At 47.3% G+C, this 144,179-nt stretch overlaps 1 protein-coding gene across 1 annotated transcript; it reads right to left on the minus strand.

The window, feature by feature from the left end:
• Nucleotides 1-42,753: 42,753 nt before the first annotated feature.
• LOC138294033 (olfactory receptor 5AR1-like) lies at nucleotides 42,754-107,300 on the minus strand. Its single transcript, XM_069233283.1, has 3 exons — nucleotides 106,368-107,300; nucleotides 101,068-101,214; nucleotides 42,754-43,041 (listed from the first exon to the last, which is right to left on the minus strand). Exons 1-3 carry the CDS (start codon nucleotides 107,298-107,300, stop codon nucleotides 42,754-42,756), a joined length of 1,368 nt encoding a protein of 455 aa, XP_069089384.1.
• Nucleotides 107,301-144,179: the final 36,879 nt, after the last annotated feature.

Consider the following 144,179-nt stretch of genomic DNA (forward strand, 5'->3'; position numbering starts at 1 on the left):
CTGAGAACACACACAAACCAGGAGGATAATGATTTGTGGGCTCACTATTCTATCAGAGTCACCAGATCCTCGGGGTCTGTGTACGTTCCCAACACTTCCACCACAAGACAGCTCCAATACTCTGATTAGATTTGTCACAGAGTCTTAGAGAGTCCAAGTGGGGAAAAGCGGATTAAGGAAGGGAACAGCTGGGAAGGAGATCTGTAGGAAGCAAAAGGTTAAAACACGCAACATCAAAATTACATCTCATGAAATCAGTACTAGACTATGACTCTAAGCATTGTTATTCTGAAAACATGAACAACCTAAGAATAAACTTAAAATGACTAGGCCTCAAGATGACTGAATACCTGTAAGGGAATCAAGAGAGGTTAAATGAACTTTCAAATTCAAGTACTTTTCTTTTGCATGAAAATCAGGAAATAATCTGAATAAGTTCTGAACCATCATATGAATCTCTTTTACGAATACATATCAGGAACATACAACATTCCATCTAGAAACTCTGGGCCTCATTCTGACCCTGGCGGTCTATGACCGCCAGGGTGGAGGCCGGCTGAAGCACCGCCAACAGGCTGGCGGTGCTTCATTTAGTATTCCGACCGCGGCTTTGAAGCCGCGGTCGCCCAGCCGGGTCCGGCGGTTTTCCATGGGGATTCCGACCCCCTTCCCGCCAGCCTGTTTCTGGCGGTTTTCACCGCCAGAAACAGGATGGCGGGAACGGGTGTCGTGGGGCCCCTGCACTGCCCATGCCACTGGCATGGGCAGTGCAGGGCCCCCCTAACAGGGCCCCATAAAGATTTTCACTGTCTGCCTAGCAGACAGTGAAAATCGCGAAGGGTGCAACTGCACCCGTCGCACCCCTGCAACTCCGCCGGCTCCATTCGGAGCCAGCTTCCTTGTTGCAGGGCCTTTCCCGCTGGGCCGGCGGGCGCTCTTTTGGCGGTCGCCCGCCGGCCCAGCGGGAAAGCCAGAATGGCATCCGCGGTCTTCTGACCGCGGAGCGGCCATTTGGCGGTTCCCGCCAGGCGGGCAGCTCCCGCCGCCCGCCAGGGTCAGAATGACCCTCTATGACCTTTTGTTATCTCAAAATGCTGAAACGTGAATTGCGCACATTGCAGATTTTTACATAGGTAATAAACACCATAGAAGGATTGTGCACCATGAATAGTACAACATAGATTCAGAACTAAATAACACGACTTGTCAACTCGAGGACTACCAAGTAAATGCCTTAGAATGGTGGCGCACAATGAACAACATGAATTAAACACGAGGAAAGAATCGCGCGTCTTGACGATTCAAATGCCACCATGTAAATGCCAAGGAATGGTAGCACACAATGAATAACATGAATTAAGCACGAGGAAAGAATCGCGCATCTTGCCGATTCGAATGCCACCATGTAAATGTCAAGAAATGGTAGCGCACAATGAATATCATGAATTAAACACGATGAAAGAATTGCGCGTCTTGCCGATTCGAAAGCCACCATGTAAATGCAAAGAACTGGTAGCGCACAATGAATATCATGAATGAAACACAAGGAAAAAAATTGCGCGTCTTGCCGATTCAAAAGCCACCATGTAAATGCCAAGGAATGGTAGCGCACAATGAATATCATGAACCAAACACGGAGAAAGAATCGCGCATCTTGCCGATTCGAGTAACAGCATGCAAGTGCCACAAAACGCTCAAGCGCACATTTACACGCACCAGGGTAATTTGTTAAATATGCAAGAATAGAGCCCAAGAATTCGAGAGCACTCGATTACGGGGTCGGGGGCCCAGCCCAACCTCCGTCTTACCGCCCTGACTAAGGATCACCACTGTAGAGTGAGGGGCAGAGGCCTGGAAGATCAAGGTAGGCCTCCGGAACAGGAGCTCAGGAAGTTGCTGCTGCTCTGCACCGGGACCTCTGAATAGTGAGCATGTGGAGCTGGGCTGACTCCCTTTTATAGAGTTTTGGTCCAGCCCACAACCACACCCAGGCATGCTGCAGGGAAAGCTTCTAGAAGTCCCTGGAAAGAGGACCACACCCTGACTCACTCTGAATGCCTGCAGCAATACATTGCAAATGTACATTATTTATAAGCACCTTAAGAATGACTCTTTTGGATTGAATTCTGCAATGCAAAAGGTTAAACAATAACATAACATCACAATGCATAAATTACATTATCTTGAGAGTGTTTAGTTTTTGCATTCTAGACATCCATAGAGCGTGCACTGTCCTGGTGTTGACAGGTGCCCTCACACACAGGTACTTGGCACCCAGCCTTCAGGGTTGGAAGGCCTGACATATAGGTGACTTATAAGTAACCTGGTGCAGTGTAAATGCCTGTGAAAGGGTGTATGCACCATTTTACGCAGGCTGCAATGGCAGTCCTGCAGAAGGCTTTGTATGGGCCCCCTATGGGTGGAAAAAGTAATGCTGCAGCCCATAGGGATCCCCTGGAACCTCAATGCTCTGGGTACCTAAGTACCATATACTAGGGACTTATAAGGGACCATACATAGCATGAAAATAGAGATGAGTAACTGTGAGTTACAGAGATGTTTTTCACCTTCTGGGTCTGAGTGTCATCATAAACAACTTGAGCTTCAGTCTTGTCTATTTGAACTCCTCAATAAAGAACATCCAGGTAACTCGCAGTTACTCATCCATAACTCTATATATGTGACACATATTCAAAACATATCATACTAAAGGTTACTAAAGAGATATCATCTTTGCAAAAAGACTAGACCTAATCAAAATTAATCATCAAAAGAGTTTGTCTTCCATTGCACCCTTTTCTGTTAGGTGCTAGACTGTGAAATACATAGGAAATAAATGGGACCCTACAAGAAAGCCAGACACAGGGACTAGTATGTATGGGAGATCTCACAGTTTTGTCATAATACTATTTTCTCCTAGAATGGGATTAGAAAATATCTCAACTTTGATGCAGATCTCTCCTTAACCCTCCAATATCAAGCAATTACTAAAAGTGTTAACTATCACTTCCTCAACACATCTGAAGTCTGCTCCAGACTTGCGTTCTGCTTCCTCATTGGCCAGGCAATTGTGCTATGCAGACTTTTCTAGTGCTCCGAAGTCTTTCTCAACATCCTAACTAAGATAGTCTCAAACTGCAAATTATACAAAACAGAGCATTCACACTCATCTTCTGTCTGAAACAACATGGCCACATCTTCGCCTATCGATTTAAATTATATTGACTTCCTACCAGACAACAATCATATCAAACACCCTTATGCCATCTGCAAGTTTACGCCGGATTTGCGGAATTTGTTTTTACGCAAATGCGGCGCAAAACTACCTCCATATTTATACTTTGGCGCTAGACCCCTCTAGCTCCAAATTTATGGAGTTAAAGTCATTTTTTTACCTTGCGTTAATGAGATGCAAGGTAGGCTTTCCCGTGCAAAAAATGATGCTATGGCCATAGCGCCATATTTAGCCCCCTGTGCTAAAATCAGGCACAGGAGGAGGAGGGGTCAAATAATGGTGCAAAGCTTGCCATGCACCTTTATTTAATGCCAGGGTCAGGGCAGGCGTTAGGGGACCTGTGGGCCTATTTCCATGGTGGAGCACCATGGAACAAGCCCACAGGTGCCCTCCCCAGGCCTCAGGGACACCCACACCAGAGGGACAGCAGAGGATGGGGGAGGGATCTCCCTAACTTTTGTGCGGGTCACAGTCTTAGGTGTGGTAGGGGCATGGGCATTACCAGGGGGGCCATGGGAGGACTGGGAGGTGGAAGGACTGGGTCTGGGAAGGGTAGCAGGGTGCTTGGGGGGAAACAGGGACTGGGTCAGTGGGAGGGAATAGGGCAAACTCATACAGAAATCTTTTTTCTGGAACACAGTGGTGGTTATGGGAAAAACATTTGGGAGTGGAGGGAGAGGGAGTGCTTGAGGGGTGTGTACGTGTATGTGCCTTGGGTGCTGGTGCATGGGTGGATGCCATGTGTGTGCTGGGTGTCTGTTGGGTGGGTGTGTGTGGGCGTTTAAGTGTACTGGGAGGAGGGGGAGAAGAAGCAGGGAAATACCAGAGTAGATGTGTGAGTGTCTGTTGTGGTGGTGTGTGCAGGTAAGGTAGATATACTGCATGTGGGTGTGTTGGTAGTCGTGGTGAGTGTGCATGTGGTGTATGGGGTGGATGTATGGGTATCTGCTATTGTGGTGATGGTGGGCATGAGGGGACTGATAGCTGGATCTGGGACTGTTGATGTGGTGATAGCAGGTTTGAGTGGTGTAGTGTCTGTGAGGGAGGAGGTGGTGGGGGAGTCTGTGTAGGGAGTGTATGTTGTTGTGTCTGCATGTGTCTGTTGTCTGTGTGCATTGTGATGGTGTGACTTGTGGTGCCTGTGTTTGTCTTTGCAAACCGTGTATGTTGAGGTGGATCAATGGTGGTCTGACTGTGTCATCTGGATGGGTTGTGGGGAGAGGGGTGTGGGATTGGGCACAGGGAGCTGGGGGGCGGAAGACAAAGGGACACTGGCTACTGTCAATGAGGAGGCAAGAGCCTGAAAGTATCTCTGCAGGCCAGTCAGGCCACTGTGAATGCCTTCTAGGTAGGCATTTGTCTGTTACATCTGTGATGCCAGACCATGGATGGCATTCCCGATGGTTGACTGTCCCACCGAGATGGACCTCAGGAGGTCAATAGCCTCCTCATTGAGGGAAGCAGGGCTGACTGTGGCAAGGGCAGAGGTGCCTGTGGTGAAGGAGATGCCCACCCTCCTGAGTGAGCGGGCACGGGCAACTGGGTGGGGAGCTACTGGGTGGGCGGTGCTGGTAAGGGGGGTGGTGGACAAGGATGGTGCTGGGCTGGTCCCATATGGGTCCGCCACCGCCAGGGAGCGTCCATTGGAGGAGGAATCCGAAGAGGATGTTGTTGATCTGTTCTCCCTTGTGGCACTCCCGACGCCCTCCGTCCCACTAGTCCCCCCAGCTCCGCTGGTCTCAGCCTCCTGGGTCCTGTGGACTACAGCTTCCCCACTCACCGGTGCCCCTTCTCCTTCACCTGATGATGCTGGTGCACACAAAGGCAGAGGAGGAGAGGGAGGGAGGGTTGGAGAGAAAGAAAGGGTGCAATGGGTCAATACCTGCCCATCATTCGCATAGAGTAACAACCTCAAAATCTGCTGATATGCCATGCCATTTCATGACTTTGAACTGACATGCACATCTGGCTGAAATCATAGGACAAACTGAAGCTATGCAGTGAAAACCTACTGATGTGGAAACATTTGGCACACTTTGACTTGATGACGGGTCATACAATGCACAGTAGCACAGTACTTGCCACACTACCATGGTCGTCTACATAGACATAACCTGTAGTCCTTACCCATACAATTACTGCATGGCAAGGTAGCATGCCTACAAATCCATTAACAATGTGTACAGTAATATCTTAGGCCCATGCAGCCATCTACACCTACGGTATGAGGCAGCTGCTTGGGAACTCACCAATTTACTCTGTCATAGTGGCAGACTATTACTGATGGCAATGCCCTGACACCTCAGGGCAAAAAAAGATGTGTAATGTGTCCAGACAAACTCAAACATGGAAGTAAATCCCCTCATGAATCACTGTCTGCATGGCATTGGCAGACATAATCGAGATAAATCCTGCCAGGGTGGCTCATACCCATAGCCAATGTGCAAGTACCAATTAGCTACACCACATCTTACCACTAGTAGGCTACCCAAACCCATACATGCCTACCATTAGCGAGTTGTGAGCATGTACTTACCCCCTTGTGGCTGCTGTGCTACCCTCAAGCACCCATCCACCTCAGGTAGGCCACAGCCAACATGCAGGCCATTTGGGGTTTCAGGGTCTGACGGGCACCCCTCCGTCGTTGGGAGGACATCACAAGCTGGGCTTCAGCGTTCTTCTGGGCCCAGCGTCTCTGGTCGTCCCAGCGCTCTCTGCAGTGGGTGCTCTGCCGGGCATGGACCCCCAGGGTCTGCATTTGCCTGGCATTGGAATGCCAAATCTCCTTCTTTTGGTAGGCGCTGACCTGCATGGGTGACACAGACAGAAGGAGAAAGTAATGTAGAGTGGCATCACAGCAACAGCAGTGGACTCCACACCTTAGGCACATCTCATGACCACACAAACGTCCACATACGCCACTAATGCACCAACTCCTTTGCCATCTGCATGAATCCACTTGGTGTGCGTCGTCATAACACCTTTCAGACCCACACACATCACAATCAGACAGGACAGGAATATTTGACTCACGTACTGCTCTGGTGCCCCATACAACTGTCCATACAGGGATAGGACCACGTCTACTAGCTTATCCAGCTCCTCCTGGGTAAAGGCAGGGGCCCTATCTCCTGCAGGATGTAGCATAATGGCTTCCAGAGACAGAACACAGCAGCACACGCAGTGGAGGTCTTGCTTGCACGAGTGTCAGGAGTCAAATGAGCTATGCAACAAAAAATGGTGGTCACGTACATGACTGTTACTGCCGGTGGTGATCATCATTGGCCCCAGTCTCCCATAGGCAACAATGTTAGCCAATGAGATGTTGCACGGCTAATGCCAGAGGAATTAGGCCACTTCCATCTGTCCTGCTTGCAGGACAGGCGGCTGCCATTTTACATGTATATGGTGTATTGTAGGTGAGTGATAAGTGCGTCATGGATGAGTTTAGTGAGATTGTATGCTCCCAGGACTTTTGGAGATGGCCTCGTGAACAGGCGTTTCCCTTGGGGGCCCCATCCTTTGGCCCACAGGTGCCCTCCAACTGCCCTAGGCCCCCTATGCCTGTGCCCCTGGCACAGTGTGCCCACTCCCAGTTACACCAGGACCTTTATCTTCTTGAGTATGAGGGGTTGACTCTGGTCTCCATACTGTGGGGCACACTGCTGACTGACCAGTCCTTGGAACACAGGTTTGGGGATGAGGGGTTGGCTGTGCTGTTGTTGTCACTTGGGTGGGGGACTCAGATGTGGTCAGGGTGGGGCTGGTGGTGGTGGACTGACCAGTTGTACCAGGAGGGCCAGCTAAATTGTCATAGTCCAGACATCCACTGGGGCCTTCATCCTGGGGTGCGCTGTCTGTCTCTGGCATCCTCAGCAGGGTGGCAATGGCAGGGGTACCTGTGGATGGAGAGGGAGAGAATTACATTGTGGAGGTGTACTTCTTTGTTTCATAGTCTGGTGCATACAGTGGCTTGACTTGCTTCCTAGTGATTGCAATTACAGATGCATCACTGCATCACTGCAGACATTGTCTGTGGGACCTGGATTGTGACAGTGGTTCAATGTTCCATTAAGGGTTGTGCAGAGTGTATAGCATTGTTATCATTGCCATGTAGTAGTACGCAGTCAACACATCCAGCTAGTGTACCTGGTGTGATCATTTTATGTGCAGGTGTTACACTGTGAAGTGGGTATTGCAGCTTTTCATGTATAGGGAGCAATGCATTGTATGAGTTGTGGTGCTTGCCATTGTGAGTGCTATCCGTGCACAAGGGAGGGACTGTGTGGGGATAGTGGCAGTGGGGTGGTGTGGCATGCAGGGGAGGGGCATCAGGTGATTGAGGGTGGGGGGCAGAAGTGTGAGATCGGGTGAATTGGTGTAGGAGGCTGGCCTGGTTTGTAGTGGGTACCTAAGGTACTTACACCTTATACCTGGTCCAGTTATCCCTTATTAGTATAGTGTAGAAGTGTTCTAGCAGCTTAGGGTGCTAGAGGTAGCTATAGCAGGGCAGCTTAGGCTGAACTAGGAGACACGCAAAACTCCTGCAATACCACTTATAGTTACACAGTACTTATACACAAGTAAAGACAATACTTAGTGTTACCAAAAATAAAGGTATTTATTTGGGTGGCACAGTACCAAAAATATCTTAGAGGCAATACTCCTTCTGGAGGTAAGAATTATACACAATATATACACTAGACACCAAAATGAGGTAAGTAAACAAGCATAGTACAGTGCAAACAATAGGAAATGCTATAGAATGCAATGGTAGAAAATAGGTCTAGGGGCAACACAAACCATATACTAAAAAAGTGGAATGTGAACCACGTATCTGCTCCTAGACAAGTGTAGTATGTGCAGAATCACTGGGAGAGTAAGAATACACCAAAGGTAAGTAAAATACCCCACCTCAGAGCCCAGGAAAGTAGGAATAAAGTACTGCAAGTTTCCTTAGGACACACCACACCTCGTTTTTGGGATTTTGCAGCAGCCAACCAAGTCTGCAAAGAACAACGGCTGGATTATTGGACCTGAAGACCTGCAAAGGAAGGGGACCAAGTCCAGAAGTTGAAAGAAGTTCCAGGAAGGACAGGAGCCCCTGCCAACCCAGAAGAGGATGCAAAAGAAGAGTCCCTGTTTGGACGAAGACTGCAGAAATGCACCTTAGGAAGATTCCAGCGGGTTCCTGCATAATGCAAAGGAAGTCCCACGACGTGAAGATCGTTGCAGACGTGATTTGGTGTTGGAAGTCGCCAACAAGCCTTGGCTGCGAAAAAAGTATGTTTTTCCCCAAAATGGCGCTGGATGGACCCAGGAGGGACCTGGGGGCCTGAACTCTGTGTGAGGAGGAAGAGGGAACTCTCAGCATTTTAGAGAGCCCTCAGGATGCCAGCCAGCACCCCCGGGAGTCACAGAATCCGGAGACAAAGGAAGTACAAAATGCAGCACAACAAAGGAAGGTCCCACGCCGCCGGAGAACAACTCAGCGAGTTGAGCATCGCACGGTGGAGTGCTGGGGACCTGGGCCAGGCTGTGCATGAAGGAATTTTGCAAACAATACACAGAGGCCTCAGGAGATGACGAAGACACAGTACACAGGGGTACTGTTGTTCTCAGGGAAGACAAGGTCTTACCTCCTCCAAATTGCATCAGCAGGACCTCAGGACAGTCTATGGTGATGATGTCCACCCTCTGTGTCCTTAGGAACACGCTCGTCGCCGTGAGAGGAGTCCCAGGGTACCGTTCGTCATCTTGGACTGTGCCTGCTTGGAGCAGGGGAGTGACTCCGTCACTCCACAGGAGATTTCTTCAGTCCTTCTGGTGCAGGATGAAGACAGGGAGTCCCCAGAGCATGCACACCATGGAAACTGTTGCAGTTGCTGACTTGGAGCTGAGGTTGCTGAAGAAAAGGATTCCTGGAGGACACTTTGTTGCAATTACAGCGTTTCTTGAAGCAGGTTGCAGTTGATCCGAGGTCAGAGGATGCTGAAGTTGTTGCAGAGGATTCCTGAAGGAAACTTGCAAGCAGAATCTGAAGAGAACCCACAGCAGAGACCTTAAATAGCCCTGAGAGGGGGATTGGCTACCTAACCAGGTATGGACCTATCAGGAGGGGTCTCTGACGTCACCTGCTACAACTGGCCACTCAGAGGCCCCAGAGTGGACCCAGACATTGCAAAGCAAGATGTTTGAAGTCTGGGACACACTGGAAGAGCTCTGAGCACCACCCCTGGTGTGGTGATGGACAGGGGAGTGGTCACTCCCCTTTCCTTTGTCCAGTTTCCCGCCAGAAGGGGTCCCTGAACCGGTGTAGACTGGGTTATGCAAGGCGCACCATCTGTGCCCTTCAAAGCATTTCCAGAGGCTGGGGGAGGCTATCCCTCCCCAGCCTGTAGCACCTATTTCCAAAGGGAGAGTGTGTAACACCCTGCTCTCAGAGGAAATGCTTTGTTCTGCCTTCCTGGGACTGGGCTGCCCAGACCCCAGGAGGGCAGAACCCTGTCTGTGAGGTGGCAGAAGCTGTAGCGGCAGTGCAAGCCTCAGAGAGCTGGTTTGACAGTACTGGGGGTCCATGGTGGAGCCCCCAGGATGCATGGAATTGGCCCCCCAATGCCAGAATCAGATTGGGATTGCAATTTTCGGTTCCTAGACGCCTTAAAATGACCATATTCGGAGTTACCACTGAAAAGCTACATATATGTATTGACCTATATGTAGTGCACACTTATAATGGCGTCCCCGCACTCACGAAGTCCGGGAAAATGGGCCTAGACGACGTGGGGGCATCTCTGCTAGTGAAGGGGTGCCCTCACACTCAGTAACTTTGCACCTAGCCTTTAGGAACTGAAGGTTGGTCATATAGGTGACTTATAAATTACCTTAGTGCAGTGAAAACGGCTATGAAATAGTGTGGACACTATTTCACTCAGGCTGCAGTGATAGTCCTGAAGAAAGATTTGTCTGAGCTCCCTATGGGTGGCAAAAGAAATGCTACAGCCCATAGGGATCTCTTGGAACCCCAATGCCCTGGGTACCTAGTTACCATGTACTAGGGACTTATAAGGGGGGTCCAGTGTGCCAATTGGAATTAGTAAATGGAGTCACTGGCCTACAGTGACAAATTTAAAAGCAGAGAGAGCATAAGCACTGAGGTTCTGATTATCTGAGCCTCAGTGACATAGTTAGGCACTACACAGTCATACACATTTAGGTCATAAATTATGAGCACTGGGGTCCTGACCAGCAGGATCCCAGTGAGACAGGCAAAACACACTGACATATAGGGTTTTCACTATGAGCACTGGGGTTCGGGCTAGCAGGATCCCAGTGACACAGTAAAAATACACTGACACACACTCACGAACAGGCCAAAAGTGGGGGTAACCATGCTAGAAAGAGGCTACTTTCTCACAATTGAGGAGTAAAAGGGTGGTGGGGATGCATGCTGTACAAAAGTCGTTGGTGCCAGGGGAGTGTTGTTGACTTACCAGAGTCCAGTCCTCTGGTTATTCCAGTCAGGCCCTCTGGATGCATGATGTCCAAGACCTTCTCCTCCCACAATGTGAACTCTGGGGAGGGAGGTGGGGGACCACCGCCAGTCTTGTTGATGGCAATTTGGTGTTGCGATGCCATGGAACGCGCCTTCCCCCAGAGGTTGTTCCACCTCTTCCTGATGTCCTTCCTTTGGAGTGGATGGGTGCCTACTGAGTTGACCCTGTCAACTATCATCCGCCTTAACTCCAATTTCCGGGCTATGGATGTTTGGTGAACATGTGCTCCCAACAGTTGTGGCTCTACCCTGAAGATTTCATCTACCATGACACTCAACTCTTCGTCTGTGAATCGTGAGTGCTTTTGAGGGGACATGGTGGTTATGATGTGTGCAAGGGTGGTGTTTTTAGGGCTTGATGGAGTTTGGGGGGTGCTTAGTTTTGTGTGCTGGTGTGTTGTTGTGTGTTGTGTGTTGTGTGTATGGTGTTGATGGTGCAGTTGTGTGATGTGTAATACGTGTATAGTGTATATGTGCCAATGGAGTTTAAGTGGTAGGTGATGGGTGTGTGGCTCCTCGCTGTCTGTCTGTGGTTGTAGTTGCAAAGGATTGTGGGTTGTGTGGGGGTGTGTTTTATAGAGGTTGCTGTGTGTAGTATAAGAATGTTAGTCAGGTGTGGGGTGTTCCTACTGTCCATTGTGGTGTTGGGTTCTGGTGGTGGTGGCAATTTGAGCGCAGCAGTTCGCACCGCCAATAGTTTTCCGCTGTGCAAGGACCTCTGTGCTGATTTGTGACTGGTAATATGAAGGATGGGATGTTGTCGGCGTGGTGGGGCTGGTGGTGGGACTGCCTCCCTCCCGCCCTCGGTTGGCCTGGCGGTCTTGAATTTGTGACTGTTTTTGGGCGGTCTTCAGTATGTGACTCGTAATACAATGGTCGGGATACCGCCATCACTGGCGTTTTTTTGGCGGCTGACACCACAGAGGTCTTCCAAAAAGACCGCAAAACTCGTAATGAGGGCCTTAATCTTTTAATTTTCAGAACATCTCTTTACCTCCTTTTTTGAAGTATTTATATGTGTAATTTAAACTCTGTGTGCAATTTGTCATAATACCACTGAAAGGTCTAGTCATTCTATTAATTATCTTTTTACTTTTAGGTTGCATCATTTGTCGCTTCAAACTCATTTGAGGTTCAATTGAGACTTTAACAATTTGTTTTTTTTGTGATTCATATTAGGCCCAACACCCTACGAACGTGGCCAACCATCTGCCACTCAAGATACCTCCACTCCAGACCATGACCAAGTATTCAATGAGGACTCCACTCCTGCAAGACCAGCTGCCTGGACCTTCTGGTCTGCCTGAGCAGACAACTCCAGTGAGTCTCACTCAGCCCACACATACACCTCCCACCCCAGCTGTTACTACACCTCAGCAAGTGGATACCTCCATTTTTTGTGTCAAAAGGAACATCACCCCAGTCTTATGCCCCCCAGTCCTGTCTGCTGTTGATCCAACACCACTACTACCTCCACTTCAGCTAGGATCCAGTGGAATGGGGCACACTTGGTCAAGGGAGCAGGGTAGTGGGTTAGGGCTTGTGAGAGGGGATCTGTTGGCCAGCAAAGTGAGGCCATTGGGTTCACTGTCACCCAGGCCACCATCGACCAAGTCTTCGGATCCCTCCATCAGTTCCAAGACATGATGGGCCAGGTCCTTGCAGAGCTCCAGGACATGAAGCAGTTGCAGAGGAAGCAAAATGTACAGATGGAGAATCTAAACTCCAGTTTGGGCACCCTGACTAGGTATCTGCATGACATCTTTACACATATGTGGAGGGCTTTTTCAACAACATCTTCCCCTTTCTGTGGTCCAACAACATCAGGGACAACTACATCTGCCTCAGCCACAGAAAGGGAGGCCCTGCCACAAGCGGAAACAGCTGCACCTACCTCAGTCACTGCAACTGTGGATTCACCCCCCTAGCTCCCTCAGGAGGAGACATTCATCCAGACCACCAGGCGAGGATGGCAAGACCTCCACCACCACGAGCAAGAGCTGCAGAACCTAATTTCCTCCAGTGTGTGGCTGCAATTCCCTCTGTGGACTCATTTCAGGACACATTTACCTTTTGACGCCAGTTGTTGGATTTCAAACCATTTTGGCTCTACAATAATAGTTTCATTCACCCTGATTGACTTTTTAAAATTTGTTTGGGTTTTTGTTTTCATGCTGTTTTTATGTTTTTTCTGTTAGCACTTATGAGTGTTTGTACTCTGGTCTGAATTCTACATTCATTTATTATTTGCTTATATTGTCTATGTTCTTTCTCCAACTCAAGATTTTGTACTCCTACCCATATTACTTTGTTTGCTTATTACAGTTCTTACTGTTTGGTTCTATTGTGTTTTTGGTATTACACATGTATCTCCCATATTATATGCATATTATTTATTATGGATCTATGCAACCTTTTTGGTTTTTTTGTCTCTTTCTCCTAGTGTCACTAGATTGTCTGCCCTTCTTTATTTTACCTTTTGGTTTGGGGTCTTCGTTTTAATCTTGGACTTGCATGTGTTCAACGTTTGTTATGAGTACGATGGTGGCTTTATGTATTTAATTTCTATGATTTTTCATGTGTTTTTTTTCTATGGTACCTACATTCACCTGTAATTACACACCATTTTCCTTTTTGTAGTTTGCATTTATTTTAGGCGTGTTTTTCATTACCTGTTTAGTTGTACTATATCATCCACTTTATCCAGTTCGGCATTTCAAGATGGCCGCCACGCAGCCTGGTTTACCTTTTTGTTGTCTTTGTCCCCGTTTCCTACTTCCACTGTCCCATGTCGATTTCTATGGCGCTCGTATCTATATTTCACGCTATTGTTGAGTGCAGGTTAAATTGGGGGCTTGCTTGTGCCTACTGGCAAGGATTGTGGTTACTACTTGCGCAGTGCTCACACCCCAGTCAACCCACAAACCAATTTTCTTACAACGCATGAGTGGATTACTGTGTGAGTGGTAAGTGTAGAATGTTGGGTGTGAGAGCCATCTAACATATTTGTTACTCACTGAGGTGGTCATTCTGACCCTGGCGGTCTTTGACCGCCAGGGCGGAGGACCGCGGGAGCACCGCCGACAGGCCGGCGGTGCTCCAATGGGGATTCCGACCGCGGCGGTAAAGCCACGGTCGGACCGGCACCACTGGCGGGGTCCCGCCAGTGTACCGCGGCCCCATTGAATCCTCCGCGGCGGCGCAGCTTGCTGCACCGCCGCGGGGATTCCGACCCCCCCTACCGCCATCCAGATCCCGGCGGTCGGACCGCCGAGATCCGGATGGCGGTAGGGGGGGTCGCGGGGCCCCTGGGGGCCCCTGCAGTGCCCATGCCACTGGCATGGGCATTGCAGGGGCCCCCGTAAGAGGGCCCCTACATGTATTTCACTGTCTGCTGCGCAGACAGTGAAATACGCGACGGGTGCAACTGCACCCGTCGCACAGCTTCCACTCCGCCGGCTCGATTCCGAGCCGGCTTCATCGTGGAAGCCTCTTTCCCGCTGGGCTGGCTGGCGGTCTGAAGGCGACCGCCCGCCAGCCCAGCGGGAAAGTCAGAATTACCGCCGCGGTCTTTCGACCGCGGAACGGTAACCTGACGGCGGGACTTTGGCGGGCGGCCTCCGCCGCCCGCCAAGGTCAGAATGAGGGCCTGAGTGTACATAGAATTAACTAAATAAAGAATCAGGCAGCCTGACCTGGTTGGTGCTTCTGCATGTAGGAAAGTACCATTTTTTTGGCATGTTACCCCCAATTTCTCCCTGATGTCGGTGTGTTTGGCTGTGTCACTGGGATCCTGCTATCCAGGACCCCAGTGCTTATGCTCTCTCTCCTCTACATTTTGTCACTGCATACTGGTAACCCAGTATTTCACCCAAAATTGGCATAGTGGTGCCCCCGTATAAGTCCCTAGTATATGGTACTTAGCTACCCAGGGCATTGGGGCTGAAATGGATCCCTACGGGCTGAAGTATTTCTTTTGCCACCCATACGGAGCCCAGGCAAATACTTCTACAGGATTGCCATTGCAGCCTGTGTGAAATGGTGCATGCACCCTTTCACTGCCATTTACACTGCACTAGGTCACTCATAAGTCACCTATATGTCAGGCCTTCCAGCCCTGAAAGCTAGGTGCAGAGTGCCTGTGTGTGAGGGCACCCCTGCATTTACAGAGGTGCCCCCACATCATCCAGGACCATTTTCCCAGACTTCGTGAGTGCGGGGACGCTACTTTAAATGTCTACTAGACGTAGGTTACTACCTATGTCTAGCTCCATAGTGGTAACTTTGAATATGGCCATGTTTGGTATCAAACATGATGGAATCATACCCCAAGGCTTTTTTGAACATTGGTAGTGTGATTTTATGCATTCTGGGGGCTCCTTGGAAGACACCCAGTATTGCTATACCACCGTCCTGAGGTTTATGAGGCAGCCCCAGCTGCTGCCATCCCCCAGGCAGGTTTCTGCCCTCCTACTTACTCATTTTGTAACAGATGGGAAGATTTTTCCATATTTCTTTCCAGTGAAGTGTAGACTTGCAGATGGTGTAAGTGTATTTATTGTGATTTGTTAATTGATAGAAAGTCAATATCATTTAGATCGATAAGTGAAGATGTTGTCATGTTGTTCCACAGAGAAGTCTAATTGTTCTGCATCATCTGCAGTTTGAGACTGTCTTCATGGGGAGGTTGGGAAAGACATCAGAAAAGTGTGCAGAGCACAATTGCCAGGATGATGAGGATATAGAACACAAGTGTGGAGCAGCCTTCAGTTATGTTGTAGAGGTGATAGTTAGCACTTTTAGAAATTGCTTAGGCTTGTGGAGTGGAGTGGAGGAGAGATCTGAATCAAAGTTGAGATATGTTTAATCCCACTCCGGACACTAAGGGGGTTATTCTAACTTTGGAGGAGTGTTAATCTGTCCCAAAAGTGACGGTAAAGTGATGGATATACCACCAGCCGTATTACGAGTTCCATAGGATATAATGGACTCGTAATACGGCTGGTGGTAAATCCGTCACTTTTCCGTCACTTTTGGGACGGATTAACACCTCCTCCAAAGTTAGAATAACCCCCTAATAGTATTATGATAAAACTGCGATGTCCTCACAAGAATAGTCCCTGTTCTCTGCTTTCTTGTAGGGGCCCACTTCTTACCTATGTCTTTCCCAGTATGGCATTTAACAGAAAGGTTTGAGATTTTTTGGTGTGACCTGGAAGACAAACTGTTTTGAAGATGGTTTGTCAAATGTGGTTTTTGTTTCAGGCTTTTGCAAAGATGATGTCTCATCAGTTACCTTTCCTTTAATTTGTTCTGAAAGTGTGTCACATGTTTACAATTATAGTTGGATAACTGTGAGCCACCTGGATGTTTTTAACCAAGGGGCTCTGAGTGACATCAAAAAGACAATGAAAGAAAAGCCCCAAAAATTGTCTGCTCCTGCTTATGACTGGTAGTCTGAGTCAAATAACTAAAGACAGTGAGCCATGAATAATAAAGGCTCTCCTTCCTGTCCCAAATGTGAAAAAAATACCAGCATCAATATCATATCCTATGCCTACGACATCCAGCTCATCCTCTCGCTGTCAGAGGACCCCTCCACCATGAGAGCCAACTTCCACAGATGTATGATGAACATCGCTGACTGGATGAAGGAAAACTGTTTCAAGCTCATCAGGGAAAAGATGGAAGTCCTCATCTTTGGAAACAACTGCTCTCCATGGGACAACATCTGGTGCTTGCTGATCTCGCCCTTCCTCCACCCTTACAGACCACGCCCGCAACCTCATCATCATCTGGGACATCGAGGGCCAGATGTAGGTACAAAAAAATTAGCGACTCGCAATTTGCGAGCATGTGCGACTCGCAAATTGCGTGTCGCTAATAGGAATGCAGGTACAATTTCCGTGGACAAATTGCGACTCGCACCCGGAGTCGCAACGCAGATAGCGAGTCCGCTGTCTGCGAGGTCGCTGTTTGCGACCGCGCAAAAAATGGACACGCAATTTGCGAGTGGGTGTCGCAAATTGCGAGTATCATGTAAATTGATTGCAGGTGCTGCAGAACACTCCAGAAACCACTCCAGAACACTCTGGAAACACTTCCTGGCACATGATGATGACATCACAGCCAAGAAGTTTACTAATACACCTGGGAGGAGGGAGGACCACACCCATTTCAAACTGCTGAACAGCCAACAGCATGAACAGCAGCTACAATGGCAGAAACACCCAGAAAGAGGAAATTAAAATTTTCTGAGAAGGAGCTGGAGGTGCTGACAGAGGAATGCTGTCAGCACTATGATGATCTTTTTGGGAAGGCAGCCCTCAATGTGCCAGACTCAACAAAAAAACAAATCTGTCTGGATATTCAGGAAAAGGTGAACTCCCTGGGGGTCAGCCACAGGAGTGTGGATGAGATCAAGAAGAGGTGGTATGACCTCCACTCCCGGACCAAGGAGAGGGTGGCTGAAAGGCTTACGGAGATGAGAGGCACAGGAGGGGGACCATCATCTGTACCACCACCCACACCCCTGGAAGAAAGGGTGGAGGAGACACTGGAGCAGGAGGCAGTTACAGGATTCAGAGATCTAGACACCTCTGAGCCCACAACATCAACCGGTGAGTACCATGTGATATGCCTGTACCCCCATCAATGCCATACCCCCACCCACCATGTACACAGGGGCATGCACAACCAAGATAGCTCCATTTCAGGGTAGCAAACACCAGATTGATGCATTATGGGCAATGTAGTCAAGTAGGCAGTCAATAGGCAAATGTTTATTAGGAAGTATGCAACAGATAGTAGACACTGACAGTCTGTTCTCCATGTCCCACAGGTCTTCCACAAGACACCACCACCAGCCACAGCAGCCAGGTGCCAACAGTCAGCCAGCCCCATGAGGAAAGCACAGGAGCTGCCACCACTCCCACCTGCACCACCAACACCATCCCCTTGATGACCACACCTGCTGCAACAGTGGTTCCGGAGGCTGTGCCAGAAACAGCCAGGAGTGCCACGGCACAGCTCACAGGGCATCCACTGCTGCACAGGCGACGCAGGTTGAGGAGAGCAGGGCTGCAGGCTGAGTCCGGGCGTCCATCCACCACCATGACCGAGGCACAACTGCTACGTGGTCAGCGCCTGCAGAACCAAATGTTAGGGAGGATTAGTGGGGTTCTGCACTGCTTTGTAAGGAGCAATGAGACCAGCATGCAGCAGCTCCATGCACAATTGGACGTCATAGGAAACAACACTGGGGACCTAGCCCTGTCCATGCGGGAACTGGTGGCTGGACTGCTGTCACAGAGCGAGGGTGAGCGGCGCAGGGACTGCCAGCTGCTCCAGAGGCTGGACAGGATGGCCTCATCAATTTGCAGACTGGCAGTCAACACCACTGGGCTGTCTAGAAGGACAGTCGGCCTCCAAGTGGAAATGGGCCACTTTGCAGGGGATGTGGCAAGAGGCCTGGGCTGGATCACCCATGTGATCGATCTAATGGAGGCACAGCATGTGTCCAGGGGTACAGGGGACACCCCACAGGACATCGAAGAGGGCTCCACTGTGAGCAGTGTCTCTGCTGGTGACACCAGGGTGCTCCGGAGTGAGAGTACCAGGCAGAGCACTGCAGAACAACCTGGGACCAGCCAGGCTGGCAGAGGCCGCTGTAGGTCATAGACTAAACCCTGTCCCTGATGTTGGGGCACATGACGGCAATGTGCCCCATGCATGGGTGGCTTTCTGAACTCCCTGAACAGTTTGTCATTGTAAATAGTTCAATTTCTGCACATATTAAATAGTTTTTTTGTTCCACTTAACAAATGGAGTTTTTGGTCAATAGGTGAGTATGGTTGAAGTTGACACGTACCTTCCAAAGTATTGGGTTGCGATGTGTTGCCGTCTCAGTCTGCCTTGATTTGCGATGCTCCGATCCCCATGATGGCGATGTGGTTGCTCCTGCTCTTCATCCGCGGAATCTGGGTCTGCAGGGGTGAGAGGTAGCCCATGGCGGGTGGCAATATTGTGCAGGATGGCGCATGCGACAACAATTTTGAATGCTGTAATGGGGGTATACTGGAGGGTACCTCCACTGCGGTGGAGGCATCTGAACCGTGCTTTCAGCAATCCGAAGGTGCGTTCAATCAGGTTCCTGGTCCTCTTATGTGCACTGTTGTATCGTCTCTCACATTCATTGCTGGGTGTTAAGTACGGAGTCATTATCCATGGCCGTAGTGCATATGCACTGTCACCTGTTGGGCACAAACAATACACTGTTAGAAAGTCCTGGTTGGTGTGCACATTGATCTGTGTGTATGTCTATGAGGTGTATGCAGCTCTACCTAGGAGGTATCCGTATCCAAACTCCCCACGTTCCAGGCGTTGGTGTATCCCACTGTGCCTAAAAATGTATGAGTCATGAGTACTGCCTGGAAATTTTGCGACAATGTCAGTGATGACATAATGGGCGTCACAAACAACCTGAATATTGAGTGAGTGGGTACATTTTCTGTAGCGGAACAGATATTCCAGGTTTGCAGGGGGGCATATTTGAATATGTATCCCATCTACACACCCTATGACATGGGGAAAGTTGGCAATCCGGTAAAAGTCCAACTTGGTGCTGTTAATTTCTGCCTCATTCCTGGGTAGGTATATGAAGTGGGACATGTGTGAGAGTATGGCATCTAGGATTGCCCTGAGGAACCTTGATAGTGCACTTTGAGATACCCCACCTGCCACAGCAATGACCCCCTGATAGCTCCCAGAGGCCAAGAGGTGCAGTGAGCATAGCACTTGCACATGCGTAGGGATGGCGCAGCCACGCAGAGTCTGGCGTTCTAGCTGTGGTTTCAGTAATTCAATTAATTCTAGTATAGCTGCGCTGCTAAGTCGGTATTTGTCGTAGATTTCTTCCTCAGTTTGCTGAAAAAGAGTCTGCCTTGTTCTGTAAATTTTCTCCTGTCTCTGGCTCCTCCTCTGCTGTGCGGCGTGGACTCTCCTCCTCACTGCTATCAGGTATATCTCCGCCATCTTGAGTAACCCAGATGCCTTCTGGGGCTCCTTTTATACTTTGGTAATGGTTACCACCTGCTCTGAGTTAGTGGTAAATGGGACATGCAAACTGGGCTTTTTGAGACTAGTCGCAATTTGTGAGTTGCAATTGCATAAGGTTTGCGACTCGCAAATTGCGACTTGGTATTTGCGGGTCGCAAAATGGGGTTGCAAATTTTGCGAGTCGGTAACGGCTCGCATCGCTTTTTGCGAGTCGTAAATGGGATTTTTGCATCCCATTTCCGATTTTGCGCAGTCGCAAATAGCGATTCGGGCCATTTGCGACTCGCAAACCTTTGCTACATCTGGCCACAAGTTATCTATGCAAAAACAGTCTTTCCTGTCTGCTTCTACACCCTACACATGCTCTGAAAGATTTTCAGGTGGCTCCCAGTCAACACCAGAAGGACCGTCACTCAGGGCCTCATCAGCAGGCTAGACTATGGGAACACCCTCTATGTAGGAAACACAGCACACCTCCTGAAGAGACTACAAACAATATAAAATACAGTGGTAAAACTCGTCCTCCACCTCCCTAGATGGACTCACATCACTCTGCACCTTAAGAAGCTACACTGGCTCCTGATCCAGAAGAGATGGCAGTTCAAATGTTGACCCACACATACAAATTCAACATGGCAGAGGTCTGGGACACACTGGAGGAGCTCTGGGCACCACCCCTGGGGTGGGATGGACAGGGGAGTGGTCACTCCCCTTTCCTTTGTCCAGTTTTGCGCCAGAGCAGGGGCTGGGGGATCCCTGAACCGGTGTAGACTGGTTTATGCAAGGAGGGCACCATCTGTGCCCTTCAAAACACTTCCATAGGCTGAGGGAGGCTACTCCTCTCAGGCCCTTAACACTTATTTCCAAAGGGAGAGGGTGTAACACCCTCTCTCAGAGGAAATCCTTTGTTCTGCCTTCTTGGGACTGGGCTGTCCAGGCCCCAGGGGGGCAGAAACCTATCTGAGGGCTGGCAGCAGCGGTAGCTGCAGAGAAAACCCCAGAGAGCTAGTTTGGCAGTACCCGGGGTCCTAGACATGTTACATGGCCATGTTCAGAGTTACCATTGTGATGCTACCCATAGGTATTGACCTATATGTAGTTCACATGTGTAATGGTTTCCCCGCACTCACATAGTCCGGGGAAATTGCCCTGAACAATGTGGGGGCACCTTGGCTAGTGCCAGGGTGCCCTCACACTTAGTAACTTTGCACCTAACCTTCACCAAGTGAGGATTAGATATACAAGTGACTTCTAAGTTACTTAAGTGCAGTGTAAAATGGCTGTGAAATAACGTGGAGGTTATTTCACTCAGGCTGCAGTGGCAGTCCTGTGTAAGAATTGTCTGAGCTCCCTATGGGTGGCAAAAAAAATGCTGCAGCCCATAGGGATCTCCTGGAACCCCAATACCCTGGGTACCTAGGTACCATATACAGGGGAATTATAAGGGTGTTCCAGTGTGCCAATCAGAATTGGTAAAATTAGTCACTAGCGTGCAGTGACAATTTTAAAAGCAGAGAGAGCGTAAGCACTGAGGTTCTGGTTAGCAGAGCCTCAGTGATACAGTTAGGCACCACACAGAGAAAACATACAGGGCACAACTTATGAGCACTGGGGTCCTGGCTAGCAGGATCCCTGTGACACAGGCAAAAACAAACATACATATAAGTAAAAAATGGGGGTAACATGCCAGGCAAGATGGTACTTTCCTACAACAGAGTCATGTGACAGTCCTGCCCATTTGTAATCGGGACGCATGTAAACAGTCCTGCAGACTCGTAAGTGGGAGGAGTGTGAGAGCCCTACACACTCGTAAGCCAAAGGCATGTGACATTCCTGCACACTTGCAAGCCAGAGGCGAGTGACAGCACTGCACACTCATAAGCGGGAGGTGTCAGACAGTCCTGCACCCTCGTAAGTGCAGTCCTGTGCACATGTAAGCAGAGTGTGACAGTCCTGCATACTTGCAAGTAGAGGCATGTCACAGTCCTGCATACTTGCAAGCATAGGCATGTGACAGTCCTGCACACTCATAAGCAGAGATGTGTTTAGTCTTGTACACTCGTAAGTGGGAGGTGTGAGAGAGTCCTGCACACTTGAAGCAGAGGAGTGTGACCGTCCTGCACACTCGTAAGTGGGAGGTGTGTGACAGTCCTATACACTCATAAATGTGGAGCGTGTTACAGTCCTGCACACTTGTACGACAGAGGCATGTGACAGTCCCTCACACTCATAAACGTGAGGCATGTCACAGTCCCATAAACCTGTGAGCGGATCCTGAGGGCAACAGCTTGACTAACAATGGTCCAAGCAATGTCCCCCAACATGTGGAAAGAGAACACAGAGACTCTGGAACATTTCACCAGACATTTCCTGAAGGTAGGTATATTGTGTTATGGTATAGAGATTTGTATAGTGCACTATATCCCTGGAGGGTACTCTGGGACTAAGCGTGACTCTAACAGAACCTAGAGCCTAGTGGAACTACACAAAAACACAGGTTTTGAACTTCTTGCCTAAATGAAGTGAGGACGAAGGTCTTATGTGTAGGGACAGGTCAGTCCACATTTGAGGAGTGTTATAAAAGAATGCTCAACTTCTAGATCTGGCTTTCAACATGCTTGGCATTTGCACAAGTAGGAGTCTGGATGAGCGGAGGCGTCTGGACGGTTTGTTGATGTATGCTAGTCCAGTGTTATGTAGTTCCATGAAAGTGTGGGTGAGGAGTTTGAAGTCTGCTAGATTGTGAATGAGGAGCCAGTAGAGCTCCTTAAGGTGTGCTATGATGTGAGTGTGGTGTGGGAAGTGAAGAGTGATTCTGGACGCTACGTTCTGAACGGTCTGCAGGCTCCCGGTGAGTTTTGCTGATCCCAGCATAGTGGATATTCCTGTAGTCCAGCTTGCATGTGATGGTTTTCCAGGTGCTGATTGGGAGCCATTTAAAGATCTACCTCAGCATCCAAAGGGCATGGAAACATGAGGCTGTGACAGTATTGACTTAGCTACTCATGTGCGTTTGTTGTTAGTGATGATCCTGAGATCCATGGCTTGGGTCTGGATGGTGGGTGTCAGTCCTAGCTCTGTTGGCCACGAGGTGGAATCCCATGGTGATGTGCTGTTCCCAAAGATCACAATTTTGTTAGTGTCCAGCTTTAAACAATTGGTCGTCATCCAGTGGGTGATTTCAGGACATTCAGGCATTGAACTGACAGCAGGCTAGATAGCTAAAGTTGGGCTAGGGAGGATGCTTGTAGAACTTTTGCAAATTAATTTACAGGGGTCCGAGGTGTATGGTGCCAGGATGGCTGATTGGGTACTTTCAACCAGGAAGGAGCAAATTCATCGGAATGAGTGTACTAGGATTCCAATGTCATGTAGATGCCGGATGAAAATGGAGTGGGTGACAGTGTTAAATGATGCGGAGAGGTCCAGGAGGATGAGAGCTGCCTAATCTCCTCTGTACAGTGTCATGTGGATGTCATCCGTGGCAGTTAAGTGGGACGTTTCCATGCTATGATTGGGTCTGAAATCCGACAGAGTGGTGTCTGATAATCTCTTACCATTTCTCAAAAGAATTATCATCTGGGTTGGAAGAGAGCAAAAGAGGATTTGGTGTGCAGCTCTTATATTGTGGTAGTTTACGCCGTAGGCATGACATTGTGGTCATTTATACTGCAGACATTGCATTGTGGTTGTTTACATCAGCGGTGTTACATCAGAGGCATTAGGGGCATCATATAGGGAGTCCTTTCATCGATGATAGGAGATTTGTCCTCAATAATTTTACTGCAAATGTTACATTGCTATTATGTATGATGTTATCAAAGATGTCATGAGTGTTGTAATATGTGGGCTAATTGGCAGTGCATGGCAAAGGCATGAGTTATAGGTACCTTAGGGCACGAGTTATAGTTACTTGTGATAACTATAGTTGCTGAATTCCATTTTCTAACCTAAAGGTCCCAATAACATTTGATGTTTTCAGTGAATTTTCCTGTTTTTTTAAATGATAAGTCATTTTAATTATTTAACATTAATCCAACCACTGCCGTGCATGGCCTTCAGCCATGTGCGGTGGGGGATGGTTGCAGGGCACCACCCTTTTCACCACTGAAAACTGCATCACGTACGGCCTTTGGCTGTTCATAGTGCGGGTTCGCCACACCAGACCCAAATATAATGCAGCATTGGGGGATGGGGACCACAGGGCGTGGTAATGGCTCGGTGTTGTGGGCAGTATGTTCCTGCTCCCTAAAAGAATAATATAAATAACCCCACCTAGAGGGAATTAAAATGAAAAATGGTGCGGCCCTGTAAAAAAATATTTTTTTCTCCCACCATGCCTCCTTATATGCTTTTTATGTTCTTTTTCTAGGATAAGGGACTGAGTTGGTGAGCCCTAAAAAGGGCTGCTGCCACATCCAGTCGGATTGTATTTTTTGATGTGCTGGCTATGCAGGTGTAGGAGGCTGGCCTGGCTTGTGGTGGGTACCTGTGGTACTTACACCTTATACCAGGTCAAGTTAGCCTTTATTAGTGAAATGTAGTCAGTGTCTGGAAGCCAGGCTCTCTAGGGCTACAGTGGATGAGCAGCCAAGGACTAACTAAAGATATGCAAAGCTCATGCAATATCACTCTAGTCACACAATACTCACACACATGAAAGAAAATACTCAGTGTTACAAAAACAAATATACTTTATTTTGGTGACACAAAGATCAAAAATACCATAGATGCTGTACTCCCTTACGAGTTAAGTAATACACAAATTATATACACTTACATACAGAAATATAGGTAAATCAGTTAGGAAACAGTGCAATTAGTGAATATCACCATAGGTAGAAATGGGCCTGGGGGAACAAAAACCATATACTAAGAAAGTGGAATGGGACGGTCGGTTTCCCACCAAGGCAAGGGTAGTGTGTAGAGGGGTGCTGGGAGTACTAGAAAACCCCAAAGGTTAGTTAGTACTAGAACCCACCCCAGAGCCCAGGAAAGCAGGAAAAAAACACAGTAACTTTGCTAGAAGACACACATACACAAGTAAGAATATTATGCAAGAACCAGAAGTGACTGCAAGACACCAACAGTGCATTCCTGGACCTGAATACCTGTGGAAGGAGGGGACCAAGCCCAAAAAGCACAGAAGAGTCCAGGAAGAACAAGAGGCCCCGCTAACCCAGATTATGTTGCTAAAGGAGAACCACTCGTAAAGAAGAACAGTCAGTATTGCACCCAAGAAGACGTGTTCCTGGTTGGTGCAAGTGATGTCCTACACCGGATGAAGGATTGCAGTCGAGTTTGCGTCAGTGAAGTCTACCCACAAGCCTTGGCCCACGCATGCTGACCGGGACCAGGAAGGACCAGGTGGACTCTATCCAGGAGGGGGAGTCGAAGGGGGCTCTTAGCAACTCAGGGAGCCCACAGAAGACCAGGCAGTGCACACAGGAGTCCCACAGCACGGGAACAAAGAAGGTGAAAGAGGAGGTCCATGCAGCACTCTGACAAGGGCTCCCACACCACCGGGGAACCACTCAGGAACCTGTACGTCGCAGGATAAAGTGCTGGGCCCTGGACTTCAAGGTGCATGAAGAACTTCATGAAAGGGTGCCCACGGGCCTGGACAACTGCAACCCATAAGGTGCACAGGGATACTGTCTAGCGTGGGAGGCAAGCTCTTACTGCCACTAAATTTGGAAAGTGGGACGCCAGGACCATCAGGACCATCAGGACCACTTCAGTCCACCACCCGTGTTGCAGGATCCACGCAGCTCAGCAGGAGAGGGGATCCTCACTACTGGTGGTTGATGTAGTAGTTGCCTGCTGGAGCAGGGGAGTGATGCCTTTACCCCACAAGGAGATTCCTTTGATCTTTTGGTACAGGCTGAAGATAGGCCGTCCTCAGAGGGTGCACTGCCAGGAAACAGTTGCAGTTGCTGGCAGGAGCTGAAGATACAATGTTGCAGATGTCGTCTTTTCTTCTGTCGCTTAGGCTCTCATTATTCTAATGAGACTACTGGATTTTGAGCTGCAGAATCACCTACGGTATGGGAGACTGAGTTTTAGCCACTACAGGTGACACCTGTCTCCCTAATCCGGGTTTTGCTCCGGCTTACTAGCAGAGCCTCATCTCTACCCAAAGGCAAGGATGATTGGGCAGCAGAGCGCATGACATAATTGATTTCTCAGGGAAACCGTGGTCACTCAGGTCTTATCTTTTTCTCTCAGTTACATTAGTCTCACATACACAATGACAAACAGAGGCAGTATCTGTTTCAATAAAGTTTTAATCTTAGATAGCAAAGCATGTACTGAAATAACCAGATGATACAGCATTACAAGATTAAAATTGTGACAAGGAGAGTAAAGGGTAGAAAAAACGCTACCATATTATCATTAGATTCAATAGACTAAGTCCTTCCTAGACTTCTAATAGAGCACAGCACTCTAATTCTGCCCTTCAGGCTTCCCGGGAAATACATCATCCCCCATACCTGAGCAAAGGCCTGAAGTCTGCATAAACAGCTGTAGCGAAGCGTTCAGCAAACAGCATACAGTCGTAGTTCTCTGGCTGGAATTTCCCTCTAACGTGTGAGGGACAGGGAAGTGTTTATATAATAAAACAGCTGATGTTCTGAGAAAATGTCCCTATGTACGGATGTGTGTTTTTCTATGAATACCAGAGACAAAACTTTTACCACGTTCACCAGAAACCTATCTTACTACAACATTGAACGAAGCACAGAGTGAGCAAGAATGTCTTGTTTGAAAACGTAGAGCTGGCCTAGGCAAAAACAGCTAGATAGAGAGAAATAAAACAAGATAGCAAAAGTGGCTATTGTAAGAATAATAAACAAAGCTGAATGAAATATATATAGGTTAAAGTGCACAGCAACAGGCCTAGTATGTTAAAGTAACGTGCATGGAGCTATAACTAAAATGGCTACACAACACTTCTTTGTTGCGGTTGTAGAGTACCTGGAGGGTCCCGATGCAGTTTCTTCAGTGAGAAGGTGAAGTGGAGGATGCAGAGGAATCCTGCTGAAGTCTTGCAATCCGAATCTGAAGACCCACCCAACGAAGAGACCTTAAATTGCCCTAAAAGGGGGATTGGTCAGCTAAGCAGGTAAGTACCTACCAGGGGAGGGCTCTGATGTCATCTGCTGGCACTGGCCACTCAGATGCTCCTAGAGTTCCCTACCACCATGGCATCCAATGTGGCAATACCCAGGGACTTTCTGGAGGAGCTCTGAGCACCACCCCTGGGGTGGTGAGGGACAGGGGAGTGGCTACTCCTCTTTCCCTTGTCCAGTTTTGCACCAGAGCAGGGACTGGGGGTCCCTAAACTGGTGTAGACTGGATTATGCAAGGAGGGCACCAAATGTGCCCTTCAAAGCATTTCCAGTGGGTTGGGGAGGCTACCCCTTCCAAGCCTGTAACAGCTTTTTCCAAAGGGGGAGGGTATAACACCCCTCTCCCAAAGGAAACCCTTTGTTCTGCCTTCCTGGGCTTGAGCTTCTCAAGGAGGGCAGAAATCTGTCTCTGAGGTGGGAACAGCTGGGGCTGCCTGAAAGACCTCAGAAGGCTGCAATGGCAATACTGAGGGTCTTCTAAGGAGCCCCCAGAGTGAATGGAATCATACAACCAATGCTTGCAAAAGCCTTGGGGTATGATTCCAACGTGTTTGATACCAAACATGCCTATGTTCGGAGTTACCATTATGAAGCTGGACGTAGGACCTATGTCCGTACACGAGTAAAATGGCATCCCCGCACTCACAAAGTCCGGACAAATGGGCCTGGAGTTCATGAGGGCACCTCTGCTAGTGCAGGGGTGCCCTCACACACTGGTACTTTGCACCCTGCCATAAGGGCTGGAGGGCCTGTCATAGGGGTGTCTTATAAGTGACCTGGTTGCACATTTTTCACACAGGCTGCAATGGCAGTACTGCAGAAGCCTTTGCATGGGAAACTCCCTAGAGACTTCTCCAGGGCAAACAGTTCAGAGAAGGGCCCTATTGTGGGCTCACTTTGATGATGATAACTTGGTAATGGATCTGGGTCTGAAGCAGAAGGAGGAGGCGGGTGTGGCTATATGTGATATGGGGGGCTATGGAAGGGCTGCAGGTGAATAACCTGGGCCAAAGAAGTCTGTTCAGGCAGTGGAGAACAAGGCTGCTCCCTGTGGTAAGTATAGCCAAGCCGGCATTGTCCAATGAGGGTGTGTGAGGGATGTGGCAAAGGTCCATAGAATGCTTTAGGAATGGATAGCCATCTCCCTGGTATTGATGAGGGTGACACAACCGGGGTGGATGGGATCTATTCTTCAAGGGGTTAGAGGTCTGAAACTGGCCTGGGGGAAGCTTAGAATAATGGTGGCCATAATCCAGAAGGGAAACATGTGGAGGGTGAGTCCTATGGCAGTGGGGAAGGGAGACCAGGCAGGACAGGTGAATGTCAAGGCAGAAGAATTGCGTGAGAATAGTGTAAACGGGATTGGTATCAGTAAGGTGGCAAGTGGCCAAAAAGAGATGCCAGCTGGCACTCCTGTGGAGAAAGTCCAGGAGGTGATTCTGATGATTACAGGGCACACTCATGGGGAGGGGATCAGCAGGTAGAAAGAGGGGGTCAGGGATGTCAGAGGTGTGGTGGTTTTGGTGGCAGTGGAGTTGAGCGGATGCAAAGAGCATTGTGGGAATCGTAGGAGGGGATTTTGGTGGTACAGCAGAAAGGGAAAGTAGGAAACCAAGGAGCGAGTGTGGGACTTGTCAGTGTTGTTAAGTGCAGGTCAGACCACAGCAGTTCATTCAGCAGTGCGGGCAGGTTCAGGTATGACTCAGGGGTGGCAGAAGGGGAATAACACGATGGAGAATGACCCAGTGGGAGGGGGTCACAGGGGAGTGCAGCCACGGCAAAGGGGAGTGATGTTCTATTGCTATAAATTAGTCTTGTGGATCCCATGGTGGGGGACACTTGATGAAGATGACTAAGGATAATATTTAGGCTAATGAGTATTTAGATTTGTTTAAATTGCTGTATAGGGAGATGGTAAGTACAGAAGGCTGGAACGCAGAGGCAGAGGCTTTTTTTTCAGCTAAGAAAATAGAACAAAATGCAGAATTACTCTTACTGCGTAAACTGACACTTATATCTTAAATAGATGCAAGGATGCAATCTGAGCTAAGAAAATGCAATAGAAAAGAAACAGCAGCGCAAGCAGGCTTTTAGGCTTGCTATATGTGCCCTTGTTTTCTTCCCCTATTCACTCTTAAGTATGCCAGCGAGCCTAATCACATTTTTATTGGGAATTCCATGTCAAAGAGTAACGTGGAATTACATAATTTACTCTGATGTAACTGAAATTCCACCAGGCCTGGTTACAAGCCTTTTCCAGATTCAGGGGCTGGGCTAAAGACCACATATTCTTGCAAGAGAACGGCCCCGCAGTAGGCTCCGGGCCACTGCTAGGGGTGTTGAGAAATGCTTATGGCCTTCAAGCTTGCTGGCATGGGACTTAGGCGCTCACCTGTTTCGGATAGGGGTAGCGGCAGAGGGTTTCCAGCTAGGGATGAGGGAAGACAGACTGAAGGATTTGGGTTGGTGGTGAAGCTGTTGTGTGTGAAGGTATGTTTGGCAAAAAATGAACTAAAGTGTTGTTTGCTTTATTAGCAGATGCTCCTTGTGCAGAGTCTCATTGGTGGGATATACAGATCTGCAACCACTCCTTGGTGAAGTGGGCAAGGGTGCAGGCCGAGAGGCAATTTGGGGCAAACCAGTGAAAGGGCCACAAATTGTTAATTTGAGATCCAGTTCGAAGGCCACTAAATGGTTAATGTGGGTTCGAGGACCACAAGTACTTATGGCATTTTAAAGGTTCTGTGGAGTTCAGAAATGTTCAGGGGTGGCATGTTGGGGGTGGGAGTTTCTTAGACAGACTGGTTGGAACCTTCTATTAGCCCAGGTAACAGGGAAGATTGTGTGGTTCAACCGAAGAGCTAGGTGCGAAGCTTGCCAGTAGTAAATAAAGCAGCCATTTGCACTTGAAGGAAGCAGATTCATTACATCATTTCCTCCCAAGATGAGCCTGAGAATGGATAGGACTGAGGCTCCCTGTTTAAGGGGCTTGGGAGGACAGAGCCGGAATGACACAGTGACGGCTGTAGGGCTGCCCATAAAGAGTCAGCGCATACGCGGGTGAGCATGCTTTCTGTTGGGACAGCTCCCAAGCTAAAGCCCACCACTAACCATGGTAAATGGGTTTACGGTGTGAATTGGGTTTTCTATTGTTGTGGGACTGCTTTTGTTCTGTTTCAATGTCGCTATGGGGCTGTAGTAGTTTGAATCTTGCTCTACGCAAGACTGCTAGTTTAAAGATGACAGTACTTATGTTTGTAGGCGACTAGGCCAGTCCTACAACAAGTCACAACTGTCGTCCCAGTCCTCCTGGCTCACAAGCAGCACCTCACCAAAAACCCAAACAGTAAGAGGTGATTTGCGGCAGCATTTACGCATGGACTCAATAGTGCGACATCTCAGGGAGAGTCGTGGTTAAATGGAGATTACTCCTTTCTCACATGAACAACATGTCTCAGTCAAACACACATACAATGCAAGAGATGCAGTGAGTTTTCAATAGGTTTTATTAACGAGACTGCATCTACGATAAGTTGCATGGGCTGCAATGACTAGGATAATGAATAATGCAAGGAACAGAATGGTAAAGACAAGAGTCTTTCCCTCAAAAGCACAAAGTGGGAAAGTACATAATGCGAATACCTACATCTAATAGTGGCGCCTTAACAGAGTGGCACTGATAGCATGAAACAAAAACATTGTCCTAACTAAAAACAATGAAGCCATCTTGGAAAGATATAATTAAATAATTGTGCTAAAAGTCACTGGGTGGCAGGGGCACAGGTCAGCAAGCCAGAAGGCTAAGCTAGCTCCTGCTTCAAATTAAAACAAGATATGATTCACTACACCCTCCCCATTGCCGGAATAAGTATGACGCCATAGGATGATGCCATTGAAGGCGAATGAACCAAGGCTAAAAATGCTCTGGAATAAAACAAGCAAAAATCATTTAAAAAATACAACTAAAATCTGATTAAAAGCTTGTTAAAAATAGCTAAAACATACAAAGAGACATTATGTCGACCATGGCAAGCAAAGCAGGTCAAAGTTATTAATAAACTTTAAACTTTAGAATAGGCCAATGGTCAAATCGATCTAACAGTAGTCATGATCTAGAAGAGAAGCCATTGAATGGAAAGGTCCTCAGGAAAAAGGCCACATCGTCAGATGTCCGATCGATGACAGGATAGGCAGACAGGTCCAGGGAGCAGTTGTGTGTGTCATTCTCATGTGTAAGACCACCTGCAGGGGCGGTACCATCCACAGTGCCAAAGAGAGCCAGCTCATCCACCAGGGGCGACTCAAAAGTCGCTTTGCGAATCACCCTTAGTCTCAAGGGGCGCAACCGTAAATTAGCTCTCATTGGGAACATCAGTGGTTCTTGGTCAACAGGAGGCGCTGGTGGAACAGCAAGGCACACTGTAGGCAAATGTTTGAAGAGGCACCACGCGCAGCGAAAAACTGGCTGCACACCCCATAGGACTGGTCTGAATGACTATGACCAGTCACGCTCCAACTCTTCCAGCAAAGGAGCATTAAACAACTGAACCATGCATTCACGGCATTGCTGGGCTGGTTGTAGTGGCTCCATTACTCTGTTCGGTGGGAAAGACACAACCACAGTGAATCAGAAGCAATAGCAATAGTAACCCACCTATTAACATCAAAGTCAAAGGAAAGCCACCAAACACACCAGAAAAGAGTGAATGGATGGCTGAAGGAATGACTCCAAAATAGGTCTGGAAGATGGACACAAATCCAGACCCAACAGCCTTAAAGAAATGGACAATCTCCATAGTGCTTGAAGCATTGAAAATTCTGGATACCAGCACTCCAAAGTGCTTGGGGAAGTTGATATTTAATAGGGATTGTATCTCGGCTGATGATCTTGCTATCTGGAGAGCATACGTCTCTCTAGCCGTTGTCAACACAACTTGTTTCTGGAACAGTAGCGCCTTTAGTCTGCTCAGCTTGTCATAATTTACATTAGTAGTATCAATGTGAGGCCACATTTCTGCTACTCTTATCTCTTGTGTAGGGGGGAATAAAACATGTCTTCAACACGTAATGACCTTAGAGACTGAAATTGCATGGGCAATTCCTGGTTGCATACCGCAAAAAGCTTTGGTCGCTCAGCACCACATAACTTCCATTTGAAAGTACATCAAATGCTGGTCAAATTAAAGGGACCTTTCAGAAAACAGGCCAAGTTTGCAACTCCCGCATTGCAAAGGCCACGAAGGGACACCTGTTTTCAGATCATTGAATGACTAACAGTAGTCTCACATTCGCTTCTGCTAAGAAAGACCCATGTTTCACTGTTCAGACATTTATATTCAAAGGGCAACTCCCACTCTTTTTAGGTCGAGCCTAGGCAGCACGCATGCGCTGTCTCTCGGACTGTTGCAATTGCTCTGTGGGCTTTATGCCCACCTACTGGCTTGTTATTGGCTGTGTGCTTGTTATAATTATATTCTTTGTTTGCTATTGGTTTCTGGCATGCATTTGTCATGCCTCCCTTTGTGTTTATTACTCCCAAAGCGCAGCGACCAAGTACAATCTTCTTACACAGGTTTCCTTTTTTAGATGTTTGTGGAACTTTTTTTTGTTAGTATTTGTAGTCGCACTGAAGCGATCAGTCGGTTAAGAGCCGGTTGCCTGTTGCCTTCAACTTGTGTTTGCACAGCTTTGGTTAGTACATTTTAAAACGTGTTTAAAAATAACTGTGCGCGCATTGTTTTATTGTTATTCACAGTTTTGGTTATTATTCATTATTTTGGAATACATGCTTTCTTACCTAAACATTCTGTCACGCACATACACACATCTTTCTTCCACACAGAAGCGCTCTCTTTTACACATACATACTGTATCTCAGACACATCACTCACAGAGACATTCAGATGTATTTTATTTTACGTTTACACCATGTCAGGTCAACATTGTAGTGTGGGCCTTGCTTTTCACATCGTGTTTTTTTTTTTTGGTTTAGTAAGTTTTAAAACAAACTTAAATAAACCACTGCGTGTATTAGCTTTCATCTAGTGTTTGTAGTTTTACTTTGGTTAGTAAACTTAAAAACGTGCTTAAATATAGCAGTGTATGCATTTGTTTTCGTTGAGTTTGCAGAGTCTTAATTATTATTAATTACCTTGCAGCTATATTAGTCAAAGGTTCTGTGCTTATATTGGTTTTTATAACACACACACGCTCTCTCACATACATACGCACATCTTCTCTCCCACACACTCGGGTTTTCTCTTTATCTCACACACAAACTGTTTTTATTTTTTTGGTCTCTTTCCCGCATTCAGCACTTTATTTTTTTCTGTCTCTCTCTTTCCCTCTGTCACACACTGCACTAACTTTTTCACATACACACTGTCTCTCTCACACTTTATCCTCTCTTTCTTTCTCACACACATACGCTCGGTTACTTATACAAGCTCTCACTCACATACATACATCCTTTTTGTAATACACACGCGCTTTCTCTTACACACACATGCTGTCCCAAACACATCATTCACAGAGACATTCATATAGACTTTATTCGAAGTTTTCACCATGTCAGGTTAATATCGCAGCGCGCACTTTGCCTTTCATCTTGTGTTTCCACAGTCTCGGTTATTAATTAACTCGCTGCCATATTATGCAGAGTTTTCGTGCTGTTAATTGACAAAATTCAACAGTGTCCGCACAGTTTTAATTATACACTGCCACAATTTCAAACACTGCCAGTAGAGGCTTAGTTGTGCCTGCTTAATATTTTCGTATGTCTTGGCATTTTTAAAAGACCACAAGTGCTCTCGTAAACTTTTACTTTAGTTCCACACAGCTTAAAATAACACCAGTTACGGTTCAGCTGTGCCTGTTTAAACTTTATTATTTATTAACATCAGGTTAAAGCCCATTAGTGACAACTTTGTATTTTGTTTAGCGTTCCCCCAGTTTAAAATATTCTTATTAACAACTCAGCCTTCCAGTTTACAGAGGCACATTTTATTTAAATACATGCTGCTACTTTTTTCCAAGGAAGAAAAGCAATTTAGCCACAAAAAGGGTCTGCAGTGGCCAGACAGAGTTCTGGAGTTTGTTGTGTTTTGGAAGATATGCCTAGCTTCAGTAGGAAGAGAATTAGCACAGCTTTAAAGATGTTATCATGAACCTAAACCGCAGGTGCGGATGTTGAAGGTGATGTTCACACTATGCTAATTCTATCTTCACTGAAGACCAGTGGGATGTTTGATGAATACAGCCTAGTTTTTTTACAATTTCACACCACTCCAGACTTTGGCCTTATTTTCGTTTAGTCATTTTATAAACGTTTGTAAATCTAGCAGGGTATAGGTTGCCTTTTACATCGTGTTTGCTCATTTTTAGTTTTAACATTGGAAATAATGCCTACATTCAACATTGCGCTTTTTGTGTTTTCTGTAAAGTGTGCACAGATTTAGTTAGAAAATTTCGAGACATGTTTAAATATAACATTGTGTGCATATGCATCAGTGGGCCCACTTTTACGGATTAAGTATTTTGCAGTGATCTTATGCAAAGTTAATTTGCTGTTATATTGGTACTCATAACACACATTCACTCTCTCACATTTCTACGTTCTTACGGACAGACACTATTTTCGTTTACACACATACGCTATTTCACTTTCTCTTACTTACACACTCTCTGTCTTTCTTTTTCTCTGTCACTATTCAACTCTTTCATTCATACAGCATTCTCTCTCTTTCTCGCACGCCTTACTCACACAATAACTCTCTTACACACACACTATCTTTTTGTTTACTTTATTCTCTAGATGTCATCTAGTCATCAAAGACATTCTTCAAGAAATGCTCTCAATATAAACTAATAAATGAACATGCTTTATATTTAGACCAATGTCTTTTCTGCTATTCAAATAAACAATGTGCACCAAAATTTAAATACTGCACATATATATATATATATATATATATATATATATATATATACTAAAAAACAAATAAAATCTAATAAAAAAAATACCATATTTTCTGAAATTACACTTGTTGCAGCAAACATACTATTATATGATCACAATATCATTTGTATTATAATACAATAAGATAAGCAACACCAATAGCTCAAATGATCACAAATGCGAGACCTATTGCATTGCAAATGCTTGTTTGGTATAGCTATCGCCTAGCTGCTCGTATCTGCCCACGGCAAGATGTTTCAGGCATTTCGAGGCAGATTTATAATGCCATGTAGGAGCCATGCAGTTGATGGACTTTCTGCAACTGTGAAAGGCAACTTTTCTAACTTTTCTATATGAAGCATGGTGAAACTCACTTCACTTTTAGCCATTGTCGGTTTTTCATTCGAAAAATTAAAAGCAGCAAACAAGTCACTACCGTTAATATACTTCCACGAGATGTGGCCGTTTTTCAAAGTCTGTAATGTCCAACCTAACTGCATGATGGAACGCAGCTGACTTTGTCCATGGTATAAAATGGACATGCCTGTCTCATTGATATTAATCGCAGACGACACCTGGGGTCATTATGACCCTAGCGGTCGGCGGTAATATGGAGGAAAGTACTGCCAACAGGATGGCGGTACTTTCCTCCATATTATGACATTGGCTGAAGCCAAACTGCCAATGTACCATACCGACCGCCACATCGGTAACGGCCGCCGGGCTGGAGGCATCAATCTCCAGCCTGGCAGCCGTCACTTACCCGCCTGCGGGATTATGACACCGCCTACCGTCATGGTTTTCATGGCTTTCTTACCACGACGAAAACCGTGGTGGTAGGCACTATCAGTGATAGGGAATCCCTTCCCTGTCACTGATAGGGGTCTTCCCCATCCCTCTCCCCCTCCACAGGTCCCCTCCCACCCCCCCTTTCTCTCCAGACCCCCTTCATACAAGTCCCAACCTTGACACACGCACACATGCATACACACAACCATTCCCACATTCATTCATGTGTGCATTCATCCATTCACACACACATCCACACACACTTATATACATACACGCAGACAAGCATTCACACAACTCAACATACATGCACTCACACCCTCAAACATGCACACACATACAACATGCAACACACACACCTGCATACACACACAGACATACACATACCCCCACATACACACACAACACCCCCACCCTCCTCCCCTGTGGGATCAGCCACTTACCTGGATCCAGAGGGTCCTCCGGCAGGAGACAGGATGAGACACTGCTGCCAGCAGCAGCGTCCGCCAGCAGAACACTGCCAGGCCGTATTAATTTTCATAATACGGCTGGCAGCGGTCTACTGGCATGGCGCTGTTGCTGGCAGCAGCGCCACCTTTCTGCCATCCGCTGGCATGGCCACAGCAAGATTTCCGCCATCCTTCTGGCGGAAATCAGGATGTGGCAATAATATGGCAGACCGGTAGCCGCGGCAACGGTCTTTTGGCGGCCGTCGCCGCATCGGTAGGCTGGTTTTTACCACCAATGTTTTAATGAGGGCCTATGTTTGTTATGGAATAAATCCTGTTGGACAGAGTGTTCATGCCGTTGTTGACCACAGAGAAAGCCTTTTCCACATTTTCTTTGTCTATCTGTCTTAAACACGCAGCAGCTTCTATCTGAGAAAGCTTCCAGATCTCATTGTATATGGCATGGATGAATCTTTTAGATTGTGGCTTTCTTGGACCTAACAAGAAGTCCTGTAAGTCTATGGCGGTCATTAGGAACATGGCGGTTGGGCCCAACATGCCGGCAGTGGCGGCTGAAGCTGCCACCCGGAATGGCGGACCGAACCGCCACATAATAAATTGGATGACGGCCGCCAGCCGCCACCCACCACCCACCACCATGCTCCCGCCGCCAGGCAGCCTGGCGGCGGGATGAAACACCATCCGCCAGGGTAGCTGTGCTACCCTGCGGATAATGTTTCAAATCCCGCCAGGAAAAGGCTGAAGGAGGGGGTGCCAAAAAGGGCAGTGCAGGGGCCCCCGTGCAGGCCCCCGTTGCGCATGTCACTGCCTGATTTACGGGCAGTGACATGCACAACGGGTGCTGCTGCACCCGCCGCACACCAACATTGGCAGCGGTTCCTCATGGAGCCGCCCTCAATGTTGCGGCCTTGTTCCCCACCAGGCCGGCGGGCGGAGACACTGTCTCCGTCAGCCGGCCTGGTGGGGAAAACATGATATGGCCGGCAGGTTTTCCTGGAGGCTGGCGGTCGATGGAATGACCGCCAGCCTGAACATAGCCGGAAATCCCGCCGTGTTCAAAATGACTGCCTATATCTTTAAGAAAGAGTGTTTAGAGGTTCCTTAACTGTGGCTAAGGTGTTAGTTTGTAATCACTGTTGGCACAGTTTACCCACACTGTATGTCGTAACAATACCCCTGTGTTGACCTGAGACAAAACTAGGGTCTGGATGACTAATTTTGAAACCCCCTGAAGAATTCACAAAACATGCCTGACACCCATTTGTGTCAATTGGCCATATTAACCAATCACCGGTAATGGAAAGTGAAGAGTTATAGGTACCAGCCTGGACCTTTGCTTCTAGTTCTTCCTCTGTGACATTCAGGAAGGATTTCCAGTTGTTTTGGGTGCACTAATTTCCTTCAATTTTGCTAACCCCAGACAGGATGTCATTCAAAAATATAATTTGCACAGGAATAAGGCACACTCTAAATAAAGCTTCCCTAACCTGTATTTGCCAACCTTGTGTTCCCCATACTGTCATTACATCAATAGTGTTAATCCAGTATTCATAACCTCCAACTGCAAGATGGGAAACAAAGTAATCTGAGTATATTAACTTTGTGTTTGTTAGCAAAATGTTCCTAATTTGTGAAATGGGTAATTTGAAGTAATATGATTCTGCATTTTTGGTGTCATGCCCAGAGAAATAAGTGAATTTATCAGAATAATGTTTTGGGATCCCCAGAGGTAGAGTTGAGCAGTGTTCCCACTGTGTATAATGGCCCCAGTTGTTATAGCAGAACATGTCCCCATAATGCTTTGTGTTGCTGTACGAATCATCATTTTCAAATACCGTATAGTCTTTCATTTCAGTTAACATTGAAGCAACAGTTTTGACATCCCAATCATCAGATACAACACCAGGTGTAATTACATCAGTCATAGAAATTTTGAAGGCATATGGAGTTTGAATGACCTCGGTAGGCCTGTATATATCAAATAGAACTTTATCCCACACAATCCCACCAGAAATCGGTACAGCTGAAATGTTCACAAGGGACAAGTCTCTTCGGACCTTATCTGAGGAAAGATATGGACTTCATCCATGGGCTCAACAGAGGAGCGTTCAGGAAGGTAATGATCATTTATGAGCAGGTAGAAAACAGTCACAAAACCAATCCATAGGAAACATGCAAATAATGTCAAGAATAACCATATATAGTTCCATGGTTGAAATAGTTATTTTTAAGCCATATATACAGCTTACATGTCTTTGAAACATTTTCAATCGTAGGAGTGGATGAAGTTGAAGAAAAGTTATCAATGTCGATGAAGTAACCAGAAGCAGTCTCTGCAAACACAGGGGCTGGTGCATTACTGGTGGATACTTCCACTTCGCATGGAGGCTCATAGTAGACAATGTCGTCAGTTTGTGTTTGTGTTGTGTTGGAGTAGAAAAATAGCCAAGTCTTGGACAGGTGATGTTGTTGAAGTGGTAACAAGAATCAGCAAAAGATTATTATCCTCCCTCCCCATGGTCGAGGAGGTATTTGTAGCATTGTTAGACATGCTGGTGTAGTCAGAAGCATTTTTGTTCTTCTTGGAAGTGGTATGTCCTGTTGGGTAATGAGAGGGGACCGGGAACAACCCAAGGGACCTCTGGGTTCACTGTGCAAGATCAGCCACATGATGAAGTTTGATGTTGTCAATCAAGAGGAATCTTTTTGATTTGGAGCCAGACAGCGGTGGTAAGATAACAGTTCTGGTACCTTATATTCCCAGGACTGGGACCGGTGCTCCATATGATGGACCAAATTCCTTCTTCACAGCAATCTTCTCACAAACCAGATCCTCAATTTTAGGAATCCAGCCTGTAGACGTTGTTGGCAAATCCCTTATTCCTAAAGTGGTGGATGATTTATTATCACAAAATTGCTGAAGCTCCTTTAAGCCAATGGGACATTTATGTCAAAAGGTGTAACTGCTGCCTCCAAACTAGGGCCATCAAGATCTGGGACATACATAGGTATCCCAAAGAGAACCTCATAAGGAGTGTGTCCCCCCAAAGACCGTCTTGGAAGATTATACAGTGGCTCTCTGGACCCCATATAGGTGATGAATCCAACTGTGGTCTGAACCTAATACTCTACAGCTTAGATCTCAATTCCTCCTCTCCACAACCAAATTTCCCTCAGGATGGTATGGTGAGGAATAATGGAGTTCAACACCCATTGTCCCCATGGCGTCCCTGAATGCCTTAGGGGCAAAGGCAGGGGCCTGGTCCGAGTGAAATACTGCATATGTACTGATAAAGATCAGCAAGCCTTTGCTAACAGTTTGAGCGTCAGCCGATAGCAGTGGCCATACCCACAGAAATCTAGAACAAGAATCTACAGCGACTAAGCTGTATTTGTATGCACCATCACGTTGTAAGGGACAGCAATGGTCCAGGTACACAGATTGTTGTGGCCTATTAGACACTAAGGGCCAGATGTAGGTAGCATTTTGGATGGTGCAAACTGCGAAAATCGCAGTTTGCGCCATGCAAAATGAGCATTGCGATGCTCGTTCCCATTTGGCGAGTCGGTACCGACTCGCAAAATGGGAATGCGACTCGCAAATAGGAAAGGGTGACCCCTTCCTATTTGCGACTCGCACTGCAATGCTAAATTGCTTTGTCACAGCGAAATTGGTCGCAAAGCAATTTGTAGTTACCACCAGTGTCACACCTTGGACCCCTTCCCCTTTGTGAATGTTGCCAAATGGTTTAGTTATTTTTTGTGTATTGCAACTCGTTTTCCTTTATGGAAAACGGGCTGCAATACAAAAAAAAAATGCTTTATTTAAAAAGCAGTCACAGACATGGAGGTCTGCTGCCTCCAGCAGGCCACCATCCCTGTGAGTGCAGGGAATCGTTACGGGGTTGCAAAATGCGACCCACCTCATTAATATTAATGAGGTGAGTCTTTGCGACCCCATAGCGATTCGCAGCCGGTGTCTGAGACACCGTTCTGCATCCAAATTTGCGATTCGGAAATTGCGAGTTGCACCGACTCACAATTTCAGAATCGCAAATTCGGAAATTGATACATCTGGCCCTAAAAGAGATGTCGGTGGAGGGCGTTTGATGTTTCAGCACTTAATTTACTGGCAGATGTCACAGCGAAGGACATATTGCTTGCTCTGCTTATATAGACCTGACCACCAGAAGCGTTTCTGTAAGAGTGTTACTGTGGCCACAATACCAGCATGTGCAGAAGCGACACCCTCATGTGCTGCTTTTATGAGATCTAATCTCTGGTCTTGGTTGGGGATCACTCGATCTCCAACCCTAGGAAGTGTTGCGTAGGCAACATTCTGTGCACTGATGTGGTAAGAGCATTTTTTAAAGTATTCTTTTGGGAGAGGCTTGCCTTTGGCCACAGCTTTCACGGTAGTTAATATTTAATTGTCCAATCTTGTCTGAGAACAAGTTACTGCAGCCACAGAAGCTGTAGCTACTGCAGATATGGCCGCTTCATCAACCAAATTATTGCGAATAACGTGTACTCCTACACGTTGGTGGCCCAATGTAGGGACTACATGGACACAGGGTAGCTTATCCTTAAGGTCAGACATCCTCCACCACTTAGGTCTGTATTTTATAGTGTTCCCTTTGGAATCTTTGATCCCGTTCAACTTCCAATGATTAAGATAATCATTGTAGGACTGGAAGCAGTAGTATGAGTCACAGACAATCAGAATGAGTAGTCCTGGCTCTTTGTGTTCTAGCGCTAGTATAAGGGCTTTGAGTTCAGTCAGCTGAGCTGTGCAGTCCCCTGGGGTGTGCATGTAGGTATTGCGAGGGTAGAATATACCATCCTCCATCACTCCGCTCACGGCTGCTAAAGCGGCTGAGTATTGATGTTTGTTACCTACAGCTGGTTGTGCTGAACCATCAGTGTAAATGACAGTATGTTATCTGTCAAGGGGCAAAATGTCTAGAGGTGCTGGATAATCCTGTTCGTATTAGAGTAATTCTTGTGTTTGAAGTTTTGGATCAAAAAAGTAATCAACATCCGTGGCAGTCAGGGAGGTTAGTCACTGAATCCACGCGGATGTAATGCTTTAGCGTTAGGTATGCTTGCTTTGGTGACAGCTTCTAAGGCTGCCACCGGGGTAATGACAATAATGCATTTCCCTTGGGCAAGAGGCCTCTCCTTGATGACAGCCATCTGACCTGCTGTTAGATTTTTTTCTGTAGGAGCAAAACGTTGTTCTGCATTGGAATATAAATGTGATTTATAAGCTGTGGGCATTGTATTGCCTTCATTAAAGGTGACATAAGTTAACCCAATGGCACCAGCAATTATTCTGATGACCGAATTTGTCTTGTTGTCACAGGTGTATAAGTGTTTTGTTTCTAGCATGTCCTGTTGTAGTCCTCTAAGGATGCGTGTGGGTTCTACTGTCCAGTGTCTGCTAGACAAATTAGGGCGTATTAAGTCATAAAGTGGCTTGATACGTTGTGCATAGTCAGGAATGTAAGTTGTACCAAAGTTAAAGAAACCAAGTAAAGACTGTAGTTTCTTGATTGTATTTAGTGGCTGGAGTTGAGCACATTTTTCCAGAAAGTGCGGGCTAGGCTCTTGTCCTCGTTTGATAGCTCAGATCCCAGGAATAATAAACTGAGAAAGGCTATTGTAGTTTTCCCAATGTTACATTTGTAACCAAGGGCTGAGAATTCTATAACGATCCGATCGACCATGGCAAGATGAATGCTGAGGTATTCATCGGTGAGATAAATGGCATCCACGTAAAACAATGCCTCAGGAGCAATATCATGTAGTATTGATTTTACACGGACTGAGAACACTCCTGGGCTGTTCTACTAGCCTTGGGACAACGGACAAAAGAGTCTTTGTGAGCCAAATGAGAATGCACGTAAGTCCCGACTTTCGTGTGCTAAATTCTGGCAGAAGAAACCATTGGAGATGTCCAACGTTGTTTTGTATTTTTTACACACTATGTTGTTTATTAGTGCGGTGCTATGTGAATTTTGTATAACATGTGCATGCATAACTGTTTAAATATCTGTAGTCTAAGACTATTCTGTATGAATGGTCTGGTATTGCAACAGGGAATAATGAGTTATTCATTGCAGAGACACAGGGCTCCATTACTTCCTGGTAGTCAAGCTGAGTGAGAATCTCCCTCACTGGAGATTTAGCTTTGTGTTAAACAGGATATTGGGGCTGAAGCTGGGGTGAAGACCTGATAGGTATTACATGGCAAGGTAAATCCTTGTCCCAACCTACATGATTGCGGTATAGCTCAATTGACAGCGTGGGCTTGTTTTACTGCCTCTGGAACAAGATCAGAGAAAGAAGGCAAAATGACATCTTCCCCATCTGGGAGCTTACGGACGTGCTCAAGTGGCCAGTCCCTCTCGGCCAGCAAGATATCACAACTAAGTTCATCCCAGAATATCACACCAATTGTGCGCTCTACATCTCCCTCAATTTGGATATTTAAATCATAAACCCTGTTGTGTGGGAGGATGCGCCCATCCGCAGTCACAACTGCAATAAAATCGCTAGTTGCTGTCCCATCCATATGATCTTTCAGACTCTGGTGACATATTGTGACCTCTGCTGCGCTGTCTAACAATGCCACTAGCCATGTCTTGTTCTTCAGCAATGTTCTCAAGTGTACTAGCATTTTTATTTGACAGTGCTGCCACCTTTTTCTTTTCAAACTGTGGCTTTTGTTGTGGGGACTGGTCTTTTTTGTCTGAAGACTGTGGGGAGTCTTTCTTCTGTTTCACGTATTCAGGACGTCGACCTGGACAGCCCTCTCTCACGCTACTTCTATCAGGTGTGTCCTGAAAGGAAGGAGAGGGATGTGAATCAATATATCTGTCAGGAGCTTTTATGTTTGCTCTATTTCTGAGAGTATATCTCCTGTTGGAGTTCTCCAGATGTGGGGAATCTGCTCTCTGATTTTATCCGTCTTTAAATTGTTTTTGTTTATCCCAGAGCTTTTTAAAACCCTCCTGTACTTGTTTAATACCTTACTTAGGGGTGGTACACTGTATTTCATGCTTTTTCTGCTTGGCTCCCAAACGATCCCGTCCTACACTGGTATAGGTATCAGAGATAATTTTCAGTAGCTCTTTCTCCCAGTCCAAATGTGGAATCCCTCTGACACACTGTAGGAGGCTGGCCTGGTTTGTAGTGGGTACCTTGGGTACTTATACCAGGTCCATTTATCCCTTATTAGTGAAGTAGCAGTGTTCTAGCAGCTTAGGCTGATAGAGGTAGCTATAGCAGAGCAGCTTAGGCTGAACTAGGAGACATGCAAAGCTCATGTAATACCACTTATAGTTACCCAGTACGTATACACAAGTAAAGACAATACTCAGTGTTACCATAAATAAAGGTATTTATTTGGGTGACAGAGTACCAAAATATCTTAGAGACAATGCTCCTTCTGGAGGTAAGTATTATACACAATATATGCACTAGCCACCAAAATTAGACAAGGAAATAGTCATAGAACAATGCAAACAATAGGAAATGGGATAGAATGCAAAGGGAGAAAATGGGTCTAGGGGCAACACAAACCATATACTAACAGTGTGGAATGCGAAACACAATTTCCCCCCTAGACAGGTGTAGTGTGTGTAGAATTGCTGGGAGAGTAAGAATACAGTAAAGGTAGGTAAATTAGCCCACCCCAGAGTCCAGAAAAGCAGGACTGAAGTACTGCAAGTTTTCTTAGGACACACTACACCTTGTGATTGGGATTTTGCAGCAACCAACCAAGTCTGCAAAGAACAACTGCTGGATTCCTGGACCTGAAGACCTGCAAAGGAAGGGGACCAAGTCCAGAAGTCAAAAGAAGTTCCAGGAAGGACAGGAGCCCCTGCCAACCTGGAACAGGGTGCAAAGAAGAGTCCCCGGTTTGTTGAAGACTGCAGATATGCACCCTAGGAAGATGCCAGTGGGTTCCTGCATGATGCAAAGGATGTCCCACGATGAAAGATTATTGCAGATGTGATTTCGTGTTGGAATTCGCCAACAAGCCTTGGCTATGACAAAAGTGCACTTTGCATCAAAATGGCGCTGGATGGACCCAGGAGGGACCTGGCGGCTTCAACTCTGTGTGAGGAGGAAGAGGGGGCTCTCTGCACTTTAGAGAGCCCTCAGGATTCCAGCCAGCACCCCCGGAGGTCCCAGGACACGGGGACAAATGAGGTGCAAAACACAGTTGATGCAGCACAACAAAGGAAGGTCCCACACCTCCAGAAAATAACTGAGCAAGTTGAGCATCACAGGATGGAGTGCTGGCGACCTGGGCCAGGCTGTGCATGAAGGAATTTTGCAAATAGTGCACAGAGGCCTCAGGAGGTGAAGAAGATGCAGTACACAAGGGTACCATTGTTGTCAGGGAAGGCAAGGTCTTACCTCCTCCATATTGCGTCAGCAAGACCTCAGGGCAGTCAATGCAGTTGATGTCCACCCTTTGTGTCCTTAGGAGCACGCTCATCACTGTGAGAGGAGTCCAAGGGTAACGGTCGCCGTCTTGGAAGGTGCCTGCTTGGAGCAGGGGTGTGACTCCGTCACTCCACAGGAGATTTCTTCGGCCCTTCTGGTGCAGGATGAAGACAGGCAGTCCCCAGAGCATGCACACAGTGGAAACTGTTGCAGCTGCTGACTTGGAGCTGAGGTTGCAGAAAAAAGTATATCTTGGGGATACTTTGCTGCAGTTACAGCGTTTCTTGGAGCAGGCTGTGGTTGATCCGAGGTCAGAGGATGCTGAAGTTGTTGCAGAGCAGTCCTGAAGGAAACTTGCAAGCAGAATCTGAAGAGAACCCACAGGAGAGACCCTAAATAGTCCTGAGAGTGGAATTGGCTACCTTATCGGGTATGGACCTATCAGGAGGGGTCTCTGACGTCACCTGCCACTAGCCACTCAGAGGCCTCCAGAGTGCCCCCACACCTTGCAAAGCAAGATGGCTGAAGTCTGGGACACACTGGAGGAGCTCTGAGCACCACCCCTAGGGTGGTGATGGACAGGGGAGTGGTCACTCCCCTTTCCTTTGTCCAGTTTCGCGCCTGAGCAGGGGACAAGGGGTTCCTGAACTGGTGTAGACTGGTTTATGCAAGGACGGCACCATCTGTGCCCCTCAAAACATTTCCAGAGGCTGGGGGAGGCTACTGCTCCCCAGACATCCATTTACAAAGGGAGAGGGTGTAACACCCTGCTGTCAGAGGAAATACTTTGTTCTGCCTTCCTGGGACTGGGCTTCCCAGACCCCAGGAAGTCAGAACCCAGTCTGTGAGGTGGCAACAGTTGTAGCTGCATTGCAAGCCTCAGAGAGCTGGTTTAGAAGTACTGGGGTCCATGGTGGAGCCCCCACAATGCATGAAATTGGCCCCCCAATACCAGATTTTGAATGGGGGGACAATGCCATGATCTTAGACATGTTACATGGCGATATTCAGAGTTACCATTGTGAAGCTACATATAGGTATTGACCTATATGTAGTTCATGCGTGTAATGGTGTCCTCGCACTCACAAAGTCTGGGGAAATGGCCCTAAACTATGTGGGGGCACCTTTGTTAGTGCAAGGGTACCCTCACACTTAGTAACTTTGCACCTAACCTTCAGCAAGTGAAGGTTAGATATATAGGTGACTTAAAAGTTTCTTAAGTGCAGTGAAAATGGCTGTAAAATAACATGTGCGTTATTTCACTCAGGCTGCAATGGCAGGTTTGTGCAAGGGTTTGTGGGAGCTCCCTATGGGTGGAAAAATAAATGCTGCAGCCCATGTGGATCTCCTGGAACCCCAATGCCCTGGGTACCTAGGTACCCTATACTAGGGACTTATACGGGGGGTCCATTGTGCCAATTGAAATTGGTAAATGAAGTCACTAGCCTACAATGACAAATTTAAAAGCAGAGAGAGCATAGGCACTGAGGTTCTGGTTAGCAGAGCCTCAGTGACACAGTTAAGCACTATACAGACTCACACATTAGGCCATAAACTATGAGCACCGGGGTCCTGACCAGCAGGATCCCAGTGAGAAAGGCAAAAACATACTGACATACAGGTAAAATGGCGGTAACATGCCAAAGAAGATGGTACTTTGCTACACACGCTGGCGTATAGCCAGTGCTACTGCTTCCCCTTTAATGTTACTGAGTATGATTGAGGAGACTGCGTCAAAGTTACACATTCATTTCATCACCATATATAGGGCTGGAGCAGCCCCGTGCTCATTCTGAATTTGTTTTAACACTTCTGGTAAATTCGCAAGTGTCGGGGTAGCATGTGTGGTAGTATAAATTGCAGGGAAGACTGCACCCCATGTGGCGCAGTTATCCACCGAGGGAACCACCCGAAGGGCAAGCACATTGTGAGAATTCTATGTTTTTCCTGTGGTCCCGTTTGGGGAAACACAGCTTCCAGCTGATTTGTTTTCTGGGCTATACAGAACAGGATTTTCTCTCGTTCTATGGGCACTTTACCCATGATAGAATGCACTGTTTGGGGATTTATTCAAGTAGTAGCAAATTGGTATCCAGCAGGTGCTGGTGGTGCTGGACGAGCTGGTGTCGTGTTCAGAGTTCGCATTACGACCTGAATAAGCCGTGTATATAGTGTTACTATCTCAACATATAAATTGCGCAGATAAGTTGACTGCATATTTTGTACACCTGGGTGAGGTGTGTATGTGGCAAACATAGGCCACGTTGTTCCATCATTACCTTAGGGACTGTTGTATTACGAGTGGTAGGCGCCATTAAACCAGTTCTGATTTTCTTGATAAGTAATCAATATTTCAAGATACTGGTATGCTTGGTACCGTTGAGATACGTTTGCAATTCTGTATATGTGGAATGTAAATGATCTTTGGTCTTCCTCAGGAAAGGTGACCCAAGAGTAAAATGTTTCTGTTTGGTAAGCTTCATTAGCTTCTACTATGAGTGTGACATCCCTGCCCTCATCTGTTAAGCCACACGCTACTAAGTGTAATGTTAGTGCTTGTCTAGCATTCTCAGGAATGTGTATGGCGTTAGCCATACTGTGTAATAGGTAAAGAGATGGAACTCTTACTTGGGAGAAAAAGTCCTTTTAATTGTTTGAGCTTGAACAACCTACAGTCTAGTTAGGTGCTCCCTGTTCAGCTGAGGATGATCTTCTCCAAGACCACAGACGACTCCGTATAATGGTACTTAGGGTACCTGTTGTATATGAGACAGTGATAGTCAGGGTATCCGTTAATTAGTGACTAAACACCATTGTTGGTGGCGCCATGTCGTAGTTTGACTCTTCCTCTAGGCAAGAATGCTGGTTTAAGGGTGACAGTACTTATGTTTCTAGGTGTCTATGCCAGTCCTGCAATAAGTCATAACTGTTGTCCCAACACTCCCGGCTCACAAGCAGCACCTCACCAAAACCCCAAACAGTAAAAGGTGATTTGCGGCAGCCTTTACGCATAGACTCAAGAGTGCGACATCTCAGGGAGTGTCGTGGTTAAACGGAGATTACCTCTTTCTCACATCAACAACATGTCTCAGTCAAACACACAGGCAATGAAGGAAATGCAGTGAGTTTTCAATAGGTTTTATTAACAAAACTACATCTACGTTAAGTTGCATGGGCTGTAATGATTAGGATAATGAACAAGGAACAGAATGGTAAAGACAAGAGTCATGAATACAAAGACCCCCACCATCTTGCAATAACATAAAATGACATGAGATATGAAATATTTCCTAATATCCTAGCATGATAAACCTAACCCCTAACCTAAACAGAGTTAGGTGTGTTAAACCTAATCTGCCAGTACCATGTCCATGAGAAGAGCCCCCCATCCCCTGTTACCTTGGAATGAGGTCTCTAGATCAGACTCCTTAAGGACACGAAGACTGGGTCAGTGTCAAGGCGACATGTAGCATGGATAGGGTCAATGGCATCTGGTAGGAATGACTCTAACTATCTGTCTGTGTGAGGCGCATTTATACAGACCTGATCGGACCACTGACGTAGGATTGTTCCTAAACAATAGATAACAAGACATGCTTGGGGTGGCAATTACATAAACAATTCCCTCGAAAGCACAAATTGGGAAAGTACATAGGTGGTCATTACAACCCTGGCGGACGGTGTTAAAGGTGCGGTAATACCGCAAACAGGCCGGCGGACAAAAAAAGGGAATTATGACCCTGGCGGAAACCGCCAACAAAGACAGCCACTTTAAGACACCGCCCGCCACGGCGGTACAGACAAGCAGCGCAGCGGTTACCGCCAACAGACAGGCGGGAGACAATGTACCGCCCACACTATTACAACCCGCCAATCTGCCACCTTTTCCGGGGCGGATTCACTGTGGATAAAAACACGGCGGAAACAGTTTCTGCAATGGGAAAATGCTCACCTTAGCACATCCCACGAGGAAGGAGGACACCATGGAGCCGGAATTACAAATCCTACCTGCCCTTGATTTTCTGCTCCTTTACGACCAACAGCTATGTAGGCGCATAAGATACCGGTGAGTACTGCACCTACGACATGGGGGAGGCAAAAGTTAGGGGGACACCCACCAAACACCCCCACCCCCACCCTCGCATTATACAACATACACACCAATGCAGACACAAAAATCACAGTAACAACCCACAATCCCCCCGGAAGAATGCAAAGACAATGCGAAATTCGGGCAAACATTGTAATGTGCCAATATACATGTCATACAAAAATATACAGATATATATCTCAAAATCACTCTTATTTACACATATAATCCGAGAAGTAGTGCAGATATGTACACAACAATGTCCGTGCACCAACAGTCCAAAAATGCATGGGCGAGGCCCACAATAGATACCTGACCAAAATCGAAGAGAACACTGCCGGGGCATCAGATAGAAACACTACAGGCACCTCAGGGGGAAGGGAAGGGGGGGCACCTCAGCCAGATGAATGCGAAGCCAGATCCACAACGGGGCTCCATGCCCATTGATGTATCCTGGGGAGTGCAAAGCCATAGTCTCTCAAGTCTCTACAGTGGGTGGGTTGCCCACTGTGCCATCCTGGGGAGTGCAAGGCCACAGTCTCTCAAGTCTATACAGTGGGTGGGTTGCCCACTGTGCCATCCTGGGGAGTGCAAAGCCATAGTCTCTCAAGTCTCTACAGTGGGTGGGTTGTCCACTGTGCCATCCTGGGGAGTGCAAAGAAACAGTCTCTCAAGTCTCTACAGTGGGTGGATTGCCCACTGCGCCATCCTGGGGAGTGCAAAGCCACAGTCTCTCAAGTAGATGCAGGTCTCCACTGGTTCTGGAGGGGGACTGGTGCCCAGACTGGATGAGTCTCCCCGTGAAAGTACCTGTCCTGTGACTGTCCCAGCTACACATGGGATAAGGATGCCTGATGTGGCGGTCCATTCATTCCTACACGGTGCATGCCCTGTTCAGCGGTGCTCTGACATGGCGGTTCTGGACTGTTCAGCGGTGCTTTGCCATGGCGGTCTTTTCCCTGTTCAGTGGTGCTTTGCCATGGCGGTCTTTGCCCTGTTCAGCAGTGCTTTGACATGGAGGTTCTGGACTGGGCAGCGGTGCTTTGCCATGGCGGTCTTTGCCCTGTTCAGCGGTGCTTTGACATGGCGGTTCTGGACTGGTCAGCGGTGCTTTGCCATGGCGGTCTTTGCCCTGTTCAGCGGTGCTTTGACATGGCGGTTCTGGACTGTTCAGCGGTGCTTTGCCATGGCGGTCTTTGCCCTGTTCAGCGGTGCTTTGACATGGTGGTTCTGAACTGTTCAGCGGTGCTTTGCCATGGCGGTCTTTGCCCTGTTCAGCAGTGCTTTGCCATGGAGGTCTTTGCCATGGGGAGGGGTGCTTTGACATGGCGGTCTTTGCCCTGTTCAGCGGTGCTTTGACATGGCGGTTCTGGACTGTTCAGCTGTGCTTTGCCATGGCGGTCTTTGCCCTGTTCAGCAGTGCTTTGACATGGCAGTTCTGGACTGTTCAGCAGTGCTTTCCCATGGCGGTTCTGATACGGACATTGGTGTGTGGCATGACGATCTCTACACTGGGCATTGGTGTGTGGCATGATGATCTCTACACTGGGCATTGGTGTGTGGCATGAGTTCTCTACAGTGGGCATTGGTGTGTGGAATGACGTTCCATCATTGCCCAGCAGGGCTGTGGCATCCTCGCCCCTCATGGGCTGTGACTCTGGCGGTGGTCTCTGGACCAGTGACGATACTTGGGCCCTCCTGGGCTGTGACTCCGGCGGTGGTCTCTGGACCAGTGACGATACTTGTGCCCTCCTGGGCTGTGACTCTGGCGGTGGTCTCTGGACCAGTGACGATACATGGGCCCTCCTGGGCTGTGACTCTGGCGGTGGTCTCTGGACCAGTGACGATACTTGGGCCCTCCTGGGTTGTGACTCTGGCGGTGGTCTCTGGACCAGTGACGATACTTGGGCCCTCCTTGGCTGTGACTCCGGCGGTGGTCTCTGGACCAGTGACAATACTTGGGCCCTCCTGGGCTGTGACTCTGGCGGTGGTTTCTGGACCAGTGACGACGGTGCTGGCGGTTGTGTCTGGACCGCTGGAAATGATGGCGCACTTCTCCACCGTGACACTCACAACAGGCTGGGCAGACTTCCTCTGGACCTTCCCCCCCTTTTTTGGAGTTACAGCTGACTCACCAATCGCCTTCGATCCCATGTCACTTGTTGTCCCACCAGGAGTCTTAAGACGGTCCCGTCGTCCACTCTCCAATTTCTGAGCCTTTACAGGGGGTGGGCTGCCAGTGCCTTTGCTCTGGGTCCTACTGCCTGCTCTGGTGGCCGGTGCACTCCAAAAACCTGGAACACGCACCACTGGTACTGGAGGCTTTTTGTCAAAGCCCAGCTCACCTGAGTCCTCGTTCAGTTCTGATAGAAGTTGAAGACAATCAGACCCCACCCTGAAACTGCTTGTTCCAGCACACTAGTTTTTAAAACAGTGCACTAAGAACAGAAGCTCAAGGGAAGGGGGGAAGTGGATAAAATAAAATAAAGAGACAACACCGTTCTTGCGTTTCCACTGTTGAAGTGCTGCACAAATCTGCGGCCCTTTCTGACTTCTGTAGAAACTGGTGCCTAATGAAACATAAACAATGAACAGATAAGTACAACCTATTCCTAACTGGGTTCCTGACTATCCCTTTATTTATTAGAAATTCTCTTCTAAAAGTACCTCTTGGATCCTGGTCTCTAGTTTCCAGGTTTGGAATGTGTTACTGCTCTGGGATGTGCTTTCTATTACTCTAAAGCTTCTAAAACATTAAACAAATACCGTTATCAGAATTACCAATATCAAACATTCATCTTAATATAACTAAAGCATAAATTCCCAATAGCAGACTCACTTTTCCCATATTTCCAGAATCTTTTATAAAATAAATACTGTACTTTTACATCAAAATACAGCATGTAATTTGTGCAAGTCCTTGATTTTCTGTTTGCCTTGCTGTTAATGGTTTCCACTGTTCGATTCTTAAAAGTTCCATAAAAAAATGTTTGCTTCCGCAAAGTATTCTTGTAACAAAGAGTTTGAATCACAATGTTCGTGGAAGGTATCTTGTTTCAAATTGTCTATACACGAATCCAGAAATTGTTGTCAAAGTTCTTTCAGGTAATAAAAAGTTTTGCACTTACTTGTTGCTGGCAAGAGATACTGATCAGTCTAACCTTGTCTTCTTTCTCTTTTGCAGGTTGCTTGTAAGAGAGAGGCTGAGGCAAGGAGGAACCGGAAACCGGAAGAAGGAAGAGCCAGCAGTTGCGCCCATTGAAGCCAATGAAAGTCTGTAAAGAGCAGGAGTGCCAGCGCCGAGGGATCTGTTCTCAGGTAAGCGGGAGGTAGACGAGCACAAGCACTGGGTGAGGCTCGGGGCTGCCTTTTATAGACAGGGCTGGGTGTGGTCCTCACATGCTGCACATGTTTTTGAAAGGTGTGCAGAGCTGGGTGTGGTTTGAAGAGCTGGGTGTGGTCCTCACATGCTGCACATGTTCTTGAAAGGTGTGCAGAGTTTCAGTTATTATGCAAATGAGTTGAATTAACACATGGCCTAGAGAGAAGTGTTTTAAAGAAGCCTTGGTAAAAGCAAGGCCCAATGTGTAAACAAAACAGCACATTAAACAACATACACAGAAGCCTGGGGGGGGGGGGAAGGTGAGATAACAAGAAAGGCTTTCAATTGTAAGTTTAAAAGGGAGCTATTACAGAACCCACTAGTGCAGTGAGAGGGGACATGCTGTGCACAAACCCTAACAGTTGCCCCCCTCAAAGGCCCTCCTACAGGACGGGGTTTTCCTGGATTTTTTAAATAAAACCGTCTAATCAGCTGTGGGGCATGTACATATGATGCTGGTTCCCATGAATTCTCAGATTCATCATATCCTTTCCATTCTACTAAATAAAACAGACGTTTATGTTGAGTCTTTTATGCTTTTCACTTCATATTCTAGATTTCCCTTAATTGGTATGGATGGAGGTGGTGGTTCAGGTCGGGTTTTTGGATTGTACGGCTTAAGCAAGGACACATGGAATGTAGTATGTACTGGATATTCTTTTGGTAAATCTAATTTTACTGTTACCGGGTTTACTATGGCAGTTATACTAAAGGGTCCAATGAAACGTGGTTGCAGCTTTCGGGATCCCTCTATGTTTAGGTTCTTTGTGGAGAGCCATACCTTGTCACCGATTTTATACATTGGGGCCTCAGATCTGTGTTTGTCTGCTTGTCTTTTCATGCTTTCCTTGTACTTTAATAAATGTTTCCTGGCTTTGTCTTGTATGTCACCTAACCTCGTTAGTCTATCCGTTACTGTAGGTAACAGAGAATCTTCTAACAAAATGGGTATAGCTCTTGGATGATACCCCTGCAAGAAATAGAATGGTGAGCAAAGTAGAGCTGAATGCTCAGTATTATTATAAACAAACTCCGCTACAGGGAGAGCTTCCAACCATTCACTAGAATAATCAGCCAATAAACAACGTAGCGTTTGAAGTAAGGTTTGGTTCAGTCGTTCAATCTGTCCATCTGTCTCTGGGTGGAAAGCAGTGGATAATGCCACATCTATTTTCAGTTTTTTACATAATTTTTTCCAAAATTTAGAGTTGAACTGGCTCCCTCGGTCTGACACCACTTTGCTTGGCAAACCATGTAAACGCACAATTTCCCTTATAAAAATATCGGCAAATTCTGCCACCGTGGGTAATTTCCGTAATGGTACAAAATGTGCCATTTTAGATAAAAAATCCACTATAACCAACACTGTTGTGAAAGATTTTACAGGTGGTAAACCTACAATAAAGTCTACGCTCACAGTGTGCCAAGGTTGTTTGGGTGTTGGCATTGGTATTAACAAGCCGTCAGGGGCCTTATGAGAAGATTTATGTCTTGCACAAATTGGACAGGTAGTGACAAATTGCTTAATGTCCTTTCTTATAGTGTCCCACCAAAAGTGTTTTTGCACATTTTCCAGGGTTTTTACCCAACCAGGATGACCTGCCAACGGTGAGGCGTGATGCCAAATTATCACCTGTGTTTGTAATTCAGAGGTGGGCACTAACAGCATGTTGTCGTGATACAATAAACCTCGTTGTATTGTGTTATGGGAATCCTTTAACCAATCCTGAGGTGCTATTTGCATGTGTGCATTATATAGATCTGTGATGAAATCCTTCTGTTGTACTGGTGCCAAAAACTTTTGGGGAAGAATAATGGGTTCTCCTATTTTATCTTGTTTCATGTCTGAGGTATGTACGTATCTAGATAACACATCAGATTGAATTTGTTGTGCACCTGGTCTATAGGTTATTACAAAGTCAAATGTGCTAAAAAAATTTAACCAGCGCATCTGACGTGGTGTTAGTGCTTTAAGTGATCCAAAAAACTGTAGGTTCCTATGGTCAGAAAAGATTGTAACTGGGTACTTGGCTCCCATTAAATGGTGCCTCCATTCTGAAAAGGCTACTTTGATAGCTAGTAGTTCCCTTTCAGCCACAGTGTAATTTTGTTCAGCTGGTAATAACTTTTTGGAATAGAAGGCTATAGGATGTAACTGGCCATCTACTGCATCTCGTTGAGAGAGAACTCCTCCTAAAGCTACTTGTGAAGCATCCGCTTCAACAAAAAAAGGCAAGTCAGGATCAGGATGTTTCAGAATTGGGGCTGAAGTGAACTTTTGTTTTAAGAGTTGAAAGGCGTGTGCTGCCTCATCAGTCCAAAGAAATCGTTGCCCTTTCCGCAACAAGGTAGTTATTGGGGCCGCAATGTCTGCGAAATGTGCAATAAACCTCCTATAAAAATTGGCGAAACCCAGAAATTTCTGAATATCTTTTACAGAGGATGGTTCTGGCCAATCAGCAATAGCACTGATTTTCTTTACATCCATAGTTATTCCTTGAGGTGACAGGCAATATCCTAAAAAGTCCACCTTGCTGACATTAAAAGTACACTTTTCTAACTTAGCAAAAAGATGATTTTCTTTTAACTTTGATAATACTGCACGAACATGTTGGGTATGTTCTTCTGAGTTCTTAGAGTAAATGAGGATGTCGTCTATGTATACTATGACACAAACGTCCAGGAATTCGTGTAGGACCTCATTTATAAAGAACTGAAAGGCCGCAGGGGCATTACATAACCCAAAGGGCATTACTGTGTACTCAAATAAACCAAACTTTGTCTTGAAAGCTGTCTTCCACTCATCCCCCTCTTTTACTCGGACCAGCTGGTAAGCTCCCCGCAGATCTAGTTTAGTGTATACAGTAGAATGTCTTAATTGATCCAACAACACAGGTATTAGCGGAAGAGGATATTTATTCTTTATTGTAGCCTTATTTAGTCCTCTATAATCGATACACGCGCGCAGGGATTTATCCGGCTTCGGGATAAAAAAGAGTGGAGATGACACCGGAGATGTGGAATGACGGATGAACCCAGACTGTAGTAGGTCATCTAGGTAGGTTCTTAAGTATTTGGTTTCTTCGTCAGTCAAAGCATATACTCTGTTATTAGGTAAAGGGGCCCTTGGGATAAGATCTATACGACAGTCATAAGACCGATGTGGGGGCAGCACACTAGCCTTTACTGGATCAAAGACGTCTTTAAAGTCAGAATATTCAGGAGGGAGACTTGGTTCATCTTGTGTAACACTAGCACAGTGTAATACTGTGCTCTGTTCTGTACCTGCTTCTTGATAGCAATTGGTTCTACAGAAAGAGGAATCCAAAGTAACAGTTCTATTCACCCAATCAATTTTTGGGTTATGAGTTGTTAACCAGGGTACCCCGAGAATCAAACCAAAATTAGGAGTATCTATCAGATCAAAGCTAATCACCTCTGTGTGCCTGTTCTGACAGACCATAACAGTGGACTTGTTTGTTTTGTGATTAATCCAGAGGTCAATTCTGACCCATCCACTGCACATACTGCTTCTGGACAAGGCTTTAGGCACATAGGAAGTCCTAAGTTTTCAGCTAACTTATTATCCACAAAATTTCCTGTCGCGCCTGAGTCCAGTAGGACAGGGAGAGAATGCCTCACTTGGGTAGTAACAATTAAAACGACCTGAATTATGAAATGTCTAGGTGTTGGACCTGGCTTTTTGACAGGGACATCCCCAAACTTTTTGCCTCCTTCCTCCTATTTTTTCTGACCTGTTGTTGTTGGCTTTTGACCTCTGGGCACTTTACCACTGCTAACCAGTGCTAAAGTGCATATGCTCTCTGGGTAAATTGTACTACTGATTGGTTTATCCATGATTGACTATTTAATTTACTTGTAAGTCCCTGGTAGAGTGCACTACATGTGCCTAGGGCAGGTAGATTAAATGCTACTAGTGGGCCTGCAGCACTGGTTGTGCCACCCACCTCAGTAGCCCCTTAACCCTGTCTCAGGCCTGCCATTGCAAGGCATGTGTGTGCAGTTTCACTGCCACTTCGACTTGGCATTTAAAAGTACTTGCCAAGCCTAGAACTCCCCTTTTACTACACATAAGTCATCCCTAATGTGTGCCCTAGGTAACCCCTAGAGCAGGGTGCTGTGTAGGTAAAAGGCAGGACATGTACCTGTGTAGTTATATGTCCTGGTAGTGTGAAACTCCTAAATTCGTTTTTACACTACTGTGAGGCCTGCTCCTTTCATAGGCTAACATTGGGGCTGCCCTCATACACTGTTGAAGTGGCAGCTGCTGATCTGAAAGGAGCAGGAAGGTCATATTTAATATGGCCAGAATGGTAATACAAAATCCTGCTGACTGGTGAAGTCGGATTTAATATTACTATTCTAGAAATGCCACTTTTAGAAAGTGAGCATTTCTTTGCACTAAAATCTTGTTGTGCCCTTCAATCCACGTCTGGCTAGGTTTAGTTGACAGCTCCTTGTGCATTCACTCAGACACACCCCAAACACAGGGTACTCAGCCTCACTTGCATACATCTGCATTTTGAATGGGTCTTCCTGGGCTGGGAGGGTGGAGGGCCTGCCCTCACACAAAGGACTGCCACACCCCCTACTGGGACTCTGGCAGACAGGATTGAGCTGAAAGGGAACTTGGTGCATTTCTTAGAGACTCTTTGAAGTCACCCCCACTTCAAAGGCACAACTTAGTATAAAACAGGGCCTCTGCCCTACCTCATGAGACACTTGCTGGAGAAGAAACCTGAACCAGAAACTACATCCTGCCAAGAAGAACTGCCTGGCTGCTCAAAGGACTCACCTGTCTGCTTTTCTACAAAGGACTGCTGCCTTGCTGTTGGCCTGCTGCCTTGCTGAACTCTTGCCTGGCTGTAAAAGTGCTCTCCAAGGGCTTGGATAGAGCTTGCCTCCTGTTCCCTGAAGTCTCAGGACCAAAAAGACTTCACTCTTCCTCTTGGACGCTCCGTGCGGCGAACTTTTCGACGCACAGCTTGTTCCGCGGCAAGAAAAACGCCGCACACCGACGCTGATCAACGCGACGCCTTAGGGACGACCGAAACTTTGACGCACGGCCTCGCAAGGACAACGCCGCCCGACTCCGCAGGAGAAATCGACGCGACGCCTGCCGTGAGATCAAAACTTTGACGCGCAGCCCCGCAGAACGACGCGCAGCCGGAAAACAAGCAGGAAAATCCACGCACAGACCCCGGACATCTGGTAATCCCCGCGACCCACAGAAAGAGACTGTCTGCGCGCCGGAAAACGACACCCGACTTCCCCGCGTGGAAAATAACGACGCGAGTCCGTGTGTGCTGGGGAGAAATCGACGCACACACCCTTTTTCCACGCACCTCTTCCTTTGTGGCCCTCTGAGGAGATTTTCCACCAGAAACCAGGTACATTGTGTTTGAAAGAGACTCTGTTTACTTTCTAAAGACTTAAGACACTTTATATCACTTTTCAGTGATATCTTTACAAATTCATATTGCATCTTTGATCGTTTTGACCTGAAGATACCCAGATAAATATTATATATTTTTCTAAATACTGTGTGGTGTATTTTTGTGGTGTTATGCTATGGTGTTGTATGATATATTGCACAAATGCTTTACACATTGCCTTCTAAGTTAAGCCTGACTGCTAGTGCCAAGCTACCGGAGGGTGAGCACAGGCTGATTTTGGATTGTGTGTGACTTAACCTGACTAGAGTGAGGGTTCTTGCTTGGACAGAGGGCAACCTAACTGCCAACCAAAAACCCCATTTCTAACATTGGTGATCAGCGGTGAGGATAGGACTTGTGTTTGTGCAGTGACATACAGTAGCTAAGTATTTCACTACCTACCCACAGTTGAAGGTCAACTTGATTTTTCATCTTTTTTGGCTCTTGGTTCTCTGATGTCCTCCTGGATATACTATTGATATTTTGGACTTTGGATTTTGGTTTTTGCTGATAAGATCTTATCAAAATGGGATTGTGTACCTACTCATTCTTTGTTCGTACGGACCACCTCACTAAGGCTGACCTAAGGAAGCTTTGCAGAAAATGGGGCCTTCCTGTAGCAAGGAGATCTACTAAGGCGGAGATGCTCCATCACTACATAGTCTGGGGGGAGGAAAGATGGGCAGAGAGAGAGGCAGCAAGAAACCAAATGACTAAGTACCCCTCAGATGAGGAGGAGGACTACTCACATGAGGAGGAAGACTGCTCACATGAGGAGGAAGACTACTCAGATGAGGAAAGAGAACCAGTGGGAGATGAATGGCTCCTAGCTCTAGAGCGGTGTCTAGAAGAGCTAGATGAGCAGCTTGAAAGGGCTGAGGCAGCAAGTCTCTCAGCCCTGGAAAAAGAAAAGATTGCAGCTCAAGAGCTGAGCTGTAAAGAGCTGAAACTGGAGGCCGGAAGGGCTGAGTCCAGTTCAGATGGTGGCAGCAAAAATCTTGCATCCAGTACTGCTGAAGAAGGGCACAAGCCCAGAGATGTGGTGCCCAACTTGAAGAAGGGAGTTGACACACCCCAGGCGGTTCAAGGGTATGAGGTAGTTCCCGTTATGCACAGGGTCCCAGAGAAGGATTGGGGAACTGGCACAGGGAGTCATATTCCTACTGGGGGGAGGGACACTTTACTGACTCTAGCAGAGAGTGACAGAGAAAAGGGTTCCCCCCTGGTGGACGTCCTGGATAATGAGTGTAGAGACATCCCAGAAGAGTTTGGGTTGAGTGTCAGGGACAGACAGATACTGTCTCACCAGTCTCAGGAGGGTGAAGTAGAGTGCTTTTCCAAGGTTGAGTTACTGGGTGGTTGGGTGAAGGGTACTGTGGTTAATAAATGTGAAGGGCAGAGTGATGTAATTGCTGGAGAGCATATGTCTGGTCCTTATATTCCAGAGCTACGCCAACACCAGGTGGAGTGTGAGTTCTCTGACCCCAGGGAACTTACAATGGAGGCAGACTTCTGGGTGAGTACCAGAGAGTCTGAAGAGGCATTTGGGGGTGCTTCTGAAGGGAGTGGTCTAGGTGGTTCCCAACCGAGTGTGGTGGGAAAGGATTGTAGTGTCCCAGGTAGGTCCCAGGTCCTAGAGGGTTCCATGAGGGAACACCAGGAGGGAAGCCTAGCCTGTACCGTAGGGCCACCTTTTGAGGGAAGCCCCGCAGTGTCAGAAGAACTTGGGGGGGTGACTGTAGCCAGCATCCCAACAGTTCTGGTGTCTGGCAGTACCCCTCATAGTGAGGGGGTGCAGAAGTCCAGACATAGGGTTGAGAGGGGGTTGCAGACCCCAGTGGAGGACCTTGAGAGTCAGGGGACAGCTCTGAGAGCAGAGCCCCCCAGGAATGACCCAGGTGAAACCGTTTCTGGTTTGGGGGAAACCCAGACTCTGCCGGATGGGCAGAGGTCGGGAGACATGCGCCAACCAGACTCTTGTGTGGCCCTTGGGGACAGTGTGTCCCTTGTGGGGGGTGAGAGTGCCCCCCAGGAAGTCCTGGCATGCCAGGCAAAGATTCAACCTCAGGGTGGTGACTCTGGGTTGGATACCCAGGTTCAGAGGTTAAACTCTGACCGGGTGGGAGGTAGATGTGCCTCCCAAGAAGTCCTGCTGTGCCAGGCAATTGTCCAACCTCAGGGTGTTGACTCTGGGTTGGATGACCAGGTTCAGAGGTTAAACTCTGACCTGGTGGGGGGTAGGTGTGCCCCCCAGAAAGTCCTGGCGTGCCAGGCAATTGCCCAATCTCAGGGTGGTGACCCTGGGTTGGGGAACCAGGCTCAGAGGTTAAACTCTGACCTGGTGGGAGGTAGGTGTGCCTCCCAGGAAGTCTTGGTGTACCAGGCAGTGGTCCAACCTCAGAGTGCTGACTCTGGGTTGGATAACCGGGTTCAGAGGTTAAACTCTGACCTGGTGGGGGGTAGGTGTGCCCCCCAGAAAGTCCTGGCGTGCCAGGCAATTGTTCAACCTCAGAGTGCTGACTCTGGGTTGGATAACCGGGTTCAGAGGTTAAACTCTGACCTGGTGGGGGGTAGGTGTGCCCCCCAGAAAGCCCTGGCATGCCAGGCAATTGTTCAACCTCAGGGTGGTGACCCTGGGTTGGGGAACCAGGCTCAGAGGTTAAACTCTGACCTGGTGGGAGGTAGGTGTGCCTCCAAGAAAGTCCTGGTGCGCCAGGCAATTGTTCAACTTCAGGGTGGTGACTCTGAGTTGAATGGCCCAGTGCAGAGGTTAAACTCTGACCTGGTGGAGGGTCAGTGTGCCCTCCAGGAAGTCCTGGCGTGCCAGGCAATTGTTCAACTTCAGGTGGTGACTCTGAGTTGAATGGCCAAGTTCAGAGGTTAAACTCTGACCTGGTGGAGGGTCAGTGTGCCCTCCAGGAAGTCCTGGCGTGCCAGGCAATTGTTCAACTTCAGGGTGGTGACTCTGAGTTGAATGGTCAGGTGCAGAGGTTAAACTCTGACCTGGTGGGGGGTAGGTGTGCCTCCCAGGAAGTCCTGGTTTGCCAGGCAGTGATCCAGTCTGAGGGTACAGACCCTGGGCTGGAAGACCAGGTTCAGGGTGTCCCCCCGGACCTGGAGGGAGGGGCTACTGATAACAGTGCCCCTACCATGTTGTCTTCTGAGGAGGCCACTCCTAGTTGGAGGGTGCTGGACCCCGGAAGGGAGGGCAGGGGGAGGGAAGCCTCACCCCGGACCCTAGTCCAACCTGAAGGTACAGGCCCCAGGTTGGAGGGCTAGTTGCAGGTTAACAGCCCTGCACTGGTGGAGGAATGGTACAGGGTGACTTCTGTAAGCACCCTGACCATGTTGGACTCTGGGGGTACCGCTCCAGGAGGGAGGGTACAAAGCCCCAGAGGGGAGGACCAGGTTCAGGCTGTCATCCCTGACCTGGTGGAAGGGAGAGTGGGTAAAGGGTGCCCAGCACCTGGGGCTACCGCCCCCACTCTCCACAGCCACAGTGGTTGGAGAGCTTTGAGAGGCCTGGGGCCTGGCTCTCATCCCTGGCAGCTGTCAGTAATCACTGTGGCTTGCTGTCCGGGTGGACAGAGTTATCCCTGGGGAGGGGACAAGTGTCACACCCCAGGGGTAGAGTGGGCAACACCACTGTGTTGGTCATGGTGGTACTATCCTGCTCCTGGGATACATCTGTGAGAAAAGTAAGGTTAGGTGCTGCACAGATGGGATCCGCAGGTAAGGAGAAAGGTTCCCCATGGGTTGGCTTAGTGGGCCCTGAGAGTATGGACAGAGTGATCCAATTGGAGTCAGGAAGGCGAAGAACTGGAGCATGCCCCTGCTGTTGTGGGCCTGGGTCCTTGTTCTGTCGCCTCAAACAGGGAAGTACATCAGGATAGTGATTGTTCTCCCCTGGCTTTAGGCTGGTAGGGGGTCATGTTGGACCTGGCTTTTTGACAGGGACATCCCCAAACTTTTTGCCTCCTTCCTCCTATTTTTTCTGACCTGTTGTTGTTGGCTTTTGACCTCTGGGCACTTTACCACTGCTAACCAGTGCTAAAGTGTATATGCTCTCTGGGTAAATTGTACTACTGATTGGTTTATCCATGATTGACTATTTAATTTACTTGTAAGTCCCTGGTAGAGTGCACTACATGTGCCTAGGGCAGGTAGATTAAATGCTACTAGTGGGCCTGCAGCACTGGTTGTGCCACCCACCTCAGTAGCCCCTTAACCCTGTCTCAGGCCTGCCATTGCAAGGCCTGTGTGTGCAGTTTCACTGCCACTTCGACTTGGCATTTAAAAGTACTTGCCAAGCCTAGAACTCCCCTTTTACTACACATAAGTCATCCCTAATGTGTGCCCTAGGTAACCCCTAGAGCAGGGTGCTGTGTAGGTAAAAGGCAGGACATGTACCTGTGTAGTTATATGTCCTGGTAGTGTGAAACTCCTAAATTCGTTTTTACACTACTGTGAGGCCTGCTCCTTTCATAGGCTAACATTGGGGCTGCCCTCATACACCGTTGAAGTGGCAGCTGCTGATCTGAAAGGAGCAGGAAGGTCATATTTAGTATGGCCAGAATGGTAATACAAAATCCTGCTGACTGGTGAAGTCGGATTTAATATTACTATTCTAGAAATGCCACTTTTAGAAAGTGAGCATTTCTTTGCACTAAAATCTTGTTGTGCCCTTCAATCCACGTCTGGCTAGGTTTAGTTGACAGCTCCTTGTGCATTCACTCAGACACACCCCAAACACAGGGTACTCAGCCTCACTTGCATACATCTGCATTTTGAATGGGTCTTCCTGGGCTGGGAGGGTGGAGGGCCTGCCCTCACACAAAGGACTGCCACACCCCCTACTGGGACTCTGGCAGACAGGATTGAGCTGAAAGGGAACTTGGTGCATTTCTTAGAGACTCTTTGAAGTCACCCCCACTTCAAAGGCACAACTTAGTATAAAACAGGGCCTCTGCCCTACCTCATGAGACACTTGCTGGAGAAGAAACCTGAACCAGAAACTACATCCTGCCAAGAAGAACTGCCTGGCTGCTCAAAGGACTCACCTGTCTGCTTTTCTACAAAGGACTGCTGCCTTGCTGTTGGCCTGCTGCCTTGCTGAACTCTTGCCTGGCTGTAAAAGTGCTCTCCAAGGGCTTGGATAGAGCTTGCCTCCTGTTCCCTGAAGTCTCAGGACCAAAAAGACTTCACTCTTCCTCTTGGACGCTCCGTGCGCCGAACTTTTCGACGCACAGCTTGTTCCGCGGCAAGAAAAACGCCGCACACCGACTGTAGGAGGCTGGACTGGCTTGTAGTGAGTACCAAGGGGTACTTGCACCTTGCACCAGGCCCAGTTATCCCTTATTAGTGTATAGGGTGTCTAGCAGCTTAGGCTGATAGATAATGGTAGCTTAGCAGAGCAGCTTAGGCTGAACTAGGAGACGTGTGAAGCTACTACAGTACCACTTAGTGTCATATGCACAATATCATAAGAAAACACAATACACAGTTATACTAAAAATAAAGGTACTTTATTTTTATGACAATATGCCAAAGTATCTTAGAGTGTACCCTCAGTGAGAGGATAGGAAATATACACAAGATATATATACACAATAGCAAAAATATGCAGTATAGTCTTAGAAAACAGTGCAAACAATGTATAGTTACAATAGGATGCAATGGGGAAACATAGGGATAGGGGCAACACAAACCATATACTCCAGAAGTGGAATGCGAACCACGAATGGACCCCAAACCGATGTGACCTTGTAGAGGGTCGCTGGGACTATTAGAAAATAGTGAGAGTTAGGAAAATAACCCTCCCCAAGACCCTGAAAAGTGAGTGCAAAGTGCACTAAAGTTCCCCTAAGGACAAAATAGTCGTGTTAGAGGAATAATGCAGGAAAGACACAAACCAGCAATGCAACAACTGTGGATTTCCAATCTAGGGTACCTGTGGAACAAGGGGACCAAGTCCAAAAGTCACAAGCAAGTCGGAGATGGCAGATGCCCAGGAAATGCCAGCTGCGGGTGCAAAGAAGCTTCGACTGGACAGAAGAAGCTGAGGTTTCTGCAGGAACGAAAAGGGCTAGAGACTTTCCCATTGGTGGACGGATCCCACTTGCCTTGGAGAGTCGTGCAGAAGTGTTTTCCCGCCGGAAGGACGCCAACAAGCCTTGCTACACGCAAATCGTGCGTTTGGCGTTTTTGGCCGCTGCTGGGGCCCAGGAGGGACCAGGAGGTCGCAAATTGGACCTGCAGAGAGAGGGGACGTCGAGCAAGACAAGGAGCCCTCACTGAAGCAGGTAGCACCCGGAGAAGTGCCAGAAACAGGCACTACGAGGATGCGTGAAACGGTGCTCGCCGAAGTTGCACAAAGGAGTCCCACGTCGCCGGAGACCAACTTAGAAAGTCGTGCAATGCAGGTTAGAGTGCCGTGGACCCAGGCTTGGCTGTGCACGAAGGATTTCCGCCGGAAGTGCACAGGGGCCGGAGTAGCTGCAAAGTCGCGGTTCCCAGCAATGCAGCCCAGCGAGGTGAGGCAAGGACTTACCTCCACCAAACTTGGGCTGAAGAGTCACTGGACTGTGGGGGTCACTTGGACAGCGTCGCTGGATTCGAGGGACCTCGCTCGTCGTGCTGAGAGGAGACCCAAGGGACCGGTAATGCAGCTTTTTGGTGCCTGCGGTTGCAGGGGGAAGATTCCGTCGACCCACGGGAGATTTCTTCGGAGCTTCTGGTGCAGAGAGGAGGCAGACTACCCCCACAGCATGCACAAGCAGGAAAACAGTCGAGAAGGCGGCAGGATCAGCGTTACAGAGTTGCAGTAGTCGTCTTTGCTACTATGTTGCAGGTTTGCAGGCTTCCAGCGCGGTCAGCGGTCGATTCCTTATCAGAAGGTGAAGAGGGAGATGCAGAGGAACTCGGCTGAGCTCATGCATTCGTTATCTAAAGTTTCCCCAGAGACAGAGACCCTAAATAGCCAGAAAAGAGGGTTTGGCTACCTAGGAGAGAGGAAAGGCTACTAACACCTGAAGGAGCCTATCAGCAGGAGTCTCTGACGTCACCTGGTGGTACTGGCCACTCAGAGCAGTCCAGTGTGCCAGCAGCACCTCTGTTTCCAAGATGGCAGAGGTCTGGAGCACACTGGAGGAGCTCTGGACACCTCCCAGGGGAGGTGCAGGTCAGGGGAGTGGTCACTCCCCTTTCCTTTGTCCAGTTTCGCGCCAGAGCAGGGGCTAAGGGGTCCCTGAACCGGTGTAGACTGGCTTATGCAGAATTGGGCACATCTGTGCCCAACAAAGCATTTCCAGAGGCTGGGGGAGGCTACTCCTCCCCTGCCTTCACACCATTTTCCAAAGGGAGAGGGTGTCACACCCTCTGTCAGAGGAAGTTCTTTGTTCTGCCATCCTGGGCCAGGCCTGGCTGGACCCCAGGAGGGCAGCTGCCTGTCTGAGGGGTTGGCAGCAGCAGCAGCTGCAGTGAAACCCCAGGAAGGGCAGTCTGGCAGTACCAGGGTCTGTGCTACAGACCACTGGGATCATGGAATTGTACCAACAATGCCAGGATGGCATAGAGGGGGCAATTCCATGATCATAGACATGTTACATGGCCATATTCGGAGTTACCATGGTGAAGCTACATATAGGTAGTGACCTATATGTAGTGCACGCGTGTAATGGTGTCCCCGCACTCACAAAGTTCAGTGAATTGGCTCTGAACAATGTGGGGGCACCTTGGCTAGTGCCAGGGTGCCCTCACACTAAGTAACTTTGCACCTAACCTTTACCAGGTAAAGGTTAGACATATAGGTGACTTATAAGTTACTTAAGTGCAGTGTAAAATGGCTGTGAAATAACGTGGACGTTATTTCACTCAGGCTGCAGTGGCAGGCCTGTGTAAGAATTGTCAGAGCTCCCTATGGGTGGCAAAAGAAATGCTGCAGCCCATAGGGATCTCCTGGAACCCCAATACCCTGGGTACCTCAGTACCATATACTAGGGAATTATAAGGGTGTTCCAGTAAGCCAATGTAAATTGGTAAAAATGGTCACTAGCCTGTTAGTGACAATTTGAAAGTAATGAGAGAGCATAACCACCGAGGTTCTGATTAGCAGAGCCTCAGTGAGACAGTTAGTCACTACACAGGTAACACATTCAGGCACACTTATGAGCACTGGGGCCCTGGGTTACCAGGGTCCCAGTGACACATACAACTAAAACAACATATATACAGTGAATAATGGGGGTAACATGCCAGGCAAGATGGTACTTTCCTACACCGACGCTGATCAAAGCGACGCCTTCGGGACGACCGAAACTTTGACGCACGGCCTCGCAAGGACAACGCCGCCCGACTTCCCGGGAGAAATCGACGCGACGCCTGCCGTGAGATCAAAACTTTGCCGCACTGCCTCGCAAGGACAACGCCGCCCGACTCCGCAGGGGAAATCGACGCGACGCCTGCCATGAGATCAAAACTTTGATGCGCAGCCCCGCAGAACGACGCGCAGCCGGAAAACAAGCAGGAAAATCCACGCACAGACCCCGGACATCTGGTAATCCCCGCGACCCACAGAAAGAGACTGTCCGCGCGCCGGAAAACGATGCCCGACTTCCCCGCGTGGAAAATAACGACGCGAGTCCGTGTGTGCTGGGGAGAAATCGACGCACACACCCTTTTTCCACGCACCTCTTCCTTTGTGGCCCTCTGAGGAGATTTTCCACCAGAAACCAGGTACATTGTGTTTGAAAGAGACTCTGTTTACTTTCTAAAGACTTAAGACACTTTATATCACTTTTCAGTGATATCTTTACAAATTCATATTGCATCTTTGATCGTTTTGACCTGAAGATACCCAGATAAATATTATATATTTTTCTAAATACTGTGTGGTGTATTTTTGTGGTGTTATGCTATGGTGTTGTATGATTTATTGCACAAATGCTTTACACATTGCCTTCTAAGTTAAGCCTGACTGCTCGTGCCAAGCTACCGGAGGGTGAGCACAGGCTGATTTTGGATTGTGTGTGACTTACCCTGACTAGAGTGAGGGTTCTTGCTTGGACAGAGGGCAACCTAACTGCCAACCAAAAACCCCATTTCTAACACTAGGTATGTGTGGTACCATGAAGGCTGCAGCATTAGAGGTTTGATTAAGATGTTTTCTCGAACAATTAACCTCTCCCCTTGTCAAGCTTAATCGTTTCCCGATTCAGTTGAGGAGGTGGAGGAAACAGCACCCTTTCGTGGATTTTTAGGCTTTACTGGACATTCTCTGGCAAAGTGACCTGCCCTTCCACAATATAAACATAATTGAAGTTTTCTCCTTCTTTCTTTTTCCTCTGATGTGAGTGGACCTCTGAGTGTCCCTATTTGCATAGGCTCAGGTTCAGGGAGTTTATTATCTGGGTCTTTCTTCTCGTGTCTAATAAAAGTTAACCGTGATTCCAGTTTGTATTTATCTCCCTTTCTTTCTCCTAGTCTATGTTCTAATTTCACAACTAAATCTACAAAGTCCGAATAGTCTTCTGGCAAATCAACGATATGAGCCAGCGCGTCTTTTAACTCGTCTCTCAAACCTTTATAAAAAAGGGAGACACGCTTTTCTTCTGGCCACTGTGTCTCGGTGAGTAAACGATTAAAACTAGTGAGATAGGTCAATAAATCCTTGTTACCTTGTTTAAGATTTAAAAGCTCATTATCACTTGCCTGCATGAAAGTGTGTTTTGCAAAAAGGCTGGTCATGGTACGTTTAAATTGATTCCAATTATGGAGGATGGGATCATCTCTCTCCACGAAAGGAATTGACCAATTGGCTGCTATGCCACCCAAATAAGACAAGACGAATGCCACTTTCGTAGCATCAGTAGGGAACTGTTGTGGCTTACAAACGAAGTGTAATTGACATTGATTGATAAAAACATGGAATTTGTTACTATCTCCATGAAAACGTTCAGGTGCTGCTAAGGGCACAGCATTAGGAACATTAACAGTGACCTCAACTGGGGGAGGCAAAGTTGTATGTTTTGATGGCGCCCCTGTCTCTGAGGAGGTTTTAAACAAAGGCGTAAAAGCTGTGTTCCACTGAGATCCCCTAAATTTATACCTGCTTAAATCCTGTTTTAAAGAGGTATTCTCCATCTTTAATCTCTCTATTTCCTCTTGCATATGTTGCAAGATGCCAGACACTGACTCATTATGAGCCAAGTCCTCATTTAGGGCCTGCGCCATATCCGTGACGTCAATGCCCTCTATTTCTTCCCCGGTATTCATCGTCCACCAGAACTGAATTTTTTTTTTTTAAGGCTTGTGCTTCTGTCAAAGCCCAGCTCACCTGAGTCCTCGTTCAGTTCTGATGGAGGTTGAAGACAATCCGACCCCACCCTGAAACTGCTTGTTCCAGCACACTAGTTTTTAAAACAGTGCACTAAGAACAGAAGCTCAAGGGAAGGGGGGAAGTGGATAAAATAAAATAAAGAGACAACACCGTTCTTGCGTTTCCACTGTTGAAGTGCTGCACAAATCTGCGGCCCTTTCTGACTTCTGTAGAAACTGGTGCCTAATGAAACATAAACAAAGAACAGATAAGTACAACCTATTCCTAACTGGGTTCCTGACTATCCCTTTATTTATTAGAAATTCTCTTCTAAAAGTACCTCTTGGATCCTGGTCTCTAGTTTCCAGGTTTGGAATGTGTTACTGCTCTGGGATGTGCTTTCTATTACTCTAAAGCTTCTAAAACATTAAACAAATACCGTTATCAGAATTACCAATATCAAACATTCATCTTAATATAACTAAAGCATAAATTCCCAATAGCAGACTCACTTTTCCCATATTTCCAGAATCTTTTATAAAATAAATACTGTACTTTTACATCAAAATACAGCATGTAATTTGTGCAAGTCCTTGATTTACTGTTTGCCTTGCTGTTAATGGTTTCCACTGTTCGATTCTTAAAAGTTCCATAAAAAAATGTTTGCTTCACAAAGTTCCGCAAAGTATTCTTGTAACAAAGAGTTTGAATCACAATGTTCGTGGAAGGTATCTTGTTTCAAATTGTCTATACACGAATCCAGAAATTGTTGTCAAAGTTCTTTCAGGTAATAAAAGGTTTTGCACTTACTTGTTGCTGGCAAGAGATACTGATCAGTCTAACCTTGTCTTCTTTCTCTTTTGCAGGTTGCTTGTAGGAGAGAGGCTGAGGCAAGGAGGAACCGGAAACCGGAAGAAGGAAGAGCCAGCAGCTGCGCCCATTGAAGCCAATGAAAGTCTGTAAAGAGCAGGAGTGCCAGCGCCGAGGGATCTGTTCTCAGGTAAGCGGGAGGTAGACGAGCACAAGCACTGGGTGAGGCTCGGGGGCTGCCTTTTATAGACAGGGCTGGGTGTGGTCCTCACATGCTGCACATGTTTTTGAAAGGTGTGCAGAGCTGGGTGTGGTTTGAAGAGCTGGGTGTGGTCCTCACATGCTGCACATGTTCTTGAAAGGTGTGCAGAGTTTCAGTTATTATGCAAATGAGTTGAATTAACACATGGCCTAGAGAGGAGTGTTTTAAAGAAGCCTTGGTAAAAGCAAGGCCCAATGTGTAAACAAAGCAGCACATTAAACAACATACACAGAAGCCTGGGGATGGGGAGGTGAGATAACAAGAAAGGCTTTCAATAGTAAGTTTAAAAGGGAGCTATTACAGAACCCACTAGTGCAGTGAGAGGGGACATGCTCTTTGCTGTGCACAACCCCTAACACTTTTTGGCTCAGGCGCTACGACGGGACTGATGAATTGGAGGGGTGGGTGGGGGCAAAAAGCTCAATTTGACATAGGGACAGTTTCTGACGTACACTGGGATGGGTAGCTGGAGGGGGTCTGGGAGTGGAGGAAGAGGAGGTGGTTGTAGGAGGTGTCACTTTAAGTGTTTTGGGTGCAGGTGCAGGTACTGGAGGCTGTCGTGAGGTGGATGGATGTTGGGTGAGTGATTGCCGGCGTTTGTGTACTTTGGGAGGGGGCATCACAGACACAGTGGGAGAGGACACAGGGGACGTGTAAATGGCAGTGGAGGTGGTGAGTGCAGGTGAGCGGCTTGTGGTGCTGGGTGTCCTGGTGCGAGTCCTAGTGCCTGTAGATGTGGTGCATGCAGATGTGTGTGTAGACGAGACTGGGAGGGAGAAGGGAGAAGAGGAGGAGGGAGACACAGTGGAGACAGTGGATGTTGCTGTGTCTGTATGTGGGTGAGGCTTGCGTGAGAGCCTGTGGTGTGTGTGGTGCCTATGTTTGCTTGAGCTACTTGTGTGTGCTGACTTGTGTGCATGCTGGTCTGTAGGTGTGCTTGGGATGGGCTGGGATACAGGAGATTGGGTCTGGGTGGAGGAAGTTGGAGGGGGGAGGCTAGACACAGGGACAATGGCTGCCATCAGTGCTGAGGCCAGAGATTGCAGGGGTCGCTGAAGGACAGCCTGACCAGAATGAATGCCCTCCAGGAATGCATTACCGTGTTGCAACTCCCTTTCTACACCCTGGATGGCATTCACAATGGTAGACTGCCCAACAGTGAGTGACCTGAGGAGGTCAATGGCCTCCTCACTGAGGGCAACAGAGGTGACTGGGGCAGGGCCTGAGGTGCCTGGGGCGAAGGTGATGCCCACCCTCCTGGGTGAGCGGGCACTGGGCGAACGCTGAGGGGCTGCTGGGAGGGCGGTGCTGGTAGGGGAGATGGCGGCTGTAGCTGTAGAAGTGGGGCGCACAGATGGTGCCGCCACCACAGGGGAACTCCCATCAGCGGACGAGTCCGTGTCGCTGGTTGGTGATCCGGTGGCCGACGTGAAGCTCCCCTCGCCCTCCGTCCCACTGGTGCATTCAGAGTCTGTGGTGTGGCCCTCCATGGCCATGTGGGATGCAGCTCCCTCGTGCTCCGGTGCCACTGTACCTCCGCCTGATGATGCTGATGTACAAAAGGACAGGGAGAGCAGGAAAAGGGGGGGAGACAGAACAAAGAGAGTTTTAGTGCATGGCACGCCGCTACCGTTGGCGGACAAGATAGATGCAGCAGCCCCCTGCATTACGCCGTGCTCCTGACCTCTGCACATGCAATTTCTGGGATATGGCCTACATGGCAATGGTGGAAATCTGCACACATGGATGCCACAGGGGCAACTATACCTCAACTTGGCACTCTACTGAGGTGGGGTTGAGTGCCACATGGCCTACATTACGGAGGGGCCTTGCCTACCTAACTCGCCCTGGCCTAGGGACACCCACAGCCCACCTCCCCCACCCAGACCCCCCCACTGCATGCAAAGTCCGCAGTATGAGGTTGTACCTACCCCCTTGCGTCTGCTGTGATATCCTCAAGCGCCCATCCAACTCCGGGTAGGCCGCCGCCAGGATCCGGAACATCAGGGGGATCATGGTGCAACGGGCACCCCTCCCACGTTGGGAGGCCATCCCCAGCTGAGCCTCCGCCGTCTTCTTGCTGCAGCGGCAAATGTCCTCCCATCTCTTATGGCAGTGGGTGCCCCGTCTCTGGTGGGCCCCCAGGGTCCAGACCTCCTTGGCGATGGCACGCCAAATGTCCCTCTTCTGGTGGGCGCTGACCTACATGACATGCACAAGGGAAGAGGAACAGTCATTACCAACTGCACCGTCAATGTGAGTGTCCCCCTCCCTACTCTGGCCATGTGGCCCATTCATTCCCATGCATTAATGTTCTATGAACTCTGGCCCCTTCCCTCTTCCACCCAGCCCTCTCCACCCAGGCCTAGCCCATACAACGTGCTCCCTGTGTACTAACCTGTTGGTCTGGCGGACTGTAGAGTAGCATATACTGGGGGAGGACCCCATCCACAAGTTTCTCCAAGTCCTGTGCAGTGAAGGCAGGGGCTCTTTCCCCAGACGCAGCAGCCATCGTCGCTTCCACACCGAGGTCACAGCAGCACTAGCAGTGTAGGTCCTCTCCTGTCGAAGGTCAGGTATCTAGTGATTGAACAGATAGAAAATGGCAGTGACGTCCGCGACGGTGACATCCGCGGTGGTGCGCATCATCACCGCCGGCGCACCTCTTCACTGGCTCCTGGGACCCATAGGGTCCAATGTTAACCAATGCAGCACTGCGCCGGGGTCTACGACCTCCTACCGCGACGGTGTGCATCACCAGCGCTGTTACCCCACAATCCCATTGTCCCAGTTTAGAGGTCAGGCAGCCGCCATTTCAGGGGCCCACATGGCTTCATTTACTACTGCGTCACACATAGCTAGGCCTATACTCAACACACATACAGGAAGGGTTTTTTGTGCGGTGTAGTCTTGTGTGTAACTGTGGGTACATACCTGGAGGAATAGTGACTGGTTCTTCGCTGTTGTCCTTCTTAGGCACCGTCAGCTGGGACATATGAGAAGATGGCGGAATCCTCCGGTGTACCGACCACTGGTGGACCTGTTGACAATGGAAGAAAGACATGTCATCGTCTCCTACAGGTTTGACCGTGCCACAATCCAAGAACTATGTACCCAGTTGGAGCCAGACCTGATGTCACCAATCCACCATCCGACTGGAATCCCCCCTGACGTGCAGGTGCTGTCAGTGCTCCATTTCCTTGCAAGTGGGTCTTTTCAGACAACAGTGGCCATGGCATCAGGGATGTCCGAGCCTATGTTTTCCAACGTCTTATCCAGAGTGTTGTCTGCCCTGCTGAAACACGTAAAGAGATACATCATATTCCCTCAGGTGGAGGATTTGCCTACAGTGAAAGGTGACTTCTTTGCCCTTGGACATATCCCCAACCTCATAGGTGCCATTGAAGGGACCCATGTAGCTCTGGTCCCCCCGCAGGAGTGAACAGGTGTACAGGAACAGGAAGAGTTATCATTCAATGAATGTCCAGATGGTCTGTTTGGCAGACCAGTACATCTCGCAGGTAAATGCAATGTTCCCTGGCTCTGTGCATGACACCTACATCCTGCGGAATAGCAGCATCCCTGACATGATGGGTCAACTCCAGAGGCACTGTGTATGGCTATTGGGGGACTCTGGTTACCCCAACCTTTCCTGGCTATTGACCCCAGTGAGGAATCCCAGGACCAGGGCAGAGGAACGGTACAATGATGCCCATGGGCAGACTAGGAGGGTAATCGAACGCACCTTCGGCCTTCTTAAGGCCAGGTTCAGGTGCCTCCATATGACAGGTGGATCCCTATTCTACTCACCGAAGAAGGTGTGCGACATCATCGTCGCCTGCTCCATGCTCCATAATTTGGCATTGCGAAGCCAGGTGCCTTTTCTGCAGGAGGATGATCCAGATGACGGTGGCAGCTGTGGAGCCTGTGGAGCCTGTGGAGCCTGTGGAGCCTGTGGACAGTGATGAGTATGAAGCTGAGGACGAAAAAAACGACAACAGGGAGTCAGTCATACAGCAATATTTCCAGTGACACACAGGTGAGAACATTTTCTGGTTTAACAGTACATTAACTTTCACACATCTACCTCTATCCTGTATCTACATTTCACTCACTATTTGTTAATTGAGTTGTACCCTTCCATTTCAGTTTTACAAGTGTGGTAACCTACGTGTCAACTGCTTGCATCCTTGAAGGGCTTGTGATGTGTGACATTGGTATGTTAGCCTTACAATGGGTAACCCATTATGACACTGTAATTGATAATACACAGTTCCAAATCATAGACTGACTCCAGATTTTGTTGTGTTTCAAGGGTGTTTATTTCAGTGCTCAAAAAATGAAGGGGGGTTGTAAAATGGTGATGGGTGATGGTGGAGGAATGTCCATGGCAGAGTCCAGTCTATTAGTCGCACAGGTGCACTGCCCATCTGGGCATTGGAAGTGGAGCTGGGGCAGTTCCAATCTGGACAGGGTGACAAAGTGGGACAGTGGGGGGACAATCAGGGTGGTCTCATTTCCTGGCGGGGTCTTGCCATCTTGCTCTGTCCTGTTCCTGGATCTCAGGGCCCGCTTGCATGGTGGTTGTCCGTCTGCAGGGGGTGGGGTGCTGGTGTGGTGGTCCTGTGGCGGGGCTACTGTCCACTAGCGCCGGTGGAGGTGGTGGGCAGTTCGTCGTCCTGGCTAGTGTCAGGGGCCCCTTGGAGTGCCACGGTGTCCCTCAAGGTCTTTTGAATGTCCGTCAGCACCCCTACGATGGTGCCCAGGGCGGAGCCGATGGTCCTGAGCTCCTCCCTGAACCCAAAATACTGCTCCTCCTGCAGCTGCAGGGTCTCCTGCAACTTGTCCAGGACCGTCACCATTGTCTCCTGGGAGTGGTGGTATGCTCCCATGATGGAGGAGAGGGCCTCGTGGAGAGTTGGTTCCCTTGGCCTGTCCTCCCTCTGTTGCACAGCAGCCCTCCCAGTTCCCCTGTGTTCCTGTGCCTCCGTCCCATGGACTGTGTGCCCACTACCACTGCCCCCAGGTCCCTGTTGTTGTTGGGGTGGTGGGTTAGCCTGGGTGCCCTGTATTGGTGGACACACCGCTGATTGACCTGTCCTGGGTAAGGAGGTTTGGGCCCTCTGGGTGGGTGCTGTGCTGGTGTTACCAGAGGGTGTAAGCTCGGTGTTGGGCTGTGGCTGGGCAAGGGGAACCGACTGTTCTGAGGCCCACGATGGTCCGGGCTGGTCATCAAGTTCCAGTGGGGCAGAGCTGCTGTCGTCACTGTGGGCCTCTTCTGGGGGTGGAGTGGTGTTGTCTGGACCCTCTGGTGTGGTGACGTTCCTTCGGGTTCCTGCAGGGGTATAAGAACATGATTATTGCATGTGTGTGTGTAATGGTGTGCAATGGGTGGGTGTGCGTGAACCCCAGTGCAGGCATTCCTGTGTGGGGGCTTGTGTGGTGATGGTTGGGGGGTGTTCTGGGTATGTGCAGTGGACATGCTTTAGTGAGGGGTGTCCATGCTTAGTTGTGTCATGCAGGGCTTGGTGTTGGGATGGGTGGTTGGTGTCATGGATAGATTAGTGAGGATTTGGGGTGATAGGGGAGGGTGTGAGGGTAGGGGTGTGTGATAGCATGCAGATAGGGTGGGGGATGTGATAGTTAAGATTTGACTTACCAGTGTCCCATCCTCCACCGACTCCTCCGAGGCCCTCTGGATGCAAGATGGTTAAGACTTGCTCCTCCCATGTTGTTAGTTGTGGGGGAGGAGGTGGGGGTCCGCCGCCAGTCCGCTGCACCGCGAGGTTGTGCCTGGATACCGTGGAACGCACCTTCCCCAGTACGTCGATCCACCTCTTCCTGATGTCCTCCCTATTTCTTGGGTGCTGTCCCACGGCGTTGACCCTGTCCACTATTCTGCGCCATAGCTCCATCTTCCTGGCTATTGATGTGTGCTGTACCTGTGAGCCAAATAGCTGTGGCTCTACCCGTACGATTTCTTCCACCATGACCCTAAGATCCTCCTCGGAGAAGCGGGGGTGTCTTTGGCGTGACATGGGGTGGTGTGCGTGATGTGTGGGGTGGTGTATGTGTTGATGAGTGTGGTGAGTGTAGTGGTATGTGGTGTTTTGTGCGTGGATGTTGTGTGGGTGATGGTGTTGTGTGCCTCTGTGTGATGGGGTTGTCAATAGCTGTGCTCTCTCTCTGGCCTTCTCTCAGAATTTCTGGTTGTAGGGGTTTGTGGGTGATGTGGGTGTGTATTTTATATTGTGTTGGGTGTGTGGGAGTGGTGTGTGTATGTGTCTCAGGTGTGTGTATTTGTAATTGTCCAATGTGGCGGTGTTTTGGAGATGTGTGTGTAGGTTGAAAGACCGCCGCGTGGATTCGTGGGTCGTAATAGCATGGGCGTGTTTCTGTTGGCGTGGAGGTAGAGGATTTGTTTCCGCATGTTTATCGCTGACCTTTGGTGTGGCGGTGTTGTGTGGGTGTCTGAATTTCAGAGGATTCCGTGATGTGTGTCATAATAGCTGTGGTGGTCTGCCGCGGCGGTGTATTGGCGGTCTTCTGCACGGCGGTAAGCGCCTTATACCGCCAATGTTGTAATGACCCCCATAATGTGAACACCTACATCTTATCTATCTCTGGCGCTGATAGTTGCGCCTTAGCAGAGTGCCACTGATAGCATGAAACAAAAACATTGTCCTAACTAAAACAATGCAGCCATCTTGGAAAGATATAATTAAATAAATGCGCTTAACAGAGCAAGCTAAGTAGTATAAAAGTCAATGGGTGGCAGGGGCACAAGTTTACAAGCCAGAAGGCTAAGCTAACTCCTGCTTCCTATTAAAACAAGATAGGATTCCCTACAGGAAAATAGAGGAAGGCAAGCTGGTCAGTTGATTGTGGGAAAGGACGGAGGGGGACTTTAAGAATGAGCATAGAAGAATGAAGCTAAGATTTGGGGTAAGGACTAGTGCTGGCTCCATGAGCAGGCAGGCTCGATTAGAAGGTTAATGTGGGTTCCTGTGCAAGGACGATAAAGTGGTTGATATAGATTCTGGTGCGAGGATCACAAGGACTCGTAGCATTTCAAAGGTTGTCTGCAGTTCGGAAGTATTTGGGGGGGTGGGATGTTGGGTGTGGGAGTTACTTAGGGGAGGTTAGCCAATGAGAAGCTTTGGTTTCCCAGTTGACAAAGTAGATTTTGGGACTCAGCCGAATGGCTAGATACTCTGCTTACCAGTTGTACATATAGAAGCCTTTGCACTTCAAACAGGCAGAGTGGAGTGATCATTTCCTCCCATATGACATATCTAAATAGCCAGAAGCCCATTCGGCATCAGCAGAGAGATTATTTATAAGGATATCTGAAGCTCTTAATTGAGGAGGCATTTTGCAACAGGTGGGAGGGTCATTCTATAGTTCTGGTGAGGGGTGGGCATAGCTTGTGTAATTCCATGTAGCACAATCACTTGAATTATGCAAGAAGAGTAATTCTGCATGTAGCGCTATTCTTAGAGCAAAAAAGGCTGCATTTTGCACTAAGAAATAGCGCTAAATGTAAGAGAACAGCAATAGTGAGTGCAAACTACCCCAAGAGAACTAAAAGTTATCTTGGGGAAGGATTCTTTACCAATTACTACTAACATTTAGCTCTGTTTTCTTAGTGCAAAAAGCACCCTTGCATCCAAAACGGACGTGAGGGTGAATTTTACGCAAAGAATCAGCGATAAATGCAGATGAACACAAATAGCAAGTGTAGGAGGCTGGCTCTTTATAGTGCCCAGAGATGATGTGCACTGTGCAGAGAGTCCAAGCAACCCCACCTTGGCATCCAGAGGTATAAAGCAGACCACCTAATGCTCTGTTTTTGTAGTAGTGGGGCGTGCAGCTAGGCTAATCCCAGAGATGTGCTAAGCATTTGTTGTACTCACAGTATCAATAAATTTGGACACACACTCAGAAGAATACATTGAGACCAATTTACAAAATGACCTAGATTGTTATAAAATGTGTAAGACCACGATCATCAATATACGGTAAGTATTTCTTTTGTTATGATTTTTCAAAGTTTAGAAAATAAATGCTTTTTGTGTGTAATTGCACACCATAGGAATGAACAGGATTTTTTTAAAGTTTGTAAATAAACTCAGGCAAAACTCTCGCAAGTGTCACCTTCTATTTTGAGGTTGAGGTCGTTGAGATGTCCTATGGGCCAGCTGGAGAAGTTCAGGCGGTTCCCGGTTCAAGGGGGAGCAGCAACTGAAAGTCTTGGAGCTGGTGCAAAACGGAGAAGGGGAGAATTTGGAAAGATGGACTTAAAGTTAAGTCCGGTGGGTCCCCTTGGAGTGTAGAAGCTTCAGGAGGTTAGGGACCCCTAGAGCACAGCTGGTTTTCCAATGCAGGGGCCATCAGGAAGGCCGGGAGCAGTGTACATAGGTCAGCCAAGAGTCATGCAACAGGGAATCCTTGGAGCCAGGTGTAGGTCACTTAGAGGGTAGATTGCAGGTCAGCAGTTTGTTCCTGGGTGTCCTGAAGTCCCTCAACTGGTGCTTGCTCCTGGGATTTTGGCTGCCCAGAGTGGACTTTGCTTCTTGGTGTCTGATTTTGGGGGGGTGGTCAGTACCACGGGCAATAGGAGATTTCAGGCTCTGAAAGTCTCAGTTCCACCAAACTTGGTGCACTGGTAGGCTTTGTCCTTCGGGTATGTGGGGTTGATTTTGGTCAGGCTGCTGAAACTGGTTCATTGGTCAGCGGCAGGTCAGTGAACTGGACTTCACTGGTTTCTTGCTTGCAGGTTGCAGGAGAGTAATACCTTCACTCTGAGGGAGGTTCTTGGCGATTTGCAGAAGGCTGAGGTGCTTTGGGGGGTTTTAGAGTCCTTTAGGTTTCCTGGGACACCTCAGCAGTTATTGTTGAATTCTAGGAGCAGCAGGCAGGGTTTGGCGCCTTTTCTTGCAGCAGGACTTCTGTTCTTGTGCTCTGGTCTTCTTTGCTCCTTGTCTTCTTGTGTCCATTGAATCTGATCTGTAGATCTATGGATGCCCATTAAATACTGCTTTTAGTGGGCGTTAGGTGGAGCATCTGGTAGCGGCATATGAACCACCTACCTTAGGGTGACTACACCCACTAAGTGACCACTTCCTGTGGAAAGGGGTCACATCCCTAACCATGATTGGCTATTTTCGTACCATCCAAGATAGAGAAAAATAAAAATGGAATGGTCACCTCGCCTGCCACCCCTGAGGGGTGATGCAGACTTGGGCTGGCCACTCCTCCTGCTCTGGCTAAGTTTTCCAACCAGTTTTTCCACTCATAGTCGGGGAGAAACTGTTGGGCAGCCATCTGCTGCTAGCAGCAAAGTCAGAGGTCAGATTTCAAAGCCGGCAAACCTTTTGAAGCTGACCGCTGGTGCAGAGTGCCTGCCTGGACCTAGTGGAGGAGACGTAGCACCTCTACCCAGGAAAGGCCTTCTGTTCTGGCTCCTAAGAGCAGAGACTCTCACCCCAGGAGTCCAGACTTCAGTTTGGTGGTGGCAGGCTGGGTAAAACCAGTCACCTGTTACGTCTTGCAGGGGGCGCCTCTAAGCTGTCCTCTGGGTACATTTTATAATAAATCCAACACTAGCATCAGTGGGGGTTTATTATTCTGAGTTGTGTGATACGACCCAACCGAGTACTCAATGAGTCCTTCATGTAGCTGGGGAACTCATAATGACTAGTGACCGGCATATGTATTTGCTATGGCTTCCCTGTACACATACCATACCTTAAGGTTTTGCAAAGACACAGAAGGGACATATTTGCTCATGCACACATGTACCCTCACAATATAGTGCAACCTGCATTAGGGCTGTAAGGCCTGCCAGAGGGGTGACTTACCTATAGTCCATGCAGTGTTAGTGGACATGGCACTCTTGGTGAGTGTCATGTTCAGTTTGCAACTTTTAAATACACCTTGTCATGCACTTGCAATGGCTGACTGCATGAGGGTGGTGCGGGCCTCTCAGAGTGGCACAATTGGTGCTGCAACTCTGTGGGGCCCTTTTCGGTACCCATGCCCTAGGTACCAGGAGAACCCTTTACTAGGGACTTCAAAGGGTGGCTGAAATGCCAAACATAGTACAGTTTTGGGAAAAGAGTTCTGGCCCTGGCAACCTGTTTAGCAGGAGCCCAGGGCACTTACAATTTGAAACCACATCATTTTCCAGGCAAAAGGTCGAGGGCAAAAGAAGCCGCTTGCGATCGCCTAATGTGTTCTCGCAGTTTATTTATTTCCCAAAATCACCCTTAATTACACAAGGAGGAGTAATCACATAGTTATCAGTAATGGTGCATCAAAGAGTAATGTGGAATTACTGATATTACTCCGATTACTCTGGTATTATTGAAATTCTGCCCGACCTAGTTCAGCCCCTGCAGATGTTAGGTGTTAGGTGTTTTCCCCGTCATTTGGAGGTAATGAACTTTTTGGATTTATAAAATCTGGAGTTTCTTCGATCTTGGTTGGTGCAAATGTGTGACACACTCGTGGGCAGAAGATGAGTCTGACCGCTCTGTTTTCCATCATTTGCAGTTTGAGACTGTCTTAAGTCAGATGTTGGGAAAGACATCCGAACAGTAGAGATGTCTGCAGACCACAATTGCCTGGATGATGAGGATACAGAACACGCGTGTGGAGCAGACATCAGGTGTGTTGAGGAGGTGATAGTTAATACTTTTAGTAATTGCTTGAGTTTCTAGGTTGATGTATTGATCTGAATCACAGTTGAGATAGTTTAACCCCATTCTGAGAACAAACATTATTATGACCAAACTGTGAGGCAGCCCTGATTAGTCTCTGTACCCCACTTTCTCGTAGGGTCCCATTTCTTGCCTATGTGTTTCGGCACTAAGCAGAAAAGGTTAAGATTTCTTGGGTGCAATGGATGACAAACTCTTTTGGTGGTGAATTTTCAAACGGAGTTGCTTTAGGTTTAAGTTTTTTGCAAAGATGATATTTCATTAGTAATCTTTTATAGAATATGTTCAGAATATGTGTCATATATTTAGAGTTGTAGGTGGGTAGCTGTGAGTTACTGGGATGTTTTTCACCAAGGAGTTCTGCGTGACATCAAATAGACAACAAGAGTGAAGATCCAGTCATTTAAAATGTCACTTAGAACTCAGAGGTGAAAAACATACCTGTAGCTCACATTTATATATATATATTTTTAACTTATGTCTAGTCCCATATCTGCCCCTGCTTAAAACCGGAATGCTGAGGCAAAAGAGTAATGTGGGGGGTGGTCATAGATCATATGCCCTCTCTTCTCTGTCCAAAATTTTAAAATACCTTAAGCAGTGCCCACCACCAGACCTGCCCTCCTTCCCCCTTCTGCAGCTGTGCTTTCTGATTTCAGGCAAAGCAAACAAGCAGCGAGCCCTGCCAGCCTGGCCTGGAAGACCTTTATGAGGTAGCAGAAGTGGGAAGCTGGTTTTGCTATCAAGTGTTGCTATGTCATAGCAGTGAATTACCAGATTTTGAATCCTGTGTCAGCTATAGAGGCTTCTTATGGAAGCAACGCACAAAACACACATCCTTAACTGGAAGGAAGTGCATCACTGGCTGCAGGCAGAACTGCGTTTTGAAGAATCTCTTAGAGCTGCCGGAAGTGCATGCTGTGAGGCAAGCGGTGTGCTCACAGTGATGCCACAAATGTGCATGATTGAAATATTGTGGTTAGCAGTATCTACTTAACTGCAATTACTAATCTGGTGAGCACAGCATAAATGCTTGAACACCTAATATTGTAAAGGTTTTAATCTGTGCTGATCAACCAATTTCTTACCAGGAAGTTGTTGCATTTTTATCTGACTGCAAAAGGATGTAAAATTAACAAGACAATATATGGTGGACATAGCAATGCATTTAAAGACTCAGGGGCTTATTAACAAGCCCCTTGCACCCCACAGGCAACATTAAGAAGGCCTTTCTCCCATTCCTTATTTACAAAGTTGTGCAATGCATGCATTGCGCCATTTCTAAACCCTTGCACCACAATATGCCTGCATCAAGCATGATGTATGCATGAGGGGTGTTCTGACACAGGGAAGCCTGAAACAATGGGGCAGTGAAATTTACTCAGAAAAGGTGTTAAAATGGCACACCCCCATTAACCTATGGGCCTCCCTGTGCTTTGCTGCACGAGTGAATCAAGCACCACATTAGCATGAAAAATATGTATGCTATCCTGCTAACGACCGACATCGAGCGCCATATTATAAATACGGCACAACCATGGTGTCGTTAGGTGGCGGTAGAGGGATGCAAAAAAAGTGGCGCATCGGGACCGATGCACCACTTTCTTGTAAATCTGCCCCTCAGTGTCTGATTGAGGTGTCCTGTCCCACCGTCGCCAAGATCCCAAGTACTCCATAGAGCTGATGGGCTATTACCCGCTGTATTTAGATGTTTAGCGGTTGAGAATTAAACGGCCGCAATGGCGGTTCCCATTGCTGGCAGATAGTACTCCTCTGACGTCAGGCTGACGATGTACCACCAAGCAGATTTAGAGCCCCCGTTGTACTGGCAGTGTGATGACGGTGGTGTAGCAATGGAAGGAGGTCTCCCACTGGATATATGTGTAGATATAGGTGTGTTTCATGCAACGTATGGAACAATTCGTATAATTACATATTCCAACCCCAAGCAACAAAAAAAAATACATGTATTTAGACAGCTGGTTTCCAAGCAAAGGTGTAGTGACACCCCTTTGAACCATGTTCCGTGTACTTACTGCTCACCTTTGTGCCCGGCGACGAGGGCGTCACTGTCCGTCATGGGGAAGTGTCAAAAGCGACAACAGTACTCTTCCCGTCAGGTTCCAGTAAAAAATGTAAGTGGAAAAGGGGGAGAAAGTGGGGTTTCATCCAATTTTCTCCCAAATCTACCAGCCATGGTGCGGAGGTATCCCCGCCACAGTCGACTTGCTAGGAAGGCACATCCACATCTGCTTGGTGGGAACAGTGCCTGAGGTCCCACCACCAGCCACGGTTCCTATTGTGCCATAGATGTGGGTTTGGAATCCTGGTGGAGTCAGCGGGACTATGGCGGTCTATCAGCTATGGTCCCACCAACATTTAAATAAGGTGGGAGGACCCCCAAGCCGGCGGACAGGAAATCCGGTGGAAATGTGTATCACCCAGATTTAAATCAGGCCCCATTTGCTAAAAAGTTCTCCAGGTTCCCCACTTTATGCAGAGGTTGGGAAACAGTTTTCCAGTTCCAGACCCCTACGACCTTTGCATCTAAGAAAACTGTTGTATGGAACTGGCAACACTGGCCATTGCTTTGAAGGGGCTACTGTTCGGCCTCCTTTCCGTCTGGGGCCACCCTGTCAATCATAGCAGTAACAGACTGAACAACTATTACAAATATTTCCCAGAGGATGGGAGAAAATTCTGAGTTTGATGGGAGCTTTAGTTATATTGCTGTAAAACTTTTGTATTCTAACCTCAAAAATATTCTAAATGAACACAGGCTCAATACGCTGCTACAATCACAGTTCTTTCTCCTGATTGGCTCACACTATGGGTGGAGAACATGCTTCAAAGCAACAGATGTCTTTTGTCTCTTGGACCACCATCAGGCTAGTGCCCCAGAGGCAGCATCACTGTCACCCAGTCACAACACCCTTAAAATGGGCCCCATAACGTGTGAGACTGAAATGAACACACAGTGAACATGGGGTTATTTCCCTCTAAGGGAACAAATCGGAATTTATCTTTTACCTGCTTCAGCATGTGATGGAGCAGGGGATGATGTTTCCACTGTGCAAAGACGTTGGTCCAGACCCCAGTACAAGCTACACTCAGGTTAATGGATCTTTGTCTCCAATTGAGGCCTAACATCAGCAGTTGTACTAATGACCGTGAAGTGCAGTTTGCCCACCAGAATGTAAGACTGCAGTAGATATGCAAACCATAAAGTTTATTAGCGAATTAGCAAAGTTACAAACTCAAATAACTCAGATTAGTCATAAATCAATAATCAGCTTGTTACAGTTTGGCTAAGTATAATCCAAAGCAGGTCAAGATAGCAAATGCAAAGAAAGGTTGCTTTAAAGATAGTCATATGTAAAATTGAATAAGATTCAGTTCATCTGAAAGCAAATACTCTAAAGTTTCAGGAGAGATTGAGAAAACGTTTAAGCAGCAGGTGTCAGCAAATTAAGCCTCTAATGCCCAAAAAAATATCAAGATTCAGTTAGACAAGGGCAATTAGATCTGCTTGAGAGTTAAACTCTGTGAACAGGACACAAAGGTATGTGATCTAAAGAGAGGAAAAAGGCATCTGCTCTCCAAAGACAAGATGGGGCATCTGCCTAGAGGAGGGGACAGGAGCAAGCTGAAAACTCACTATGTGGCACTGCACTATAGAAACATAAAGATATCCCACAGTTCCCAAGAGATGAGAGCCAATCCAGTTTCATCACTTTGTCGATAAGGTTTCGTCACTCCCTTTCCCAGGCATCACTCAGAGGAGTCTCACAGCTCGGCCACCTTCAGTTATATCTCATTCAAGCTGGTTCCTCGCGATCAGGTCATTCTCAACACATATACAAAAGACTCCTTAAATTACTTTCAATTAAACTCTCAAGTATGACCAATTTACAGAGAAGCTAACACATTAGCTACAATTAGATTCACTGACAGCCCGATGTATATGTTGGCGTTGTAGGAAAGTACCATCTTGCCTGGCATGTTACCCCCATTTTTCACTGTATATATGTTGTTTTAGTTGTATGTGTCACTGGGACCCTGGTAACCCAGGGCCCCAGTGCTCATAAGTGTGCCTGAATGTGTTACCTGTGTAGTGACTAACTGTCTCACTGAGGCTCTGCTAATCAGAACCTCAGTGGTTATGCTCTCTCATTTCTTTCCAAATTGTCACTAACAGGCTAGTGACCATTTTTACCAATTTACATTGGCTTACTGGAACACCCTTATAATTCCCTAGTATATGGTACTGAGGTACCCAGGGTATTGGGGTTCCAGAAGATCCCTATGGGCTGCAGCATTTCTTTTGCCACCCATAGGGAGCTCTGACAATTCTTACACAGGCCTGCCACTGCAGCCTGAGTGAAATAACGTCCACGTTATTTCACAGCCATTTTACACTGCACTTAAGTAACTTATAAGTCACCTATATGTCTAACCTTTACCTGGTAAAGGTTAGGTGCAAAGTTACTTAGTGTGAGGGCACCCTGGCACTAGCCAAGGTGCCCCCACATTGTTCAGAGCCAATTCCCTGAACTTTGTGAGTGCGGGGACACCATTACACGCGTGAACTACATATAGGTCACTACCTATATGTAGCTTTACAATGGTAACTCCGAATATGGCCATGTAACATGTCTATGATCATGGAATTGCCCCCTCTATACCATCCTGGCATAGTTGGCACAATCCCATGATCCCAGTGGTCTGTAGCACAGACCCAGGTACTGCCAAACTGCCCTTCCTGGGGTTTCACTACAGCTGCTGCTGCTGCCAACCCCTCAGACAGGCATCTGCCCTCCTGGGGTCCAGCCAGGCCTGGCCCAGGAGGGCAGAACAAAGGACTTCCTCTGAGAGAGGGTGTTACACCCTCTCCCTTTGGAAAATGGTGTGAAGGCAGGGGAGGAGTAGCCTCCCCCAGCCTCTGGAAATGCTTTGTTGGGCACAGATGTGCCCAATTCTGCATAAGCCAGTCTACACCGGTTCAGGGGACCCCTTAGCCCTGCTCTGGCGCGAAACTGGACAAAGGAAAGGGGAGTGACCACTCCCCTGACCTGCACCTCCCCTGGGAGGTGTCCAGAGCTCCTCCAGTGTGCTCCAGATCTCTGCCATCTTGGAAACAGAGGTGCTGCTGGCACACTGGACTGCTCTGAGTGGCCAGTGCCACCAGGTGATGTCAGAGACTCCTTCTGATAGGCTCCTTCAGGTGTTAGTAGCCTATCCTCTCTCCTAGGTAGCCAAACCCTCTTTTCTGGCTATTTAGGGTCTCTGTCTCTGGGGAAACTTTAGATAACGAATGCAAGAGCTCATCCGAGTTCCTCTGCATCTCTCTCTTCACCTTCTGACAAGGAATCGACTGCTGACCGCGCTGGAAGCCTGCAAACCTGCAACATAGTAGCAAAGACGACTACTGCAACTCTGTAACGCTGATCCTGCCGCCTTCTCGACTGTTTTCCTGCTTGTGCATGCTGTGGGGGTAGTCTGCCTCCTCTCTGCACCAGAAGCTCCGAAGAAATCTCCCGTGGGTCGACGGAATCTTCACCCTGCAACCGCAGGCACCAAAAAGCTGCATTACCGGTCCCTTGGGTCTCCTCTCAGCATGACGAGCGAGGTCCCTCGAATCCAGTGACTCTGTCCAAGTGACCCGCACAGTCCAGTGACTCTTCAGTCCAAGTTTGGTGGAGGTAAGTCCTTGCCTCACCTCGCTGGGCTGCATTGCTTGGAACCGTGACTTTTGCAGCTACTCCAGCCCCTGTGCACTTCCGGTGGAAATCCTTTGTGCACAGCCAAGCCTGGGTCCACGGCACTCTAACATGCATTGCACGACTTTCTAAGTTGGTCTCCGGCGACGTGGGACTCCTTTGTGCGACTTTGGGTGAGCACCGTTTCACGCATCCTTGTAGTGCCTGTTTCTGGCACTTCTCTGGGTGCTACCTGCTGCTGAGAGGGCTCCTTGTCTTGCTCGACGTCCCCTCTCTCTCCTGGTACAATTTGCGACCTCCTGGTCCCTCCAGGGCCACAGCAGCATCCAAAAAAGTTAACCGCATGATTTGCAGCTAGCAAGGCTTGTTAGCATTCTTTCGGCGGGAAAACACTTCTCCACGACTCTCCACGGCGAGAGGGATCTGTCCACCAAAGAGGAAGTCTCTAGCCTTTTTCGTTCCTGCATAAACCTCAGCTTCTTCTGTCCAGTAGAAGCTTCTTTGCACCCGCAGCTGGCATTTCCGGGTCATTTGCCCATCTCCGACTTGCTTGTGACTTTTGGACTTGGTCCCCTTGTTCCACAGGTACCCTAGATTGGAAATCCACAGTTGTTGCATTCTTGGTTTGTGTCTTTCCTGCATTATTCCTCTAACACGACTTCTTTGTCCTTAGGGGAACTTTAGTGCACTTTGCACTCACTTTTCAGGATCTTGGGGAGGGTTCTTTTTCTAACTCTCACTATTTTCTAATAGTCCCAGCGACCCTCTACAAGGTCACATAGGTTTGGGGTCCATTCGTGGTTCGCATTCCACTTTTGGAGTATATGGTTTGTGTTGCCCCTATCCCTATGTTTCCCCATTGCATCCTATTGTAACTATACATTGTTTGCACTGTTTTCTGAGACTATACTGCATATTTTTGCTATTGTGTATATATATCTTGTGTATATTTCCTATCCTCTCACTGAGGGTACACTCTAAGATACTTTGGCATATTGTCATAAAAATAAAGTACCTTTATTTTTAGTATAACTGTGTATTGTGTTTTCTTATGATATTGTGCAAGTGACACTTGTGGTACTGTAGTAGCTTCACACGTCTCCTAGTTCAGCCTAAGCTGCTCTGCTAAGCTACCATTATCTATCAGCCTAAGCTGCTAGACACCCTATACACTAATAAGGGATAACTGGGCCTGGTGCAAGGTGCAAGTACCCCTTGGTACTCACTACAAGCCAGTCCAGCCTCCTACATTGGTTGTGCAGCGGTGGGATAAGTGCTTTGAGACTACTTACCACTCTTGTAATTGTACTTTTCATAAGAGAAAAATATACAAAACAAGGTCAGTGTGTATACACATAGCCAAAAAGTTTTGCATTTCCTCTTTTCACTCTTTTCTAAGTGCTGAAAAGTACTTCTAACTTTCTAAAAAGTTCTAAAAAGTTTAAAAAGGTTTTTTTCTCTGTCTTTCTAAAAGCTCTGACAAACTTTTTATCTTTTTCTATCACTTTAACTCTCTCTAAAAATGTCTGGCACAGGCCAAAATGTTGATCTGTCCAAACTTGCATATGATCACCTTAGCTGGAAAGGAGCAAGGAGTCTCTGCATAGAGAGAGGTTTGAGTGTAGGGAAGAATCCTTCCTTGGAATTGTTACTTAACATGCTTAGAGAACAAGATAAGGCAAGAAGTGCCCCATCTGTTGAAAAAGTAGCTAATGGTTCCCAATCTGATCCAGGGAATCCCCCAGGAAAAGATTCAGGAAAGAAACTTCCTAGCCTGCCCATTACTAGACAGTCTAGCATAGTTGGTAATGATGTGGAGTCACACCATACAAATAGTGTTGTCTCACATCATAGCAAAAGCATTTATTCTCACCACAGTGGTACTGATGTTTCTGTTAGCCAAGCTGTTAGGGTGCCCTCTGTAAGGGACAGGTCTCCTCCTGTCCATTCTCACCATACTTCTGTTTCAAGGCATGTCCCTCCCACCCACCCTGATGACAGATTGTTAGAAAGGGAGCTCAATAGATTGAGAGTGGAACAAACCAGACTGAAGCTCAAGAAGCAACAGCTGGATTTGGATAGACAGACTTTAGAAGTAGAGAAGGAGAGACAGAAACTGGGTTTAGAAACCCATGGTGGCAGCAGCAGTATTCCCCATAGTCATCCTGCAAAAGAGCATGATTCCAGGAATCTGCACAAGATAGTTCCCCCTTCTAAGGAGGGGGATGACATTAACAAGTGGTTTGCTGCACTTGAGAGGGCCTGTGCTGTACAGGATGTCCCTCAAAGGCAGTGGGCTGCTATCCTATGGCTATCATTTAGTGGAAAAGGTAGGGATAGGCTCCTTACTGTTAAAGAAAATGAAGCTAATGATTACAAAGTTCTTAAGAATGCACTCCTGGACGGTTATGGCTTAACCACTGAACAATACAGGATAAAGTTCAGAGAGACCAAAAAGGAGTCTTCACAAGACTGGGTTGATTTCATTGACCATTCAGTGAAGGCCTTGGAGGGGTGGTTACATGGCAGTAAAGTTACTGATTATGACAGCCTGTATAACTTGATCCTGAGAGAGCATATTCTTAATAATTGTGTGTCTGATTTGTTGCACCAGTACTTGGTGGACTCTGATCTGACCTCTCCCCAAGAATTGGGAAAGAAGGCAGACAAATGGGTCAGAACAAGGGTGAACAGAAAAGTTCATACAGGGGGTGACAAAGATGGCAACAAGAAGAAGGATGGTAAGTCTTCTGACAAGGGTGGGGACAAATCTAAAAATGAGTCTTCATCAGGCCCACAAGAACACTCTGGTGGGGGTGGTGGGCCCAAATCCTCTTCTAATCAAAACAAGGAAAAGAAACCATGGTGCTATTTATGTAAAATAAAAGGCCATTGGACAACAGATCCCAGTTGTCCAAAGAAAGACACCAAGCCTCCTACCACTACAACCCCTACTGCTACACCTAGTGTCCCTACTAATAGCAGTGGTGGTGGGAGCAAACCTACTAATAGCCAATCCAAGGGAGTAGCTGGGCTCACTATTGGTAACTTAGTTGGGGTTGGCCTTGTTAGGGAGGCCACAGAGGCTGTGTTAGTCTCTGAGGGGGCTATTGATTTAGCCACCTTAGTTGCTTGTCCCCTTAATATGGATAAGTACAAGCAGCTACCCCTAATAAATGGTGTTGAGGTTCAGGCCTACAGGGACACTGGTGCCAGTGTGACTATGGTCATAGAGAAACTGGTCCACCCTGAACAACACCTACTTGGTCACCAGTACCAAGTAACCGATGCTCACAACAACACACTTAGCCACCCCATGGCTGTTGTAAATCTCAACTGGGGGGGGGTTACTGGTCCAAAGAAAGTTGTGGTAGCTTCAGATTTACCTGTAGACTGTCTAAGGGAATGATTTGGAGACATCAGCTTGGTCAGATGTGGAGTTGGAGGCCCATGCAGAAATGCTGGGCATCCCAGGGCATATTTTTGCTTTGACAAGGGCTCAGGCCAAAAAGCAAAAAGGACAGGGAAGCTTGGATCCTGGAACAATGGACCAAGTGCTCCCTAAAGCTAGGGCTAGTAGAAGCAAACCACTTCCTACTATCCCTCCCTCTACAGTGGATTCAACTTCTGAGGAAGAAGAATTCCCTCCCTGTGCAGAACCTACACCAGAGGAGCTGGAAGCAGACACTGCTGAGCTTTTGGGTGAAGGGGGGCCTGCCAGAGAGGAGCTGAGTGTGGCACATCAAACCTGTCCCACATTAGAGGGTCTCAGACAGCAAGCTGTCAAACAGGCTAATGGGGATGTCAGTGACTCTCACAGAGTTTACTGGGAGGACAACCTCTTGTACACTGAGCATAGGGATCCTAAACCTGGAGCTGCCAGGAGATTAGTGATTCCTCAGGAGTACAGAAAGTTCCTCCTAACCCTGGCATATGACATTCCCCTAGCTGGGCATCTAGGACAAATGAAAACTTGGGACAGGCTTGTTCCCCTGTTTCATTGGCCTAGAATGTCTGAGGACACAAAAGAATTTTGTAAGTCCTGTGAAACCTGTCAAGCCAGTGGCAAGACAGGTGGCACACCAAAGGCACCCCTTATTCCACTGCCTGTGGTTGGGGTTCCCTTTGAAAGGGTAGGGGTTGACATAGTTGGCCCCCTTGACCCTCCTACTGCTTCAGGCAATAGATTCATCGTAGTGGTAGTGGACCATGCCACAAGATATCCTGAAGCTATTCCTTTAAGGACCACTACAGCACCTGCAGTGGCAAAGGCCCTCCTGGGAATATTTCCCAGGGTGGGCTTCCCAAAGGAAGTAGTATCAGACAGGGGAAGCAATTTCATGTCTGCATACTTAAAGGCCATGTGGAAGGAGTGTGGTGTAACGTACAAGTTCACAACACCCTATCATCCACAAACAAATGGACTGGTGGAGAGATTTAATAAAACTCTCAAAGGCATGATCATGGGTCTCCCTGAAAAACTCCGCAGGAGATGGGATATCCTTCTACCATGCCTCCTTTTTGCCTACAGGGAGGTACCCCAGAAAGGAGTGGGCTTCAGCCCCTTTGAACTTCTTTTTGGACACCCTGTTAGGGGTCCACTCACACTTGTAAAGGAGGGTTGGGAACAACCTTTAAAAGCTCCTAAGCAGGATATTGTGGATTATGTACTTGGCCTCAGATCAAGGATGGCTGAGTACATGAAAAAGGCCAGTAAAAACCTTCAGGCCAGCCAAGAGCTCCAGAAGCAATGGCATGATCAGAAGGCTGTTTTGGTTCAGTACCAACCATGGCAGAAAGTGTGGGTCTTGGAGCCTGAGGCCCCAAGAGCACTCCAAGATAAATGGAGTGGACCCCACACAATTGTTGAAAAGAAGGGAGAAGTCACCTATTTAGTTGACTTAGGCACTGCCAGGAGTCCCCTTAGGGTGCTCCATGTCAACCGCCTGAAACCCTACTATGACAGGGCTGATCTCACCCTGCTCATGGCAACTGATGAGGAACAGGAAGAAGACAGTGATCCTCTACCTGATCTCTTCTCTTCCACAGAACAAGATGCTCTGGTGGAAGGTGTAGTTTTGGCTGATTGTCTTACTGCTGAGCAAAAAGACAATTGCATAAATCTCCTAGATCAATTCTCTGAACTCTTCTCTACTGTGCCAGGTATCACTTCTTGGTGTGAGCACACTATAGATACTGGAGACAGCTTGCCTGTCAAAAGTAAGATCTATAGGCAGCCTGACCATGTCAGGGACTGCATAAAGCAAGAGGTCCAGAAAATGTTAGAACTAGGAGTGGTTGAGCACTCTGACAGTCCATGGGCTTCTCCTGTGGTACTGGTACCAAAACCCCATTCCAAAGATGGAAAGAAGGAAATGCGGTTTTGTGTAGACTATAGAGGTCTCAACTTGGTAACCAAAACTGATGCTCACCCTATACCCAGGGCAGATGAGCTCATAGATACACTGGCATCTGCCAAGTATCTAAGCACTTTTGACTTGACTGCAGGGTATTGGCAGATCAAATTGTCAGAAGATGCTAAACCTAAGACTGCATTTTCAACCATTGGAGGACATTAACAGTTTACTGTAATGCCTTTTAGTTTGAAAAATGCACCTGCCACTTTTCAGAGGTTGGTGAACACAGTCCTGCAAGGGCTGGAAGCTTTCAGTGCAGCATATTTGGACGATATAGCTGTCTTTAGCTCCAGCTGGGATGATCACCTGGTCCACCTATGGAAAGTTTTAGAGGCCCTGCAAAAGGCAGGCCTCACTATCAAGGCTTCAAAGTGCCAGATAGGGCAGGGTAAGGTGGTTTATCTGGGACACCTTGTTGGTGGGGAACAGATTGCACCACTTCAGGGGAAAATCCAAACAATTATTGATTGGGTTCCCCCTACCACTCAAACTCAGGTGAGAGCCTTCCTAGGCCTCACTGGGTATTACAGGAGGTTCATTAAGAACTATAGCTCCATTGCAGCCCCTCTCAATGACCTCACATCCAAGAAAATGCCTAAAAAGGTATTATGGACAGCAAACTGTCAGAAAGCTTTTGAGGAGCTGAAGCAGGCCATGTGCTCTGCACCTGTCCTGAAAAGCCCTTGTTACTCTAAAAAGTTCTATGTCCAAACTGATGCATCTGAATTAGGAGTAGGGGCAGTCCTATCACAGCTTAATTCTGAGGGCCAGGATCAACCTGTTGCTTTTATTAGTAGGAGGTTGACCCCTAGAGAAAAGCGTTGGTCTGCCATTGAGAGGGAGGCCTTTGCTGTGGTCTGGGCTCTGAAGAAGTTGAGGCCATACCTGTTTGGCACTCACTTTATTGTTCAGACAGACCACAAACCTCTACTTTGGCTAAAACAAATGAAAGGTGAAAATCCTAAATTGTTGAGGTGGTCCATATCCCTACAGGGAATGGACTATACAGTGGAACATAGACCTGGGAGTAGCCACTCCAATGCAGATGGACTCTCCAGATATTTCCACTTAGACAATGAAGACTCATCAGGTCATGGCTAGTCTTATTGTCCTTCGTTTGGGGGCGGGTTGTGTAGGAAAGTACCATCTTGCCTGGCATGTTACCCCCATTTTTCACTGTATATATGTTGTTTTAATTGTATGTGTCACTGGGACCCTGGTAACCCAGGGCCCCAGTGCTCATAAGTGTGCCTGAATGTGTTACCTGTGTAGTGACTAACTGTCTCACTGAGGCTCTGCTAATCAGAACCTCAGTGGTTATGCTCTCTCATTTCTTTCCAAATTGTCACTAACAGGCTAGTGACCATTTTTACCAATTTACATTGGCTTACTGGAACACCCTTATAATTCCCTAGTATATGGTACTGAGGTACCCAGGGTATTGGGGTTCCAGGAGATCCCTATGGGCTGCAGCATTTCTTTTGCCACCCATAGGGAGCTCTGACAATTCTTACACAGGCCTGCCACTGCAGCCTGAGTGAAATAACGTCCACGTTATTTCACAGCCATTTTACACTGCACTTAAGTAACTTATAAGTCACCTATATGTCTAACCTTTACCTGGTAAAGGTTGGGTGCAAAGTTACTTAGTGTGAGGGCACCCTGGCACTAGCCAAGGTGCCCCCACATTGTTCAGAGCCAATTCCCTGAACTTTGTGAGTGCGGGGACACCATTACACGCGTGCACTACATATAGGTCACTACCTATATGTAGCTTCACAATGGTAACTCCGAATATGGCCATGTAACATGTCTATGATCATGGAATTGCCCCCTCTATACCATCCTGGCATAGTTGGCACAATCCCATGATCCCAGTGGTCTGTAGCACAGACCCTGGTACTGCCAAACTGCCCTTCCTGGGGTTTCACTGCAGCTGCTGCTGCTGCCAACCCCTCAGACAGGCATCAGCCCTCCTGGGGTCCAGCCAGGCCTGGCCCAGGAGGGCAGAACAAAGGACTTCCTCTGAGAGAGGGTGTTACACCCTCTCCCTTTGGAAAATGGTGTGAAGGCAGGGGAGGAGTAGCCTCCCCCAGCCTCTGGAAATGCTTTCTTGGGCACAGATGTGCCCAATTCTGCATAAGCCAGTCTACACCGTTTCAGGGGACCCCTTAGCCCTGCTCTGGCGCGAAACTGGACAAAGGAAAGGGAAGTGACCACTCCCCTGACCTGCACCTCCCCTGGGAGGTGTCCAGAGCTCCTCCAGTGTGCTCCAGACCTCTGCCATCTTGGAAACAGAGGTGCTGCTGGCACACTGGACTGCTCTGAGTGGCCAGTGCCACCAGGTGACGTCAGAGACTCCTTCTGATAGGCTCCTTCAGGTGTTAGTAGCCTATCCTCTCTCCTAGGTAGCCAAACCCTCTTTTCTGGCTATTTAGGGTCTCTGTCTCTGGGGAAACTTTAGATAACGAATGCAAGAGCTCATCCGAGTTCCTCTGCATCTCTCTCTTCACCTTCTGCCAAGGAATCGACTGCTGACCGCGCTGGAAGCCTGCAAACCTGCAACATACTAGCAAAGACGACTACTGCAACTCTGTAACGCTGATCCTGCGGCCTTCTCGACTGTTTTCCTGCTTGTGCATGCTGTGGGGGTAGTCTGCCTCCTCTCTGCACCAGAAGCTCTGAAGAAATCTCCCGTGGGTCGACGGAATCTTCCCCCTGCCACCGCAGGCACCAAAAAGCTGCATTACCGGTCCCTTGGGTCTCCTCTCGGCACGACGAGCGAGGTCCCTCGAATCCAGCGACTCTATCCAAGTGACCCCCACAGTCCAGTGACTCTTCAGTCCAAGTTTGGTGGAGGTAAGTCCTTGCCTCACCTCGCTGGGCTGCATTGCTGGGAACCGTGACTTTTGCAGCTACTCCGGCCCCTGTGCACTTTCGGTGGAAATCCTTTGTGCACAGCCAAGCCTGGGTCCACGGCACTCTAACCTGCATTGCACGACTTTCTAAGTTGGTCTCCGGCGACGTGGGACTCCTTTGTGCGACTTTGGGGGAGCACCATTTCATGCATCCTTGTAGTGCCTGTTTCTGGCACTTGTCCGGGTGCTACCTGCTGCTGAGAGGGCTCCTTGTCTTGCTCGACGTCCCCTCTCTCACCTGGTCCAATTTGCGAACTCCTGGTCCCTCCAGGGCCACAGCAGCATCCAAAAACGCTAACCGCACGATTTGCAGCTAGCAAGGCTTGTTGGCGTTCTTTCGGCGGGAAAACACTTCTGCACGACTGTCCACGGCGAGAGGGATCCGTCCACCAAAGGGGAAGTCTCTAGCCCTTTTCGTTCCTGCAGAAACCTCAGCTTCTTCTGTCCAGTAGAAGCTTCTTTGCACCCGTAGCTGACATTTCTGGGGCATTTGCCCATCTCCGACTTGCTTGTGACTTTTGGACTTGGTCCCCTTGTTCCACAGGTATCCTAGATTGGAAATCCACAGTTGTTGCATTGCTGGTTTGTGTCTTTCCTGCATTATTCCTCTAACACGACTTCTTTGTCCTTAGGGGAACTTTAGTGCACTTTGCACTCACTTTTCAGGCTTGGGGAGGGTTATTTTTCTAACTCTCACTATTTTCTAATAGTCCCAGCGACCCTCTACAAGGTCACATAGGTTTGGGGTCCATTCGTGGTTTGCATTCCACTTTTGGAGTATATGGTTTGTGTTGCCCCTATCCCTTTGTTTCCCCATTGCATCCTATTGTAACTATACATTGTTTGCACTGTTTTCTAAGACTATACTGCATATTTTTGCTATTGTGTATATATATCTTGTGTATATTTCCTATCCTCTCACTGAGGGTACACTCTAAGATACTTTGGCATATTGTCATAAAAATAAAGTACCTTTATTTTTAGTATAACTGTGTATTGTGTTTTCTTATGATATTGTGCAAGTGACACTTGTGGTACTGTAGTAGCTTCACACGTCTCCTAGTTCAGCCTAAGCTGCTCTGCTAAGCTACCATTATCTATCAGCCTAAGCTGCTAGACACCCTATACACTAATAAGGGATAACTGGGCCTGGTGCAAGGTGCAAGTACCCCTTGGTACTCACTACAAGCCAGTCCAGCCTCCTACAGGCGTTAAGCATAATCCATCGCAATGGAGAGGGAGTGTGCTTACCGTGAATATAATGAGGCACTCGCACATTTATATGAGGGCAGACCATAGGTTTGACCATTGCTCTGAGGGACTTTTCCTCCATCCACCAAAATATAAATCGGACCCTCAGTTACTGCAGCTAGGCCTCTTAAACAAGAGAAAGAATGTGAATATACTAGGGGTGGTTGGAACTTGTTAAATTTGACTCAGCGGAATCCCATGGTCTAACATAAAAACTCCATGAGATTCCGCAGAGTTCCACCAACCTGTCGAAAATATGCAGGTTGTGCTGCTCACATTGTAGTTTAGCTCCAGGAGCGTCGAGCAGCACTGGAAAATCGGTGCGAATGTCACCAGGCAATCCTCAAGAGCGCATGGCCATTCAAGTTGATTTTGCTGCCATTTGAGTAGAAAATCTACTTGAGCAGCAGGAAATCTACTCGAGAAGCAGCCCTCTCACCACACAACGCTTGTGACCACCAGCAATCGCCCTTGTTAGAAAATCATGCTTAAGGACACCAAAATCTTGCTCCCGCCCACCAGCTCACATTCGGAGCCTAAAGGGAAAAACCCTCCGCCATACAGCAGTTGGTAGAATTTTGCCTGAACTCTGTGTTACAAGAATAAAACAGAGTCGTCAAGTTCTTCTAGTTCTGCAGGCGGAATGAAACAAGTCTTTGTAGTGCACAAGACCCTGCATCTCACTAGCCTAGCCCCATGCACACTCTAGGGGGTTGGAGACTGTATTGTGTGAGGATAGGCACAGCGCTATTAAGGTGCAGGTGTCAGCTCCTCCCACCACTCTAGCCCAGGAAGACGTAGCAGGCTATGCAGGACACACCTTAGCTACCTTTGTGTGACTGTCTAGAGCATTGATACTCACAAACATTGTTTCAGGGGCCGCAAAGTTTCGTCTGTGATGCGACGAGGGCCGCATTGATGCCAGCAAAGTGGCAGTCTTGGAGGGGGGGGGGAGAGAGGGGGAGGCGGTAAGGTGGGTGTTGTTCATGTGTAATAGGAACCCAGGCCACCCTATGAGTGCAAATAACAACAGACCTGCCTCTTAGTTCACTATTGGCAATGTTGTCAGTGTGTGGACAAGACCTCAATCAACCTTTAAAGAATTACTTGCCTGTTCATTTTTATTTTTTATGCCGAAGCGAGTAAACAGCTGCCGGGTGCTGCTGTTGATCAGGGGGCCTCATATAAAGGTCAAGAGGGCCGCATGCGGCCCCCGGGCCGTACTTTGAGTATCACTGGTCTAGAGTGAATTCACAAACAGCCCAACTGTCAGTCTGACCCAGACTTTTATTCAGCAGCCAGGCAGAGGCACAGACTGGTTAAGCAAGAAAATCCCCACTTTCTAAAAGTGGCATTTTCAAACTTACAATCTAAAAACCAACTTTACCAAAATATCTATTTGTAAATTGTGTGTCAGAGCCTCCAAACCCCATATCTGTATCTGATCCCAATGGGAAACTGAACTCAAAATATATTTCAAGGCAATTCCCATGTTGTCCTATGGGAGAGATAGGCCTTACAATAGTGAAAAACACATTTAACAGCATTTCACTATCAGGACATATAAAACACACTGGTACATGTCCTACCTTTTAAAATTACTGTACCCTGCCCATGGGGCTACCTTGGGCCTACCTTAGGGGTGACTTACATGTAGTAGAAGGGAAGATATGGGCCTGGCATGTCGGTACACTTGACAGGTTGAACTGACACTGCAAACATGCACACACAGACAGTGCATTGGCAGGTCTGGGAAATGTTTACTGCAGGCCCACTGGTAGCATTTGATTTACAGGCCCTGGACACACATAGTGCACTTTACTAGGGGCTTACTAGTAAATCAAATATAACAATCACTGGGGAAACCACTCACAAATCCAATTTAAACAGAGAGCACTCCAGCCCTTCAGCACTTGAACACTTGAGCACTTGCACTTTAGCACTGGTCAGCAGTGGTCAAGTGCCCAGAGACCTAAAACCAGTAAGTAAAAAGGGCCATTTCCAGCAGTAGGCTTTACTAGAGAAAGAAGAGTTCTTCCTGCACTTACATGTACAGAAAGATAAATTGGTAGCCCAGGAGATGTTTGTTTTTTTGTCTTGGCCTGGAGATGTCTGCATGGGAGGTTGGTCATGGCCAAAATCTTTCCACTCTCACATCACTCTGTTGCAGAATGTGCCAGTTAATAATACTCTGACCAACATGCCTGCTGGGGCATCACTGCTTTCCCACATGGCAGAATTGTTTACCTTTGCTGTTTTCTCCAATCTATCCACCTCTACCCCTCTTCCACCAGATTAATCTTACTGCCAGGTAACTATACCCAATACCATCTGAAACTTAGGGGCTCATTTTTGATTTGCAAGATGGCCCACCAGCCCCCCAGTGGAGAGCCTGTACTCTACTAGTTGAGTACGGTTGTTATAGGTGGAGGTACTCACCAGCCTGCCATGGAATTTGATGCCTTCAGTGTGTTTGCTGGTACAGTGGATGCACTGAAGGCAGAGGCTGTAGATTTTGGCCCCTAGCTCAGCCGGCACCTCGGGAAATCTAGCAAACCTGTGCATTTTTTAAACTAGACACCTAGAGAAATCCAAGATGGGGTGACTTGTGGGGCTCTGACCAGGTTTTATTTCCCAGAATCCTTTGCAAACCTCAAAAGTCGGCTAAAAAAAACACTTTTTCCTCACATTTCGGTGACAGAAAGTTCTGGAATCCGAGAGGAGCCACAAATGTCCTTCCCCCCAGCGGTCCCCCAAGTCTCCAAATAAAAATGGTACCTCACTTGTATGGGTAGGTCTAGTGCCTGCGACAGGAAATGCCCCAAAACACAACGTGGACACATCACATTTTCTCAAAGAAAACAGAGCTGTTTTTACAAGGTGTCTAGCTATGGGCTTTGGCCTCTAGCTCAGCAGGCACCTAGGGAAACCTACCAAACCTGTGCATTTTTTATAAGTAGACACCTAAGGGAATCCAAGATGTGGTGACTTGTGGGGCTCTCACCAGGTTATGTTACCCAGAATTCTTTGCAATCCTCAAAATCTGGCTAACAAAACACCTTTTCCTCACATTTCGGTGACAGAAAGTACTGGAACCTGAGAAGAGCCACAAATTTCCTTCCATCCAGCGTTCTCCCAATTCTCCCAATAAAAATGATACCTCACTTGTGTGGGGGCCCAGGTGCCTGCAACAGGATAAGGACAAAAACTTGTAGAGATAGAAGGGATAGCACAGCGAGTTTATAAGGACATATTCTTCTTTTATACATCTTTAGGCTGACTCTGCGTTGGGGACCCACAAAAGTGAGGTATCATTTTACTTGGGAGACTGAGGGAAACGCTGGGGAGTAGGACATTTGTGCCGGAGCAGTGATCCTACAAAGAAAAGTGATGGAAATATGTTTTTTAAGCTAATTTTGAGGTTTGCAGAGGCGTTTGGGTAAGAAAATGTTGGGGGATCCACGCAAACCACACCTCCCTGGACTCCTTGGGGTATCTAGTTTAAAAATATTTCTGGGTTTGGTAGGTTTCCTGGATGAAGGCCGCAACCGGGACCAAAAACATAGATGCCTCATCCCCCCGAAACACAGGTAGTTTTGTAATATATCATTTTGATGTGTCCATGTACTTCTGTGATGTTCCAAACACTAAAAGTGTGAAAAGAAACGCACTTAGGTTATGTGAAAATGACCCCTCACCCACCAACCAAGTTGGTGGCATGCTTCATCATCGGGGTCCCATCTGAGACACCTAGTGTGTCACAGGTGTGCTGTGATGCCTGATTACAGCGGAGCAGGTTTTGTCATTTTTACCACACATACTGGTTGGATTTGGCACGAGGGTGAGGGATGCTTCAGTAGATCAAATTTTATTAACAAGACAATTCGCAAAAATGAAATGCACTGTTAATAACAGAAAGGCCAAAAAACTGAACCAATGACTCACAGCTCGTGAGCTGTAAAGCTGCGACAAGGCACCAACCACTTTGCAGTCCATTTCATACATGACATGCACAAGACCATTCACGCCGCCAGCCACGGGCCTAGCACATTACAACACTCGCAGCGACAGGCAGGGCCACTCAAGGACCCATCACTTACATATGCCCACATGACTGATACAGCAATTACACTGGCTGATGGGAGTGTGTGGACTGATGTTTGGCTGGTACGGCCAGCCAAGCGCCACTCCCCACACACCTCCAGCCAAGTGCCACCCCATGCACACTGCCAGTCAGGTGCCACCCCACGCACACCTCAAGCTAAGCGCCACCCCACTCACAATGCCATCACTTTTGTTTTGTTTAGAAACAACAAAGAAACCACTAACTAATTATAAAATAAGTACACAACTACAAACACAAAACTTCTAACTGCAATCATGACAGAAATGTGAAACTGAACATCTGAAAACATAAAACAGGCAGTTTACGCTCATGGTATTTCCCAAAATTTTACACACAGCCCAGTCTTTGAAGAGCAATCAGGGCAGTACATCCGGCCCTCCATCCGGATACCTCTTCGGGCACATACTCTACATTTCTTAGTGGGCAAGATTTTTTTGGGAGTGGGAGGAATGTGATCTGGAAAGTGGCGATCTTTCAATCTAGTCACATCAGCCACCACTGCTAGTCTAGGCTCTCTATCACTGACTCCTGAAAGTTAACAAATTTCATCCTTGACTCAGGTGAACAATCCTTGAACAAAATAAAAGCATGAAAAGTTGCCAAATGAAATAATTGTATGGCCAACTTTTTATATCACAGCAGACTTACAAAGAGCAGTGTAAGGTTGCATCCTCTGATCTACTCTATCAACACCATCCATGTGCTTATTGTAGTCCAAAATGCATGCATGTTTGCACACATTTCGGCAACCTGACCCCAAACAGTCACAGGGCAAGTACTCTCATCATGGATGGTGGATAGCATTTACACATCCCTCCTGTGTGAAAATGTCAGAGCTAGCAGCTCATTATTCCGCAAGATACTGCACTGTCCCCTCTCAAGTTTTTTACAGAGAAGCTCCCTTCGATAGCATTTCCGGTTAGAACAGATTGTGCTTCAAGCAACAGTGTCCACTCTAAACAACTCCATGAACAACTGCACTCCAATATAGAAATTATCTACGTACAAATGGTGACCTTTGTTAAACAGTCATCTACCATGTTACCACACGTTTTTCTTGATAACTCCAAAAGTGGACGGACAACCAGGGTGGTCAATACTGGAATCCCTACCAGTGTAGACCCGTAAATTATACACGTATCCTGTACTACTTTCTGACAGCATATACAATTTAATCCCATACCGTGCCCTCTTGCTAGGAATGTATTGCTTAAAAACTGATCGCCCCTTGAATAGGACCAAAGACTCGTCCATACTTATCTCTTTGACTGGAACATACACCTCTGAAAAACGATCTACAAAATGATTATGGACAGGTCTAATCTTAAAGAGACAGTCACACTGAGGGTGATCGTGTGGCAAGGCGAAAGCATTGTCAACAAAAAGCAGTATCCGCAGAAGATGCAAATAGCGATTACGACTCATGGTTGCAGGAAATATAACTGTTGCCATCAAGGGGCCAGTAGACCAATCAGAAGCCAGTGACGGTTTTTCTTATCAACCCCATCAAAAAAGTAAAACCTAAAAAAAACCTTTTTCATCTCTTCCAGATTTGTGGGAACCCACTGGGTAGCTCTAGACTGAGGCCTAAGTCTGGCAGCATTGTCCCTCAAATACTGCTCCGTATACAAATTAGTCTGGTCAACAATCTCTTCCAAAAGTACATCGTCCATAAACAAGTGAAAGAAATTGACAGGCAAACAGTTTTCCGTATTGCGTCTACAACCTGGGAGACCAGTAAATGCAGGTAACTGTGGCTGCTCTATGTTTGGGGCAATCCAGATATCAGGTCTTCTAACGGGAAACCCTTCAGCCCCAGGCTGCTGCACTCTTGGCACATCAATGTCCTCCTCTAAAACAGCCCTTTCACCTGCACTGAGAGTGGCTTCCTCATCAGAAGAATCCTCTCGGACAGAAAACCCACTACCAGAACCTCTCACTCCCTCCTCTGCCTCAGATGAAGAGTCAGTCTCATAATCATGGTCAGAAGACGACTCAAAAAGCATACCAATAACTTGCTGTGCGGTCACTATGCGGCTAGCCATGATCCTCACTAACAACAAATGGTTTGCCAACAACAACCAGCACTAAAATAAGTAATAAACAAAGTGTAGCTTTATCACAAAGAGTTATGTAATAAAAAACTATACCACTCACTTGCCTGAAAAAGCTAGCAACTACTCTGCACAGACAGAACAATCACCAATGATATCCCACTAAAAAGAAAAAAAGCAAATTAGACATAAGGCAGCACACATATCATTGTGCACTAATCTAAGGACAATTTCACACACAAATCTGCATTTAGTACACTACCTACAAACATGTCATTCATGCATGCCAACAATACTCCTTTGGAGTAAATTGCTTTTACTTACCTAAAACATGCAAATATGCAAACCACAGGACAACTACTGCCAAAACTGCAAGGATCCACAACAAAGGAAGCTAAATATTTGAACAAAAAGAAGAAATAAACTGTTATAATCACAAATACAAATACTTTGCCAGTTGACAAACACCCCCCCACCAAAAACTTACAAATTTTCCCTGGTGCCTAAGTGCCTTCTGTCCCCCTTGGGGGCAGATGGGCCTAAACAAAATAGGCCGATCTTCCCCAAGTGGGGCAGAAATGGCCAACAGCTCAGTGCCTCCTTGGGGGGTGGGTGACCCGTGTCAAAGGGGGCACCCAGCACAAACAAAACAAAGGGGAAATAAAATCCCTGATGTCTTGGTGGCTTCTGCTCCCCTCGGGGGCAGATGGGCTTTAAAAAAATAGACCGATCTGCCCCCAAGGGAGGCAGAAATGGCCATCAGTAATGTGCCCCTTTTGATGACGACCCTTGCCAAATGGGGCCGCCCCCTCACAAAACACACACACACACAAGATCCCTGGTGCCTAAGTGGATTCCGTCTCCCTTGGGGGCAGATGGGCCTAAAAAAATAGGCCGATCTGCACCCAGCAGGGGCAGAAATGGGCAACTGTTCTGTGCCCCCTTGGGGGGGGGGTTACCCTTGCCAAAGGGGGCACACCCCAGCACAAAACAACAAAAATGAACAAAACAAATAACCGCTGGTGTATTGGTGGCTTCTGCCCTCCTTGGGGGCAGATGGGCCTAAAAAAAATAGGCTCATCTGCCCCCAAGGGGGGCAGAAATGGCCAACACTAATTTCTCCCCTTTGGGTGGGTGACCCTTGCCCAAGGGGTGCCCCCAAGACCAAAATACACAACACATAATCCCCCCTGGGGGCGAGATCAGCCACAAACATGGCCGATCTAGCCCCACTGAGGACCAAAACATACAAACAACTATTGCCCTCAGGGCAGCGACCCTTGCCTAAGGAGTCTCTGCCCGAAATGATCAAAAACGATAAAATCTCTTGTTTCTAGTGGGTGTCGATCCCCCTGGGGGCAGATAGGCCGAAAAAACGGGTGATCTGCCATCAGGGGGGGGGGCGAAACATGGATTGTAGATTGCCCTCAGGGGAACGACCCTTGCCCAGTGGGTCGCTCCCCAAAAAAACAAAAGCAAGATCCCTGGTGCCTAGTGAAGGATTCCTGCTCGCCTGCGATAGTGGTGCTGGAATCCATTGAAAACAGGCACAAGGGGAAAGGAAAAGCTCTTTCCTTTCCCCCTGTGTCTGTTTCCCCCCCAAAACCCTCAAAAAGCGAGGGACTCACCTTAAGACGTCCTCTCTTCTCAACGCGCTAGAAGCAAACGGCTTCCAGTGCATCCTTGGCAGCATTTGATGACATTGGCTTGCTGCGAGAGCACTGACATCATCAGATTGCCAAGGGGGGGGGGGGGGGGTTGGGGATGGAAGGGGAAGCGATTCCACTTCCATCCCCGACTGGGGGTGTGTGGAATGGAGGCCCACGGGGAGTGCTGGGAACCGTATGACAGGATGAGACCAGCTCGCCCGAGGCACCTACGGGGTTAATACTATTCAATGTGTTCCTCTACTCATCAACAGTTACAACTAATCAGCCTTACTTTCTCACTGGGAGCCCACTTCCTTCGATCAACTAGCAGAGATGGTGCTCTAAAACAGGAGTTTGTGAGTCAGGGCTTGTTGGAGAATTGCCCTCTCTGAAGAGTCACCCCAAATGTTTTGCCATCCTCCTCCTCTTTTTCAGACTTCATTGTTGCTGGCCTTAAGACTCTGGACACTTTACCACTGCATACCAGTACTAAAGTGCATGGGCATGTGCTCTCTAGAACATTGCAACATTGGCTCATACCCAAGTGGCATATATTATTTAATTTACTTGTAAGTCCCTAGTAAAGTGCACTACATGTGCCCAGGGCCAGTAAATTAAATGCTACTAGTGGACCTGAAGCACTGATTGTGTCTCCACAATAGTAGCCCCTTAACCATCTCTCACGTATGCCATTGCAAGGCCTGTTTGTGCAGTTTCACTGCCACTTCAACTTAGCATTTAAAACTACTTGCCAACCCTTTAAGTCCTCTTTTTCTTCATACACGTCACCCCTAAAGTATGCCATGGGTAACCCATAAGGCAGGGTGCTATGTAAGGAAAAGACAAGATATGTACTTATGTGTTTTATTTGTCCTGATAGTGAAAAACTCACAAATTCGTTTTCCACTACTGTGAGGCCTGCTCCTCTCATAGACCAGCATTAGAACTGCCCTCATATGTTTTTAAGTGGTAGATTCTGACCTGTCATGTGTAGTATGGCCTGAATGTTAATAGAAAATCCTGCTTATTGGTGAAGCCGGATTTAATATTACTACTTTAGAAATGCCACTTTTAGAATGCGGGCATTTCTCTGCACTTCATGCCATCTGTGCCTTATAGCCTGTCTGTCCACATCTGGTCTGTACTGGTTGACAGTTCCTCCTGTGCATTCAACCCAGACAGCCATAAACACAGGACACTCAGTCACATCTGCATTCATCAGCATACTGAATGAGTCTCCCTGTGCAGGAAGGGTGGAGGGGCTCTTACATTTCAAAGTCCAGTAGCCTGCCCTCACAAAAAGGATTGATAACCCCCACAGGGACCCTGGCAGACAGGACTGGGCTGAAAGGGGAACTTTCACACTCCAAAATAGTCTTTGAAGTCTCCCCCACTTCAAATGCATTTTTGGGTATATAAACTGGGTCTCTGACCCCACCAAATCAGACACTTCCGGGTCTACACCTGAACTCTGTCAGAGGAACTGCCTGGCTGCCTAAAGGACTAATCTGGAGTCCTTTGCTGAGAAGGACTGCTGCCCTGCTTGTTTACCCTCTGCCTGCTGGCTTCTGACTATGCCGGAAGAACTCTGCATTCCCCCAAAAGTGCTCTCCAGGGGCTTGGATTGAACCTGCTTCCTGTTTTGAAGTCTCAGGGCCAGCAAAGACTTCATCTACTAGCTTTTAGCCAGTTCTCCGATTTGAGCAACGCCAGTAACGACTATAGCGATGCCAGCACTGATGCCGCAGCCTGATCCCGCCCTGTGGACCTCACTGCACGCAACTACCATGGCCTGCAATGCAAGTCCAACATTGCTGCGACGCCAATGATGCATCGCAGTGTTATTGCGACACTGTGAAGTGGACACATCACGTCTTGATCGGCAGAATACATCGACCCCTCCGGGTCACAAGGAACTGATACCTAGCCACTGATGCCGCACCAGCTCCCCCACAACCGAACGGAAAGGCACCTCGCCTCCCTGCCTCACAGTACGGAACCAATGCCTCATTTCCTCAGATGCCATAAGGGACTAACACTGCACCAGCCCCATTGATGCTTCATCTCCACAGCTCCGTGCGATGTCTTTGTTTCTTTGTTTCCAAAGGTACTGTGCCTGGGGGTCCGTGCAACTCTGTGACTGGCACCTGTGGCATCGGACTATTGGGAATGAGTCATTCAATGATGCTGTGATAGCCCCAGTTGGAGCTATTGTGTTTATAAGCACTGTAGTGAGATTTTGGCCCTCATTATGAACATGGTGGTCTGGACCGCCATGCCTGCGGTGGCGGTAATTGCCACCAACAGCATGATGGTCCAGACCGCCATATAATGAACGTGGCTGAACCGCCATGTTTGAAACGCCACCACCAACAGGCGTCTGCCACCAGGCAGCCTGGCGGTGGCCGCGTTTCTGATCCGACTGGGCAGCGCTGCAAGCAGCCTTGCCCACCGGATAATGAGTCGGATTCCACCAGCCTTTCCCCTGGCGGTTTACGCCTCCAGGGAAAGGCTGGCAGAATGAGTGACTCAGTGCCCCCTGGGGGGCCCATGCACTGTCCATGCACTTGGCATGGGCAATGCAGGGGCCCCATGCACAACCCCATCGCGGGGCACCCGCCGCACTGCTACATTGCCGCCGGCTCCATTTGGAGCCAGCATCAATGTTCAGGCCCTACATCCAGCTGGGCAAGCTGACAGAAACACTGTTTCCACCAGCCGGCCCAGCTGCATGTTTATGATGTGGCCACGGGGGTTCTGCACTCTGGCAGTCTTCTGTTGACCGTCAGCGGCAATCTCGGCTGGTTTCCCCGCCGAGATCATAATGACACCCTTAATCTTTAAAAATTAATAACTTTGCTTGTGAACATTGGATTTTCATTGTTCTAACTGATTTTATTCAGATCAACATTCTCCATTTTTCAAAATCTGTGTGGTGTATTTTTGTGGTGTTTTTACTGGGTTATTGTATGACATATTGAACAGATACTTTACACATTGCCTAACTGTTCAGTGCCAACCTACCAGAGGATGAGCACAGGATAATTTGGATTGTGTGTGATTTACCCTGACTAGGATTGTGGTTCGTACTTGGACAAGGGTGTATACCTCTCCCAACTAGAGACCAAATTTGTAACAAAGCTTGTCTGCGTGTGATCAAGAGTTACACATGGAAGCTCTCTTTAGTGAAATTTTGATCAATATATTGAACTGCCCTTTAACTGGTTGCCTTGAGGCAGAATTATCAATGTAATTTGAAACCATAAGGAAAAACAAGCATTGCTTTATGCCAAAGACAGACCCGGTGCCAATATTGGTATGCATGTTATGGTATTCACAGAGAACTAAAAAGAAGTCCAGTGCTGTACAAGAGGAGGGATAAATTAAATATTTATGGAGTAGGACGTTTTTCTTAGTACACTCATAGAAGGTGAGTTAGATGACTATGTAAAGTCTATGATGACACAGATGAGATGGAGATGAGCAAAAATGACGTGCTGTGCCCACCGACGTTCATCTATTGTTACATATGCTCACTTTGTTTATCATTCTATCAATGACTTTCCTGACAGCCTTCTTCATCTCAGTGTTTCGGAGACTATAGATTATTGGGTTCACCATGGGAGTCAAGATGCTGTACACCATTGAAACAAACCTATCAACAGAGAACGAATTAGTGGTTGTGGGCCGGAAATAGGTGAAGAGCAGAACCCCGTAGAAGATGATGACCACTGTCAGGTGAGAGGCACAGGTGGAAAAGGCTTTGACCCGGCCCTCAGAAGACTTGATGTTCAGGATGGTGGTGATAATGAAAGTGTATGAAACAATCTTGATGAGAAGCGCCCCAAGACTGACAAGCCCACCTAATGTAAAGATGACCAGGATGTTGGTGAATGTACTAGAGCACGAAAGCTTCAGCAGAGGGGGGATGTCACAGAAAAAGTGCTGGATCTCATTGGACCTGCAAAAAGAGAGCCTGCTCATCAAAATCACATGCACAGAGGTGTAAAAGAATCCTCCGATCCACAGGCTGGCAGCCAACCTGGAGCATGCTTGCTGGTCCATGATGCTGCTGTAATGCAGAGGGTGACAGATGGCAGTGAAGCGGTCATATGCCATGGCTGCCAGTAGAAGACACTCAATAGACACCAGGCTGATAACGAAATAGAGCTGGATCATGCAGGCAGTGAACGAGATAGTCTTCCTCTCAGATAGAAGGTCTGCCAACATCTTAGGAACAGTGACAGAGGAGCAGCAGCAGTCTAGGAAGGACAGGTTAGAGATGAAGTAATACATAGCGGTTTGAAGGTGTGCATCTAGGAGTATTACTGTGATGATGAGGATATTCCCAGCCAGGGTAGCCATGTAGATCAGGAGAAAAATGATGAAAAAGAGACCCTCGACCTCAGGAATGGAAGACAGACCCAACAGGATAAATTCTGTCACCAGAGTTTTGTTGGCGCTGTCCATGGCCTTCAGGACTTGTTTCTTAAGAGGGACATTTGAGAGAAATGATAAAACAATATTAGCATGAGCAAAAACAATCTTAATAGGCACACTACAACCAATAAAAATAATAATCTTTCAAATTAAAAAAACCAAAAGAAAAACAAAGAATATATATAGACATAGACATATATATTTATATTCACTTAAAAAAAACAAAGTTTACAGGGATGTTATAGTTAGGAAAAAGAATTCAAAAAAACACAGAAGTTCACTTAAAAAAACAAAGGTTACAAGAACGTTATAGTTAGGCTCACATATTAAACCCACCAAACCATAGAAATAAACCAGGTATAGTTAGAGTTATCTCAAGTAACTATAACTCGTGCTCTAAGGTAACTGTAACTTATTCCCCAGGGCTCCCCCACATTCAAAATTGTTAATGCCACCAGGACCTGGTACACCCGGAGGCTTATCAAAACCAAGCATGGGAGTCTGCACTTGTTTTTAAAAACAAAATGTTTGCTGCAAATTCACGAATATTGCAATTTTGCAGCAAAGAAATTTAAACAAATGCTTTTCTGCTCTGGTGGGGTCCCTGTGGGGCCACACCACCAGAACTAAGGGGTTAGGGTGTCCCTACCCTGGCCCCCTTTTTTTTTTTTTGCATTGTTTTCTGGGACTCGGCTGAAGCCAAGTCCCAAGATGGTTGCCAACACTTCTTGGTTTGAAGGACTGGCAGCCAATCAGAGCTGTGCATTTGCCTACATGAGCTTGTCTTTTTTCGCGCCTACTTCACGTCTAAAAATATACAGATTTAGATTTTCGTAAATTTCTCAAAAACTTCTGAACCGATTTACATCAAATAAGCAAAAGATCAATCTGCGTATGGAAAGCTAGTTTTCTGCCAAATTTGGTGTAATTCCATCCAGTGGTTCGGGGTGTAGACGTGACTAAGGCCCTAATTCCAACCCTGGCGGTTTGAAACCGCCAGGGCGGAGGGCAGCGGAGGGCAGCGGAAGCACCGCCAACAGGCTTGCGGTGCTTCCTGGGCTATTCTGTCCGCAGCGGTAAAGCCTCGGTCAGAAAAGGGGAACCGGCGGTTTCCCGACGGTTTTCCCCTGGCCCAGGGAATCCTCCATGGCGGCGCTGCTTGCAGCGCCGCCATGGGGATTCCGACTCCCTTCCCGCCACCCTGGTTCTGCCGGTTTACACCGCCAGAACCAGGATGGCGGGAACGGGTGCCCCTAACAGGGCCCCACAAAGATATTCACTGTCTGCTTAGCAGACAGTGAAAATCGCGACGGGTGCTACTGCACCCGTCGCACCCCTGCAACCCCGCCGGCTCCCTTCGGAGCCGGCTTCCTCGTTGCAGGGTCTTTCCCGCTGGGGCAGCGGGCGCTCCTTTGGCGGGCGCCCGCCGGCCCAGCGGGAAAGCCAGAATGGCCGCCGCGGTCTTTTGACCGTGCTGCGGTCATTCGGCGGTGACCGCATAAATGTCCTACAGGAATTAACATGGGAAACATAACTTTTTGGAGTCCCCCCTGTTTTCTCAGCCCCCGCTTTACAGATCACCCCAAAACTTTCTGTGCACAACAAGAATCACAGCAACATTTTTTGTGGTAATGTTTCTGAAGATTCAGTATACAGTACCAAACATATAGGCAAGCCAAAAATAGCTTTTTCTATGGAAACATGGTCCTAACTATAGCTGCCTAGTAGCAACCACTAGATTTTATATATATAATATGTGTGTTTAAACAATTCCAATAATAGCAGCATCTGTCATGTGTGTGTGTATATATATATATATATATATATATATATACATATTTTTATATATATATATATATATATTTATATATATATATATATATATATAGTTGGGCCATCAGAGAAAGCTTTCAGTCGACTCCATCTATGGTAATTTTTGTAGTTAATTTGTAACAAAATGATATGGGCGAGTTGAGAATTTGGTGGACATGGTGCTCCATCTGCCAAACTCATAATTAGGCCTTATCTTTCTAATTTCTACCCAAAGTTCACGAAACCTGTGACCACCTCTGAATAGACCCATAGGTTCACGGACTGGATCCATCTTGAACCCTTATCATAGTTTGTGGCTTTTTCCTAAGAGCTCATCACAAGTTATACCATCCTACCAAAGATGGACTAACCCTACTAGAAAAACCTGCTTTTGAACCCCCTTCCAAAATACCTCTGACCCAGGATTTTAAGGATCTAATAAACAAGAATCCTTCAGGAGGGTACCTTTGAAACAGTTATGGACCCCCTGTGCAATGGTGAAAAGAGTTATTGTAACGCCGCGCTCTGACGTGGCGTCTCTTTCTGTCCTCACGGGTGGAATGCTCTACCGATATTCGGAGCGCCATTCCGCACGTTTTTTGACTATGCTTTCTGGAAAGCATATATTTCGCTCTCGGTCGCGCTACACTTACTTGTAGCCCTTTTTTCTTCTTTTGTTTTTGGTGGTGGGTTTTTGTTGGTCCTTTTGCCTGTCTCTATCCATGTTGTGTCCATCTTGTCTTCTTCGTGTTTTGTCTCAGCATGCTCCTTTTTTCTTTTACACTACTTTCTTTTTCCTATACAGGTCTACGGGCTTTTCCCAATCTAAGATGGTGTTACTTCCTTTTCCTGTGATGTCACTTCCCTTTTCTCAGTATATAAGTCAGTCAGTCTTGTTCCTGCTTTTGCCTTGGGATATTTTTGCCTGTTCCTTTTTTCCTGCCTGTTTCCCTGGATATTGCCTATTTTTGTTTCCTGTTGTCAAGTCCTGTTTTTTCTTGTTTTCCTTCAGGAGTTCCTGTTAGAGTTGGGTTTTTTTCCCTCTGGTACTCCTTCTGGAGGGTACGGTCTGCTTTGGCGTAACCTGTCAAGCGGCACTGTGGCTACTAGAAGGGGTCGCCCTTATCTGGGAGTATCCAGGACCTGTAGAAGACTTGGGTGGTCATTTTTTACCTCAGCGGTCTTTTTCCAAGACCGGCGAGGGACCGCCGTGCGGAAGACCGCCAGTAGCGGCGGTTTGCCGCTCAGCGTATTATGACTGTTGGCTGCTCTCCATCCTTTTACGGACGGAGAGCCGCCAACAGCCATACTGGCGGGAGGCGGGGAAGTGGAGGTTGCTCCACCTCCACCGCCACGCCAACAGAACACCGCCCTGCGAATCACGTCCTGTGATTCGCCGTGACGGTGATCTGTTGGCGGTGTGGTGTCGGCGGAGCTGCCCCCATGGCTCCCGTCCCCTTCCGGAGGATCGTCGGACCAGGTAAGTTGATCGTCCGTGAGGGGGGGGGTGGGGGTGTGTTGTGTGGGTGTATGGGGGTGTGCGTTTGTGTATGTAGAGGGGGTGTGTGAGTGCGTGTATGCTTGTGGGGGTGTTGTGTGTATGGGAATGAGTGCGTGTATGTCTGTGGGTATGTCTGTATGGATGTGTGTGTGTATGTTTGTATGTGGGTGCGTGTGTCTGCCTGTGTGTGTGTATATAGGCATGCATGTCGGCGTGTGTGCGTGTGAGTGTGTAGGTGGTGCCTGCGTGCATGTCGTGTGGGTATGGGTGATGTGATGTTGGGGGTCGGGGTGGGGAGGGAGGCCCTGCCACCTTTGGGGGGTGGCAGGGGTGGTGGGGGGGAGGGGAGGGAGTTGGGCTGGGTGTGAGGGGTGGGGGAGGCCCCTATCAGTGCCAGGGAAGGAATTCTCTGGCACTGATAGTGCTTACCGCCATGGATTTCATGGCGGTTCATACCGCTGGAAATCCACGGCTGTAAGCCGGGTCCAAATACCGCCAGCGGTATAGTGACGGCCACCGGGCTGGAGACCCAGGTCTCCAGCCCGGCGGTCGTCTCCGCCCTTGTGGGCGGAACGGGGAACCGATGGATGACCATGGCGGTAACCGCCATGGTCATAATTCCATGCAGTGAGACCGCCAGCCTGTTAGCGGTCTTACCGCCGGTTCTCCGCCTTCCGCCAGGGTCATAATGACCCCCCTGGTATATTCGCCAATCCAAAATCCAGAGGGGAGAAGTCCAGCGCAGTACGTACCAATTATATGATGGGGGATTGAATATGCTGGTTCACCATGAAAGAAAATGTATTAAAATGCAGTTCAAATCAAATATATGTTATTCTAACAATTCGAGGGCCAGTACCTGTGCCGCATTGCTAGCAAATGCGTACATTCACAAATTTGAAATTCAAAGTGATGCCAGTGAACCATGAAGCCATGACATTATTTATAGCAGATATAAATGGACAATATCTTGATTATTTGGGCACAGGATGTACTTGGTAAAATAGAGACTTTAAAATTGCATCTTCGTTCCACCAGCTCTATTGACTATGCTAACCTGTCCTTCAAGGACGCTCTCATCATTTCTCCATGAGGACAGCTAACCCCAGCCAGTTACACCAACTTTTAGAGTGGCATTGCTGGTCAATAACATCACCTCACAAAAGCCATAGGATATGCGACAGTCTGTCTTTGCAACCAGAACAAAGATTTCTGGAGGAGTAAAAAGGCCCTCTTTCTAGTTCATTCTACATTTAAACTTTTCAATGTTTATGGGGGTGCCGCAGCACCTCCAGGAGTCCTACTTCAAGGCCCAGTGTAAGAAAACTCACAGGCTGTAACTCCCTACTTCAGTCTGACAGTCAAGCCCCAGGACACTAGAAGATAATTTACTCACCGTTCGGTTTCACAGACTCAAGAGGAAGTGCACCTCTCTTTCTAGATTTAAAGAGCAATCACAATATTAGCCAAAAAACTGGTTGAGAGGCATTAACCTTAGGTCTTCGCTGATACACTCTAGACTCAGAGAGTGTGAAGACAACAAACAAACCCTCTCAGATCTGCCTCCTGTAATAGGACATCTTCTTTGTGGTATTTGCAGCATCTGAAGCTTCACTGAAATTAGCGTAAAATGTGAAAAATAAATTAATTTAGAAGACATGCTAAATTCTGAAAGTGTGATCTTTATGTTTGAGTGCAGTGAAAATTTCACCAGGTCACGACAGTGGGTTGACTTTTAATCATACAGAACTTTTATTCAAACATATATCCACAGAAGATTACAGCCTATCCATTTATGTGCAACTTTCCCCTGATATAGCTCAAAGGGATATAGTCCTCAAGACTTACACAGTTTTTGTTTCAAAATTATGCGATCTCCCTCAGGCGTCTTGAAACAGTGGACACCTGAAACAAACATGTGGACGTATGCTGGTAATAAAGTCTACACTTCAATTTAAATGCAGTTGAAAGATCAAGTTTATTCCCAAGTAAAAGGTCCCATCCTTCTCCCATCATAGCAATATATAACTCATCAAACAAAATCCTGAACCTTGAATCCAAACATTGCAAGGCAGAATACTTGGAAGGTTGAAATATCTAAAGCACTAACCCACAAACCACATACCCTTCCACCTGGAAATACAAAACATAGGAAACAGAGAAACTGTTACAAAACACAAAGAAAAGCATCAATACCAGTAATCAATAACAAATAAGCTGCATTCAAGAGGACTAAATATAACACATTTTAAAAGAATCTAAAAAAACATGTGTTCAGTTACTTGTTAACTACAGAAATGCACTGTGATTTCAAATTTGACCATCTTCAAGTTTAGGAGCTCCCCTAAGTAATTTAATAACTCTAAGAGGCTTACTGGAAACTCATAGCTGATTTGCAGGTGATGTGATCTCTCTTGTGATGGCTACTTCAGGCAATCTAGAGTACACGTCTATTAATACTAGCGGATAAAACTGCCTCGAAGCAAAACGTAATGGCCACACAATATCCATAGTAATCTTATAACAATGGCCAGTAGGAATCTATTTTCCCACTATTGGTGGAGTCTGCAAATTTCCTAACCTTATCACTCTGACACCACTCCACACATTCTAGTACTTTGCACTCAATTTGGATATGCATAAACAGCCACCACCAACTGCTTATCAACCTTTCTTTCATTTTGCAGATCAATAGATGTCCAATGCATTCTAAATCTGTGAGACTCTATGAGATGTTCAGATGGAACCAACCTTGATACTCTTAGAACCAACAACGTCTAGAATTATTTTTATAATTTTTTTCCACACCATTGCCACCTGTCCAAGACTTTCCTTTTTCCTTCTTTTGACAAACCCCTGTCAGAACCAAGTCCTTCTCTAATTCTTCTAACCACTCAGTTTCCACAATGCAATTGTCACAAAATTGCCCACAACCCCACCATCTCCCATTGGCCCATGAACGTAGACATCAATTCCCATAAGTCTTTCACCCACCTTCTCATCCTCACTCAGAAGAACACAATTTTTTTATCCACCAATCGCTGGTCCCAAGATGGATAGAAACACTGTTTGTGAATCTTGACAAATAACCCTTAATTTAACTTGCCACCCACTGGTGTTACATTCCATGCATGCCTTGCCTTGTACAGTGTACACGATGATTGTTCAAAAATAGTTTTACTGTATTGTGCCACATAATCCTTTTTGACTGAGATTACTTACACTTACAAAATGGTAGCAACACATTCAAGTCAAATGTGGAAGAGAAAGTGTTTGTAAATCATCAAAATGATCAAATAAAGCAATATCTTGCATTTCCATTTCTGCGAACATCAGGGTAATGTGTACTGGAAGACAGAGCAACAACAAGTGGGAAGTGGTGGGTCACTAGATGAGATGACATGTCTGTACTCCGGGATATCTGGAGGGTGCAAATTGCACAGTGCTGGTTAGCTTGTGCATTCCAGGTTTTCCTCAAATCAGCAATCATCTCTGTCATACAAGAGAGAACCAGATCACCAGAATTATTCACCTCATGGACTCCTGAAAAGTACCCACAATAATACACTCTGGGAGCAGGGTGGATATTGGGGCCATCAATATCATTGGCCCTGATGTTTTGGGTGGACTTTGAAGCAGGAGGTGGTGCAGGAGGGGACACAGGGGATGCTCCTGGGGGCTATGTTGTTAATTGGACTTTTTGACAGATGTAGGAGGCCCTCAAAAATATAGAGGGAACATCACTCATGGTTGAACTTAATGTGACCTTTCTCCAGCCTTCTGTCAACAGCAATTACCTCTACACTACAGTATTGCTTCTAAAGATATCATGTTGCAATGCAGTAGCCTACAACACATCTTTAAAAAACAAATGACACATAAAGCAAAGGCACACTCTCTTGTCCCCAAGCTTTTTGTGGAATGTTAGACACATTTCCCCATCTCTCAGAGTAATTTTTTTCACCCCCCCTGCAATAGTCTTGCAGGACTCAGCGTGGACTCCTGTGCGCTGTTGCGAGGGTCTTGCAGTTCCCAAAACCAAGCTTCACAGCTTGATACTTGACACTTGGTCCCACAATACTCTTGCAAGAGCACATGATGGTCTCACAGGACTCAAGATAACTGTAGAGAGGAATATTGATTGCAACTCACCTCGAGCATTTTTGTACAAGACATAGGATGTGCGCAATATCCAAAGCCATCTGAACGAGCTGGAGTGTGTTAAAGGACACAGCTGTATGTAGAAGGTTTGGTGAGGAAGCCTGCTAACACCTCTATACAGAGCCAAAACTCTCAACAATAGGACTGGATGAGGGGCTACCCTCTCCACAAATACATCTGAACAGCGCATGGGCTATGCTTAATAGGATTTGGTGACTGAGTGGTCTGTCCGCAAAGACCTCTGTGCAGGGTGAAGGCTGTGCGTAGCTGAGGGTCAGATGAGGGTTTGTCCTGTTCTCAACCTCAGGAATGAAAGACAGGCCCAAGAGGATGAATTCAGTCTCCAGAGTGTGGTTGGTCCTGTTCAGAGCCAGTACTTTTGTCTAAAGTGAAATATTAGTGAGAAATGTAATATTAATGATACAACAATATTAGCATGAGCGAAAACAATCTCAATATGCATACTATTACCAATCCTAACAACAATAGCAAAACATTCCCGTAATAAAACAAACCCACTGAAAAAACAAGGGGTTATAAGGACGTCATATTTAGGAAACAAAACCAAAAGAAAACCTTAGAAAGTCTCTAAAAACAAAGGTTACTGGAAACTTATAGTTAAGCTCCGATTTGAACTTTCAGCAGTTATAGTTATCTCAAGAAACTTAACTCATGCCCTAAGGTAACCATAACTCACCCCCATCGACACTCCCGTGGGAGCAGAAAGACTGTGGGGGTTATTACAACTTTGGAGGAGGTGTTAATCCGTCCCAAAAGTGACGGTAAAGTGACGGATATACCACCAGCCGTATTACGAGTCCATTATATCCTATGGAACTCGTAAAAGGGCTGGTGGTAAATCCGTCACTTTACCGTCACTTTTGGGACGGATTAACACCTCCTCCAAAGTTGTAATAACCCCCTGTGTTTCTACTTTTTGGTAGGTGTGGGGGGGAGGGCATGGCCACTTTAATAACCACCCCCTATAATTATCCTTAAAAACAACCCTGGTGTCTAGTGGTCTTTCTGCTCCTAATTACCTTGTCGTACTTATGGTGTCACAACTAGTGTTCCAGTCAATAAGGGACATTTCAACTTGCAGGCCCTAGTTACCCCGATACCATATACTAGGGACTTACAAACAAGTTGAGCTATGCCATTTGGGTGTGAGCCAATAAAACATTTACCATTTTAACAGTCAGGGCACATGCACTGAGTCTTAATTAGTAGGGCTCAGGACATTTCAGAGCCACTACCCAGTGTCCAGTAGCCAACATATAGGCCAAAAGCGGGTTGAGCTTTCAAAAAATGAGTTTCCTTACAAAGAGCGTACAGATTTAGCTTGGAGTGCTTCAAAAAATGGTAAGCTCTCCTGCTAGCATGTATTCAAGGACCCACTACAATTACTGAAAGTTCGTTTCAAATATTCATGGGGGTAAATAACCCCATCTGCCCCCAGGGGGGACAGAAAGACTGATCTGCTATTTAGGTGGTGAAGCACAAGCCCTTGTCCAAGGCGGCCGTCCCCCCAAATCCCTGGTGCTAGTGAGTGGATCCGAACTTGGGGATAGCTCTCTTATATCACTCCCCTAACAGGGATCCACTGGAGAGCAATATCATTGAAGAAAGGAGACTCTCTCCTTTCCAATGATACCCCTCTGTAGGAGGCTGGCCTGGCTTATAGTGGGTACCTGATGGTACTTACACCTTGTGCCAGGTCCAGTTATCCCTTATTAGTAGATTAGTAGTGTTCTAGCAGCGTAGGCTGATAGAGGTAGCTATAGCAGAGCAGCTTAGGATGAACTAGAAGGCATGCAAAGCTCCTACCATACCACTTATATCATATAGCACTATATCATAAGAAACACAATACTCAGAGTTACTAAAGATAAAGGTACTTTATTTTAGTGAAAATATGCCAAACGTATCTCAGAGGATATACCTCCTTAGAAGGTAAGTAAAATACACAAAATATACACACAAACCAAAATCATATAACTAAAACACTTAGAAAAGTAGTTCAAACACTATAGAACACAATAGAATGCAGTAGGAGACAATAGGCCTAGGGGCAACACAAACCATAAACTCCAAAAGTGGAATGCGAACCACAAATGGACCCCAGGCCTAGTGTAGTGTGTGGAGGGTCGCTGGGAGTGTAAGAAAACACTAACGGTGTCCAAAATACCCCACCCCAATTCCCTGAAAAGTAAGAGTAAAATTACCCTACTACAATGAAGTCGAGATAGGGGATTCTGCAAAGACAACATCTGACTGCAAAGTACTGAAGATGGATTCCTGGACCTGAGAACCTGCAAAGGAACGAGACCAAGTTCAAGAGTCACGCAAGTGTCCACCGGGGGCAGGAGCCCACTAAACCCTGGATGAAGGTGCAAAAGGTCTGCCTCCGGGTGGAAGAAGCTGAAGATTATGCAACAACGGAAGGTGCGAAGAACTTCTCCTTGGTCAGAAGATGTCCCACGGTGTGCTGGAGGAAGTAGAGTTGTTTCCACGCAGAAAGACCACAAGCAAGCCTTGCTAGCTGCAAGAGTCGCGGTTGAAGATAATGGGTGCTGCCAGGGCCCAGGAAGGACCAGGAGGTTGCCCCTTGGAGGAGGAGACAGAGGGGGCACTCAGCAACAGAGAGAGCCCACAGAGAAGCAGGCAGCACCTACAGAAGCACTTGAACAGGCGTTCAAGATATCTGAACACGGTGATCATCTCAACACAACAAAAGAGGGTCCCACGAAGCCGGAGGTCAACTCAGCGAGGCTAGGCTGTGCATGAAGGAAGTCTTGCAAAAGTGCTCAGAAGCCCTAGCAGCTCCAGATCACGCAGTACACAGGATTACTGTCTGGCGTGGGGAAGCAAGGACGTACCTCCACCAAATTTGGACAGAAGGACCACTTGACTGTTGGGGTCACTTGGATCCAGCTCCTGTGTTCCAGGGACCATGCTCGTCAAGATGAGAGGGGACCCAGAGGACCGGTGTTGCAGACGTTTGGTGCCTGCGTTGCAGGGGGAATATTCCGTCGACCCACAGGCGATTTCTTCTTGGCTTCCAGTGCAAGGTGAAGGCAGACAGCCCCCAGAGCATGCACCACCAGGAAACAGTCGAGAAAGTCGGCAGGATTAGGCGCTACAATGTTGCTGGTAGTCGTCTTGCTACTTTGTTGCGGTTTTGCAGGCATCCTGGAACAGTCAGGGGTCGATCCTTGGTAGAAGGTGAAGAGGGAGATGCAGAGGAACTCTGGTGAGCTCTTGCATTTGTTATCTGAAGAATTCCCCAAAGCAGAGACCCTTAATAGCCAGAAAAGGAGGTTTGGCTACCAGGTCAGGAGGATTGGCTACCAAGAGAGGTAAGAGCCTATCAGAAGGAGCCTCTGACGTCACCTGATGGCACTGGCCACTCAGAGCAGTCCAGTGTGCCCCCAACACCTCTGTTTACAAGATGGCAGAGGTCTGGGACACACTGGAGGAGCTCTGGACACCTCCCCTGAGAGGTGCTGGTCAGGGGAGTGGTCACTCCCCTTTCCTTTGTCCAGTTTCGCTCCAGAGCAGAGCTGGGGGATCCCTGAACTGGTGTAGACTGGCTTATGCAGAGATGGGCACCATCTGTGCCCATCAAAGCATTTCCAGAGGCTGGGGGAGGCTACTCCTCCCCAGCCCTTCACACCTATTTCCAAAGGGAGAGGGGGAAACACCCTCTCTCAGAGGAAATCCTTTGTTCTGCCTTCCTGGGCCAGGGCTGGCTGGACCCCAGGAGGGCAGAATACAGTCTGAGGGGTTGGCAGCAGCAGCAGCTGCAGTGGAAACCCCGGAAAGGCAGTTTGGCAGTACCCGGGTTCTGTTCTAGAGACCCTGGGGATCATGGAATTGTCCCCCCAATACCAGAATGGTATTGGGGGGACAATTCCATGATTTTAGACGTGTTACATGGCCATGTTTGGAGTTACCATTGTGACGCTATACATAGGCAGTGACCTATGTATAGTGCATGCGTGTAATGGTGTCCCCGCACTCACAAAGTCCGGGAAATTTGCCCTGAACGATGTGGGGGCACCTTGGCTAGTGCCAGGGTGCCCACACACTAAGTAACTTGGCACCCAACCTTCACCAGGTGAAGGTTAGGCATATAGGTGACTTATAAGTTACTTATGTGCAGTGGTAAATGGCTGTGAAATAACGTGGACGTTATTTCATGCAGGCTACAGTGGCAGGCCTGTGTAAGAATTGTCAGAGCTCCTTATGGGTGGCAGAAGAAATGCTGCAGCCCATAGGGATCTCCTGGAACCCCAATACCCTGGGTACCTCAGTACCATAAACAAGGGAATTATATGGGTGTACCAGTATGCCAATGTGAATTGGTACATTTAGTCACTAGCCTGTTAGTGACAAATTTGGAGAGCAGAGAGAGAGCATAACCACTGAGGTTCTGGTTAGCAGAGCCTCAGTCAGACAGTTAGGCACCACACAGGGAACACATACAGGGCACATACTATGAGCACTGGGGCCCTGCCTGGCAGGGTCCCAGTGACACAAGGACTAAAACAACATACATACAGTGAAATATGGGGGTAACATGCCAGGCAAGATGGTACTTTCCTACAATATGGTAAGTGGATATCCGCCTCCTCGGCGGTATGTTGGCGGCAGTCAGCATGGCAGTAAGTTGGATTAAATTAGATAGCTTTAGTTGTATAGGTTAGTTTAGCATAGGGTAGATAGCTTTAGTTGTTAGACAAGTATAGTTAGTATAGGTTAGTTTAGGATAGGGTAGGTTTTAGTTGTGTTTGGGTTACTGGCATTTTTGCATTATCTCATGTAATTTGTGTAATATGCTTGAGTCTCAGGGTCTTCCCATGAGTGCACAGGCAAATTGTGTGTTGGCCTAGGGATTCCGTCCTGCTTTCAAATACTTCTCTTAAAATGTGTGTCACCAATTGACAACTGAGCTGTCACATTGGCCACAAAGTGTAGCCTCCACTCATGATGACTATGTTTACTTTGTATTGGACAGGTAGGTCTGGTACTTCAGATGTCAGTGTTGGGGTCCTGTGTAGGAATGTTGGGAACTGTGGCACATCTGACAACAGCCTAAATTGGAACTCTATCCTACAGAACTGACCGGTGGACATCACTAATGACATCAGCTACCTCTGTATCACACCAATGAGTTCTTCTGGTAGTCACAGCTGACAATATTGCCCTAGGCTTGCTTTACAGCCATACCTGCCATATAGAGTAAGGTAACCATATATGTGTTCTTCATTTGTGACATACTCAGTGAATTGCTTGCAGGTGATAAGACCAGCATACACATGTGTCATGTTAGGAACCTTGTGTGTAGCTTTGTGCCCCCACAGTCCTGCACTCTTCTACTGATATTCTGTGACGATTACATGGATTCACACATTACAATCATTTAACTGAGTTGATGGATCACAATAGACGTAGACATGCTGATTGTGTACACAGTGTTTATTTACAAGTGGAAGTGTTGTAGTGAGATACATACAATATCCAGGTCAGTGATCTCATTTGTGAAATCCATACATTTGTGACACAACACAGGTCCAGGGTTGAGGGACATGTCATGGGACATGCTTGGGAGTAGTGTTGATAAGTGCAGAGGAACAATAATTGCCAATTGGTAAGTGAGAAACAATGACAGTCCATAGCAGACAGGTCAACAGTGTGTGGGTGGAGAGTGCACATATCCAACACTGGCATGATCTTTAGCACAGAACAAAGGTGAACACTGCCCGTGTGGCAAAGGGTGGTGCTACCGGGTACTCTTCAGAGTAAAGGTGGTCTGTTCCACATCTTCATCCTCTGAAGTGTGTGGTGTCTCCTGTGCCCTTGGTGGTGGTGGTGGGGAGGTAGAGGGGGCCACAACCACTTCAGTGGTTAAAGATGTGGAATCCCAATTCCCGGCAGCTTCCATTTGTGGAACAACATCTGGCATCACTGCAGCAAGGAGGAGCTGCTGATTTTTCAGGATAGCAGCAACATCTCGATGGTAGGCAGCCGTATCTGCCCTGAGGGTGGCCACTTCACGCTGCATGGAGTCCAGCTTGTTCTCAATCAAGCTGCTGCCAGTTTGGGAGGGCAGTTGTTGTGGCTTCTCCCTCAGGGCAGTAGCTATGTCCTTCAGACACTGCTGGACTCCATGCAGTGGGGACTGTGTGCCTTGTTTGGCAGCTGGGTGTTCGTTAGCCATCACAAGGCACATGCGCATTCCCTGTAGGCTGGCTGCCACAGTCTCCATCCCCACCCACACCAGGTTTGCCAGCTCCTGCTGGACTCCTTCGACTGTCCTCAGGAAGCTTGACCATGGGTCCTTGGAGTCCTCAGCTGTGTCGGTGCTGGCAGGTTGCACTATTTGGGTGTTGGGAAGGTCATCTGGGATGGCTGCTACATTGGTTATCCTCCTTGCAACTGGAGGTGGTATCTGGAGGGATACCAAGACATCCTGGATGGTCTCTTGGCTGATGGTTGTCAGCTGGTCATCCAGTTCATCTGGGAACTCCAAGACAGGTAGTTCAGCAGGAGAGCCATCATCCTCTGCAATGAGATGGTGTAAAAGCAATCTTTCTATGTTGTGGCAGTTGACATGTCACGTCACTGACTTGCTATTGAGGCTCAGTGACAACTTACAGCCCAAACATTGTTCCTGTACATCATGGGTGGAATTTATCAGCCCTTTGCCCCACCTGACTGTCACATAAAGGGAAGCTCAGGTGGTGCAATAGGCTGCGTTATATTTACTAGGTGTTATGTATGTCCTTTTGGTGGCCTGACACCATCTTGTTATTGTGGACCCTTCCTATGCATCCATTTGCATGGTAGGGTCTTGCAATGGGTGTTGCAGTTGTCAAGCCACAGCAACACACATTGCAATATGCCCCTGTCCCAGTTTTACATGTTTTACATACACGAGGGTGGCACCAAAACCTTACAACACCCCAAGGATGGCATTACCAAGGCGCTATATTTTTGTTTCCTTTGATTGCTCCTCATGTTGATGTATGTGTGTGTGTGTGTGTGCTACATTTCACGCCACACATGGACCTCGCAGATTGCCATTTCAGTTTCTGGTTGTGCTGGAAGGTGCTCCTTACCACACAACTATGATCTCCCCCTCAATGCAGCCATCCTTGCACTATGGTGCAAGAGATGCAGCATTGTGGCAGTGCAGCTAATTTAACACAGGCACAGGGGTGGACCCAGGGATGGCCAGCATGGGTATATTTTGTTGATGTTGATGTGTACATCATTTTCTACATGGCAGTGCTTGATGCCACAAAATAATGGACTAGTTGACTAATGTTGAACTTAGACCAGGGCCTCGAGCTAGTTTGATGGAAATTTTGCAGGCAGTTGTACTGGTGCATACATGGACCCTCATTACAAGTCCGGCAGTCCTATGTCCACCAGACTTCCATTGCCAATATGACCACCGCCAACAGCACAGGTGGAAGTGGCATATGTCCATGGGGAATGTCCCATGGGCCAATGGCCTGGTACTGGCAGGTTGCCAGCAGGTTACAGGCGGCAATGCCACCTGTCTTGTGACACCAGACCAGTATTACGATCAGCCCTGCCCCTGGGTGCCCCTACACAGCCCATGCACCTGGCATGGGCAGTACAGGGGGCCCCATGCCCAGGTCCTTTGCGCTTTCAATGCCTGATTTGCAGTGCTAAGAGCAGCGTGTCCTGTCACACCAAATGCACCCCAAGATTGGCCCTGATTCTAATTGATCCATCAACAATGTAGTGGTAACTGCCCCACAGAGCTGACATGAGCAGACAGATTTCCACCCCCCACCCCATCGTGAAACTCATACTGCCAACCACAAAGGGTACACTGCACTAGCAGTCTTACCAACGCCAGACTTGCCCTTGCACGATCCCCCACCTGTCAATGTGAAATTGTACACCATGATGTTTACAGACATACACCATACGTTGTGTTTGTGCAGTTATTTCCCCATTCCTATGTGTCTCACATGGTTGTGTCAAAGTAGTTGTGGGCTCAGCCTGTATGTGTTATGACCTAAAGATTGCAATCTGTATTGCATTTTTCCTCTAGTGGCACAGTTCTGATCAGCATCAATATGTGTGGCTCCACACTATTCCAGTTAAGTTACACTGGGTAGTGCCATGTTTCCTGTGATACAGGACCACCCTGCAATTCACCCAGCGGCTGCCCAGATTACTTTTCTCTGCACCCAGAGAGGCATCCTTACTGCATGATGGAGAAGTGGCTGCCTTATGTGGATGTGTTGTTAATGTGAGGGGTGGTGGTGCTATGGGCACATGTCTGGGTTCTGCTAGGAACGGTTGCAATGAATTTTGTGCTGTAGGATGCAGCACACATGTGTTTTGACAATGGGACAAGGCAGTTGCGAGGTGTTTCTGCAAGAGACACCACCATGACCAGGAATGATATTGACTGACTTCCTAGTCTCTGATGTCTTATGTGTGTTGTTAGGGTTTGTTTGACTATATGCAAGGGATGTTGTGATGACACAACCATCCTATGTGCTGCATATGTACATGTTGGTATGTAGCCCTGGTGATTAACATATGGCCAGACTGTGTATGTATTGTGGTGCATGGCACAACCAAGGAGTGTGTACAGGTGTTGCATATGTTTGAATGGTGCAACTTGATTCTTGTGCAATGTGTTCCTCTTCACTCCATTCACATGCATTGAGTGTGTCCTATGCGCCTCCCCCTTCTTGCATTTGACAATTTTGCATTAATTTCGCCCATGCCACTTACCCTGCATTTGTGGTGGTTCCTGGTAGTCTGCGCTGTCCTGTACTGTGATTCCTGTGACCAGTTCTTCTAGGATGACCGCTGCAACCCTCTCCTCCATCTCATCCAGGTCCTTTTATGGTGCTGGACTTCCACCTCCAGTTTGCAGTGCTGCCTTTCTGTTCCTCGCCATATTCTCCTTTGTCCTTCACTTGCAGTCATGCCAGTGTTCCGTGCACTCGGTTACGGTTCTCTTCACCTATGCCACACTGTTAATCTTGTCAGCTATCTGCTGCCAAATTGCCTCTTTCCTGCCAATAAGCAATTTGGAGGTGACGAAGACTTGATGTTAATGCTCCATCACCTCTCTCACAAGGATTTCATACTCCTCTACACTAAAACGACAGTTGCACTTTTTCTTCTCCCTCCCCTTGGACTTGTGTGTGGGACCTCCTCCTGGTTGGCTCCTGGTAGTATAGGGTCACCCTAGGATCTCTCCTGGCCTGCTGGTTCCATTTTGCCTCTCCTTTGCAAAGTTTCCTGCATTAGCGTCTAAAGTTGATGCTAATGCCGGGTTAAAATGGTACATATCCATGTGCGACATGTTTACATGGCGTAAAAACGGGTTAGCGTCAATTTTGCAGCATTAACGTCATTTTGCCTTACGACAGGGCGCTAGGGTTAACGTATTTTTTTTTTTACCTAACCAGTTTTTAGTGCCACCGTGCGCCTTAGTATAAATACACAAAATTGCATTTGTGAAGTTTTGCGTCAAAAAGTATAAATATGGGCCTGAGTTCTTGATCTAGGGCTACCCACTAAATACTGTGTTTAGTGGGTGTTTTAGGGGGAACCTGGCAATGACCAATTGGTCATCTACCTTAGGGTGGCTACATCCACTGAGTGACCACCTCCGGTGGGCAGAGGTCACATCCCTACACCTCATTGGCTATTTTCCTTTCATCCAAGATGGAGGAAAATGAAATGGAGAGTCCACCTCGCATGCAGCACCTTTGGGATGGTGCATGCTAGGTAATGCCACTCCTCCAATCTTAGGTTTCAATTTTCCGCAGCTGCTCCCGCCAAAAGTGGGGGTTTACAACAGGTGGCCCTCTATTGCTGGCAGCAGGCCTAGAGGTCAAGTTTCAACGGCAGCAACCCCTTTGAAGCTTGCCAGCAGGGCAGTGCACATTCCTGAGGAAGGGGGTGTTACCATCTCCACCCATGAAGGGCATTGTCTTGCATCCCAGAGGGCTGAAGCCCTCACCTCCAGGGTACCTACCTGTGCCTCAAAGTGGCAGACTGGTTAGGACCAGTCAGCAACTGTGCCGGGGTGGTTAGCTTTTGCACAGGGCACCTCTAGGATGACCAAGGGGTACATTTTATAGTAAAACCAACACTGGTACTAGTTTGGATTTATGATTCTGAGTTGTTTGATACCAAACAACCCAGGGTTCAGGGTGGCCATCATGTAGTTGAGAAACTCATACTGACCAGTGTCCAGCACGTGTATTAAAATGGCTGCTCTGTTCACTCACTATGTCCCAGGTTTGGCAAGGACACAGTGGGGGCATATTGCTCATGCAGGTATGCCCTCAAATACAGTATGGTGCACCCTGCCTTGGGGCTAGAGGGACTGCCAGAGTGGTGTCTTACCCATAGTGCATGCAGTGTATAGTCTGCAGGGCACACAGGCAGTGTGCTATGTTGCGTTTGTGTTTTTGGTTTGCACCAGGGCACTCAGCCTACAACGGTATGGCTGGGTGCATCTGGATGCCTGCCCTGGAGGGTGGCACAATCAGTGTTGCTGCTTTCAAGGGCCTATCCTTAGTACCTCTTGCCCTGGGTACCTAAGTACCAGTTACTCGGGGCTTATAGTGGCAGCTAAAGGGATTGTCAAGTGTGCCAAAGCATCTTAACAGTTTGAGGGAAAGAGCTCTGGCCCAGGGATCCTGATTAGCAGGGGCCCGGGCACTATAATTTCTAGGCTACATCATACATCAGGCAAAAAGTGGGGGCTAACCATGTCAAAAAGAGGCTTCTCCTCACCAAATTTTCATCTAACTCGATCTGGTGATATGCGCTGGACAAATCTATTGTAGACAAAATAGTGGCATGTCTTACAGATGATAATAATTCTTGTAAATTAGATAACAGATACATGTCTACCCAAATTGCTTCATTCAACCACCTCAAATCTATGAATAAGCATAACTCTCCATTCGCTTTAAGTAATATAATCACTGTTGACATCCAATCAGAATTCTCAATAGGTTCAATTATGTCCTTTGCACATAAATCATTCAGCATCATTGGCATGTCCCATAAATTTGGTCACACAGGATTCCAATTTACTTGCAATGTGATTTTATGTTTAAATCCTTTCAACTTCCCCAATGATTCCTTGAATACCTATGGAAATTCCTTCTTAGGATCTACATATTCACTTCCTATCTCATTTACTTCATGCACTACATAAACTGGTGGTCTCCTATCAGGTTCCAATTTAACTCCCAATTTATTTATGTGGGGCCAACCTAGTATTAATTCACCCTTATCAGCACCACACAGCTTACCCTGACACTTCCTATGACCACATTTTATTTGTAGATACACAAATCCCACCATTTGTATTTTGTGGCCCCTATAACTTCCAGGATGTACATTTGATGGAAACATTTTCCTCCCCTAACACAATTTAGCAAACATATTTTTACTCATAATGGTATACCAAGCACATGAGTCTACCACTGTGGTCATTTTGCACCCATCTACAATTAGTTCACATGTAGGCAATGTAGGAGGGTGGCTCAATGTATACTATCTCAAAGTAAGAGATAGTGTGCACACAGTCCAAGGGTTCCCCTTAGAGGTAAGATAGTGGGAAAATTAGATAATTCTAATGCTCTATTTTGTGGTAGTGTGGTCGAGCAGTAGGCTTATCAGAGGGTAGTGTAAAGCATTTGTTGTACACACACAGGCAATAAATGAAGAACATACACTCAAAGACTTAACTCCAGGCCAATAGTTTTGATATAGAAAAATGTATTTTCTTAATTTATTTTTAGAACCACAAGTTCAAGATTTGAAGTAAATACATAAAATGCAAGGTACTCTTCACAGGTAAGTTAGGAACTTTGAATTAGAGCAATAACATATACAGTTTTTCTTAAATTGGCAATAAGCTATTTTAAAAGTGGACACTGTGCAAAAATCAACAGATCCTGGGGGAGGTAAGTAATTGTTAGTTTGTCAGGTAAGTAAAACACTTACAAGTCTCAGTTCCTGGGCATAGGCAGCCCACCGTTGGGGGTTCAAGGCAACCCAAAAGTTACTACACCAGCAGCTCAGGGCCGGTCAGGTGCAGAGGTCAAAGAGGTGCCCAAAACACATAGGCACCTATCAAGAACAGGGGTGCTCCGGTTCCAGTCTGCCTACAGGTAAGTACCTGCGTCTTCGGAGGGCAGACCATGGGGGTTTTGAAGAGCACTGGGGGGGACACAAGTAGGCACACAAAACACACCCTCAGCGGCACAGGGGTGGCCGGGTGCAGTGTGCAAAGCAGGCATCAGGTTTTGTAGTGGATTCAATGGAGGGACCCGGGGGTCACTCTAGCGGTGCAGGCAGGGCACAGGGGGGCTTCTCAGGCCAGCCACCAACTGGGCTAGCCAGAGGGTCACCTGGGGGTCACTCCTGCACTAAAGTTCGGTTCCTTCTGGTCTTGGGGGCTGCGGATGCAGTGCTTGGTCCAGAAGTCAGGTCCCTTGTTACAGGCAGTCGCGGTCAGGGGGAGCCTCTGGATTCTCTCTGCATGCATCACTGTAGGGGTCCAGGGGGTTGTCTCAGGCTACTCACGAGGTCGCAGTCACCTGGGATTCCTCCCTGTGGTGTTAGTTCTCTGGATCTCGAGCCGGGGGCGTCGGGTGCAGAGGGTGAAGTCTCACGCTTCCGGTGAGAAGAGTGAGGACTTTGAAAGTTGCAGAAAAGTTGCAATATTGTTGCTGTTTGTTGAGCAGAGCCGCTGCTCACTGGAGTTTCTTGGTCCTTAGGTTCAGGGCAGTCCTCTGAGGCTTCAGAGGTCTCTGGCTCCTGTTGGATGCGTCGCTGTTGCAGGTTTTCGAGTCAGGAGACAGGCCAGTAGGGCTGGGGCCAAAGCAGTTGTTGTCTTCCGTCATCTCTGCAGTGCTTTCAGATCAGCAGTCCTTCTTCTTAGGTCAGAAATCAGGAATCTGATTTCCTGGGTTCTTGGGTGCCCCTAAATAATAAATTTAGGGGTGTGTTTAGGTCATGGGAGTGCAGTAGCCAATGGCTACTCTCATTGAGGGTGGCTACACCCTCCTTGTGCCTCCTCCCTGAGGGGAGGGGGGCACATCCCTAATCATATTGGGGGAATCCTCCAAATTTAAGATGGAGGACTTCTAAAGGCAAGGGTCACCTCAGCTCAGGTCACCTTAGGGGCTGTCCTGACTGGTGGGTGGCTCCTCCTTGTTTTTCTCATTATCTCCTCCTGCCTTGCCGCTAAAAGTGGGGGCAGTGGCCGGAGGGGCGGGCATCTCCACTAGCTAGGATGCCCTGGGGTGCTGTAACAAAATGGGTGAGCCTTTGAGGCTCACCGCCAGGTGTTATAGTTCCTGCAGGGGGAGGTGAGAAGCACCTCCACCCAGTACAGGCTTTGTTCCTGGCCACAGAGTGACAAAGGCACTCTCCACATGTGGCCAGCAATTCGTCTGGTTGTGGCAGGCTGGCAGAAACTGGTCAGCCCAACAGTAGAAGTTGGATTTGTATTCAGGGAGCATCTCTAAGTTGCCCTCTCGGTGCATTTTACAATAGATTCCACAATGGCATCAGTGTGCATTTATTGTGCTGAGACGTTTGATACCAAACTTCCCAGATTTCAGTTTAGCCATTATGGAACAGTGGAATTTGTGTTTGACAAACTCCCAGACCATATAATCTTATGGCTACCCTGCACTTACAATGTCTAAGATTTTGCTTAGCCACTGTAGGGGCATAGTGCTCATGCACATATGCCCTCACCTGTGGTATAGTGCACCCTGCCATAGGGCTGTAAGGCCTGCTAGAGGGGTGACTTCCCTTTGCCACAGGCAGTGTGGGGTTAGCATGGCACTCTGAGGGGAGTGCCATGTCGGCTTAGTCATTTTCTCCCCACCAGCACACACAAGCTGTGAGGCAATGTGCATGTGCTGAGTGAGGGGTCCCCAGGGTGGCATAAGACATGCTGCAGCCCATAGAGACCTTCCCTGGCATCAGGGCCCTTTGTACCAGGGGTGCCATTTACAAGGGAATTGCCAATTGTGGAGACAAGGGTACATTTTAAACTCTAAATCAGGCCCTTAGTTATATTTTTTGCCATGGTATTTGGTGGTATTAATTACAACATGTACTGTATTTTCTGTGCTTTGATGGCCTTAAATGACCGAATAAAGCTGCTGTTGACTTGACTTGACAGTGTGGATGAAACACTGTTTTTTTTCTTTGGCACAGATGCTAAGCAGGAGGGCAATCATGGGGCAGAGAATTGGGCAACGAAGGGCAGGAGGAGTGGGCAGGGACATGAAGTTAAATGAATCAAGCTAACTGAAGGGCTATAGCAGTCCATTTCCTTTTCCCCAAACTATGCAAACCTGACAATTGACTGGTGGGACAAAGAATATGCATGGGAACAGAAGAACTAGGAGTCACTAGATAATGTAGGATTATGACTTAGGTATATCGACAACTTGTTCCTGATTTGAAATGGTAAAATCAGGGAATTTATGACATCTTTTCCCATTCTCAAAAACAACTTGAGTCTACAGTTCACTTGTGCAAATAGCAAAACGAGTGTAAACTTCCTTGATCTAAACGTCTATGTATGTGATGGACAAATACACAGTACCTTATCTAGAAAGGAAACATCCACAAATAGAATGCTACTTGGCAAGAGCTTCCATGCCAAACCTCTGAATAAAAAGTATACCATATGAAGAGATGATAAGAATGAGGAAAAATTGTTCCAAATATACTGATGCAAGGGCAAAATATGAGGAAACAATTCGGAGATTAAGGATGAGAGACTACAGAGTGAGAGACTTACAAAAGAGCCTGCATAGAGTGAGATTTAAACCACATGCAGATACACTTATTACATGAAAGAATATACAGACAGGAGATATGGCGATTCAAACAGCACCTAGACTAATACTCACATACAGCGAGGAAAGCCAAAAAATTAACAAGATCTTCCACAAACATTGGCACCTAATTTCAAAGGACCCTGACATTGGTTCACAGCTGGGTAAAGGAACGCAGGTTACTTACAGAATAGTACAGTCATTGAGAGACCTCCTAGTCAGGAGTCACTTCACAAACCATGAGCCACTAAACTAGTTGGAGATGCAACAGAACAGATTTACTAATTATAACAATTGCAAAGCACGCGTATGGGCCAGAATCAAAAGGAAATTAGTGACTGGGAACAGAAAACAATAACAATTAAAATCAGGATTACTTGCGACTCGAGATATGTGGTTTATAATGTTGTAGGCACCTGCGGCCTCAAGTATGTAGGTAGCACAGCTTGCGTGCTGAAAAAGAGAATCCCAGAACATATAAGGGCAGTACAACATTGTGACGCAACATATGCCATTGCAAAACATGTGGCTCAATGTCAGAACAATAACTGGAAGAGCATTAGATACTATGGTATTTACATAGGTCCAGCAAATGAATAAGGTGGGAGAAGAACCTTGAAATTAAGACTACTGGACTCGAGGTACATGATTAGATTCAGGACAAAAGCCCTCATTATGAAGTTGGCGGTCTGGGCCGCCATGCCGGTGGTGGCGGTGAATAGCGCCATCCGGCATGGCAGCCCAGAACGCCACATAATAAAGACAGGGAGGACCGCCATAGGCGGCCCTCCTCTACCGCCAGGCTGCCTCCGATAGACAGCCTGACGGTGGACGGCAACATTATCCGACAGGGCTGTGCTGCTGCCCCTTGGATAAAAATCCCATTTCCTCTAGCCTTTCCCTGGTGGGTTTCCCCACCAGGGAAAGGCTGGCAGAAAGGGGGCTCCGGGGCTCCTCTGGGGGCCCCTTCACTGCCCATGCACTTAGCATGGGCAGTGCAGGGGCCCCTGTGCAATGCCCCATCGCGCAGGTCACTGCCAGATTTTCAGGCAGCGGTCTGCGCGACGGGTGCAGCTGCAGTGACCATGGCTCCATGTGGAGCTGCGGGAAATGACCTGGCCAGGCATTCTGCTGGGCCGGCGGCCCAGCAGAATGTTTATTATACGGCCAGTGGGATCCCAGGGGGGCTGGTAGTCAATAGAACGACCGCCAGCATGAACACGCCAGTGTTAACCGCCATGTTCATAATGAGGGCCAAAGACTCCAAATGGATTAAACAATGATGAAGAGCTTTTTAGCATAGAGTGGAATAGCATATAATACAGCGGCTACTGTTCCGTGGAGTGGCTACAGCGGTATGGCATATGGATACATGTGAAATTTAAAAGCAATGTATATTATGATGTGCCGAGTAAAAGTGAAATTCTCTGCCTTTCTTTTCTCCAGATTGACCAATCAACGCAGGGTCACACATGGTGGCCTTGAGTTCCTTTGTTAAATATTGCATTGCCCATGCGACACCAAGAGAGACCAATAATACAGTGTTAGGTTCTAATTTAGGGTTTGACAGAGGGGTTTATTCCATCACAGAAGTGACAGACAACCCATCCACTGTATTACGATCACATAATACCCTACGGAAATCGTAATGCGGCAGAAGAATATCTGTCAGATTTGTGATGGAGCGACCCGTCTGCCAAACTCTAAATCAGGCCCTTAGTTATATTTTTTGCCATGGTTTTCGGTGGTAACTTTGCAACGTACTATGGTACGTGGCAGTGACAAACCAGTAAATAATTAGATAATGGCTGATTTTTTAAAAGGCAGCCATATTGTGCAACAAATGGGATACGGCGAAGACCAAACATTGTCTACCATCAGATTTTAAAATTCAAATGGGAGTTAGATACTCCCTAACACCCGAAAACAGGTAAGCAGGGCCTATCCATCTTTTCCTGCCCTTTAAGTATGTCGTACAAACAAAAAACAAAGCATGCCCCTATGTTTCCTTGTTCTCCCCACAAGTTGGGTCAGGCACACCTATCTGGTTCTATCTCATCTAAAACTTGTTCTAATGTATAATCCTCCTTGGTCTGGAGCAAGGAGTAAGTAATAGTGCCAAAGGAGGAAAGAGGCAACATTTGGCTCATTTTAAATTGCCACTACTCCCTTTTAACGTTGGTTGCCAACTACAGAAACTACCTCTGAATCAGTCCACAGGTCGCCACCCCCTACCTTTGGTAGCGTGTCTTTAATGTACCTAAACCAAGAATACCTAATACTTCTTTAAGCCTCTCATGATCAAAATTTAGCTTGGGTGTGACCCAGGGACGTCTCCATAAAAGGATTGGCCTAATCCCAGCCCCCTCTGTGACTGGCCTAAGTCCCATGTCAAGCCCAAGTGGATGCAGTGGCGTGCTGTTTGGGTGCCCTACCAATCGGCATAGGAAGCGATACTCAGTAACTAGCAGCTTGGACGGTTCCTTAGACCGCCATAAAGGGCTGCTCCCAGGGCTTGCTGATTGTAGATTTGAATGACTGGAATAATTGGATGGAAATGGGAACTATGTTGAGCCCTGAGTAGTGCCCCAATGTATTTTGTTAGTTTAGGCCTACATTTTTTGGTATGAAAACACCTGTCTAAATGTTCTGTGAGGGTCAACCCAAGCTAGTCGAAAGTATTAACACAATCGTGGGATTTGGTCTGGGAGCCGCTAATGTGGCATTAGAAGGCCAAAAACCCTGCACTATATATACAAAGTGGTGCAATGCATGCATTATACCAATTCGTAGTCCTTTGTGCTACATTATGCCTGCTTCAGTCATAATGTATGCCAAGAGGACGTACCGCCCTTAGGGGGTTGAAAAAATGGTGAAAGGGAATCTAACAGATCTCATTACGTCATTTTTTTCAGCACTTTTAACGCCTGCTCAGAGCAGGCGTTAAAAGGGGGGCATGCCATTGAAGGGGGCATGCCATTGAATACAATGGGCCCCTATGTACTCTGCAGTAGTAACGCCAACCATGGCATATTGTCTGCACAGGTATTTCAACCAAGAACATTCAACCCTTTTGCCTTGCAGGAAAATTTGAAATGCCTCTTTACCCACAAGACATCAGCTTTAGAAATTTGTTCTGGACTTAAAAAAAGAGTTTGGATATGCCAACATCACCCAAAGTGCTTTTGATATATTGCTGCCAGGCAATTCAAAGGCAACAGTTCACCCCCAAAAAATCTTCCAGAATCAGTCTATTAAATTCCAAATCCTTTTTCCACCAAACAAAGAGCGACAATAATACAGGGCTGATTTGTAGATAATCCGAAATAAACCATACACCCAATTCTTCATGCACAGTCTCTGCAGGTACGGTCTGAGGTTTTCTCAGGATTCCTCTTAAAAATGTTTTTATTGGCAACTTGGGTGGGACAGCAGGATTTATAGCCCCAAATCTGCGATCCAAATGACATTGGTGGGACACATTAGGCTTTATAGAGTCCACTATAGATCAAATGTGAGGGCGAGCAAGCCGCCTCCAGAAGGCATCATTACTATGGGCTACCCTACTGAAGGCCTGCACATGCGCACTCATCAAAGGGTCCCAATTCGATGTGTGATCTAGCCTAATGCCTAGGTAGCATAACCTCTCAATGTTATTAATGGGCTGACCCTTAATCGAATAGGACCTACTTTGTATATTTTTCAGCCCTAGCACCATTGTATATGTTTTAGTCCAGTTAGTTTTCAGACCCAAATAGTCCATAAAAACAATTAAAAACATCTATCAAATGTTGCAGGACATTGGCAGTACACGCTATGAGAACTGTATCATCCACATACAGTAATGCTGGCACCTGCCTTTTCCCAACCCTTGGAACATCCTTGCACTGGGCCACTACACACTGTTCTAGCTGATTAATATATAAAATAAAAACCAAGGAGGTTAAAATACAGCCCTGATGAACTCCTCTCCTCAACTAAAAGTGCACAGTTAATTCCTATTTTCTGCCAAATCTCACTGATGCTTCCAGCCCTGAATACAGATCATACAGAAAAGTTACGAGGCTCCATCTACCCCCAGGGCCGATAGCACAGCCCACAACTTTGCTCTGTCTACTGTATCAAAGGATGTGCTGAGGTCCATTAAGGCCAAATTAATCGACTGTCTCCTCACTAATGTATACCTGGCACACAAAAGGTAAAGTTTCCAGTGCATACCTCTCGGTGCCCTTACATACCTTTGTAAGGGCAGCGAAGGATATGGACTGCACTGTATTGGGGTTAAACAGGACTGGAAGAGGGAACATTCCCACTATGTTTATATCACTGAAAAATTTGTTTTACACACAGGGTGCTAAATTAATTTTGCTAGCGGAATCGCAGAATTAAATAGTAATTCTGCGTTACATGAATAACTTAGATTTACTTAATAACTCCAATTCTACCAGCGGAATAAAAAATTCTGCCCGCCCCTAACTTTTACAAATGTTAGCTCTGTTTGGACAAAGGACTCAATTCATTAGTACCAGTTTCACCCAAATACAGTGTTAAGTAACTGGAATTTGACTACCCAATCTTTGTGAAGGACCTTTCACTGCGCAGCAGCACCTGTGGGTATGACCTCCTCGGCTCAGCAAAGGTGCCTCGAGGCTCTCTCCCGGGTGACGAGGGAAGTGTCACCCATCGACTTCGACCTAGGTCCTTTAGGTTTAAGCCCTGGCGCGCCCAGGGCGAGTGTCAATCAGTGACACCTCGTCACAGAGTGGGGTATGGTCAGCAGTCTCACTGACCTCATCCCACTCTGTGACGAAGTTGGGACTACTGCTTTACCTAAGGTCAGCCAGTGAGGGAAGGCAGCAGTCCCAACCCTCCTGGGACCTCCGAGGCTAAAGGTAAGTGTGTGTGTGTGTGATATCTTTTTTAATGAATGTTTGGTTTGTGCGTGCATGTTTAAATGTTGATGAGTGTTGTTAATGGATGTGCGTGTGTGTGTGTGTGTGTGTGTGTGAAAGAATGAGTGTGAGTATGCTTCCCGCCTGCCCCCCTCTCTTCTAAAACTACCGCCCCCCCACTGTTGGAGTGAGGGAGAAGTGGGGAGATCTACTGGGATGTGCATTGTCATCCCATATCTGAGTGTCATTGTGAGATGTAAAGAAGCAGCCAGAGTGTATTGATATTTGGAATCTCCAGTCTGGACTAAATTAAAGTCCTCCAATTGACCGGCAGTGTGTGTCAGACATCTTCAGTTATTCCATGCCTTCTATGTGTGTTAGCATATTAGTGTGGGTCAGAAATGTTATTTATTAAATTACATCGCTAGATGTTTCTCCGGCAAACCATAGGTCAGCCCTCCGTAACTTATCTGCCTGTTGAAATTAGCTTGCTGGTTGTTTTTTTCCTAATCTTTGGATTGCAAGTGGAAGATTGAGCTTGAAGTTGTGACTATCTTTCTGGGTTCGGTTGTCAGAATGTTTTGTGATAAAGGCGTTTGAAAATAACCATATTTTGAAGTATATATGCTCAGGAGTGCTTCAAAAATTGGGTGGTGGTTAGTTCCGGTGCTGGACGGCTTGACAGAGCCTTTTACGGATTTCTTATGGTAAGGTGATATGATGGTAATTGGTGTAAGCTTGGGGTGTAATGTCCTGTTTTGTTTGCATTGCTAGAATATAGTTTGCAGGTATAATGGCCCTTTTCTTGGAGGCTCTGTGGTCATTGGCAAGCACCCTGAACATTGCCCTTCTTGCTGTAATTTGCCAGTGGAGTGTCTGCAAGGCTCAAGTAATGTGATCTCTGGGGTGAAGGCGGAGAAGAAGTCCTGTAGCAGCATTTCGGATCAGTTGTATGTATTTTGTGTATGAGAAATGTGGATATTCCAAGGTACAGGCTGTTGGCATAGTCAAGTTTGGAGATTATGAGTGTGGGGATGGCTTGCAGTTTCAACTGGTCCACAAAATTTGGGAGGATACAACGAAGAGTTTTCCTTGTTTGACGTTTTTAAAATATAGTATGAACTATAGGTCTGAATCCATGGTCATCTCTCAGTTTCTGACTCCGGTTGAAATACTTGGAGCGGCCTCACGTTCCTTAGTCCACATGGCAATAGGCTGGTATTGTTGCATTGTCTGCGGATCATAATCTCTGCCTTGGCGGTATTTAGCTTTAGATGGTTAGTCACCATCCGTGTGTTAATGGCCCGAAGGCAGTCACCACGTTTTAAATTATAGAGGTCTTCCAGGCCATTCATTTGAAATGATTTGGACATCATGTGCATATTTAGTTTTGGGAAGGGGCCAAGTAGATGTTGAATAACAGAGGGGATATGATGGACCCGCGGGAGGCGCCACAGTGATGTGCATGAGGAGCTGATGTTAAAGGTGGTACCAACACTAGTTCCCAGTCACAGCTGGGAGGCCAGGGATGCAATGGGCATTAGCTGAACCACCTTCTCTCCTTTCACATATGGTATGTCAAACTGGAATGTGCTGTGTGAAAAGATGGCACAACACCATTGAGTCATGTAGTTCTTAAGTCAGCAACTTTCATGACCTTACCTACTCTTGGTACATAAGTGGTTGTCACTACCTAAACCTATCAGCCTCTCAGAATCAATGTCCAATGAGGAAATTCCAGATTCAAATATGGCATTGTTCTGTGGTTAGCCTACTGTGCGGGCCTTAGTGTACAATCAAAAAACCACTTTGCATGGCAGTCTTTAAAGTCGTATTAAGAACTGATCATTGTTACTTGATCCACATTGCATTTGTAAATTGCTGTTATATTTGCTGGAAAGCACTCCTTACCTGCAGAAAAGTTCAAGTTCTATTACGGAGCTTCTTTAGCTTTCTAATATACTTTTAAATATGCCAGAGGCGTAACTGCTTCATAACATGATGCTTGCCATTTATATGCCCGTTTAGAAATTTCGAACAATTACTCAGAAAGTAAATATTTTAAATTTCTAGTACACATTACAGTGTCCATGTTTTCTATAGTCCCCATTTACAAAAGTGCATGCTCATTGAAGCAATGCTAACCACATCAACGGTGCCACCTTGAGGATTCTATGCAAAATGTCTGCTGTATGTGAAACACAGGAGAATGCTCATAATTCCTGAAGTGGGAGATTCTGTAGCATCCCAATGGGAGGTACCATGGAAGCAGAATCCAAGAGAGATGTTAACCATCAATCATGGTGTCTTAAATAGCGGGAGCTTGTCAACTCAGGGGGTCTCTAGGCACTGGGGGGGGCTGTGGACCTCGTCTGGCTGGTGATGGCAGTCGAAGAGCCAAGTCTTAAGCTGCTTTCTGAAGTCCTTAAGAAAAGGAGAGATGCGCAGGTGGAGGGGAGGTCATTCCAGGATTTGGCTGTGAGGTGGGAGGAGAAGCGGCCTCCCACAGTGGATGCAGGGTGTGTGGGCCTGGGCGAGGGAGGCTACGCGGAGGTCTCTGGTTGGTTAGTGAAATAAAAGGCAGTTGTTGATGTAGCGGGTCTGTCATTGTGGAGGTCTTTGAATGTGTATGCGAGAAGCTTAAACAGCCATATTTGCTGGACTGGGAGCAAGCGGAGGGCCCTGAAACAAAAGGTGATGCTGGTTCTTCTGGGAAGGTCGAGGATGAGACTCGCTGCAGCATTCTGGATGGTCTGGAGGCAGTGGGTGAGTGCAATGTCTGCCTGTGTAGTCATGTAGGTATTGAAGAGGGTGGGGCTGAGAGAGGAGCCCTGGGGGATGCAACAGATGATGTCTTTGGGTGCAGAGATGTAGGGAGAGAAGGAGATCCAGTTGAGTGCATTGTGGATGCCGATGGTCTGGAGTCTGGTGAGGAGAGCGTGGTGTGAGATGGTGTTGAAGGCTGCAGATAAGTCAAGGAGGATGAGGGCTGCTGTTGCTTATAGGACGAGGAGGTGTCTGATGTCGTCAGTTGCTGCTGATCAAGGTAGTTTCAGTGCTGTGATTAGACCGGTAGCCGGATTGGGATGTGTCAAGCAAGTTGTTGTGTTCGAGGTAGTCCATGAGCTGTCCTTTTCCAAGACTTTGGCGGGAATGGGAGGAACAAGATGGGCCAGTAGTTTTTGAGCTTGGTGGGATCAGCTTAAGATTTCTTCAGGAGGGGCTTGACCTCAGCATGCTTCCAGGTGCTGGTGGCTATGGAGGTGTTAAGGAGCGCTGTGAGGGAGGCTCAGATTATTTCACCTCCTAGGTTGTAGAAGCAGTGTGGCCAGGGGTCCGCAGAGTATCTGGAGTCGATGGAGGTCATGATGGAGATGGTGTCTTTGGTAGATAGGTTCTTCCATTCTGTAATCCGATGAGGGGGATCGATGGAGTGGGGTGCGAGAGCGGTCGAGGTCAGTGCGTTGGGAGTTGTAGTTGCTGTAGATGTTGGCGATCTTCTGGTGAAATTTGTCTGATAGTTTATCTGGGAGGGATGGATCATGTTCTCTGTGGCGGAGTGGCAGGAGAATTCTCTGACGATGCGGCAGAGTTCTCTGGTGTGGTTGGTGCTTGCCTTGATGTGGGTGGTGAGGGCTTCTTCCTTGGTCTGTCTGAGTTCGGTATCTTTTGAGGTCGGCCCTGAAGGAGTCGAGGTTGGCAGTGGTCTTGGTGGAGCACCAGTCTCTCTCTAATTTCCTGCAGTGTCATTTGAGGGTCAGAAGTTCTGGGGTGAACCATTTGGCTTGCATGGTGGGCTTTGTACTTGTAGATCTCTTTAGTGGGGCGATGGTGTTGGCAGCTAAGGAGATCCAGTTGGAGAAGTTTTGAATGCTTCTTTGAGAGAGGCAATCCAGGGTGTTTCAGTGACTTTTCTCCAGTTGTCGCAGGAGAGGGTCAGGGTTTGAGTCAGGGCTCCAGGTAGTCCCTCGATGGTGAAGTGGACAATGTTGTGATCAGTCCATGTTACCTCAAAGGTGTGGGAGAACTTTGCTCTGTCACTGATAGAGAAAATAGGGTCTAATGTTTGTCCTGCACTGTGCATGGAGGTGATGACCATCTGAGAGAGGCTGATGTTGCTCCTGTTTTTGAGTAGCGAGGCGGAGTTGGTGTCATTCGAGTCTTCTACGTGGAAGTTCAGATCCACCAAGAAGATGTTGAGTTTGAAGTCGATTGCCAGGGCTATGAAGTCTGGGATGGACTTCTGCAGGCGAGGGTTCTTCTGATGGTGTTTTTTTGGATTGGGTTTGATCTGGAATTTGAGGTGTTCCATGATCGGTGTTGTGTTGTCATCAGAGGTGGTGCAGTGAAGGAAGTCCTTGTGGATGATGCCAATGCCTTTGCCGTGTCAGTTGGGGGACGGTCGAGGTTGATCATGTTATAGCTGGGGGTGAGCCAGGTTTTAGCGAGGAACATTAAGTCAGGTGCAAGGGTGGTTATGGTGTCCCAGATTTCTATGGTGTGCATGCAGAAGGATTGGACGTTGAGTAGTATGCAGTAGAGTTTAGGTTTGTGACTGGGTGTCCGCTGCATGGAGGTTGCAGTGGTTTCAACATTGCAAGAGAAATGGCAGTTGTGGCAGGAGAAGGGGCCCTTGGTGGTTTGAGGAGAAGCGGTGCTGCAGTTAGACTTCCTGTTCTTTGGGCTGAGGCTCTTGATCTCTTTGGAGTAGCATTGGTGCTGGGTTGTAGATCCAGGGCTCCTGGCACTGGCGTGGTCCAGGCTTGGTCCAGGCACGGACAAGCACAGTCAGGCATGCTTTGGCCCACCTTTGGCACGCCAGCAGCGCACCCACTTCACAGTTGTGCAGTGACTGCCATTATGAAGGCGCTGAGGTGGCAGGGCATGGTGAGATGGGAGGGGGGCAAGACAGGAAAAACAGCAGCAGGACAGAAGGGGGCCTGAGTGCGAGGACAAACAAAAAAAAGGGAAGAGTGCAGGGAAGGCAGAGGGCTGAAGTAGGCTAGCAGGAGGAGCAATCAGAGGTCCGAGTCAGCAATCGGGGTGGAGCCAGGACAGGAGTGACACTGTGGTGCAGGCGCTATGTAGCACTTAACAGCAGTGACAAGGAGGTGTTGGAGGGGCCTGCCCAATGAAGTCACGCAGCAACTGAACTTAAGGTGGAGGGGAGCATGGTGGGAAAATGACAGTGGGACACGGAGGGGTCTCAGTGGGGCAAACAAAAAAGTGGGGAGAGTGCAGGGAAGGCGGGGGCCTGCAGTAGGCTAGCAGGAGGCAGCAATCAGGGGGCAGAGTCAGCAATCAGGGGCAGAGGCAGCAGTGGCACTGTGCTCCAGGCGCTACATAGCACTTAGCAGCAGGGCCACGGAGGGCCTGCTCAATGGGGTCACGCAGCAACTGCTATTAAGTAGGTCCTGGGGGGCAGTCGGGTGTACGAAGGAGCAAGGCAGGAAAAACAGCGACCGACTGTGGGGGGGCCTGAGCGGGGGCAAACAAAAAAGCGGGCAGAGGGCAGTGAGGGCGAGAGGCCTGAAGTAGGCTAGCAGGAGGCATGTGCTAAATACCTGTTTGTTCCACAATCCCCTAGCTAAGAAACGGTTACTGCCATTCAGACAGGAGCATTCCATAGCAGATCTTTCCCTTACCCAGCACTGGGAGGCCTAAGGGTAGCCATGCACTCGACAAATCCACAAACTCAAACTCAGTCAGATGGCCAAGGCAGCAATCAGGGGCAGAGGACCCTCGAATTCTAGATGCAAACCATTAAACCACCACATAGATGGACAGACAGTGCCGCTGTTTGCCCATCTATAGCGCCTTTAACTGCAGATGGAACTAATGTTGTCAGACAGGCCTCAGGCATTACATGGACCTATTCTGGGCTCACCATGCCTACCTGTCTTGTTGGTAGATGTCTAACGAAGGTCTCCATTTGTACAACACATTTTGCACAACCTGCCTGCAACTTTGAGGAGCGTCTACCAATCTCCGAGTCTGTTTCATGTCCATGCAGTTTTGACTGGTGCTTTTGATCAAGTGTAGTTGAACTGTCCCTCTTTTGTCACAACCTTATAGAGAAATCCATTGTGAGACCTTACCAACTTCCCCTGTAAAATTACATCTGAACTCCATTTAGTTTCCACCATTCCTGCACCCCTAAAATGTCACACTTAGGAAACTACACACTGTACGAAGCACATGAAGTTTCCTAACTTTACCTGAGATAAGGGTCTCTTCGGTGTGATGATTTAAAGATGCAAAAAAAGGTAGTACATCCTCCAACACAACAATGTGAAGTGTGGAGGTTGGATATCCTCCATCTGAGGTAAGAGGAGTGAGAGGGAGGACTCTGAGTTGCTTTAAAAAAAAATAACTTCATAAGCTTTGCATTTCACAAAGTTTAAACAATTTAGAAAATACACAAAATTGCGGCTCAGTCCACCTTTCTACTTCAAATCCCATTTAACTGATAGGATTTAAAGTTGGATTGTGGAAAGGTGATTGAATATGCTCAAATATTTTCCTTATAAGTTCACTTACTCTTTCAAAAAGAATTGCATGGTGTACACTCTGGATATCGAAATCAAAATATTGAATGCACAGAATATCGAGGAGAGAATATTGAATCCAACATATGGACAGGTAAGTAAGTGTACTCCACATGTATGTGCTTATGCAATGTATACACCTGCGAAGTATGCAGATGTGGAGTTAGAAAGAGTACTTATATCATCCTATATGCACTTGCCGTTTGATAATCTGTCCTCGATATTCTAGAGGGTTGATATTTATTAGTGCACTGAGTAGACGGGAAAGAATAAACCAATAGAGCCCAGCATTAAAGTTTGGTCACAACCGAGGACCACGGCAATCTAAAAATGTACTTCTGGCCAAGGACCTAATCCCTGCAGCAAAGAAGAGTCACGGAATCAGCTCAGCCGTTCAGCCTCACCATGATGATAATAAAAGGAATGCACCTGAGCTGGATAATTATAACACTTGTTGTTTTCTGGGCTACCCTTAGCTATTCTTTCTTCCCAGTAAGTGCTGAGAAGGGGTGCTAGAATGCAGAGGACCTCATTTAGGATGAAGTGAAGCAGCGGCTTGCTGCCAGCCAGCTTGCTGCGCCGTACCATTTTGAAAGTGCAGGGATGCGTCGTATTCACAGAAACATGACGCATCCCTTTACTTTCCTCAGTGTTGGTGCACAAACTGCTGCCTAGCTCCAATGCACGCACCCTTGTGCCATGTTGGAAGAGTGCCTGAGTTGCAGGGATGATTGTTTATGCGCAGGAAGGGACACCTTCCCCCACATAAACAATCATTAATTACATTTCTTCCTTTCCATGTGTGACGCAGAATGCAGCACACATAGAAAGAGGAATAAATGGGGAGAAATAATGTTATTTCTCCCCTATGTTGCACCACTTTAGCGCCACCCCTGAGGTGGCATAGGAATCTGGCATATTCATATACCTGTGAATCCAGGAATGCATCATATTCCATCAGGTTCCGTGGGTGTTGCATGGGAACACGCACCGCTACACCCATGGAATGCCGCTTTCACGCAGGGTTGTGGTGGAAGGGGGCCATATTTACAAGACGTAAATGAGACCCAAATTGCCACTGTTAGTAGACGAATTGTTAGAAAACCCACTGAGGGACAGCGCCAAAAAGACTGTGAAGCTTCCTGCAGCGCTTTATTTCAATCCAGTATAAAGCGCAACAAAGGCAAGAGACCAATTCTGGACCCGGAGAGCTAGCGTTTCTTACTCGCCTGTCACATGTAGAGCTCTAATGTTAGCATGAGCCGCGGCTGTCAAACATGTGCTCTATGCAGAGCGGTTTGTGTGAAGCGCTATAAAGCGCCCTGGTCTTTTGAAGCGCTAGAGAGCGGATATTAAATCACCATGGAGGCTACGCTCTTCAGACCTGTTGCTTTTAAGTAAAGGTGTGTATTTTGGAGCCCTTTCCCAAATTACACCACCGCCACTAACTGGTTCTTTATAAAATAGGTACTGGAAACTTTCAAAACAACACAGTAGGTATATTGTAGAGGTTATAAATGATAAACTTACTCAATTAATAACAAAAATATAAACCTGAAACTCCCCACCTAATAAATCTGCCGCCCCACCCCGATATTTCATGTAAAAGAAGAGCTGTGGGAAACATTATGGGCACTTTTCATTTTCATTTTTCATGCCCTAAGCAAAAACCGCCATTATGAATAAAAACTGCCCTTTGCTGCCCCTTCGGACATTTCAAACTTTTCTTTAACACAGTTCGTGTGCTTTTGAAGTTCGACTGAACCGAAAGTGTGATATTACAACAAAAGTGTAATAAAAATCACCAGAGGACTTTAAATGGAGACGGGCCTAACTTTTTGTACATAACTATATTTTTCGGACTTTCTATGTTGTAAAAATGTCGGCACGTGCATCTCGGAGGAGAGCGTAAGGACAAACCTTGATACATTTTTGAAGACTCTTTTCAATGATCTCGTTTTTAATGATGAGCGACTGCGGCTCCCAAGTGACAGAGGAAATGATCATGAACATACATAGAACATACAACATGGCTTCAAGGAAAAACAGCGCTGTGAAGCGGACAGCGCTTTTATTTGTCGCGCTGCTGTTTGTTGCTGCTCTGCGAGTTGTAAAAACACACATTGGAACTGTCAACACAACTCCCATAGGCGGACCCTGTGGGCTTTTCCAATGCTTGTTTCTCTCGGTTCCGGACTCTGCAGTCTCGCACTTGGGATAACTCAGGCTCGACCTAAGATGCAAAAATAAACCGGATTGAATGACCTGCTGCTCGTATCAGCGTGAAATCCCTGAGTGTGTAATAAAAACCTCACCACCCTACAGGTGTAGTGTATGGTGGGGCTTCACAGGGCCTGAAATCCGAGACCCTCACACCTAACTCAATGAGACATCTTGTCTTTCTGAAAGGAGGTGCGGTGCGCCCCCACACTGCCCAGAAGTTCAACCGCAGGGGAAGGATTTTACTCCCTAAGAGGCATGTTTGCATGCGCCAATCCACTTTTTGTGGCGTTACGCCTCCTTGTAAATATGGGCCGCTCCGACGCAGTTTTCTGCATTAGAGGGGCAGCAGTGGGTGTTGCAGTGGGCGTTGCTCCACAAAACCAATTACATTTGGTTTACAAGGAATCGTAAATCTGTAGCAGCACCAAAAACTAACGCCACCCCTGGGGCGGCGTTAGAATGGCGGTATGAGGAGGAATACTGCTATTTTTCCTCATTTTTGCTTTTTCAATCACCATTGTATATTGTTTACTTGCAGGAAGGGACCACTACTTGCTCTTAAACAATCATTCCCTTCAACGTAGACACCCTTGTACTATAGTGCAAGGATGCCTGCATTGGGGCTGGCAGCTAAATTTAACACCAGCGTTGGGGAAAACACAGGGTTGTGCTCTATTTTTGTAAATAGGGCTCATCCCTATGTTTCAGAAATGATGGAGCACGGCGCTGTCAATGTTGGTGCAGGGCTGTGCTGCACCATTTCCTTGTAAACTCCCCCTAAATGTCTTGATGCCAGAAGGGGAGGGAGGCATTTTTGGAGAGCCAGATAAAATAATATCTTGCCATGTGTGCACTCCTTCTCCACTAGCTAC

Source organism: Pleurodeles waltl, chromosome 4_2 (genome assembly GCF_031143425.1).
Source record: "Pleurodeles waltl isolate 20211129_DDA chromosome 4_2, aPleWal1.hap1.20221129, whole genome shotgun sequence".
In the NCBI taxonomy this organism is placed as follows: Eukaryota; Metazoa; Chordata; class Amphibia; order Caudata; family Salamandridae; genus Pleurodeles; species Pleurodeles waltl.

Excerpts from the sequence above, each read along its gene's own strand:
- LOC138294033 (XM_069233283.1), bottom strand. The coding sequence starts at position 107,300 with ATGGACAGCGCCAACAAAACTCTGGTGACAGAATTTATCCTGTTGGGT. Across the intron at positions 101,215-106,367 it reads TTGATAGAATGATAAACAAA|TGCTGGTTGTTGTTGGCAAA; the intron begins GTGAGCATATGT and ends TACTTATTTTAG. Across the intron at positions 43,042-101,067 it reads CATCTGAGGCAGAGGAGGGA|GACACACCTGATAGAAGTAG; the intron begins GTGAGAGGTTCT and ends CCTTCCTTTCAG.